General features: G+C 42.3%; 2 protein-coding genes and 1 pseudogene across 7 annotated transcripts; 2 read left to right on the forward strand and 1 right to left on the reverse strand.

Moving 5' to 3' along the window:
• The first annotated feature begins 924 nt into the window (after positions 1-924).
• On the forward strand, positions 925-1666 carry LOC118629665 (PACRG-like protein). Its single transcript, XM_036261191.1, has 3 exons — positions 925-1125; positions 1412-1526; positions 1593-1666. The coding sequence occupies exons 1-3, from the start codon at positions 925-927 to the stop codon at positions 1664-1666; spliced, it is 390 nt and encodes a 129-aa protein (XP_036117084.1).
• An 11730-nt stretch (positions 1667-13396) lies between these two features.
• RCL1 (RNA terminal phosphate cyclase like 1) lies at positions 13397-85700 on the forward strand. Of its 6 annotated transcripts, none has more exons than XM_036261101.1 (9): positions 13397-13687; positions 42841-42912; positions 46829-47004; positions 52465-52539; positions 60343-60467; positions 65472-65597; positions 69617-69773; positions 74103-74206; positions 84909-85503. In XM_036261101.1, the coding sequence occupies exons 1-9, from the start codon at positions 13552-13554 to the stop codon at positions 85057-85059; spliced, it is 1122 nt and encodes a 373-aa protein (XP_036116994.1). In that variant the 5' UTR covers positions 13397-13551; the 3' UTR covers positions 85060-85503. The 6 variants fall into 6 exon arrangements, with proteins under 6 accessions (XP_036116994.1, XP_036116999.1, XP_036116995.1 ...); XM_036261106.1 differs by lacking the exon at positions 13397-13687 and adding an exon at positions 32692-32712 and having other exon boundaries at positions 84909-85690; XM_036261102.1 differs by lacking the exon at positions 13397-13687 and adding an exon at positions 39861-39896 and having other exon boundaries at positions 84909-85690.
• Positions 18466-24139, reverse strand: LOC118629944 (annotated as a pseudogene).
• Positions 85701-144179: the final 58479 nt, after the last annotated feature.

Here is a 144179-nt window from a genome sequence, read left to right on the forward strand (position 1 = left end):
GGAGAGAAAGAAACATCCACGTGAAAGGAACACATCGAGTGGCTGCCTCCCACGACCCAACCAGGGCCAGGGACAAACTGCAACCGAAGTACGTGCCCTTAGCAGGAACCGAACCCCCGCCACAGGCCCATGCTCTAACCGCTGAGCCAAACCGGCCAGAGCTTTTTTTTTAAGTCTTTTTCCTCCATCAAATCAGAGAATCTGAGTAGTTCTTGGATCGCAGGCAGCATGGTCACTTGAGGTGTTTATTTAAAGATACATTTCTAGAGCTAACCACATACCTACCAAATCAGAAAATCTTGGATTGTGACCCAGGAATACGTATCTTTAAAAGATTCCCCCCGGTGAATTTTTTGTATGATAAAGCTCAAGGACCACCGGATTAGGCTGAGAACAGGGTCTGAGTCTTCCTCATCTTTTTTTTTTTTTATCCTCACCCGAGGACATTTTTCCATTGTTTGTACAGACAGAGTGGGAGGGAGAGAGAGGAAGAGAGAGAGGGAAACATCGATGTGAAAGGGACACATCGAGTGGCTGCCACCCACACAACCAACCAGGGCCGGGGACAAACTGCAACCGAGGTACATGCCCTTAGCGGGAACCAAACCCGGGTCTCTCCGGACCGCAGGTGGACGCTCTAACCGCTGAGCCAAACCGGCCAGGGTTGAGTCTTCCTCATCTTTGCATTCTTAGTCTCTCATCTTGTATTCTTGTATGTTTACTGGCACGGCCAACTCTAGACCTTTAGTAAGTGTTATAAAAATGCTTATGAAATTGAAGTGAGATTTCCCCCAAGCTCTGGCAGCGAGCTGCCGGGTCCAGGGCTGTTGACCGAGCCGCCGCTGGTCAAAAGCCCCGTCTGAGGTGGCGGCTGGTGTGCGGGTTGCGGCAGGAGAGAGGCGCGGAGTGAAGGTGAATGAAGCAATGCAGAAATCAGAGTGCCATGGAGACACACAGTTGAGAAACAGAGTGATGGGTAATTATGATCAAAGGACATCATCAAATCCACAAATAAAGCATAGGAATATAGTTCAGCGAAGCAAATCCTCACCTTCAACCAACTCTCCAGATTCTGCAAGAAAAGTTCATCCTCTACCAAGTGATACACTTAACCCTAAAACAACCGTTTGGTGAACAGTCAGGAGCCCCTTCTGCATTTGCAGCTGTTTATTCTAAAGGTGGTATTCCTTGCAGATCGGTCCACGGTTCAGTTAAACACAGACTACAGTGGGACTCTCCTCCTGAACATCTTTCATTTGATCCTCTTCTTATTACTTTAGCTGAGGGTCTGAGAGAGACTAAACATCCATACACCTTTGTTTTGAAGGAGGGTTTTAGAGAATTACTTTTGGTCTGAGATGCTCCTTAGAAAGCTGTGCCTTTGCTTCCTAGACTGATCCCTGTGCTGAAGGCAGCTCTGGCCCATTCAGATGATGACGTGTTTGAAAGAGGATTGAATGCCCTGGTACAGTTCAGTGTCGTCGTTGGTCCTTCTCTAAATGACCATCTGAAACATCTACTTACAAGTCTTTTCAAGAGACTAAGGGACAAGAAGTTCAAAGAGCCAATCACCAATGCGTTACAGAAGCTAGAGCAGCATGGGGGAAGTGGATGCCTTATTATCATCAAAGCTAAAATTCCAACATATTGCTCCATATGTTGTTGAAGAAGGGAGCCAACAAAAATCTTCTTCCTACCTGGTGACAGGTGTTAAATCTGACCATGGAAACCTATGGAATCTTTTCAGATTCATTTCTGTTTATCCTTCTGTAAATCACAGCCACCATTGATTATTTACTGGTCTAAGATGAATATACACAATTCCACTGAATCATAGTAAGTCATTCAACAACAAAACAGAGTGGTTAATAATGGAAAGCTTTAAAAAAGTTCTATAATAGGACAGTTTTGTGGGGGTTTATTTTTCATATGTCTAGGGTTTGTGTGAACAAGTATTATTGGATTTATAGTAGAAGTATTTGTATTTATTTCTAAAGTCTTTTATTTATAACATCCTTTTGCAATTAGTTTGTAGTTATACACTTATTTCTAGACATTTTGCCATTTCTGAATTTTATATTTATCAAGGTTATGGAAATTTAAAATAGTGGACATTTGTGAATTATTGTTTTAAATATGTGTTTTATAATGTAGAATGTTTGGGAAAAGTTCTTTCCAGAGTATTGAAGGATAATATTTTTTAATCTGTAAATTCCTTTGTAAATATATTGGTTTATTACAACTCATTGAAAAAAAATTGAATTGACTTGGAAAAAGTATCCACATATTATGAAGGTTTCACTCCAAAGAGTCATGATGTGATGAGACTCTTTGGCCTTTTGTGGGTTTGGTGAGGTGGTCATGTATTGTTTCTGCCTGTCTAGTATCTGTTATATCTCTCTTTTTAAAATTTTTTATTTATTTTTTTGTTACAGATATTTTACCTTTTTTACCCCATTGGCACCCCCTCCCCATCCCACCCCCGCTCGGTCCCCGGCTTAGTTGTCCATGTCCATTGGTCATGCATACATGCATATAAGTTCTGTGGTTTATCTCTTCCTACCCCCCCCACCCCCTCTTCTGAGGGATGTCAGTCTGTGCCCTACTTCCATGTTTCTGGGTCTACTGTATTCCTCAGACTGTTATATTCATTATATTCCGTATATAAGTGAGATCATGTGGTATTTGTCTTTTTCTGCTTGGCTTATTTCACTTAGGATAATACTTTCCAGGTCCCTCCATGTCGTCTGAAAGGATAAGAGATCTTTCTTTCTTACAACTGCATAGTACTCCATTGTGTATATGTACCACTGCTTTTTTATCCATTCGTCTACTGATGGACACTTGGGCTGTTTCCAGATCTTAGCTATTGTAAATAGTGCTACTATAAACATGGGGGTACATATATTCTTCCTGATTGGTGGTTCAGGCTTCTTAGGGTATATTCCTAGAAGTGGGATCACTGCGTCAAATGGAAGTTCAATGTTTAATTTTTTGCGGTAACACCATATTGTTTTCCACAGCGGCTGCACCAGTCTGCATTCCCACCAAGGAGGGTATTAGAGTACTCTTTTCTCCACACCCTCGCCAACACTCGTTGTTTGATGATTTGTTGATGGCGGCCATTCTGACAGGTGTGAGGTGATACCTCATTGTTGTTTTAATTTGCATCTCTCTGATGATTAGTGATGTTGAGCATTTCTTCATATGTCTTGGCCATTTGTATGTCCTGTTTGGAGAGGTGTCTATTCAGCTCCTCTGCCCATTTTTTAATTGGGTTCTTTGTCTTCCTTTTGTTGAGTAGTATGAGCACTCTCTATATATATTGGAAATTAACCCCTTATCTGATACATCATTGGCAATGATGTTCTCCCATACAGTGGGTTGCCTTTCCATTTTGATGATTGTTTCTTTTGCTGTGCAGAAGCTTTTGAGTTTGATGTAGTCCCATGTGTTCAGTTTCTCCTTTGTTTCTGTTGCCTTAGGTGATGTATCAGTGAAAATTCTGCTCCGTATGACGTCCAAAATTTTGTTGCCTACATTTTCTTCTAGAATTTTTAGGGATTCACGGGTCACATTTAAGTCTTTTATCAATTTTGAGTTTATATTTGTGTATGGTGTAAGTTGATGGTCTAGTTTCATTTTTTTGCATGTAGCTGTCCAATTTTCCCAACACCATTTATTAAAGAGGCTGTCTTTACTCCACTGTATGCTCTTGCCACCTTTGTCAAATATTAATTGAGCATATTGCCTTGGGTCCATCTCTGGGTTTTCAGTTCTGTTACACTGGTCTATATGCCTGTTCTTGTGCCAGTACCAGGCTGTTTTGGTTACAGTCACTTTGTAGTATAACCTGATATCTGGTATTGTGATCCCACCTACTTTGTTCTTCTTTTTCAAGATTGCTGTGGCTATTCGGGGTCTTTTCTGGTTCCATATGAACTTTTGAAGTATTTGTTCTAGTTCTATGACATATGTCGTTGGTATTTTGATGGGGATTGCATTGAATCTATAGATTGCTTTGGGTAGTATGGACATTTTAATGATGTTAATTCTTCCAAGCCATGAACAGGGTATGTGCTTCCACTTTTTTATATCTTCCTCTATTTCTTTTTTCAATGACCTGTAGTTTTCTGCAAATAGGTCCTTTACTTCATTGGTTAAGTTTATTCCTAGGTATCTTAATTTTTTTGGCACGATGGTAAATGGGATTGTTTTTTCAGTTTCTCTTTCTGTGAGTTCATCATTGGTGTACAGGAATGCCGTCAATTTCTTGACGTTAATTTTGTATCCTGCTACTTTGCCAAATTCATTTATTAAGTCTAGTTTTTGATGGAGTCTTTAGGGTTTTCTATGTATAATATCATGTCATCTGCAAATAATGACAGTTTAACTTCCTCCTTTCCAATTTGGATCCCTTTTATTTTTTCTTCCTGTCTGATTGCTGTGGCTAAGACTTCCAGTACAATGTTAAATAAGAGTGGTGAAAGTGGACATCCCTGTCTTGTTCCTGTTCTTAATGGAAATGTTTTTAGTTTCTGTCCATTGAGTATGATGTTGGCTGTAGGTCTTTCATATATGGCCTTTATTATGTCGAGATATGATCCCTCTATTCCCACATTGCTGAGCGTTTTTATCAGAAATGGATGCTGGATTTTGTCGAATGCTTTTTCAGCATCTATTGATATGATCATGTGGTTTTTATTCTTCATTTTGTTTATGTGGTGTATCACATTTATTGATTTGTGAATATTGTACCAGCCTTGCATCCCTGGATGAATCCCACTTGGTCATGGTGGATAATTTTTTGATGTATTTCTGGATCCGATTTGCTAATATTTTGTTCAGGATTTTGGCGTCTATGTTCATCAGGGATATTGGCCTGTAGTTTTCTTTCTTCGTAGTGTCTTTTTCTGGTTTTGGAATTAGAATTATGCTGGCCTCATAGAACGTGTTTTGAAGTCTTCCTTCTTCTTGAATTTTTTGAAATAGTTTGAGGAGAATGGGTGTTAGTTCTTTTTTGAATGTTCGGTAAAACTCCCCCGTGAAGCCATCTGGGCCTGGACTTTTGTTTACTGGAAGAGTCTTGATTACCTCTTCAATTTCCTTAGTTGATATTGGTCTGTTCAAGTTTTCTATCTCTTCCGGGTCCAGTTTTGGGAGACTGTGTGTTTCTAGAAATTTGTCCATTTCGCTTAGATTGTCGAATTTGTTGCCATATAGTTGTTCATAGTAGTTGTTAACAATTTTTTGTATTTCCGTGGTGTTGGTTGTTACTTCTCTTTCATTTCTGATTTTGTGTATTTGGGTTCTCTCTCTTTGTTTCTTGGTGAGTCTAGCTAAGGGTCCATCAATCTTGTTTATCTTTTCGAAAAACCAGCTCTTTGTTTCATTGATCCTTTGAATTGTTTTTTTGGTCTCTATGTCATTTATTTCTGCTCTGATCTTTACTATTTCCTTCCTTCTACTTGCTCTGGGGTTTTCTTTTTGTTTGCTCTCTAGTTCTTTAAGTTGTGAGGTTAGACAGTCAATTAGAAATTTTTCTTGTTTCTTGAGGTAGGCCTCTAGTGCTATGAACTTCCCTCTCAGAACTGCTTTCGCTGCATCACATAGATTTTGTGTTGTTGTGTGTTCATTTTCATTGGTTTCCAGGAAGTTTTTAATTTCTTCCTTGATCTCCTCGGTGACCCATTCATTGTTTAATAACATGCTATTTAGCCTCCATGTGTTGAAATGTCGTTGCATGTTCTTGTTGCAATTGATTTCTAGTTTCATGTCATTGTGATCTGAGAAGATGCTTGATATGATTTCAATCTTCTTGAACTTGTAGAGATTTATTTTGTGTCCTATCATGTGGTCTATCTTTGAGAATGTCCCATGTGCACTTGAGAAGAATGTGAATTCTGTAGTTTTGGGGTGTAATTCTCTGTAGATATCTATTAAATCCATTTGGTCTAGTGCTTCATTTAGAGTCTCTGTTTCCTTGCTAATTTTTTGCCTAGAGGATATATCCAGTGCTGTCAATGGGGTGTTGAAATCCCCTGCTATGATTGTATTGTTGTCGATTTCTCCTTTGAAGTCCTCCAGAAGATTTTTAATATATTTTGGTGCTCCTATATTGGGTGCATATATGTTTATCAAGGTTATATCTTCCTGTTGGATAGATCCTTTCTATATTATGTAGTGGCCATCTTTGTCTCTAGTTATGGTCTTCATTTTGAAATCTATTTTATCAGATATGAGAATTGCTACCCCAGCTTTTTTTTGCTTTCCATTTGCTTGGAAGATTTTGTTCCATCCCTTCACTTTCAACCTATGTGAGTCTTTTGTTGTGAGGTGGGTCTCTTGTAAACAACATATAGATGAGTCATGCTTTCTTATCCAATCAGCTACTCTGTGTCTTTTTATGGGAGCATTCAATCCACTTACATTTAAGGTGATTATTGATATGTACTTGTTTATTGCCATTTTTGTTTAGTGTGGTTCTATTTTTCTTCCCATTTCTACTGCTAATTACAGCAGTCCTTTTAACCTTTCTTGCAGTGCTGGTTTGGTGCTAATGTATTCCCTTAGCCTTTTTTAGTCTGGGAAGCTCTTTATTTGACCTTCTATTTTGAATGATAGTCTTGCTGGGTAGAGTAGTCTTGGATTCAGATTCTTGTTTTTCATGACTTTGATTACTTCATGCCATTCCCTTCTGGCCTGTAGTGTTTCTTGTGCGAAGTCAGCTTAGAGCCTTATGGGGTTTCCTTTGTAGGTAACCTGTTGCTTATCTCTTGCTGCTTTTAGGATTCTCTCTTTGTCTTTAATTTGTGGCATTTTATTTTATTTTATTTTATTTTTATCCTCACCTGAGGATATTTTTCCAGTTTTTTTTGTACGGATAGAGTGGGAGGGAGAGAGAGGAAGGGAGAGAGAGAGAGAGAAACATCGACGTGAAGAGTCACATCGAGTGGCTGCCACCCGCACGACCAACCAGGGCCGGGGACAAACTGCAACCGAAGTACATGCCCTTAGCGGGAACCGAACCCGGGTCTCTCCGGACCGCAGGCCGACGCTCTAACCGCTGAGCCAAACTGGACAGGGCAATTTGTGGCATTTTAATTACTGTGTGTCTTGGTGTGGGCCTGTTTGGGTTCTTCTTACTTGGGACTCTCTGTGCTTCTTGAACTTGAATGCCTTCTTCCTTCACCAAATTAGGGAAGTTTTCTGTCACTATTTTTTTGAATATATTCTCTATCCCTTGCTCATTTTCTTCTTCTTCGGGGACTCCTATGATGCGAATACTATTCCGTTTCCAGTTGTCACACAGTTCTCTTAAGCTGTCTTCCTGTTTTTTAATCGTTTTTTCCTTTTGTTTTTCTGATTGGTTGATTTTTTCTACCCTGTCTTCTAATTCAGTGATCCGGTCCTCAGCTTCCTCCACTCTGCTTTTTAAACCTTCCAATGTGTTTTTCATTTCTGATATGTCATTTTTATCTCTTCTTGATGGTTTTTAATTTCCTATTGGCTTATTTTCAGTGTCTCTTTGTCTTTACTCATGCTGTTCAGCTTCCTCAAGATCATGGCTCTGAATTCTAGCTCTATTAAAATGCCTAATTGCTCCACATTGATCTCATCTTCGGTGGAGGTCTCTTGCTCTTTCATTTAGCTTCTGTTTCTGTGTTTCACCATTTTGGCTATCACTGTGGGCTTTGGAGCCTGTCAAGTTTTCCCTGTGGGTGTTGGTGTTCTGCTGTTTGTGGCTCCCTCTCCTGTGTTTAGATGAGCGAGGGAGGACCCACGTTGAACACCACTGTCAAGTCTTACTTTCCTGGTTAAAGTTGCCAGCCCAGGAAAGGTACTGTTATCCTCTCGCTTTTTGCCTGGAGGCTAGCAGTCTAGGTTACTTGATGAGTTTTGGGTTGTCAGTTGATTGAAAAACTCCCTCAGGTGCTCAGCAAAACGGGATTTCATGAGGGTGGGGCAGATGCTGGTTGTTAGTGAGCCTCAATTAGCACTTCAATGGCCCACAGGGTGAGGTTGGATCTCCAAGGGAGGGGCTATTGCCTCTCCTCAGAGCCCTGGGAAGGAGCAATATGGCCACTGTCCTGCGTGGCTGCCACTCAGCAAAAACTCTGAGCGCCCTCCAAATCCCGAGTGTCCCGACACAGTTCCAGTCCAGTCAGCCCTCCCTCTGCCGGAGCCCAAGGTGAGTGGTTGTGGCTTTTTTAGCCTCTGTCCCGGTTCTGCGCTGTGGAGCTGCCTGGGAGTGTGATCCGAGGGCGCTGCTCACTCACAGCTAAGGCTGCTGCCGAGCTGCTGACCGTGGGCTCCCAGTCCCTCTCACTCCTTCGCAAGCCTACCGGGATGGAGTCAGTGGCCCTCGTTATATGGTCCTCGCAAGCTGCTTTTCTGTTGCTTCTTCCCATCAATTTGTCTGTGTTATAGTTGTAATTCCAGTTTGGTTCTGGGAGACGGTCTGTGTAGCTTCTGTTCACTCCGCCGCCATTTTTCCTCCCTGTTATCTCTTGTAATAATTAATAAAACTTTATTTTTCCTTAGGAGAGCCACTTCTCTCTCATGCTCCATTCTTGTAGTTTGAGAGGCATGAACACTAATTTCTCCACAAAGGAGGTGAGTACGTGACACAGGTTTGGCCAATCAGAGTGCATATTCTCCCAGACTACTACCATTGGTTCAGAAATGGGTACATGACCCAATGAGAGCTCAACCCCAGATCTACTGGTGCTGTCGGGAAAGAGGTGGCTTCTTGTGCTGGGTTTGCTAAGTTGGTGGAACAGGAGTCTGGATTTTCTAATGACCAGCTTTGACTCCACCTAATCTACTTTCTGTCTCTATAGATTTGCATATTTTAGACACTTCATATAAATGGAATCATGCAATATGTGGATATTTTTGGATTACTTCTTTCACTTAACATAATGTTTCAAAGGTTCATTTATGGTGTAACATGTATCAAGGCTTCATTTCTTTCTTCTTTTTTTTTTTTATCCTCACCCGAGGATATTTCTCCATTTTTTTGTACAGATAGAGTGGGAGGGAGAGAGAGAGAGAAACATCGACGTGAAGGGACACATCGAGTGGCTGCCACCCGCACGATCAACCAGGGCCAGGGACAAACTGCAACCGAAGTACGTGCCCTTAGCGGGAACTGAACCCGGGTCTCTCCGGACCGCAGGTCGACGCTCTAACCACTGAGCCAAACCGGCCAGGGCGAGGCTTTATTTCTTTTTATTGCCAAATAGTATTCCACTGTATGGATATACTCTATGTTGTGTATACATTCATCTGTTAATGGACATTTGGATACCCTTTGATTTTCAATGGATCAATAACTTTCTTTTCATGGTTAAGTATTTTAAAACAGTCAGTTGTAATACAGATGGTTCTAAATCAAATATTGGAACATGTGATTTGATGACTGGTGAGTGTGATTTGATGGAAACAGTTAATAAACTATGGGAACTTAAGGCAGTACCAAAAATCAGAAATGTAACATTAATGTAACAATGGTGCATTTGTGTATTAGGCTTCAATTCACATTTGAAATTTCATAATTATAAATGATAGTGTTTCATAACTACGATACGATGGCTTTAAGGTTGGCAACTGGTGCCCTAAAAATTCTGCTCTGAGTGTTTATCACCTGCTGATTGTCTACTTTTCTTTCACTCTCACAGTCAGTGAAGATACACACACACACACACACACACACACACATATTTATATTTATATATATATTTATCCTTACCTGAGGACATTTTTGCATTTATCTTCAGATAGAGTGGGAAGGAGAGAGGGAAGAAGAGAGACAGAGAAACATTGATGTGAGAGAGACACATTGGGTGGTTGCCACCCACATGACCCAACTGAGGCTGGGGACAAATTACAGCCGAGGTACGTGTCCTTAGTGGGAACCGAACCAGGGACTCTCTGGTCCGTGGGCCGATGCTCCAACCGCTGAACCAAACTGGCCAGGGCGTCAGTGAAGATATTTGTGGTTGTTTGTAAAACAAGACAGGTTCCTCATCTTGGCCCTCTCTTAAAGGCTCTGAAACAAGCACACAATCTTTTTCAAATTTTATCAGTGTTTTTACTGATAACAATTATAGAAAAACAAATAAAATATCACAATCAATAAGTCTCCAAGAGTCAGTAAAAGTGGGGCATTGAGAATCTTTCTCTATGGACTGGGAAGAATCAATTTCTACTCTGGCCCCTAAATCCAATGCCCTGTTGCTGAGCCAAGTGTACTTTTATTCTTATTAAAATGGAAATATCTATTGAAGTGATTACAAGGCAAGGTATATATCATTTATCATCTACTATAAAAGATTATGAGCAGATTAAAAATGTGTAATGGATAATTATAAATATAAACAAAAGTAGAAACAGTTATATTTAAAAATCCCTATGTACTCATAATCAAGTTTTGAACTAGTTGGCTTGAGGACTAAATGAGATCATGTACAGAAAGCCTTTAGCATAGAGTGATAATCTCAGTTGGCTTTCAATAATGACTTCTGCACCTGTCAAGGTTTATTTGAACAAGAAGAGCCACTAACTAGAGGTGTATTATAGGGATTTGACCATATGCAACTGTGGGGGCTGGTTTCATAGTCTGTGAGGCTGTTGTCTTTATGCCTGGTGATGGAGCCCAAAGTCAGCAGGATGAGCTGGAACCTTCATGTCTATCACGGCCTCTAAGCCTCCAACTTCAATGATGTGAATGGCCAGCAGAAGATGGTGTTCTTTGTCATAGGGATAAATGCATAGCTGATCCAGCAGTTGGAGGTGCTAAAGTAGGTTTGGGAGTGGGAGGAGCTATGGGCCTGGCTGCTACCCTATGCCAATAGGATCAGCATCAGATAAGTATGTGAGCTACAAGAGAGCCTTTTGAACATAAAAGATGTAGCTGTGACTTCACTTTTGCCTTCTAAATCTCATGCAAGATGTTTCTTTTGGCTTGCTAATACAGAATAATGCAGGGAAAGGAGTTCAGGGTTATGTAGTTTCTGTTATACTGTGTAACAAACTACCCCCAACCCCATAGCTTAAAACAGTAACAATCACTTATTTAGATCAGTAATATACAATTTGGGCAGGGCTCAGTTAGGACAGCTCATCTGTGCTCATTTGGCATCAACTAGGGTGGCTCCACAGACTGGTCAGAGGCTGGCTAGGGACTGGAGTCATCTGAAGGCTTGCTACTCCCATGTCTGGTTGTTCATGCTAGCTGTCAGCTGGAAAAGCTTGCTCTCTCTCTTTGTGTGGTCTCTGTGACATGGCAGCTGCATGATAAGCAGACTTTTTCTTGGAGGTTCAGGATTCCAAAGATATATGACCCAAGAGAGAGAATGAGCAACATAGAGATAGAGGGAGAGGGAAAGGAAGGAGAGAGAAGAAAGAGGGAGATCGACTTTTTATTTTTGTTTTGCCATTTATAAGAGGTGTCACTTTAAGCAGGTCATTTATTCTCTCTGAATCTCAGTTCTCAAATTTAAAAAATCAGGACTTATTTTGGGCTCCCAGAAGAAGACCGAGTTAATCCCAGAAATTATCAGAGGAGAGCTGGGGAGGATACAGGGAAGAGAAGGAAGTCAATAAAAGGTACTTAATCAAGTAAGTTATTCATGTGAGCAACTGGAGCTAAAACCTCTGGGGAACCCTGGGGAAACACTGTAGAATCTCAGAAATGTCTCAGCCAAGGGTTGAGGGAACAGGGATCCTTATACATCAGCTCCCATCAGTCATTGGTTAAGGACTAGGGGAGGGGGAGGGGGAGAGGAAGGAGGGTGGAGAGCATTAATTCCTCAGTATGTTCATCCTGCTAAATTTCATGCAGTGGGAAAAACTCTTAAAGGGATATAGGTACTGCTAATGAAAAATTAAGCAGACTTGCACTGAAAATAGCCAGCTGAAGGGATATGAACCAAGCACTGACAGGCTTTGCTACAGAGGATATTAGTTTTGTTTTTTTTTAAAGGTGTTTGAATAATTAAAATGAGATTTAAAAAAAAAATCCTCTCCTGGTGGGATGGCTCTTCTTCTTGCTTTGGCATTCCCCCCAGCAGGATTCAATGGTGGCCCCCAGAGGTCCTGGAATTTTCAACATTCCCACATCACCCCTCTGTCAACTTCTTAAAAGGCAGTCTGAAGAAATGGCGATAATTGGCATGGATTACCTCCCTTCCTCAATGGACTTCAGGGCTAATTCTGTTAAATTGTACCTGCACCTCTAATAACCTGTTACCCTACAGGAGCTCAGACCTTCCGGTTAGTTCTTCAAACCTGTATAACTGAGATTTATCCTCATAAGGCTAGCTACTCTCCTTATTCTTACTCAAGCTCCCACACTTTCTAGACTCCCTCGCCCCGCAGCGTGTTCTGGAAGTCATGATCTGGTGACGTTGTCCAAGAATGGCTGCAAACCCATGTTATGATGATATTGGACTCCTAAATCTGTGGTCAGTTGACAGTTAACTGCGCATCATTGCAGGTTTGAATAGTGGCCTGACATAATCCGATCTTTGGTGAGATTTCGGAGTGCAAGATTAGAAAAGGACAGGAAAGAGGGAAAAGCAGTGTGGGTGTGTATTTGTGTATAAGTTACTACAACAGCCCATTGTGAGGTACGTGAGATGGGAGGACCTGACTTGGCGCTATGAATATAGGGGAAGAAGCCGATGTGAAAGGGGCAAAGCTTGGTGCCTCACAATAAAAATAAGCAATGGCCTAGTGTCCGAAGACTGGAGTCCCAGCGCATGCTGCCACTGTCAGCTTTGCAATGTTCCTCGAGTCCTTCCCCACGTAAGGTGGGAATGGCAGTGCCTCGCAGGTTACAAGAGGGAGCGAGGGGAACGCCAGCAGTACCCTTAGAACGGAGTCTGCAACAGGGTAAACGCGCCAATCGTGTTTACTTCTCTGTTAAGAAAAAGGCGGGGGAGATAGTACCATCCACATCCCAGTGGTTGCCAGTAAGTAGTGAAGCGAAGTAGCGGGCATGTAGGAGGCACTGCACCCGAATCCGTGGCCTCCCTTCACTCCTTTTCGGAGAGAGACACAACGCGCAGACTGCGGGGGCGGGAGAGCTCCCACGCCTCGGCTCCCAGGCCGCCCCCAACCCACACTCCCCAAGCGGCTCTCTGTTGCCGGGCCTCCGGCACCGCCCAACTCCAGCGCGGACCAATGGCAAAGCGGCCCAGGCTCCGCCCAGCTCCAGAGCGGGTCAATGGCGACGCGGCGCGGGCACCGCCCTGATCGAGCGCGGGCCAATAGCAGTGTGTCCCGGTACGGGGCCGCCCTCAGCCCGGTGGGGAGGCCGGGAGGCGGGGAGGCGGTCACCAGCTCCGCCCTGCTCCCCTCTGACCCGGTGTCTCGTTTCTCCGTCTTCCTGTTCCAAACCACGTGGACACGCGGGGGCTGCGGGGCCGAGCGAGGGAATCCCGGTCGCCACCGCCGCTGTCGCCACCGCCACCCGGGTTGCAACCCCGCGCCTGTCTGAAGTAGCCGCGCACCGGCCGCCCACGCCTTGCGCAGAGGGCGCACATGGCGACTCAGGCGCACTCCCTCAGCTACGCGGGCTGCAACTTCTTGCGCCAGCGTCTAATTCTCTCGACTCTGAGCGGGCGCCCCGTCAAAATCCGAAAGATCCGGGCCAGAGACGACAACCCGGGCCTCCAAGGTAATTTGGGACTGGCAGCGCGCGGGGTGGGCGGGGGAACCACGGGGAGACCGCGCTGATGTCCTGGGGGCTGGCGCGCGGGGAGCCTCCGGGCCCCGCGGGCGCTTTGGGGAGGGCCGGTGGCGCGTCGCCCCCAAGCCCGAACGCGCCCGAGGCGGTGGGGGAGGCGGGGTTGGCCCCGAGGGCTGAGCTCTGCTGCGCTCTGCGCGCCGTGTCTCCCGGGCGCTAGTAGTAAACAGCTACACGTTTTCCAGCATTACGTGTTGCAGCAAATCCCAGGGTTCGCTCCCTCGCTTGTCTTTAGTCCCTCTTGCTCTCTCTGTAAACCTTTCAAAGGAGGAAAAACAGTTTGTTGGACCGAAATGTGGTGAATGGACAGATATAAAGATGGAGGGAGATTTGGAGAGAAGAGTACCACTGGTTGGTTCCGTGCCCTGTCCGAAAACAGGTCTCAGACGCAGCTGCCCCCTCGGACAGCGGCTGTCCCTGTCGCCATGATTTCTCGGCTGTCCTCACACCTCGCCATGGTTGGGGATTAAAGAATCTTCAAAAATTCTGTTTGTTTTTATCTGTGACTGTGATTGATGTGCACAGGACAGGAGCTTTGAGATAAATTTTTAACAGTCATGGGCCTAATTACCTTGACTTGAGTAAAGTGATGATGACAAGCGCTAAGCTACAGACTTCCAAGCTCCCTTTTTGCCCTACAAAGGTAGATAGATTAAAAGTAGGCCCCATTTAAACACACATAGATTAAATGGCTACGATTTTCAGCTGGTCCCCTGCACATGCATTTAAAAGCTTCAGTGTGGTTATCCCAAATTGGGAGACTCGGTTAAAGAAAAAAAGAAAAACCAACCTATCTGCAGATTGAAGGAGACAGTTTGTGGTTGGCCCTGGAAGCTTTCTGGGTCGTGTTGATGTGTTTAATTTTACTCTGGCTTCAGTATTAGGTGATCAGCCCCTTTCATCATCTGTCTGTATATTCTAGACAGTTACATTTGTGCCTCTCTTGAATGATGATTGGTTGCACATTAAGAGGAAAATGCCTTGTCATTGATGGAGATACAAAGGTTAGGAAAGAAAGAACCAGAAGACCTCCATACCATGGAGAGGAACCTGATGACATTAGAAAAGGCATGTGTTGGTACATGATTCTTGCCCTTGCTGTAACTGAAGTTAAGGAGAGACTGCTAGCCTGGTTTATTTCAGGTGCTCTTCCCCTCAATATCTCTTGTCCTTATTTTGAGTCTGGCCCTTGGACAAAGCAATTGTTTGATTGCCCTACTCTGTGGTGTTCCCAGCCAGCTCTCCCGTGCACCCCCCCAAATTAGCCTAGAGAACTCACCATTAGCTGGATATGGCAACAAGACAGGCTTCTACTTCCATGAATACTGAGTGTAGGGGTTGTTTGTTTGTTTGTTTGTTTTAAGGAGTAGAAGTACTTTATCCTGGAGATTAGAATTTCTAATGGAAATATTGCCCATAAGATAAAATTTAGTGTTTGTCTTTTGACGAGTGGCCTCCAAACTAATATTTAATGTTCCATAGGATACTTTCCTGCCTTCCGCCTTCACTGTTTGTGAACGTTTCCTCACTGCCACACACACTAACAGGACTTGGCCACTTGGCATTTTCCTGAGAGGGTGCCAGACTCTGGTACCTGGGAGAGGTTGTACTACTGGTTGGCAAAAGTGCTGGTATTTTTTGAGGAACACTATGTATAGCATTATTTGCCTTACCTAAGTAATATACTAGGGAAAGAAAGAAACCCTAAATTTAGACCTCCTTTGCTGGCTTCAGGGTTTCAAAAGTATTATAGACATTGCTTAATTTCTTATAGAGGGAACTGAGATATACAGTTGGCTTTCCTTATCCATGGTTTTCTTATCTGCAAATTCAACCAACTGTGGGTAGGAAATATTCGGAAAAAAAATCCCAGGAAGTTTCAAAAAGCAAAACTTGAATTTACCACTCGTCAAGCACTATGCTGAATCCATGTAAATGAGGTGATTTGTAGGCATACCCTATAGCCTATGTGCAAATACTGCAACATTATATATAAGGGACTTGAGCAACCACAGGGTTTGTATCTGCAGGGTCCTGAAACCAATCCCCCACGGATGCCAAGGGATGACTGTACATACATTCACAGATATGTGTATATGTATATATACTCATGTAAGTGTATATGCATATACATAAATACATATAGCCCCTGACATATGTTATCTGTTCATAGTCAAGCAAGTCCCTGTGATCTTTATTGAGGATGTAGCCAGTGGGCTGTGTTACCAGTCATCTTTCCCTTTCTGACTTCCCTGTCTGAACTCATTTTGAGAGTTGGGAAAGCTCAGAGCATTTCCAGTAAAATCTTCAGCTTACATGCAAGAATTACATTTCTCAAAAGTGCTTGCTTAAACATTCCTGCTGGTGGTGTGGGCTGTGTGTGTGTGTGTGTGTGTGTGTGTGTGTGTGTATGGGGGGCATGGTCATTCAGAAAAGGTTTATTGAGCCCCAATAGGTGCAAGGCTTTGTGAGGGGTATAAATGTGAGAAGCTGGTTACCCCACTCTTAAGGAGTTTTCTAAGGAAGAGCTTGACAGAGTGGTTTGAGTAACTTGGAGTACGAAGAGCTGAATGTTGGAAAGGGGCTCATTGGAGTAAGAGCAAGACTTCCCTGGAGGTTATGAAGGAAGGTTTTCTGGATCTGCTTCTTATCTGGACAGATAGGATTGAGATGGTGGATGCAAGGATCATTCATTGTAGGTGAAAGAAACAGCTTTTAAGTCAAAGAGTTCTTTAAGAATTTGTTGAGGTAGAATCCTTAATTTGTCTTATGGTTAAGATGGTTAAAAGCTGGGGCTCAGAATTAGACCTCAGGTTGAATCCTGGTTCTGTTTTTGCTATTAGCTCTTGGACCTTGGGCAAATTCTTTAACATTTCTGACCCTGTTTCATCATCTGTAAAGTGAGGCCATTACTACCGACCTCATAGAGTTATTGTGAGGATTAAATGAAATAACACTTCAGAGTGCACTGAATAGTGCCCGGCATAGAGGAAGAATAAGTGTTAGCTGGTTTTATCATGTATATTTTTACCCACTGGGAATAGTTCTGCTCTCTGGCATCTGAAATTTGTTCCCCTGCCCTGGCCGGTTTGGCTCAGTGGTTAGAGCGTCGGCCTGCGGTACAGAGAGACCTGGGTTCGGTTCCCGCTAAGGGCATATACCTCGGTTGCAGTTTGTCCCCGGCCCTGGTTGGTCGTGCGGGTGGCAGCCACTCGATGTGTCCCTTCACGTCGATGTTTTTCTCTCTCTCTCTCTTCCTCTCTCTCCCTCCCGCTCTATCTGAACAAAAAATGGGAAAATGTCCTCGGGTGAGGATGAAAAAAAAAAGAAATTTGTTCCCCCATCTATATGAAAACTTTTCAGATATTTAAAGAGTATTATGACTTCTCTTTGTTTTCTCTTTTTAGTCTAAAGTTTCCCTTTTTGGTGATGGCTTCCAAATATTTGTGTGTTATATGTGTAGTGTAATGGTTCTTTACCAGGAGCAATTTTGCTACCCAGGAGACTTTTGGCAGTATTTGGAGACATTTTTTGTTATAACAACTGGGACGCTGCTCTTGGCATCTGATGGGTAGAACCCGGAGATGCTGCTAAACATCCTAAAGTGTACCGGACAGCTCCCCACACAAAGAATTATTCTGTCCAAAGGATCAATAGTGCTGATATTGAAAAATCCTGACCTTCCGGACTTAATTATTAAGCCTTTTCTCTTTGGTCCCTAATGGTTGGGAATAGCAGTATGTGGTCCCAAGAAAACTGTACAAAGATTCATAAGGGGATGAGATACAGCTCAAACTCTGACTTCCGGCAGATCAATTAATCTTTTAAATAAAACTGCCTTCTTCCAATGCAGAGGGATTATAAATAATGAGAAGAATTTGAAACCCAAAGAAAGATGATCCTGGAATGTTTCTTATTATATAGCCACATGTAATTTTTGCTTCACTCTTGAGAAACATGAACAATTATGTTGTTCTATCAGTGAGGAGGAAGTACATATTTTTTTTTAGTACGTGCCCCTAGCCTACCGGGAACCGAACCTGGGACTCTCTGGTCCACAGGCCAACCACTGAGCCAAACTGGCACGGGCAAAAGTAAATATTTTTTTGATTGCTGTTTTTCTAAAGGTAAACAAGCCAGGATAATTAAGCAAGACAGCTGGTGAAGATGGACACCCCCTGGGTGACATAGCTGGAAAGAGTGCAGCCAGCTCCAGCCTGGAGGGCCTGTTCTCCCATCTAACTGCATGGTGGACTTGGGTGTTCCTCTTGTTGTAAAGCAGCTGTCCTAAATGCCTTTGTCTCTGGATTTCTCAAGGGCTGTGTCTTGCAGGGTTCAGTTGAGTTACCATTTTCTTGGTAAGGTGAGGTCTAAGTGGAAAAAAATTCACCAGAATAATTGTTTAAAGTGAGAATACAGAAACGATGGACTTGGGCAAGAGCACTGGTTTAGTAGTTAGGACACAGGATTGCAGCTACCCAAGTTCCTGAGCAGGTCACATGGCCTGGCCTCACTTTCTTCCCCTGGAAAGTTAGGAGTTTTTTTTTTGGTCCCATGGGAATGCTGCACTTGACTTAACTGGATGAAATTCTGAAAAAGTGGTAGGTAGAGTTTTAATCAGAAGACTCCTTTAGAATATGCCGAGGAAACATGCTACATAGAGGTTCTTTGAAAGGTATGACATCTTTTGGTTAAACTGATGCATTGTTTTAGGTCTCAATCTGGCTGTTCATAAACTGGATCTTCTAAAAGGAGAGTTGTAAGGGAAAACTTTTTCTCCTCTACTCAATACTTTTGGCACCAGATAATTGGTTTCCTCCATATCAAGTAATTCTTTAGTTTTCAGCAGACACCAACTGGGTGTCCACAAATTTAACTCAATTCTTACACTGTCTATATGGCAATAGCATTGGATATCAAAAGTTAAGGAGTCAGTGCCCCCTACTTCAAATGCCAATCTGGGTCATTTGTACTTCTGACCAGCCAGCCATAAATTGGAGGTTTCCACAATCCCTTCCTTAAGCCTGATAATTTTCTAGAATGACTTACAATGCTGAGGGAAACCTTTACATACATTTGCAAGTTTATTATAAAGAATATTAAAAGAGATACTTGTGAACAGCCAGGTGAATATAGGGCCAGGTATGGAAGGGTCCTGAAGCAGGGCATGCCACTTTCCCAGAGCTTGGATTCCTTCCTCAACCTGCAAGTTTTCTCCTTGTTCAGAGTTTTTATAGGTCTTACTATCTGTGTTTGAAACACCCCCCCCCCCGACTCCTACACCTGCCTAGGTTAGCTGGTGGACCTGACAGTTTCAACCATTTGGTCTTTGTAGTTATCCATTCTGAGGCTATCTAAGGGCCCTATCCTGAGTCACCTCATCAGCATAAACTCAAGTGTGTTCAAAAGGGGCTTCTTATGAATAACTTTTAAAAGACACTATATCACTCTGGAACTTCCAAGGATTTTAGGAGCTCTGTGCCAGGAACCAGGACACAGACCAAATGTATTTCTTGTCATACCACAAGGATGTACCAGTATGGTCTACGACTCAGAGTTATTGATAGATAGGTGGATTTGGAGAAGGCTGATGACTATACTAATGATAAGTGCAGACTGAATATTGTCTTGTTACTTAAGAACCTGCTCTCTGTGCCTCTGTTGACCATGAAAGTTTGCTTAAAGACAAATGCCAAGAATCCTAATGGTGTTTTAATGGTGCTGTTGCTTGGAAGCTGTAAATTGCTGTTTTAGAGGAAACTATGCAACATCTTTTTGTTTTTTTAACTAAGCTTTTTATTTTCAGATAATTGTTCATTGTCACGCAATTGTAATAAATAATACAGAGAGATCTGTCTGCACTTTCCCGTTTCCCCCAGTGGTAACATCTGGAAAAACTGTAGTAACGCTATTATAACTAGGATATTGACATTGGTAAGAGTGAAGATATTGAGAGCATTTCCATCACCACACGAATCCTCAGGTGGCCCTTTTGTAGTCACACTTCCCACCTTTCTCCATCCACTCCTTAACTCTTGACAATCACGAATCTGTTCTCCATTCCTATAATTTTGTCATTTGTTTTCGTAATAGAATCATATAGTAAGCAAGCTTTTGTGGTTGACTTTTTTCTTTCAGCATGATTCTCTGGAGATTTATCCAACTTGTGTTTTTTTTTAACCAAGTTTGTTCTTTTTTATTGCTGAATAGCATTCTATTGTATGAAAGTACCACAGTTTTTGTTTTTTCTTAAATTAAAAGAAACTGTATTTACTTAGAAGCATTCAAAATGTCAACAAAACAGCTGCAGCTGTTTTTGCAATTACAGAAGGGTACTCAGTTAACAGAACAATTATTTTGTATATGCTGCATCAGAGACAACTGAACATGAAAAAACTACCATTCCTATGTATAACTGATTGTACTGTGTACCAGTAAGAACCTGCTTTAAATTTCCACGCCTATACAACTCCTATAATGTAGCAGGCAAGGTGGCTACCGAAAATACCACCAGGACAGGGCTATCTAAAGATGCATTTGGAAGTGTGTTAACTATACAAAAAAATGTACTGCACAGTTTAAAAACAAATCTTTTTTTATTTTTTATTTTATTTTTATTTTTTGGTACGTGCCCCTAGCAGAAACCGAACCCGGAACTCTCTAGTCCGCAGGCTGATGCTCCAACCGCTAAGCCAAACTGGCCAGGGCTAAAAACAAATCTTACACAGCCTTATATTTCAGTTTTTTTCTGTAAAAGGAGTGAATGTGTACAGGGGATTTAAATGCTTTATTTATTTATTTAATCCTCATCCAGGACACTTTTGCATTCATCTTCAGATAGAGCAGGAGGGAGAGAGGGAGGAAGAGAGAGAGAAACATCGATGTGAGAGAGACACATTGACTGGTCGCCACCCACACAACCCCAACCGGGGCCGGGGACAAACTGCAACCGTGGTACGTGCCCTTAGCGGGAACCGAACCTGGGTCTCTCTGGTCCGCGGACCCACGCTCTAACCGCTGAGCCAAAGCGGCCAGGGCTTAAATGCTTTATAGACAAGAAAATAAACTATGTTAGAACCAACTACTACTACTTCTACTACTTCTTCATCTTCCTCATCTTCTTCCTTCTTTTTCCTGCTTTTTTCAGCCTTGACAACTCCCTTTTTGGCAGCCTCAGGCTTTCCTTTACCTCGGTATGCAGCAATATCCTTTTCATATTTATCCTTCAGCGTAGCCTTCTTTTCATAAGGTTTCTTGTCATCTGTGGCAGTGTTATTCCACATCTCTCCCAGCTTCTTTGCAATATCACCAATGGATAGGCTGGAATGCTGTCCTTCAATTTTGGGGCTATACTCAGAACAAACAAGGAAAAGGCCAAAGGAGGCCTCTAGGGTGCATTGGGATCCTTTAATTTTTTTTTTTTCCCCCTTTAGTAGGGATAATAGGTTTTCATTTCTCGTTCATGACTGGTCTTGTTCACCTTTGCCATGTCCTCACATTTTCCTTCCTCTTTAGCATACATGGTCTTCCATCTCTCTGAGCACTTTTTAGAAAACTTTGAGAAGTTGACTGAAGCATCTGGGGGCTTTTTGTGTTCCTCCAGGCAAATTAAAATGACAATGAGATATCACCTCACACCTGCCAGAGTGGTAACCATCAACAAATTATCTACAAATGCTGGCAAGGATATGGAGAAAAGGGAACCCTAGTACACTGCTGGTGGGAATGCAGGTTGGTGCAGCTACTATGGAAAACAGTTTGGAGTTTTCTCAGAATAACAGAAAATGGAACTGCCATTTGACCCAGTGATCCCACTGCTAGGAGTATATCCCAGGAAAACTGAAACACCAATCAGAAAGGATATATACACAGCTATATTCATAGCAGCACTGTTTATAATGGCTAGGAAATGGAAACAGCTGAAGTGTCCATCAGTAGATGAGTGGTTAAAAAAAGCTGTGGTACATGTATATAGTGGAATACTTTGCATCTGTAAAAAAAAAAAAGAAGGATCTCTAACCCTTTGAGACAGTATTATGCTAAGCGAAATAAGCCATTCAGAGAAAGACAAGTACCACATGATCTCACGTGTGGCATCTAATGAACAAAATAAACTGGCAAACACAATAGATCCAGAGACATGGAAGCAGGGAGCAGGCGGGTAGCCAGGAAGAGATAAACCAAAGAAATGATATGCATATATGTATGCATAACCAGTGGACATAGACAATAGTATTGTGAAGGCAGGGGTGGGTGGTAGAGAGGAGGACGGGATCAGTGGGAGTAAAAAGGAGAGACATCTGTAATATTTTTAACAATGAAGATAAATTTTGAAGCCCTGGCCAGTTTGGCTCAGCGGTTAGAGCGTCGGCCTGTGGTCCGGAGAGACCCGGGTTCGGTTCCCGCTAAGGGCACGTACTTCGTTTGCAGTTTGTCCCCGGCCCTGATTGGTCGTGCGGGTGGCAGCCACTCGATGTGTCCCTTCACGTCGATGTTTCTCACTCTCTCTCCCTTCCTCTCTCTCCCTCCCACTCTATCTGTACAAAAAATGGAAAAATATCCTCGGGTGAGGATAAAAAAAAAAAAGAAAAATTTTGAAGAAATGTTGCGGCACACCAAAAGGAAAAATAAAGCATATGATATTTTGCCACTGGGTTTCTTTGCGGGTGTTTAGTTACTTTTTCTTAGCGAGCACAGTCACCCAGTGTGACTTGCGCTTGCCTAGCGCTGTCTTTGGAGCTCAATGTACTGCAATGGCTGTCACCACAGTGTTTTTTAACCTTTCACTTGTTGAAGGACATCTGGATTGTTTCCAGTTTTTTTGGTTATTTTGAATAATACTGCTATAAAAATTTGTGTATAAGTTTGTATGTGGACATAAGTCCTTTCTCTGGGATAAATATCCAGGAGTCTAATTGCTGGGTTGTATGATAGTTTGTATGCTTAGGAAACTGACAAACTTTTTCAGTAGGGCTTTACCATTTTATAATTCCACCAGCAATTTATGAGTGATTCAGTTTCTCTACATGCTTATTAATACTTAGTGTTGTCACTATTTTTATTTTTTAAAAAATTTTTAGGAGTTTATTTGAGCCAAACTCATGACAGCTGCCAGGAAGGAACATCTGAATGGATTGAGGAAATACTCCTGTGTTGTCACTTTTTTTTTTTAATCCTCACCCACAGATATTTTTCCGTTTATCTTCAAATAAGAGTAGGAGGGAGAGAGAGATGGAGAGAGAGAGAGAGAGAGAGAGAGAAACATTGATGTGAAAGAAACACATTGACTGGTTGCCTCCCACATGACCCTGACCAGGGCCAGGATGAACTGCAGCTGAGGTGCGTGCCCTTGGCTGGAATCGAACCTCCAACTCATTGGTCCTTAGGCTGACGCTCTATCACTGAGCCAAACCAGCCAGGGCTGTTATAGCTGTTTTTAATTTTAGCTATTTTGGTGTTATCTTGTAGCTTAATTTGCATATTCCTAGTAGCTAATGATGTTGAACATCTTTCACTGAGCTTATCAACATAGCCTCTCCTGAAATGTCTTTTCATGTCTTTTGCCCATTTCCTAGTAGGATTATTTGTTTTCACGGTTAAGTGTTGAGATTTCTTTACGTATTCTAGTCCTTTGTCAGATATGTGGTTTGCTAATATTTTATTCAGTTCCAAAGCTTGTCTTTTCATTCTCTTAACATAGTCCTTTGCAGAGAAAAATATTTTAAATTTAATGAAATAGAATTTATTGAAATTTTACTTTATTGCTCTGCTTTTGGAGTCAAATCTAAGAACTCTTTGCCTTATCCTAGATTCTGAAGATTTTATGTTTTTTTTTCTAAAGATTTTTATATTTTACACTTAACGTTAATTTTTATATGAGGTTTAAAACTTAGGTCAGAGTTGTTCTTATTGGGCTATGTATGGCCAACTACTCTAGTATCATTTGTTGAAATGGCTTTCTTCCCTTTAATCACTTTGTACCTTTGTAAAAAATCCTATTGGATATATGTGTGGTCTCCTTCTGGGTTCTCTACTCTATACCACTGATCTGTATGTGTATGCCTTTGCCAATGCCACACAGTTTTGATTACTGTACCTATATAATATAAGTCTTGGAATTGGGCAGGCTGATTCCTTATTCTTTCTTGTGATTGCTTTAGCTATCTTTGCCTTTTCATATAAATTTTAGAATAATCTTGTCTATATCTAAAAAAAATCTTGCTAGGATTTTGACAGGAATTATGTTAAACCTATAGGTCAATTTGGGGAAAATTGTCATCTTTATTGAGTCTTCTAATCTGTAAACGTAGTATTTAGATCTCTTCATTTATGTAGATCTTTTATTTATTTTTTTACCAGTATCGTATAGTTTTCAGCATACATGTCCTGTTCATATTTTGTTATTTATTTCTTCTTTTTTAAACTTTATGCCTTTAATTTCCTTCTTGCTCTCACTAGAACTTCTAGCACTATGTTAAATAGAGTGATGAGGACAAACCTTGTCTTGTTCCCTATCTTAGAGGGAAAGTATCCATTATTTTGCTACTAAGTATAATGCTAACTGTATATATACTTTATTTTATTATTTTATGTGGTTAATCCTCCCCTGAGGATATTTTTCCATTGATTATTTTAGACAGTAGAAGGGAGGGAGGGAAGAAGGGAGGAAGGGGGGAGAGAGAGAGAGAGAGAAAGAAAGGGAAACATCCATGTGAGAGAGACACACTGATTGGTTGCCTCCCACATGACCTGCAGCTGAGGTATGTGCCCTTGACCTGGAATCAAACCTGCCACTCTTTGGTTTTCTGGCTGACACTCTAACCGCTGAGCCAAACCTGCTAGATTCCTTTTTTTTTAATCCTCACCCGAGGACACTTTTCCATTCTTTTGTTCAGAGAGAGTGGGGGGGGGGGGGGAGAGAGAGAAACATTGATGTGAAAGGGACACATCGAGTGGCTGCAACCCGCATGACCAACCAGGGCTGGGGATAAACTACAACCGAGGTATGCGCCCTTAGCAGGAACCAAACCCGGGTCTCTCCGGACCGCAGGCCGATGCTCTAACCGCTGAACCAAAATGGCCAGGGCTAGATCCTATTTTTTGAAGAGGTTTTGTTGTTGTTGTTTTACCTTTTGAAAATTAAATTTAATGTTTTTTTATTATTATTATTTCAATTTTATTTTTGTTACAGATGTTTCTCCTTTTCTCCTTTTTTACCCCATTGACACCCTCCTCCCCATCCCCCCCACCCCGTCTCCGGCTTTGTTGTCTATGTCCACTGGTTATGCATACATGCATATAGGTTCTGTGGTTTATCTCTTTCCACCCCCCACGGCCCCCTCTTCTGAGGGTTGTCAGTCTGTACCCTACTTCCGTGTTTCTGGGTCTACCCTATTCCTCAGACTGTTATATTCATTATATTCCATGTATAAGTGAGGTCATGTGGTATTTGTCTTTTTCACTTAGAATAATACTTTCCAGGTCCCTCCATGTTGTCTCAAAGGATAAGAGATCTTTCTTTCTTACAACTGCATAGTACTCCGTTGTGTATATGTACCACTGCTTTTTTATCCGTTCGTCTACTGATGGACACTTGGGCTGTTCCCAGATCTTAGCTATTATAAATAGTGCTGCTACAAACATGGGGGTACATATATTCTTTCTGATTGGTGTTTCAGGCTTCTTAGGGTATAGTCCTAGAAGTGGGATTACTGGGTCAAATGGCAGTTCTCTTTTTAATTTTTTGAGGAAACACCATATATTTCCCATAGTGGCTGCACCGGTCTGCATTCCCACCAGCAGTGCACTAGAGTCCCCTTTTCTCCACACCCTTGCCAACACTTGTTTGATGATTTGTTGATTGCGGCCATTCTGACAGGTGTGAGGTGATACCTCATTATTGTTTTAATTTGCATCTCTCTGATGATTAGTGATGTTGAGCATTTCTTCATATGTCTCTTGGTCATTTGTATGTCCTGTTTGGAGAGGTGTCTATTCAGCTCCTCTCCCCATTTTTTAATTGGGTTCTTTGTCTTCCTTTTGTTGAGTTGTATGAGTGCTCTATGTATTTTGGAAATTAGTCCCTTATCTGATACATCATTGGCAATGATGTTCTCCCATACAGTGGGTTGCCTTTCCATTTTGATGATTGTTTCTTTCACTGTGCAGAAGGTTTTGAGTTTGATGTAGTCCCATGTGTTCATTTTCTCCTTTGTTTCTGTTGCCTTAGGTGATGTATCAGTGAAAATTCTGCTGCGTATGATGTCTGAAATTTTGTTGCCTATATTTTCTTCTGGAATTTTTCGGGATTCACGGGTCACATTTAAGTCTTTTATCCATTTTGAGTTTATATTTGTGTATGGTGTAAGTTGATGGTCTAGTTTCATTTTTTTGCATGTAGCTGTCCAATTTTCCCAATACCATTTATTAAAGAGGCTGTCTTTACTCCACTGTGTGCTCTTGCCACCTTTGTCAAATATTAATTGAACATATTGCTTTGGGTCCATTTCTGGGCTCTCTGTTCTGTTCCACTGGTCTATATGCCTGTTCTTGTGCCAATACCAGGCTGTTTTGATTACAGTCGCTTTGTAGTATAACCTGAAATCCGGTAATGTGATCCCACCTACTTTGTCCTTCTTTTTCAAAATTGCTGTGGCTATTTGGGGTCTGTTTTGGTTCCATATGAACTTTTGAAGTATTTGTTCTACTTCTGTGAAATATGTTGTTGGTATTTTGATGGGGATTGCATTGAATCTATAGATTGCTTTGGGTAATATGGAAATTTTAATGATGTTAATTCTTCCAAGCCATGAACAGGGTATGTGCTTCCACTTTTTTATATCTTCCTCTATTTCTTTTTCCAATGTCCTGTGGTTTTCTGCAAATAGGTCCTTTACTTCGTTGGTTAAGTTTATTCCTAGGTATCTTAATTTTTTGCCACGATGGTAAATGGGATTCGTTTCTCTTTCTGTGAGTTCATCATTGGTATATAAGAATGCCATCGACTTCTTGATGTTAATTTTGTATCTTGTTACTTTGCCAAATTCATTTAAGTCTAGTAGATTTTTGATGGAGTCTTTAGGGTTTTCTATGTATAATATGTCATCTGCAAATAATGACAGTTTTACTCCCTCCTTTCCAATTTGGATCCCTTTTATTTTTTCTTCATGTGTGATTGCTGTGGCTAAGACTTCTAGTACAATGTTAAATAATAGTGGCGAAAGTGGACATCCCTGTCTTGTTCCTGTTCTTAAGGGAAATGTTTTTAGTTTCTGCCCATTGAGTATGATGTTGGCTGTAGGTCTTTCGTATATGGCCTTTATTATGTCGAGATATGATCCCTCTATTCCCACATTGCTGAGCGTTTTTATCAGAAATGGATGTTGGATTTTGTCGAATGCTTTTTCAGCGTCTATTGATATGATCATGTGGTTTTTATTCTTCATTTTGTTTATGTGATGTATCACATTTGTTGACTTGCGAATACTCTACCAGCCTTGCATCCCTGGGATGAATCCCACTTGGTCATGGTGAATAATTTTTTTGATGTATTTCTGGATCCGATTTGCTAGTATTTTGTTCAGGATTTTGGCATCTATGTTCATCAGGGATATTGGCCTATAGTTTTCTTTCTTTGTAGTGTCTTTTTCTGGTTTTGGAATTAGGATTATGCTGGCCTCATAAAATGGGTTTGGAAGTCTTCCTTCTTCTTGAATTTTTTGAAATAGTTTGAGGAGAATGGGTGTTAGATCTTCTTTGAATGTTCGGTAAAACTCCCCCGTGAAGCCATCTGGGCCTGGGCTTTTGTTTGCTCAGAGAGTCTTAATTACCTCTTCAATTTCCTTAGTTGTTATTGGTCTGTTCAAGTTTTTTCTCTTCCCGGTCCAGTTTTGGGAGACTGTGTTTCTAGAAATTTGTCCATTTTGCTTAGATTGTCAAATTTGTTGCCATATAATTAATTGTTCATAGTAACTGTTAACGATCTTTTGTATTTTTGTGGTATCAGTTGTTACTTCTCCTCTTTCATTTCTGATTTTGTGCATTTGGGTTCTCTTTGTTCCTTGGTGAGTGTAGCTAAGTGCCCATCAATCTTGTTTATCTTTTCGAAAAACCAGCTCTTTGTTTCATTGATCCTTTGAATTGTTTTTTGGTCTTTATGTCATTTATTTCTGCTCTGATCTTTACTGTTTCCTTCCTACTACTTGCTCTGGGGTTTTCTTTTTGTTTGCTCTCTAGTTCTTTAAGTTGTGAGGTTAGACAGTCAATTAGTAATTTTTCTTGTTTCTTGAGGTAGGCCTCTAGTGCTATGAACTTCCCTCTCAGAAATGCTTTCGCAGCATCACATAGATTTTGTGTTGTTGTGTGTTCATTTTCATTAGTTTTCAGGAAGTTTTTAATTTCTTCCTTGATTTTCTCAGTAACCCATTTATTGTTTAATAACATGCTATTTATCCTCCATGTGTTCAAATGTCTTTGCATGTTCTTATTGCAGTTGGTTTCTAGTTTCATGTCATTGTGATCTGAGAAGATGCTTGATATGATTTCAATCTTCTTGAACTTGTAGAGATTTAGTTTGTGTCCTATCATGTGGTCTGTCTTTGAGAATGTCCCATGTGCACTTGAGAAGAATGTGAATTCTGTAGTTTTGGGGTTTAATTCTCTGTAGATATCTATTAAATCCATTTGGTCTAGTGCTTCATTTAGAGTCTCTGTTTCCTTGCTAATTTTTTGTCTAGAGGATTTATCCAGTGGTGTCAGTGGTGTGTTGAAGTCCCCGTCTATGATTGTATTGCTGTCGATTTCTCCTTTGAAGTCCTCCAGAAGATTTTTAATATATTTTGGTGCTCTTATATTGGGTGCATATATGTTTATCAAGGTTATTTCTTCTTGTTGGATAGATCCTTTCAATATTACGTAGTGGCCTTCTTTGTCTCTAGTTATGGTCTTCATTTTGAAATCTGTTTTATCAGGTATGAGTATTGCTACCCCAGCTTTTTTTTTACTTTCCGTGTGCTTGAAGATTTTGTTCCATCCCTTCACTTTCAACCTATGTGAGTCTTTTGTTGTGAGGTGGGTCTCTTGTAAACAATATATAGATGAGTCATGCTTTCTAATTCAATCAGCTATGCTGTGTCTTTTTATCAGAGCATTCGATCCATTTACTTTTAAGGTGATTATTGATATGTACTTGTTTATTGACATTTTTGTTTAGTGCGGTTCTATTTTTCTTCCTATTTCTTCTACTAATTACAGCAGTCCTTTTAACATTTCTTGTAGTGCTGGTTTGGTGCTAATGTATTCCCTTAGCCTTTTTTTTTGTCTGGAATGGGGTTTCCTTTGTAGATATCCTGTTGCTTATCTCTTGCTGTTTTTAGGATTCTCTCTTTGTCTTTAATTTTTGGCATTTTAATTACTATGTGTCTTGGTGTGGGCCTGTTTGGGTTCTTCTTATTTGGGGCTCTCTGTGCCTCTTGAACTTGAATGACTTCTTCTTTCACCAAATTAGGGAAGTTTTCTGTCACTATTTCTTTGAATATATTCTCTAATCCTTGTTCATTTTCTTCTTCTTTGGGGACTCCTATGATGGCGAATATTATTACGTTTCCAGTTGTCACACAGTTCTCTTAAGCTGTCTTCCTGTTTTTTAATTGTTTTTTCCTTTTGGTTTTCTGATTGGTTGTTTTTTTTCTACCCTGTCTTCTAATTTGCTGATCCGGTCCTCAGCTTCCTCTACTGTGCTCTTTAGACCTTCCAATGTGTTCTTTATTTCTGATATGTCACTCTTGATCTCTTCCTGGTGGTTTTTAATTTCCAATTGGTTTATTTTCAGCCCTTCTATGTCCTTACTCATGCTGTTGAGCTTCAAGATCATGGCTCTGAATTCTAGCTCTGTTAACATGCCCAACTGCTCCACATTGATCTCATCTTCGGTGGAGGTCTCTTGCTCGTTCATTTGGCTTCTGTTTCTGTGTTTCACCATTTTCGCTATCACAGTGTACTTTGGAGCCTGTCAAGTTTTCTCTGTGGGTGTTGGTGTTCTGCTGTTTGTGGCTCCCTTTCCTGGGTTTAGATGTGCGAGGGAGGACCCACGTTAAACACCACTGTCAAGTCTTACTTTCCTGGTTAGAGTTGCTAGCCCAGGAATGGTACTGTTATCCTCTAGCTTTTTGCCTGGAGGCTAGTTGTCCAGGTTATTTGAAGAGTTTTGGGTTGTCAGTTGATTGAAAAACTCCCTCAGGTGTTCAACATAAGGGGATTTCCGGAGGGTGGGGCAGATGCTAGTTAATAAGCATCAGTTTGCATTTCAATGGCCCACAGGGTGGGGTTGGATCTTCGAGGGAGGGGCTGCTGCCTCTCCCCAGAGCCCTGGGAAGGAGCAATATGGCCACTGTCCTGCGTGGCTGCAACTCAGCAAAAGCTCTGAGCGCCCTCCCTCTGCCGGAGCCCAAGGTGAGTGGCTGTGGCTTTTTTAGCCTCTGTCCCGGCTCTGCGCTGTGGAGCCGCTTGGGAGTGTAACCCGAGGGCACCGCTCACAGCCAAGGCTGCTGCCGAGCTGCCGATCATGGGCTCCCAGCCCCTGTTTCGGGCCTTCACAATCCTACCAGGATCGATTCAGGGTCCCTGGTTATATGGTCCTCGCAAGCTGCTTTTCTGTTGCTCTTTCCCGTGGATTTGTCTGTGTTTTAGTTGTAATTACAGTTTGGTCCTGGGAGATGGTCTGTGTAGCTTCCGTTCACTCTGCTGCCATTTTGGAGTGAAGAGGTTTTTTAAAAAATTGTGATTGAGTATGTATTTTGTCAAATGCTTCTTCAGCACCAATTGATGTAATCATGTAATTTTTTTTCTTTAGTCTGTGAATATGGGTGATATCCCATTTCATTCCTGATAATGATGATTGTTTTCTCTCTTTTATCTTTGCCAGTCTCGCTAGAGTTGTGTTAACTTAAAAGAGCCAGCTTTTGCCTGACCGGTGTGACTCAGTGGATTGAATATCACCTGTCCCACGGACTGAGAGATCCCGGTTTGATTCCTGGTCAGGGCGCATGCCCAAGTTCGAGCTTGATCCCCAGTAGGGGCGTTCAGGAGGCAGCCTATTGATGTTTCTCTCTCTCATCGATGTTTCTGTCTCTCTCTCCCTCTCCATCTCTCTATAAAAGCAATAAAGGGAAAAAAAAAATTTTTTTAATAGAAAAATAAAAGAGCCAGCTTTTTGTTTCATTGATTTTTGTCAATATTTTTCAATTACATTTATTTCTGGTCTTTTATTATTATTATCTTTCCTTCACTTGTTTTTTTTTGTTTTTCTTTTTGGTTTCGTTTTGTTTTTTATCTTCATCCGAAGACATTTTTCCATTTTTGTTCAGATAGAGTGGGAACGGGAGAGAGAGAAACATCGACGTGAAAGGGACACATTGAATCCTGCCTCCCGCACTACCCCTACCAGGGCTGGGGATGAATTGCTACCGAGGTACCTGCCCTAGACTTGAATCGAACCTGCGACTCATTGGTCCGTGGGCCAGTGCTCTAACTGCTGAGCCAAACTGGCCAGAGCTGTTGTTTTTTGTTTTTTTCCTCTTATTTTCTAAGTTTTTGAGATGGGGCTTAGATTATTGGAAACTTTCCCTTTTCTGATATATGTCTTTAGTGCAATAAACTCCCCTTTTAATCCTGCTTTAGCTGTGTCTCACGATTTTTGATATGTCATATTTTAATTTTCATTCAGTTGAATGCATTTTTTTCTTTCCTTTAAGATTTCCTCTTTGAACCATCATTATTTTTTAAATATATTTTTTATTTAAAAATTTTTTTAGATAGGAAGGGAGTGGGGGAGAGAGATACAAACATGGATGAGAGAGAAACATCATTTGGCTGCCTCCTGTATGCCTATCCATGTGCCCTGACTGATAATCAAACCAGCAACCTCTTGGTGCATGGGACAGTGCTCAATCCACTGAGCCACACCAGGTGGGCGAACCATGAATTATTTATTAGTGTGTTTAGTTTCCAAATGTGGGTATATTTTTGTGTTATCTTTCTGTTACTGATTTCAGTTTAATTCCATTATGGTTGGCAAACATGGTCTGTATGATTTCAATTGTTTTACATTTGTTTTCTGTATGGCCCAAGATATAATGGTTTATCTGGGTATATGTTCCATGAGCACTTGGAAAGAATGTGTAATCTACTGTTGTGGGTGGAGTGATTTATAAATATTGATTAGGTCCTATTGGTTGATGACATTGTTGAGTTCTTCTTTGCTCTTTCTTATTTTCTGTCTAGTTTAGTGATTTTCAACTGGTGTACTGCGGCAGGCACCCTGGTGTGCCACGAGAATTTTTAAAACATACAATACCTGACTGTTTAGTCAGGAGCACTGACCTCTTTTCCCTTAGATTGCTGAATAAAAAACGACAACAGCCAACACAATAGCTGTCTAGTGTGAATGAATGAGGATTATACCTAATTTTTGTTCAGATCAGCAAAAAATATATTTTTTGGTGTGTGGCAGAATTTTAGTAATTTGTTTATGTGTGCCATGAGATGAAGAAGGTTGAAAATCGCTGATTTAGTTGTTCTGTTGATTAGTGAGGAGAGAGGGGTATTGAATGAAGTCTCCAACTATAATTGTAGACTTGTCTTTCTTCAGTTAGAACAGTTTTAACTTCATATATCTTGCATCTTTGTTATTTGGTGTATCTAAGATTGGTGGATTGACTCTTTTATATTACGTAATGTTGTTTTTCTCTGTCTCTAATATTCTTAGGTGGAGGAAATGCTCTAAAGAATTTCTGCTAGAGAGAGCTTACTTCCTCCCAGTGTGTTTGTAAAGAATAGTAGAAATAGAACTGAAGAGTTTGGAAGGTAGTAAAATCAGAAAGTTAAGTTGCCCTTTGTTGATTTTATTTCTTGTACAGGTTTTTATATAAGCAAAGCAAAATATGTAAGAAAATTTGAAGGTAAGGGACAAAAAATTTTTTTGAGTGTTTGTTATTATAAATAATAAATAAAGCAGCAGTAAATATTTTTGTGCATATATCCTAGCATACATCTATTTCTGCAGGATAAAGTTCTAGATGTAGAATTGCTAGGTCACAGACTATGCTTTAAAAAAAAGAAGCTGGGACTGTGGGGTCATATGAAAGTATGTAAAATTCTCTTGCTTAATTGGTAAGATGGCTTTTTCCTTAATTGATATTTCTTCCTTGTATTGACACCTTCTGCCATTTTTTAAAAGATATATTTAGCCCTGGCTGGTTTGGTTCAGCGGTTAGAGCGTCGGCTTGCAGTCCAGAGAGACCCAGGTTCGGTTCCCGCTAAGGGCATGTACCTCTGTTGCAGTTTGTTCCCAGTCCTGGTTGGGTCATGCATGCGGGAGGCAGCCACTTGATGTGTCCCTTTCATGTCAATGTTTCTCTCTCCCTCCCTCCCCCTCTCTCTCCCCCTCCCTCCCACTCTATCTGAACAAAAAATGGAAAAATGTCCTTGGGTGAGGATTAAAAAAATAAATAAATGAAAAAAAAAAAAAAGAAATTAAACATGACCAGTGTACCCAAAACCCCTCTCATGCTTGCTTCCAGTCACACTATTTCTTCCCATTGCCAACATAAACAGCAAATTGACTTTTTACACAATAATTTGAGTCAGTGTCTGGCTTCTTTATTTCTGTATTATGTTTGTGAGATTCCTCTGTTGTAGCAGCTGTAGTTTGTTGATCTTCCTTGCTATATCATGATTTAAAGTATTGCAAATCATACCATTAAGAGTGTGACTTGTCTTTTCACATTCCTTGTGGTATCCTTTGATGAAAAATAGTTACTACTTTTAATGTAGTCCAATTTATAAATCTTTCTGTGTCCTTTTAAAGAAATCTTAGCCTACCACAAGGCCACAAAGACTTCTTCAATTTTAAGGCTTCTTTATATATATATATAAACTCTGTTACATTAAATAAGTTTATTCTTTGTACTTTGAAACAGAATTTTACTAGAAAATAGATGTTGAATGTTAACAGATGCCTTTTCACTAGCAGCTAAGCTAGTTACTTGATCCCCCTGTTTATGTACTTAATCTTGTATTTAATTATGTTGCAATTTTCTTGTACTTTATCTGAAGCCTATTCCTGGGACGCACCCTTCTTAATCAGAGTGGATAGTAAAAAAAATGTGTTATGATCTCTTTCTTAGATTTTATTTAGGAGTTTTTGTTGGTTCTCATTAAATAAGGTCAGTTTGTAATTTAACTTTTTGTGTGTGGTGCTTTTAACTGTTCTGCAGTTGAAGCCGTCTCCTCCAATTCTTTCTGTTCTTTGGAATGTGTACTATAAGAATTTTTTTTTGTTATTGAATGTTGGAAAAAATTCTCCAGTAACTTCACCAGTGTTCTTTTCTGCTTATTATTTAATACATTTTCTCATTCCTTTTTTTGGGGGCTTATCTTTTTTTGCCTTTTTTGTTTATTTTGATTTGTCATTGCTTTACATAGCTACTGTCTACCTTAATTCCTAATGTATCTGAAAATAATAGAGAATAATTTACCACAAAAGCTTGAAATCTTTTTTATTGTTTATATTATTATTATTTTTTAAATCCTCACCAGAGAATATTTTCTATTTATCTTCAGATAGAGTGAGAGGGAAGGAGAGAGGGAGAGAGAGAGTGAGAGTGAGAGAGAGAAAGAGAGAGAGAGAGAGACAAAGTAACAGAAACATTGATGTGAGAGAGACAACATCGACAGGTTGCCTCCAGCACGACCATGACCAGGGCTGGGGACCATCAGTAACCGAGGTACGTTCCCTTGACTGGAATCAAGCCTGAAACTCATTGGTCTGCAGGCTGATGCTCTAACCACGGAGCCAAACCAGCCAAGGCTATATTATTTTTATTGTTGATTTTATTAATTTACTTTTTTTCCTTTTAAAAATGAATGAGGCTACCTGGCTGGGTAGCCCAGTTGGTTAGAGCATCATCCTGATATGCCAAGGTTGTGGGTTCAATCCCTGATCAGGGCACATGCAAGAAGCAACCAATGAATGTATAATTAAGTGGGATAACAAATCAATGTTTCTCTCTCTAAAAATCAATAAAAAAAAATGAATGAGTCTATTGAGTTGTGTTATATTTTCTCATTGAATTAGCTTAATTTTTCTACTATATTTTCTACTTTATTTTTTTGAGATTGTTTTTATTTACTTTTGTAATTTTGTTACATTTCTAAAACCTCAGTTCATTTGCTCTTGCTTGTCTTTTAATTACTAAGGTATTTTGAGTAGTAAAATTTTCTTTGGCAAATTCCCATATATTTTGATAAAATTGATGTTTTATCGATTTTTGTTTAAGATATTTTATTGTTTTGCACTTTTTTTCTTGACCTGGTCATAATTTAAGAATGATTTCATAGCCCTGGCTGGTTTGGCTTAGCGGTTAGAGTGTCAGCCCGTGGACCAGAGTCATGGGTTCATACCTTGGTTGTGGTTCGGTCCCCGGCCCTGGTCAGGATCATGCAGGAGGCAACCAGTCAGTGTGTCTCTCACATTGATGTTTCTCTCTCTTTCTCTCTCTCTGTTCTTCCCTCCCAGTCTGACTGAAGATACATGGAAAAATATCCTTGGGTGAGGATTTAAAAAAAATAATAATGTTATATATTTCTTTAAGTTAAAATATGATTTATTATTTATCACATTATATGTAATTACATATTATATATAAAATATGTATATATTTTGTACATACATTATTTCCAAATAGGTGGCCATCTTTTAATTTATTCTGAGAATTGGGTGTGCACTTATAATACCTTTTTGGATTCAATAAGGAAAATAATGACTCCTAATTTCGCATGTTAATACATAGTTTGCTTTCTCATCTTTTAGTTACTTCTCTAAAGAAAATGAAATCAGCCCTGGCCGGTTTGGCTCAGCGGTTAGAGCGTCCGCCTGCGGTCCGGAGAGACCCGGGTTCGGTTCCCGCTAAGGGCACGTACCTCGGTTGCAGTTTGTCCCCGGCCCTGGTCGGTCGTGCGGGTGGCAGCCACTCGATGTGTCCCTTTCACATCGATGTTTCCCTCTCTCTCTCCCTCTTCCTCTCTCTCCCTCCCACTCTGTCTGTACAAAAAATGGAAAAATGTCCTCGGATGAGGATAAAAAAAAAAAAAAAGAAAATGAAATCACATTTTATTTTTACTTTTTAATTTTTTTCTTAGTATAATATGAGCATTTCCTCATGTAATTAAATAATTATTTAAAATATTTTTAATGGCTGCATAGTATTATAAAGCTCTTTTATGTACCTTTTTAAAATTTATTTTAGAGAAGGAGGAAGGGAGAAAGAGATAGAAACATCAATGAAAGAGAATATTGAATGGCCGCCTTCTGCACGCCTCCCCCACTGGGGATTTGGCCCACAAACTGGACATGTGCCCTGACCGGGAATAGAACCGGTGACCTCTTGGTGCATGGGTTGACACTCAGCCACTGAGCCACACCGGCCAGGCTAGACTTTTTTTTTTTTTTTTTTTTTTTTAATCCTCACCCGAGAACATTTTTCCATTTTTTGTTCAGATAGAGTGGGAGGGGGAGAGAGAGAGAGAAACATCGACGTGAAAGGGACACATCGAGTGGTTGCCACCTGCACGACCCAACCAGGGTCGGGGACAAACTACAACCAAGTTACATGCCCTTAGCGGGAACTGAACCCGGGTCTCTCCAGACCGCAGGCTAACGCTCTAACCGCTGAGCCAAACCGGCCAGGGCTAGACTTTTTTTTTTTAATCCTCACCTGAGGATGTGTTTTTTAGAGACATAAAAACATTGACGTGAGAGAAATATCGGTTGGTTGCCTCCTTCCATATGCCCCCTGAACAGGTATCAAACCCGCAACTATTTGGTGCACAGGACAACACTTCAACCAACTGAGCCACCTGGTCAGGGCTTTTATAGATTCTTTAATGGGATCAATTATGTTGGTTGTTTAAATTGTGTTACAGTACCTTTATAATGTATCTTTAATTTAAATTTTATATATTTAAACATTTTTTATTGATTGATTTTAGAGAGAGAGGGAGAGAGAAACATCGATTTGTTATTCCACTTATTTATGCATTCACTGGTTGACTCTTCTATGTGCCTTGACCAGGATTGAAACCGCAACCTCAGCATATGGGACAATGCCCTAACCAACTCAGCTACCTGGTCAGGGCTAATGTATTTTTTTTCTTCTTTATTTATTTTAGAGAGAGAGGATGGGAGAGAGAGAGAGAGAGAAACATCAGTCGACTGCCTCTCGCTCGCCTCCTTCTGGGGATGGAGCCCACAACCTGGACGTGTGCCCTGACCAGGAATTGAACCAGCAGCCTATTAGTCCATGGGTTGATGGTTAACCACTGAGTCACACTGGCTGGGCTAGGCTTATGTATTTTTAAAAACACATATACATGGCATGAAATTCGAAGGGAACAAAAAGGCTTACATAGTCTGTCTCTGTTTCCCAGTCTTCCTTCCCTGTGAACCAACTAGTATTACAAGTTTTTTGAGTTTCTTTACAGGGTGGCGGCGGTGGCTTCTTTTTCTTTTTCATCATCTTTTATTTTAGTAAACAAATGCATATGCACTTCTTCCTTTTTCACACAAATGACCATCTGCATCTTACTTTTTTCCCACTTAATATACCATGGAGATGATTCGCATCAGTATATATAAAACTTTATTAATTTTAAGGCTGCAAAGTGTTCTGATATATAGATGTTTTATAATTAATTAAAAAGATTAGTATTTCTAGATATTTAAGTTGTTATAATACTTTTATTAAAAAAATTTTTTTCTTTACTGATTTTATTTAAAAAATTTTTTTCTTTATTGATATTACAGAGAGAGAGTAAGGGAGAGGGGGAGAGAGAGAGAAACATCTATGAGAGAGAAAATCGATTGGCCACCTCCTGCTTGCTCCCCAATGGGGATTAGGCCTACAACCCAGGCATGTGCCCTGACTAGGAATCAGACCGGCGACCTCTTGGTTCATGGGTCGATGTTCAACCACTTAGCCACACTGGCCAGGCAATTGTTATAATAATTTTAAATTAAAGCTGTATTTATTAAGATTTGTTCCTTGTTTTTAAAGTATAGGTCTCTACACAAGAACAGGCAGATAGATCAATGGAATAGACTAGAGAACCCAGGAATGGACCCAAGACAATATGCTTAATTAATATTTGACAAAGGTGGCAAGAGCATACAGTGGAGTAAAGACAGCCTCTTTAATAAATGGTGTTGGGAAAATTGGACAGCTACATGCAGAAAAATGAAACTAGACCATCAACTTACACCATACACAAGAATAAACTCAAAATGGATAAAAGACTTAAATGTGACCCATGAATCCATATAAATTTTAGAAGAAACTGTAGGCAACAAAATTTCAGACATCATATGGAGCAGAATTTTCACTGATACATCACCTAAGGCAACAGAAATAAAGGAGAAAATGAACACATGGGACTACATCAAACTCAAAAGCTTCTGCACAGCAAAGGAAACCACCAAAATGGAAAGGCAACCCACTGTGGGAGAGCATAATTGCCAACGATACATCAGATAAGGGGTTAATTTCCAAAATATATAGAGTGCTCATACAACTCCACAAAAGGAAGACAAAGAACCCAATTAAAAAATGGGGAGAGGAGCTGAATAGACACTTCTCCAAACAGGACATACAAATGGCTAAGAGACATATGAAGAAATGCTCAACATCACTAATCATCAGCGAGATGCAAATTAAAACAACAATGAGGTATCATCTCACACCTGTCAGAATGGCCGCCAGGCGAGGATGTGGAGAAAAGGAGATCTAGTCCACTGCTGGGAATGCAGACTAGTGCAGCCACTATGGAAAACAATATGGTGTTTCCTCAAAAAATTAAAAAGAGAACTGCCATTTGACCCAGTAATCCCACTTCTAGGAATATAGCCTAAGAAGCCTGAAACACCAATCAGAAGGAATATATGTACCCCCATGTTCGTAGCAGCACTATTTACAATAGCTAAGATCTGGAAACAGCCCAAATATCCATCAGTAGACGAATGGATAAAAAAGCAGTGGTACATATACACAATGGAATACTATGCAACTGTAAGAAAGAAAGATCTCTCATTTTTTGAGACGACATGGAGGGACCTGGAAAATATTATCCTAAGCAAAACAAGCCAAACAGAAAGACAAGTATCATATGATCTCCCTTATTTGTGGAATATAATGAACACAACAGTCTGAGGAATGGGGTAGTCCCAGAGACATGGAAGTGGGGTACAGACTGACAACACTCAGAAGAGGAGGTGTGGGGGAGAGATAAAACACAGGACTTATATGCATGTATGCATGAACAATGGACATGGACAACAAAGCTGTGGACAGGGTGGGGAGGGAAGGGAAGCGGGGAATCTGGGGGGAAAAGGAGAAACATCTGTAACAAAAATAAATTAATTAATAAAAAAATATGTAGGCTTCTAGATTGTGTTCTTTCCCTTGCTCTACTTCCTTGACACGTAGTTTTGCTTTTTTAGTGAGGAATGTGTCAGGCTGATAACTGCCACTGTTTTATAGGAGTTATTGTCCCCCTTACAGAAATTATGAACTCAACTTCCTTAGTGGGTTATGGAGGGGAGGACATTGGATTTGGTGTTTAGGGAGTCCTGAGATTGAAGATCCTAACAGTACAAATTGCTTAAAATATGAAATACAGCAACATAGGAAATGCATAAGACATGAAAGTAATACTTAAAGGATTATAAAATGAATACCTGTGTGACCCATCTGGATTAAAAAAAATAGAACATTACCTGCACCTCTGTGGCCTTTTTCATTTACAGCTCCTTCCATGCTCCTAGTGGTGGCCCCTTTCCTGACTATTATGGCATTCATGTTAATTGTCTTTATAACTTTATAATCTAATATGTATTCTTAAGCAATGTAGTGAAATTGTGCTTATTTTTGGAACTCTCCCCTAATATTTTTAGATATCTGGAATTTTGTACCCCCCAGGAGCAGATTTGAAGAGGAAGAGTCACATAGGGTGTGTGGGAAGTGAAGGGGCAAGGAGTTCTACACATCTTGTCTTACTGAAGCTTGGGGAACTCCCCTCTTACTATTATTAGGTGAACTTGAGATCTTTTTTGTACCAGGTGATGGAGCTATATCTTCACTGTTGCTAGGATTCCAGAACTAGCTCTGTGTTTGATTCTTTGAAGTATTGCTTCCTGAGCACTTATTTGTTGTGACCAGGGCATAGTCCTGCCTGCAGGTCTCTTTATGTGCCCATTGTGTTTCTACTCATGTTCTGCTGCTGGACATTTTTAACTATGTTCATGCTTAAGAGCCCCTGTGGATTGCAAAAAAAAAAAGAAGAGAATTCTTTTCTCAAGTCGTGCTTTTTCTCCCTGTCCTAATCTCTAAAAGCTTTAAAGTTTAATTTAGGGCTTTATTCATAAAGCTTGTTCCTCTCTCCCATTTAGGGACCTTGGAAGCTTGAGCAAATCAAGAATTTTTCGTTTTTGTGCCAAGTACCTTGCATTTTTTAAAACATAAATAGAAAGTGGTATTATGGTATACAGATCATGCCTGATTTTTAAAAAAAGCATCCAGGTCCGGCCAGTATGACTCAGTGGTTGAGCATCGACCCAAGCACCAAGAGGTTGCCTGTTTGATTCCCAGTCAGGACATATGCCCATGTTGTGGGCCCAATCCTTTGTGGGGGGCATGCAGGACGCGGCCAATTGATGTTCTCTCTCATCGGTGTTTCTATCTCTCTCTCCCTCTCACTTCTCTCTCTAAAATCAATAAAGGAAAGAATTATTTATTTTTTTTGTTTTTTATTTTTTTTATCCTCACCTGAGGACACCTTTCCATTTTTTGTTCAGGTAGCGTGGGAGGGAGGGAGAAAGAGAGAGAGAGAGCAAGAGCGAGAGAGAGAGAGAAACATCGATGTGAAAGGGACACATCGAGTGGCTGCCATCCGCACGCCCAACCAGGGCCGGGGACAAAGTGCAACCGAGGCACGTGCCCTTAGCGGAAACCGAACCTGGGTCTCTCTGGACCGCAGGCCAACACTCTAACCGCTGAGCCAAACCAGCCAGGGCAAAGGAAAAAATATTTTAAATAAATAAATAAAATTTAAAAGGCACCCAGAATTATTCTATATAAAGAGACCATAGAAATAATTTCTGGTTAAATTTTCTAGTTAACTTTTGTAATTGAGTTACTTTGAAAATTTGTGATGCTACTTAACCTCACAACTTAATACACATACAAATATATGTGTGTGTGCTAAAGTTTTCTCGAACAGTACCTTTACTGTGTACAGTTATTCTGGTATCATTTATTCTGTTCTAATTTTATTAAAAATAAGTGGTGATTGGGGACTCATTAAATTGACTCCAGTGATTATACTGGTCACTGCTAGAGGAAAATGTTGGCTCCGAGGCAAACTACAGTTGTGGTGTGCTTAAGAGCCTGGACTTTGGAGAAGGATGGACTTGGGCTTAGCTCCTGGCTCTGCCACTGTCCAGTCACAAGCTAGTAGGCATTCTTGAGCTTAAGCCTTCTATAAAATGGGAATGGCGCTTCCTGCCTTGGGGTTTCGAGTATTAAATGAGAGAATGTATAAGTAAGCATTAATACACACCTGCTGTTATTACATGTTTCAGAACATTGCAGTTTCTCTCACTTTAGCCCATGGGTCTTTGTACAGATTGAAGAATCTATTATGACAGCAGTTATGGGACAACATTAAGTAGTAGAACAGGTGGATAGGAATTGCTTAGGTCATTTGCTGACCCTTTGGGATCAGTTTAGGTGACTGCTGGAGTCTGTGCTCACAAACTCTGCTAGTTGTTTATAGGAGTGGGAGCTGCATTAAGGTGTCAGACCATGTCATTAGCCTCAGTGCAGAAGAGTTGGACTTCTATCCTCATTCATGGGAGGGAGGTTGAAACTTAAGCGTGCGCGCACACGTTTGTTTGTGTATGAGATCAACTCGGGAAGGCCAGAGGACATATTCTCCTGAGTTTTCACTCTACCTCCTTCCATATTTCACGTTTAAAATCAGTTCCTGCCCTTCTACCCCCCTTTTTAAAAAGAATGACCAGCTTAACTATCTGTTCTTAAAAGGAATTGAAGCCAATTTGAATGTTAAAATTTAAACAAGAAAATTCTTCCTATAAAGTCCTGCCATGAAGAGAAACCCATTTATTAACATTTAGTGTTTTCCTTTCAGTCTTTTCTCTTGCATTTTATTTATTTATTTATTTATTTATTTATTTATTTATTTCCTTACCTGAGGACGGAGAGAGGGAGGAAGAGAGAGAGAGAAACATCCACACGAGAGAGACACATCAACTGGTTGCCACCCACACAATCCCAACTGGGGCCAGGGACAAACTGCAACTGAGGTACATGCCCTTAGCAGGAACCGAACCCGGGCCCCTCTTGTCCGCAGGCCAACGCTCCAACCGCTGAGCCAAACTGAACAGGACTGCCTTGCATTTTTTTTAAAAAAGGTGCAGTAATACTGTACATCCGGCACCTTTTATAATGAAATTAAAAATTGAACTGGCTAGAGAGCTCTAGATCAGTAAAACGGTAGGGGAGGGGAGAAGGGATGCTTTGTTGAATGGGAGAGACAGTGACCTCGATTTAATCTCTCCTCTCAGGTATTCTGTAACAAGTAAGAATTTGACTTTAAAACTCTTTTCTTCTTACTGCTATTTATTTCTCATTTGGCATGTGCTTCTCAGGTCAGAAGAACAAGTCTTAAGGTTGTTAGGCTACTAAAGTTAATATTGCTTCAGATTGCTGGTAGAGTTTCAATTTTTTGTGGAATGTGAAAGCTGAGCTGTTTTAATAGCTCTACCAAACATATATGTGCTAGTCAGTGCTTTTTTGCTGCTTAAGGTTCTTTAGCCAGTGATCCCACCAGGTCATGAGAAAAACCCAGCTGTGATACAGGAAGTAACCTACCCTCCTTCACAGTACCTGAAAGGGACGTGCTGTTGGTAAAGGGTAACCTAACATGAGGCCAATCTGTTTTCTCTTTTCCCACAGATTTTGAAGCCAGCTTCATAAGGCTGTTAGACAAAATAACAAATGGTTCTCGAATTGAAATAAACCAAACAGGTAAGGTCCTTTTCTTCCCATTCTGGAAAGCACCTACATATGCACTACTTAAATGTTCTGCTGTTTCTCACTCCTTTTGATGGTATAAATATTGTATACAAATGGAAAAATCTAGTTTCTGTGATACAACTGTTTGGAGATATGTGTGAACTCTTGCCAGTTTAAGGAGCGTATACTTGATTTAAGGAAGCTAGAAGATTGAAAATTTCAGATCAACAAACAAGCACTTCCTTTTTTTAAGCAGTAAAAATATTTTATACCTAACATTTATGTACAACTTTTCAAAGTCCATTTACTTATATTGTCACAACAAAATCTTACAACAAACTCTATGTGATAGTTGAATATGCTGAATTTTATTTTTTATTTTTTGTTAATTCTCACCTGAGGATGTTTTTTTCATTGATTTTTGGAGAGGGAGGAAAAGAGAGAGACAGGGGTGGGGGGCGAAGAGAGAGACGGGTGGGGGGTGAAGAGAGAGAGAAACATCGATGTGAAAGAGACATATCAGTTGGTTGTCTCCTGCACGAACCCTAACTGGGCCCTGGGTTCAAACCTGCTTCCCAGCTATGTGCCCTTGACCAGGAATTAAACTCTAGACACTTTGGTGCACAGGCCAATGCTCTAACCACTGAGAACACCAGCCAGGGCTGAATTTTCTTTTTTTAAAATTATTATTATTATTATTATTTTTTGATATTTTGTTCAGATAGAGTGGAAGGAAGAGAGAGAGAGAGAGAAACATTGACGTGAAAGGGACACATCAAGTGGTTGCTACCCAACCAGGGCCAGGGACAAACTGCAACCAAGGTATGTGCCCTTAGCAGGAACTGAACACAGGTCTCTCCAGACCGCAGGCCAATGCTCTAACTGCTGAGCCAAATTGGCCAGGGCTATTATTATTTTTTTAATCCTCACCTTAGGACACTTTTTGCATTTATAGAGCGAGAGGGAGAGAGAGAGAAACATCAATGTGAGAGAGACCCATCAAGTGGTCGCCACCCACACAGTCCCAACTGGGACCAGGGACAAATGGCAACTCAGGCATGTGCCCTTAGCGGGAACTGAACCCGGGTCTCTCCAGACCGCGAGCCAACAGGGCATTATTATTTTTAATCCTCACCTGAGGATATTTTTCTGTTTATCTTCAGATAGAGTGGGAGAGAGGGAGAGAGAGAGAAACATTGACATGAGAGAGACACATTGACTGGTTGCCTCCTGCACCACCCCAACCAGGGCCGGGGGATGAACTGCAACTGAGGTATGTATCCTTGACTCAGTGGTCCAAGAGCCAACGCTGTAACCACTGAGCCAAACCAGCCAGGGCTTATTTTGTCCTTTAAAAAGTATATGTAGTCCTGGCCAGTTCAGCTCAGCAATCAGAGCATTGGCCCACGGATCAAAGAGTCCTGGGTTTGATTCCGGCCAGGGGCATGTACCTCAGTTGTGGTTTGTCCCCAGCCCTGGTTGGGGTCATATGGGAGGCAACCAATCGATGTGTCTCTCTCACATAGATGTTCACCTCTCTCTCTCTCTCTTCCTCTCTTCCTCCTTCCCACTCTCCCTGAAGATAAATGGAAAAATATCTTTGGGTGAGGATTAAAAATATAAATAAAAATAAAAAAGTATATGCAACAATTGTGCAAGTCCCTTCACCTGCTTCCCATTCCATTCCCTTCCCAGGTGCAGCCATGGTCACAGCTTGGGGTGTGTGCTCTTGTCTTCTCTCCTCTATCTGCATTTGCTTACATGGCACTTCTGGATTTTAGACCGACAGGGTTGTGCTCTTTATGTGTTCTGCAGCCAGCTTTTCTTTTCACTAGTCCAGATATCGAAGATTAATCTCAATTATTTCAGTGGGCCTAATATGGTATTATAGCATTCATCATTGTGAGAGAAACATCGATTGGTGCCTCCCGTATGCATCCCGACCAGGGAATGTGCCCTGACCGGGAATCAAACCCACAACCTTTCAGTGTACAGGATGAAGCTCCAACCAACTGAGCCACACCAGCCAGGGCCCATATGTTGACTCTTTTAAGAAAGAAGACAAGCTTAGCTTCCTAAGTGGCACCACACAAAAGTTATTGATCTGTAGCTGCATTCTGCCATACCTTACAAAGAACAGGTTTTAGGCATGAGGCTTCAGATACCTTTTGCAAGCTATGATTTCATTAGTCTTCCTTGTTTACTGTGAAATGGCTGGAGATTTTTTTCAGCAGTTCATATTGGTGGTTCATAGGGCAGGCACTTCTATTCTTTTCTAGTCACATCTGCAGCTTAGGTTGGGAAGTAGACATTTGCATGATCTTGCTTCTACCTCATATCTCCCTGTCCCAACAAAACACCCCATACCCCCCCCCCCCCACACACACACACACCCAAGAGTAGATAGAATACTTCATTCTCATGATCTGGTCAGTTTTTGATGTGGTTAATTTGCAGGCATAAACAGATTTGCAGCATTTAGTGGTTATACAGCTTTTTTAAAAATGGCTTTTTGACCTACAGGATTGGTTTTGCGACTCAATAATAGTGTTTAGAATAACTGATGTAGACTCTTTCCCTTTGAGAAGTGTGGAAGGAATGATTTTGATTGTCATTGTTGGGATTTTGGTTTTTAATATAGTAAAACCTATTCTGTGAAACTCCCAAGAGCTGCTTTTTACTTGAGTGATTGAGCACATCTCCTTCTTCTGTTGCTAAGTTTGTTTATTGGTAAATTGTGCCAGAAGACATTGCGAAACATTTTAGCAGCAAAAAGACCTTGTTTTACCCATTTATACCCCCTAGATCATCTACAGTATCTTTGTTTTTCCTCTAATGTGTTAATTTAGTAAGAAATGAGTATGTGAAAAGTGAATAAAGATAATAAAGAGTTTCTAATAAAGCCATTAAATAAATTTAGATATTTTCATTAGTTACTGTTATAGCAACTTTTTTTTTTTTTTTTATCCTCACCCGAGGATATTTTTCCATTTTTTGTACAGATAGAGTGGGAGGGAGAGAGAGGAAGGGAGAGAGAGAGAAACATCGACGTAAAGGGACACATCGAGTGGCTGCCACCCGCACGACCAACCAGGGCCGGGGACAAACTGCAACCGAAGTACGTGCCCTTAGCGGGAACCGAACCCGGGTCTCTGCGGACCGCAGGCCTACGCTCTAACCGCTGAGCCAAACTGGCCAGGGCTGTTATAGCAACTATTAATGGAATTGCGATAAAGTACTTGCTTTTTTTTTTTTTTTATCCTCACCTGAGGACACTTCTGCATTTATCTTCAGATAGAGTGAGAGAGAGAGAAAAACATCGATGTAAGAAAGACACATTGGTCGCCACCCACATGACCCCGACCAGGGCCGGGGACAAACTGCAACCAAGGTACATGCCCGTAGCGGGAACTGAACCCGGAACTCTGGTCCACGGGCCGACACTCTAACCGCTGTGCCAAACTGGCCAGGGCAATACTTGCCTTTTCTAGGCATCTTGTTTGGTGTGCAGAAGCTGGAAATCTTATTTCAGGGCCTAGAAGAAGCTGATTACTGGTGTGATCGTTTCAGAGCATCGTTTGTAAATGGCCTTATTTAGCACAGTCTAGGAATGTGCTGTTGGCAGACTAAGATGCCTATTAGGAGTTTTTCTCTGCCCTGCCACAACTTTGGCAATTCAGATGGTTTATGGAGGAGCGTGATTTATTACTGTTTATTATATTACACTCGCAGTTTATTATTATTACAGGGGCTTAGCAGTAATGAGTCAGCTTTGGAACTGAAGTGTGGGCTTATAGGAGTGGCATTTTGAACTCCCTTAGATGCCCGTGTCAGTTTTTCCCCTTGGGATTCACTGCTTTTGTTGCTGTTGTGACACTGAGGTATTTTTCCTCCCTGATGAATGTGGCTCTCTTTCCTCTTGTGTAAGGAACGACCTTATATTACCAGCCTGGCCTCCTGTACGGTGGGTCTGTGGAACATGACTGCAGTGTCCTTCGCAGCATCGGCTATTACCTGGAGAGTCTTCTTTGCCTGGCTCCATTTATGAAGCACCCATTAAGAATAGTTTTGCGAGGAGTGACCAATGACCAGGTTGACCCTTCGGTGAGTAGTAAGGCCAAACCATGGTGTGATTTTTGTTTTGCCTCTTAGCACAACCCGACTTTTGAGAAACAAGTTACTGATAAAGCACAGGTTTATTGTCGAGTGTCTTTGTTTTGTTTACCTTGAGATGTAGAGATTAATCACTCCAGGACACAGATAAACTAAGATTCATAATCCATCAAATTTAGTGATGATTGTTACCAGTTATCAAGGTGCCTTTCATTGTCGTGTCTAAGAACCTTCAGAACAGATGCTTGCAGTCTCATAGTTGACATGAAATAGGACTCTGTTGGCTGAAGTGTGTGAGAGTGAAACTTTTGTAAGGTCATGTGATAGCTGAGGCTGGACAGCAACAGACCAAAATTTTAGAAAATAATATCTCCTTGGCATTGTTGCAGCATAATCTTGACTTATTCAAACTGAGAAGAGTTTATAGATTTAGAGAAAGGGCATAGGGACAGGGATGATATATGTGAGCTTTGATAGCTTGAGGGCACCAGCAACCTTCTTATTAAGCAGGCTAATTTCCCCGCATGTATGGGGAGGATAGTTTAATATACAGGTGGAATTTTCATTGTGGCCACCACAACTGTCTTAGTGCCAGTCTAGGATGGGTTTTGGTGTGTGTGTGAGAGAGAGAGAGAGAGAGATTAGAGAGATTAGAGCATTCCTGTCTATACCTACCTTAGACCTCTCATAGGGAGGGAAGGATCCTTACATTTGGATGCTTTGCTGTCCAGAGATGGTCTCTTCATGCCAATGGCCATGATGTGAAGTCCTGACTGAGAACTCTTATCTTCACCTCTACAGATATGGAACTGAGCTGATGAAGGGTCATTAATATTATCATAACTATGTATAGTGCCAGGTGGGTACTGGAAATATCAGGGGGAACACTTTGTAAAGTATATGATTTCTAACCACTATGCTATACACCTGAAACTAATACAAAATAATGTTGAATGTAAAGTGTAATTGAAAATAATTTTTTTTTAATCTGAAAATAATAAAAAAGGGGGGCAGGGGGAAGACCAGTGAAGGGGCAGCTTCTAAGGCAGAATGTAACCAGGGAGACTAGTTAGGTGGTTCAGTGAACCGCACAATGGAGACTGCTGGTATTCATCTATACACTTATCAGAGTATAAACCTGGTTAATGTGTTCTTGGGCAGTAAAAGACTTTTTTCCCCCAATTCTTGGGAATTCAGGTACATACATAAACTCTTTTCCTAGAATCTGAGTACGGTGCATGATCCGAAATTCTTAACTGTAAAGGAATGTTGAATAAACTGTTTAGAATTTTAAACTAATTTCAAAGGATTGCTTTTTTTCTGCATTTTCCTAGAAGATTCTAGGAATTGGACCCTTCAGTTGAAAGTATTCCCGAGAGGAGGCCTCTGTGCTGTTAGGTGGAGGGTGGGAAGGGCCTTAGGTAATGGGAAAGGCCCCGAAGGAAGCGTACGGGGGAGTTTGGCACTGTGTCCCAGTTTTATACTCTTTTTCTATAATTGCTAAATAATCTTAAAAGCTGTTATCACCGGCTATATTAAATGTTTATATATTAACAAAGATTAGTTGATGAATTCCCCAGAAATAGTACTTACCTCTTTTATGCAGGAGTATTAAAAAAAAATCTATTTTCATATGCTACAGGACTATCTGCTTTTGCTCCCTGCAAGACTAAAATGACCTTGGATAGTACTTGGCTCCAACCCAGGATAAAATAAATGTACCCAATCTTAGACAGAGTCACTTCTTTAGTCTGTAGCTTCTTTATTTTGAGCTTTCTCTTTAATACATGGTTTCCCCATCCGTTCAAGTCCACCTTTACTTTCTGCAGCAGGACGAATATGATGAGTTCTGCCCTTAGGGAACTTGTTCTCACGGGTGGACGGCTGTGCACATCTGGGGAGACTACCAGGCTGAGTACCTCGGGGCTCTGATAGAGGTGCGAGCAAAGTGCTGAGGGTCAGGGAGGTCTTCTAGAGGAGGAGAAACCACAGAGTCAGTCTGGTTTTTAGGAAGAGAACTCTGGAGGCTGAGAAACAGATGAATTGGAGGGGTGTCAATCAGTTTGAACATAATGGAAGTGGAAGTAGAAAGGAAGGGACAGATATGAAGGGCAGTGTGCAGGAGAGACTTCGTAATTTGACAGCCAGTTGGAGATGGAAGTGTTCATAAAATAGCTCCACAATTTCTGTCCTGGTTGACTTGAAGGATAGTGATCAGAAAGAGTTTGACACAGGGAAGAGGAAAATTGTGGTTGGATGATGGGTGATGTGTTTGATTTTGGTATGTTGGGAGGATATCCGCATAGGTTGTGCGGTTGGCAGTTGGAAATTACTGTCTGGAGCCTGAGATAGGTCATCAGTATCTTACCCACTTATGGTTAAATCCTTTGGAGAATGAGATTGAGCAGTGCCGAGGTTGAACACCAGCGGCTTTCTGGTTAATCCTACCATTGTTTTTCCTTTGGCCTGCAGTGTGGTGGTATGTGTATCTGGAATGAAGGTTCATGTTTGGAACCCAGATTTTACATTATAGTAGGTTGATGTAGCAGCAGTGGATGGCAGTTCTTCCCCGACAGACTCCCATTGGAGCTGAGTAGTAGCTGTCCTCTGGAAAAGGCATGATCTCTCCACTCTCTGGTTAGCTGGAGGTCTTAGCTGATCTTGTCATTCATTTAAATTCCCTTTCTGGCCTGGGTTGAGCATTAGAGTTTTCGCACCACGGTCTCAGGGGCTGAGAACAGAAGAGGAAGTGAGTGTTTCAGGTGTGAGTGGGGAAGGGGAGCTGCAGACAGTGACAGTGGAGGTAGATGTGTATGGAGAAGCCAAGCAGGAGCCGAGTTCGGAAAAACCAGGGAGGACCCAGAGAGTCAGCCTTTGCAGGAGTTGATTGAGGATTGGGCAGGGAGATTGAGCAATGAGAAGTTTTATTGACCTTTGAGAGGCAGTGTCATTGAAGTGTAAGGACATCACAGGATGAGGAGTGAGCAGGAAAGAGAACCATGGAAAGTAGGAGATCCAGAAGGTTTGGTAGGATGATTCCTGAAATGCTGAGTTGGAAATAGTTTTTTAAATGAAAGACTTGAGCTTACTTGTAGGCTGAGGACAATTACAGGGGTTAGGGAGTTTAATAAGGGTAACTCCTGCAGAAGTCCAAAGGGGATGGGCATCAAAAGCAGAAATGAGGTGAACCCTATAAATGAGTTAGGGACATTTTTTTCCCCTGAAAGGCAAAAGGATAGAAAACGGGGAGAAATTATGAGAAGCAAAGTTCCAGGATGTCTCCTTTGAAACCCAGTGATTTGGCACCAGAACCCCCATTAAATATTTATTGGTGCTAATATCCTGGTCGGATGGTGAGTGAAGATTCCATTCTTTTTCATTACCATCCTGGAAGGGGAATGAAGTACAATAAAGTCTGCTGTGTGCTGGGCACTGTTCTGGTAAATAAATGTATCCATATTCTTTTAATTCTTGTACAAACCCTGTGAGGTAGGTGTTCTTGTCACTGTTTCAGACAAGGTAACTGAAAGCAGTTTCTTCTCTTCTATTTGGCATGGATCTGATGACATTTCTACCTGTTGATTGACTGAACTTGTCAGGATAACTGACGCCTTTGCCCTGAGGTGCCACTTGGGTCAGACTTTTGCTTTTTCTTCTTAACCCCAGAATGACTACTCAGTTTCCCTTAAGTAGAACTTGCAGGCCACCTCCATTCTGCTGAAATTACTGTGCAGAGCCGGAGGAGACTGAGACATGTCCAGTCCAGCCCCTCATTTTACACAGCAGGAATCCAAGGCCCAGGGAAGATAGGCAGGTCTCACAGCTAGTAAGAGGCAGAGTGGGACTCAAGCCTACATGTGCTCTTCCAGGCTCGCCCCTCCACACTGGTTGCCTGCCCTTCGTGTCAGATGGAGAGTGATTCAGGAGTCAGGACCACACCTGGAGTTATACTTGGGCTTCTGGCTGACCATCCGAGTAAATCTCACTGTATCCTATATGACTCCAGGTACAGGTAGGATGAGCCAGAAGGGCTGTTCTATCTTCTTGCCTTTCGTGTCCCTAGGAGAGCTGTTCCTAGTTCCAGGGAGTCATGTGAGCAGATTAACCCACATCCTTGTATACCCTGGTTTTTCCAGAATTCGGCTTGGCCTTCTCCCCAGCTGCCCTTAATACTAGCCTAGACTGAATTCTTGGTTCTAGCAATCCCAAATGCATGTTTGAAGTATTTGGGTGTGTTTAACGATAATATTTAGGTTGAAATTAGCTAATCTTCATGGGATTTCCTAGTAACTGCTTTTGCCTCACCTGATCCATTCTCAACATGTTCCTAGACTTCATAGGGCATTTCTACCTCAGGTTAATTTTCTGTTAGCAGAATATTTAGGTGGGGCCTATTCTCTGCTAGAAAGCCTTATTGGAGTATCATTCTGTTGAATCAGCATGTTGGATTGGGCAGCATCTTGAAGACAGGCTGAGACCCTCCCCTTCCCTTAGAGACAAGGAAATCCAGACAGTTGGGATTTTGTCATCTGAGGCCATGCAGCTCACTAGAGACAGAGCCTGAACCATGACCAGCGCTTTCCCTACACCCTCTGCTTGTGCTGCCTCCTGATAGGGTTAGCTCCCCAGTACTGAGAAATAGCATTTTGCCCATTGGGAACAAGTAAGGGTGTAGGCCCCCCCCCCCCATATGGCAGTTGATGCAGCATTCACTGACTTGTTAGATCATCGTGATTTGAATGTCATCCTTATACTCTAAGGAATACACAAGTGAACAGGGAGGACCCCAGGTGTGAGTTCTGAGTAGAGAGGAGAAAGCAGGGATACTTGGCACAGTCTTGCCATCAACTGTGCAGTTGTGGGTTTGTGCTGCTTCAGGAAGTTTGAGGCGACAATTCCCCCACAAGGACAGTGGTGTCCTCACTGTCTTGTAGAACCACTGCTGCCCCTTCACTGTCTGTGTGGTGGCACTGGCAAGATTCTTAAGTAGCTGTTGAGTGATGTTTTGGGTTTGCTTTGGCTTTGGAATGCCACAGGCTTTAAAGATTAAACAACCATGTTGGGAAGAGATTAATTTAAAAATCTGGTATTTTTTTCCACAGTGTTTATACCTAAAAGAATGGGCAGAGGTCCCAGTGTGTTTTCTGTCAGAGCCTGGCAGTGTCTTGTGCTTTCTTCACGGGATGCTCATGACAATGACCTGTGAGGCAGGTGTAAGTCTCCATGTCCTATATGAAGAAGCGCTCAGAGCAGCCAGTGGCTCATAAAAATCTCAGTTTACTCAAGGGGAGTCATCCCGTGCCCTCAGTTACGAGCCAGCGTCCTTTCTCTTCACCAGACTACACATCATCTACCTGGTTGCTCTGCCCACCTCCTTCATGGGCTTGCTCTTCTTTCCATCTGCTCAAGGTGTAATGAAACTTTTTTTTTTATTCTGAAACAATTCTATAGGTTGATGTTCTTAAGGCAACGGCCCTCCCTCTTTTGAAACAGTTTGGAATTGATGGTGAATCACTTGAGCTAAAGGTAAGGATGTATGAATTGTTGCCTGTATGTATCTGTGTAAAACACTTTCTTACCAACTCATTGGAAGAGTGTATGGCATCTGTGTGTGTGTGTGTGTGTGTGAGAGAGAGAGAAACATTTGAAGTCACTCATTTATTTATTTATTTTTTAAAAAATCTTTATTGTTCAATGTATTATAGATGTTCCTCATTTTTCCCCCATTGACCCCCTCCTCCCCACTCCCATCCCCCTCCCGCCTTTTCCCACACTATTGTCTGTGTTCATTGGTTATGCATATAAGTTCTTTGATTTATTTCTCCCCACCCCCCCAACCCCTTTCCCTTTGAGGTTTGTTAGTCTAGCAATGAATTTGTACTTCTTAATCTCTTCACCTTTTTCACCCATTCCCCCAACCCCCCTCCCATCTCACAACCAACAAAATGTTCTCTGTATCTATGAGAATGTTTCTGTCTGCCTGTTCATTTTGTTTGTAGATTCCATTGTCGATAGATATGTATTCATTGCCATTTTGTTTGTTCATATATTTTATCTTTTTCTTCAAAAAGGCCCTTCATCATTTCATATAATAACGGTTTGGTGGTGATGAACTCCTTTAACTTTTTCTTGTCTGGGAAAGTCTTTATATGGCCATCGATTCTAAATGACAGCTTTGCAGGATAGAGTAATCTTGGTTGTAGGTTCTTGCTCTTCATCACTCTGAATATTTCTTGCCACTCCCTTCTGGCCTGCAAAGTTTCTTTTGAGAAATCAGCTGACAGCCTTATGGGAACTCCTTTGTAGGTAACTAGCTGCCTTTCTCTTGCTGCTTTTAAGATTCTCTCTTTGTCTTGAACCTTTGCATTTTGAGGATGATGTGTCTTGGTATGGGCTTCTTGGGGTTCATCTTGTTTGGGACTCTCTGTGCTTCCTGGACTTGTATGTCTGTTTCCTTCACCAATTTAGGAAAGTTTTCTGCCATTATTGTTTCAAATAGGTTTTCAGTTTCTTGTTCTCTCTTTCCTTCTGGCACCCCCAAGGTGCGAATGTTGGCACGCTTGAAGTTGTCCCAGAGGCTCCTTACACTATCCTCATTTTTTGGATTCTTTTTTCTTCTTGCTGTTCTGATTGGGTGTTTTTTGCTTCCTTGTATTCCAAATCAATGGTTTGCTTCTTGGATTTACGTACTCTACTATTGAATCTGTGTAAATTATTCTTTATTTCAGTTAATGCCTCCTTCATTTCCGACTGTGCATTCATCATTTCTGACTGGTCCTTTTTTATGCTCTTGAGGCCCTCACTAAGTTCACTGAGGTTCTCACTAAGTTCATTGAGCATCCTTATAAGCAGTATTTTGAACTCAGCATCTGTTAGGTTGCTTATCTGCATTTCGCTTAGTTCTTTTCTTGGGGTTTTGTTCTGTTCTTTCATCTGGGACCTGTTTCTTTGTCTCCTCATTTTGGCTGCCTCCCTGTATTTGTTTCTGTGTATTACTTAACAAGAGGTATGGGGCTATCTGAGACCAGATGCTGCTTGTTTGAAAGAATTTAGGAAAGACCTGAAGCAGGATCCAAGACAGGCCAATCCTATGATTAAGCAACAGCTTGGGTGGGTCTGGAAGTTGGGTGGGGCAGGGCCTCAGGGAGTCACCGGGGCAGGACTACCAGTGTGAGCCAGGTTGCTGGAGTCTCAGATATGGTGACTGTCTGCGCCCCCGGGAAGGGCTCACCAAAGGAACAAAGGCCTCTGACAGCATGTTTGTCCCGGAGAAAACCCCCTCTCCAGCCCTCGTTCCAATGCCAAACGGCTCAATTCTTCTCTGTATGTCTCTGGTGCCCCTCGAGCTGCCTCCCCTCCAAACTTAGAGGGAGCGAGTTGGATAAGTCCGTGCACGGGCCCTTTAAGGAGCTTCCCTGAGCCTCAGTTCCCGCAGGTTTTTCCAGCCAGAAGTTATGGGTCTTCTCTTCCTGGCACTGGAACCCTGAGCGGGGTGCCTGGTGTGGGATGGGGGCCCCTCACCTTCCCAGCCGAGGTATCCTCCTGATTTTTATCCGCCACACTTGGGTGTGGGACCAGCCCCTCCTACCAGTCTGGATGTGGCTGCTTTAATTCCGTAGTTGTAGGACTTCCATTCAGCTTGATTTCAGGCGGTTTTGAATGATGGTTGTTCTGTAGTTTAGTTGTAACTTTGATGTGGTTGTGGGAGGACGCGATACCACGTTTACCTACGCCGCCATCTTGACCGGCGAAGTCACTCATTTATGAGAAGACCCACAGGGCGTGAACCAAACATGACAGACTTGGAGTTGAAAGGGGTCCTTTAGTAATGACAGTAGTAGCCAACAGTTATATTGCACTTCCTTTGTGGTAGGCACTGTTGTAAACCTCCTACATGTATTCCTTCCTTCCTCCTTGTAACAACTCCATTTGTGTCACTCAACTAATAAGTAGTAGAGCCAGTATTCCAGCCATAATGTTGCTTTTTTTTAAAAAACATTTTTTTCTTTATTGATTTAGAGGGAGAGGGAGGGAGAGGGAGAGAGATAAAGACATCGATGAGAGATAACATCCACTGGGGATTGGACCAACAACCTGGGCATGTGTCCTGACCTGGAATCAAACTGGTGACCTCTTGATGCATGGGTTGATGCTCAATCACTGAGCCATACCAGCTGGGCAATAATGCTTTTCTAATCTAGATCATCTAGATATAATTTATGTCCAGGGCTTTCCAACTTGGATGCCCCTGAGAATTTTCAGTATATTAAAAACCTATTGAAAGGAATTATATCAAGTTAGTGTGATAACACTGGATATCATAAACTGTTTAGCATCTCTACCTTTTAAATATTTTTAAAAATGATTTTATTGAGTTTTTTTTGTTTTTTTATTAAGAGACAGAGGAAAGAAGAGAGAGATAGAAACATTGATGTGAGAGAGAAATATCTATTAGCTGCCTTCTGCATGCCCCCTACTGGGGGATTGAGTCCGAAAGCTAGGGGTGTGCCCTGACCGGGAATCAAACTGGGACCTCTCAGTCCATGGGACAGCGCTCAATCCACTGGGCCACACTGGCCGGGCTAGCATCTCTATTTTTAAATTGATGTTTTTAAACAGGGGAAATAATTTTATTTTTAGTACAGTCATGTGTTGCATGATGACATGTTGGCTAAAGACAGACCACATATACAGTGGTGGTCCCATAAGATAATGGAGCTAAAAATTCTCTTTTACCTAGTGACGTAGCTGTCATAATCATAGCACACAACACATTACTCATGTGTGTGGTGAGGTTGGTGTAAACAACCCTACTGCACTGCCAGTTATAGAAAAGTACCATACACATTATGTACAGTACGTAATACTTGATACCGACAATAAGTGACTGTTACTGGTTTATGTATTTACTATACTATGCTTTTTATTGTATTTTAGAGTGTACTCTTACTACTTATAAAAAAATGTTGAGTAACCCTAACCAGTTTGGCTCAGCTATTAGAGCATTGGCCTGTGGACCAAAGGGTTGTGGGTTCGATTCCCAGTCAAGGGCACATATGTGGGTTGTAGGATCGATCGATCCCTAGACCCAGTGGGGGTTGTGTGGGAGGCAACCAAAGGATCTCTCTCTCTCTCTCTCTCTCTCTCTCTCTCTCTCTCTGTCTTCCTCTCTCCCTTCTACTCTCTAAAAATCAGTGGGAAAATATCCTTGGGTGAGGATTAACCCCCCAAAAAATGTTGGCTATAAAACACATGCTGTGTTACACCGGCAGCAGCCTCATGTATCACATGTTTGCCACGTCTCTTGATTGCATCATTTTCTCTTGTGTTTGATTGAATCTCATGTTGTTTTGTTTTTCATGGCCGCTAAGTGTACAAAATCCACTGTTCGCAGAACTTACATAAATGTATGCATAACTATGGACATAGACAACAATGCTGGGGATGGAGGGTGTGGGGATTGGGAGGAGGGTATCAATGGGAGAAAAAGTGGAAACATCTGTAACAAAATAAATTAATTTAAAAAATTATTGCTTGCCCTGGCAAAAAGAAACCCATAAAAAACAAAATTCACTGTTAACATTGCCAGTAAGAAGCTATGCTGAGTGATGGCCCTGGAAACAAAATTAAAAAGTAATTAAGAACTACAGAGGTAGAAAATCAGTAATGGTTATTGCTCGCCAGTCAGGCATGTCCCATTGTGCCATAGCTATGATCTTGAAGAACAAAAACAAAGTGAAGGAAGCTCTTAAAGGGTCTGCCTCATTAAAGGCAATGAAACTAACAAAAATCTGAGGAGGGCCTATATCAGGCTTGGAGAAACTTCTAATGACCTGAATTGAAGACTAGATACAGAAGCGTATTTCTTTTATCTCTATGAAAATCATGGCCAAAGCAAAAAGTTTGTTTGTGACGTTGAAAGAATAGGCTAGACTCAATTACAGTGTTGAATTTACTGTTAGCCGTAGGTGGTTTACACGATTTAAGAATGGTTATTCATGCCCTGGCCGGTTTGGCTCAGCGGTTAGAGCGTCCGCCTGCGGTCCGGAGAGACCCGGGTTCGGTTCCCGCTAAGGGCATGTTCCTCGGTTGCAGTTTGTCCCCGGCCCTGGTTGGTCGTGTGGGTGGCAGCCACTCAATGTGTCCCTTTCACGTCGATGTTTCCCTCTCTCTCTCTTCCTCTCTCTCCCTCCCACTCTGTCTGTACAAAAAATGGAAAAGTGTCCTCGGATGAGGATAAAAAAAAAAAAAAAAAAAAGAATGGTTATTCATTACATGATGTGAAAGTGAGTGGTGAGTCTGTGAGTGCTGATGTGCAGGGAGCTGAAGAATTTTGGGATACTCTAGATAAGCTGATTGTGGGGGAAAATTACTTGCTTGTGCAAATACTCAGTGTGGATGAAACCTCCCTATTCTGGAATTAGATGCCTGCAAGGACTTTTATCCCGTAAGGAGGCCAAGTCAATGCCAGGTTTCAAGGCTTAATTTTAAGGACAGGATAGTAGTCTTTCTTGGGGGTAGTGTTACAAACTGAAACCTTTTGTGAGCTGGCACAGTGAGAACCCAAAGGCCTTTAAGCATATCCATAAGCACACACTGCCAGTGTACTACAGGACTGGTAAGAAGTCATGGATGACCCACCTGTTCTTCAGAGATGCCCTCTTGAATTACTATGTTGGTAAATGGCGAACTACTATTTGGAGAGTTACATACCTTTCAAGATTTTGCATATTGTTGACAGTGCTCCTGAACATGCTCCTTTTATTGGTGATCTTTATCCCAACATCAAAGTGGTGTTTCTTCCTCCAAACACCACCTCTTTGATTGAACCAGTGGATCAAGGAATTACAGCAGCTTTTAAGGTCTGCTACCTGAGGAAGACCTTTGCCTGGGCTATTGCTGCAACGAGGAAGACACTGGTGCAATTTTGGAAGGATTAAAATATTCATGACTGTTTCAAGAGCCTTGTTTGGGCTTGGGGTGATGTCACCAAGGAGTGTATGAATGGCATCTGGAAGAAGACACTCAAGGGGTTTGTCCATGGCTTCAAAGGATTTTCCAAGGCTGAGGAAGTTGTAAAAATCACAAGGCAGTGGTTGAGATGGCAAACAACTTTAACCTGCGTGTGGGTGAGGCTGACATTGAGGAGTTGTTGGAACTGGGACAGGAACGCATAGCTGAAGAAGAGGCAAGAGAAAAGGGAACTGCAGGAGAAGGGAAAGAAAATTCACAGTGAAGGGTTTAGCAGAATCTCTAGCAGAACTCAAAAAGCTTCTTAAAAAGTTTGAAAATATGAAGTCCCAGTACCAAAAAGTTTTCATTAATAGGAATCTTCATGGTGCATTACCTGCTTACCATCTATGATGAAAATAAGAAATGAACCAAGAAAAGCACCATGGACACATTTCCTCAAGAAGAGCCTCAGGCAGGTCCTTGAGGAGGTATTCCAGAAGAAGGCATAGTTATAAGGAGATGACAGCTCCATTTGTGACCTGAGGACCTTCCAGAAGGACAAGAGGTGAAGTTGGAAGGCAGTGATATTGATCCTGACCTTGTGTAGGCCTAGGCTAATGTGTGTGATTTTGTGTCTTAGTTTTAACAAAAAAGTTTCTTTTAAAAAAAGTGTTTTAAATAGAAAAAAATTTATAGAATAAGGATATAAAGAAAGAAGGAAAATATTTTTGTACAGCTGTACACTGTATTTTAAGATAAGTGTTATTATAAAAGCTTAAAATTTAAAATGTATAGAGTAAAAATGTTATAGTAAGCTAGGGTTAATTTATTGAAAAAAGAAAATATTTTTTAAATGTTTTTATTGTTTTTTTTTAGAGAGAAAATAAGGGAGAGAGAGAAATGGAAACATTTATATGAGAGAAACATCGATTGGCTGCCTCCTACATGCCCCCCACTGGGGATGGAGCCCAAAACCCGGGTATGTGCCCTGTTCGGGAATTGAACCAGGACCTCTCAGTCCATGGGACGATGCTCAGTCCACTGAGCCACACGGGCTGGGCATGAAGAAAGAAAATATTTTTAAATAAATTTAATGTAGCCCAGCCTGTGTGGCTTAGTGGTTGAGGGTTGACCCATATACCAAGAGGTCACCAGTTTGATTCCCGGTCAAGGCACATGCCCAGGTTGTGGACCAAATCCCCAGTGGGGGGCATGCAGGAGGTGGCCAGTCGATGTCCTCTCTCATTGATGTTTCTGTCTCTGCCCCCCGCCTTCCTCTTTCTCTAAAATAAATAAATAAATAAATACAGTGATACCTCGGTTCTCGAACGCCTCGGTTTTCGACCAAATCAGGATTCGAGAAACTTTTGTCTCGGAATCCGAACAAATATTTGGAACTCGAACTTCCGAGTTGAGCCGAATGGCGTTCATTCGGCCCAGCGCGCCTTGCTTGCGTCATCAGTGTGAGTGCAGAGAGAGAGTCACGCTTTGTGGAGTCCGCTTTCCTATTGGGTTTCATTGCTTCGGTTCTCGAACAATTCGGTTCTCGACCGTCCTCCTGGAACGAATTATGTTCGAGAACCGAGGTATCACTGTAAATACATTTAATGTAGCCTAAGTATACAGTGTTTATAAAGTCTACAGTAGCGCATAGTCATGTCCTAGACCTTCCCATTTGCTCACCACTCATGATTCACCCAGAGCAACGTTCAGTTCTGCAAGCTTCATGGTAAGTGTTTGATACAGGTATACCATTTTTTATCTTTTTTACTGCATTTTTATTGTACCTTTCTGTTTAGATACGCTTAGATATACATATACTTAGCATTGTGTAATAGTTGCCTACAGTATTCAGTAGAGTAATGTGCTATACAGTGTGCTTAGCAGCGGTAGGCTGTATCATATGTAGTAGCCTTACCATGTAGGTTGTTTAAGTATACTCTGTGATGTTCGCACAGCGACCCAGTCACCTAACGATGCATTTCTCAGAGCATACCCTGTTGTTAAGCAGTGCATGACTGTAATCAAGTTTTGATAGATCAGATAATTACATAGGAAAAAAGGGGTTGAAATATGATTAACTCATGGACTAGGCCGGCCAGTCCCTCGTTCAAAGTCTGAAGACCCGCCTGACTTTGGGACATGCTGGCTCAGTGTCTGCTGCTGTTTCTGACATACTGTGAGATGTCCTTGCTCATCATGTGTCCTCTTGAAGCTAACATCAGGTGCAACTGACCTTGAAGGAATTGCCAAGTTGAATGTGAAATGCCTGTCTCCCTTCCAAGGAAGAGCCCCTTGGTGTAAACCTTACTGGGTTGGGTGTCTGGGTCACCTACGCTTTGCTGCATCCTTGCCCTTCTTTCTCACCATGAGCAGATTGTGCGACGGGGAATGCCTCCTGGAGGAGGAGGTGAAGTGCTTTTCTCATGTCCCATAAGGAAGGTCCTGAAGCCCATTCAGCTCACAGATCCAGGAAAAATCAAACGTATCAGAGGAATGGCGTATCCTTTGCATTTGGTTCAGATTTCTTATGTTTTTCTCAAGCCTCACTAAGAGTGACTCACAACAACTTTGCTTCTTCTCAGGGTTATTTACATTTTAGACAACAATCATGGAAAAGTCTTAACAGTGAAATTATAATTATTGGCTGAGATGTGATGCTTTATTATCTGCCTCATCATGACTAGATTGATTAATTCAGTAAATGGTAGCTGCTGTAACTTTTATTGTTTGGAAAGGGCTGAATTGGGAATGGCAGGCATATGGTAAAGGTGGCTCTAGATTTGTCTGGAAGTGAGTGGAAGGGTGTTGGGAGGAGTTTTACCTTCTCAGTGAGTTAGGATGGGATCAAGGATAAGGGGGTTGGCAGGGGTGTGATAAGGGAGAGTGACAAGGGTGGTAAAGATGTCTCAGTGGGGCATAGTAACTAGAGATAAGAAAAAGGCTGTAGAACAGCAGTGTGGGCTCAGCTGAAGCCGAAATTGTCATGGTGCCGACTGCATGGCAGTGTGGCTGCATCCAGCAGCAATTGGCAGCCTCAGGGAGAAGCAGAGAAGGCAGGAGGGCCAGTTTCATCCAGGGGCGGGTGTGGATTAACAGGTAGTGAGCAGTGCAGAAGGATGGGTCCCAGGGCGTATTTGTGAGCCTGTTTGAAGTGATGGCCGTGGGCTCCAGAAAGCACATGCTTATGGAATTGGTAATCTTAACAGGTTTCTAGTGGACGCAGATATGTATCTGCGTAGAAGAACCAGAAATTGTGTTTAGGGAATTGTTGGGAGGTTTCAGATGTTAAAAGTGGTAAATTTCTAGGTGCTGACAAGATCTGGGTAAGAGCAGGTGTTGGCGGCCAGGGCACTGGATGGGGTTGGCAGGTGGCTTTCCCTTAGGGAGTATGACAGAGTGGGGTCAACCAGGATGTCTCCCTGTCAGGGATGGGGTAGGTGCTTAGAGTCAAGTTTTGTATTTCTCAGGAGGTTTCAGGGTAGGCTTACTTGGAGGAAAAGAAGTGGGCAGTGGACTGGTTTTTCAGAGGTCTCCATTAGCTTGAGCAGCAAGTGGTGAGGACCATGGAATAGGGCAGGCTGCATATCCATGGCAGAGGCGGCCGTTTTGAGACAAAAGATCAAACTTGGGGTGCTGCCTGAAGTTCTTTGTAAGATCTTTAAGAGCAGAGGAGGTTATAGCAAAGCTTCCCTGTAGTATAGTCTGTTGTCTGTGTGGCTATCCCAGGACCACCTAGGGCCCATACCCTTGTGTATGAGGAGAAAGTAGGCAGGTGGGGGAGAAATAGTTCCTGTCCTGGGAGCCTTCAGGTTGACGAGTAGTTGACTTCCCTGTTGCCAAAAATGCTGCAGTTTATAGCCTTGTGCTTCCAGGTCTATTTCAGTTTGTGTTTTGAGATTGTTTCCTACCATGGTGGTAAACTGTTTAGGATCCATTCTCTAGTCTGGATATGTGATTTCCAGCGTGTGCTGTTTGTCTTGACACATCTTGTGGTAACAACATGGGTTTCATGGTGGCTATCACACTGGGACCTGCCTGGTACTCTCTCCACTGGGTGTCTAAAGCCTCATGAGTAAGCCTTTGATGTTTCTGGGAAATGAGTGAGCATCCTGGATTGTGTCGAGGAGAACATGAACGCGGAGGGCTGTGGTGCCCCAGGCACCTGGGCTTTGACTTTGTTCCTCCCTGACTTCTCCCTCTGGAGTTTGTAGAGCCTTCCCTTTACAGAATCTGAGCCAGAGAGAGACTGGTGAGGGCCCAAACCCCTCCCCTTGCTTGAGGCAGGGGGTATGACCCCTGAATCCTCCCCACTCTTCCTCTAAACACCCTGGGAAGATCAGAAGCAGCACCCTTGCTTAGATCCCTGTCTGCAAACCAAACATTCAGGCTATTGGTCTGCAGAACAGCCCATTTCACAAGGAATGTGGGTTTGAATTGAGATCACCTGCAAACCGGTACTGGAGCCTGGAAAGAAAACAGTGCCTCTGGAAACAGTTTTAGCTGGTTTGTGGTTTTTACTTGCCAGGCTGGTTAACTGTTGAGCTGAGCTTGGCGATTGTGTCCCCACAGGAGGGCTCAAGTTGGGGGAATCAGTTCCACTCTCTTCTGTGCATTTGTGGTTTTAATGAACTTCCGCCCAAAGTGCCTCTTTTCCCTTCTGATTGACTGGCTAGGGCCTGGGAGGGAGCTGATGTTGGTTCCTGCCAACAGCTGTGACTGGACGGTGCCGTTACTGTCTGTTTAATGCCACCCACTCTCATTCTTCCCCTGCCTGATGTGGGGTGAGAAAGAAGGGAGCATTTGTCCTGGTAGCTCATGATCTGGGGTAGAGGCACAAGTTGGGTGTGAGTTGGAAGGAGTGGGACAGTCTGGTTTCCTTTCTTTGACTGTAGGGATGGGAATCAGTCTCTCTCCCTCTGCACATACGCACACATGCACGCACACATACACGCACACACACTCCTTGGGTTTCGCTGACCTGCAGTCCTCGGGATGGTAAAGGCTGGAGTTCCATTTGGACTGTAGCTTTGAACTTCCTCTTGGATATGAGTTCTAAGTGGTATTCATGAATGAGCTTCAGGACATTCATAACCCCCAAATTATCTGTAATAGTGTGTGTTCATAGCTTTCATCAGATTCTCAGAGGGCTCTCTGATTTCTGAAAGGATAAGAACCTCTGCTCTGGGTTTGAATCTTGGACCAATAGTAAGAAAAGCAATAATTGGCAGTTACTGGGCTCCAACCATCTACCAGGCACCACTAATTGTTTTACATGCATTATTTCGTTTGAGCCCCCATACCCTGTGGGGACAGTATTATGACTATCCTCTTACTAATGAGGAAGTGAAGGCACAGAGAATAGCACATCAGACCCAGGATGATGCCGTTAGCTAGAGCTGGGACTTCAGCACAGTATGACTCTAGAACCATGGTTGTTCCTTGGTAGGGCCTCCATGCCAAGCCAGGTGCTCCATAGTGACTCTGGGATGTAACCAGTTTAAGCTCCTTTCCCTTCTCAGTTCACTGCTTGAATTCTAGCATAGACTTGCACAGCCCCTGAACAGGCACTGTCCCCTGGTTTCCATATCTCAGGAGGGGGGAGGGGAAGGGGTTGTCTCTGGGAAGTGGATCTGTTTAATGGGAATCTTAGTTCTGTGACCCAGTTGTCTTCAGTATGAGCCCTTGGACTGGGATACATAGCCCTCGCCCAAGAGTTACTATGAGCCTAATAATGTAAGTTGATAATGTACCTAAAAGAACTTTGGGAACCACAAACGCTGTGGGATGATGTGTCAGGATAGTGACCTCTTTGCTCTCCTAGAGAGAGTGAGCAGCCTCAGGCCTCAGAAGGACAGCACCCACCTGGTCCAAAGGGTATGAGACCCAGGACTGTTTGTCTTAGCTGCCTGTGGTCAAAAGTACATTCTGGACAGAAGAGGTGGTGATGTAACTGGACTCTGTGTGTATTGAAAAATCAATCCTTCTTTGCTCTTTCCTCATTTCAGTTTGTCCTTTGAGTCAAGTCAAATATTTATTGAATGTTTCTGAGTACAAAAGTGTATTAGAGAGTCTGAGGGGCTCAGCAGCAGAGCCGCTTCCCCTGTGGAGTGTGCAGCCGCGTTGACAAGCAGGAACATGTGTGTGTGAAGGGAGATGGGTGGTAAGTTTAAGTGCAGATCACATTTGGGTGATGGCTGGAGGGTTTCAGAGAGAGGGAACTCTGGACTTGAAGGACGAAGGAATGAAGAATTTGGAGAATTTGGATGGATGGAGGGGTGAGGTTGCCGGGTTAGGGATGAACACCAAGCAGGCCAGAGCGTCTGATAGCAGGATCTGGGAGGGTTCAGAGTTCCTGAGAGATTCTCACTAGTGTGAGGAAGGTTGGTCTTTGAGTGGAATGTTCAGGATGGATCAAAAAAGGGAAGCTAGATACTGTTCAAGTTTTTATATAGACTTGGAGCATTTTGTTCTGCAGCTCAAATGAAAATTAAATCTTATTGATCGTAATTTTTGAAGAGTTCGGCCGAAATGGGCAGACCACACACCTTGTTTTCCCTGTTGGACTTGCCATGTGAGTTTTGTGTAAGGGAAGTGGGAAGATCACATTGTTACTTCTGTGTTCTTTTAGCCTCTTGTCCTGCATATGCAGCTAGCTTATGCCCGTGCATTGCACATTGAAAGTGCTCAGTACATACTTTTTATTTGATTTACAGGGTTGGGGAGAGCCAGTCTCTCTTTCCCATCTCCTCAGGCACCGACCTTTGTACTTGAGTTGCTGATATTTTTCTCTCTTTTCTGGGGGTGCCCTGTTGGAAAAGTGCTAATTATCAGTATTGTGACCATGCAGTAGCAGTTGTGAGGAGTCTGAATCATCCACAAATGGAGTGACCAATACTTAAATAACTGAAAATAAGCTCTGTAACTTTAAAAATCTAACCTGTTTTAATCTTTCCATGCAGCAGCCACTGTGCTTTTTTTCCCCTGTTGTTTTTTCTGTTTTCCCTGTCAACAGGCCAGGAGGTGGATTGGTCAGCCCCGTGTGGCAAATGTTCTGGTCGTAGGTTCTGAGAGACTCATTGGTGACAGCAGTGGGGGGGGGGGGGGGGGGTCAGAGAAGACATCAAAGGGAGCTTGGCTCATGCTGTACGAGGCAGATGCCTTTATTTGTTCCAGAATTGAGTTGAATCATTTCTAAGGGCAGGGGTGTGGGTAAGAAGTCTGGATCAGGGTTGGGAGGTTCTACTTTTCAACTCTTTGTATTGTTTGTTTGTTTTCACCATGAGCAGTAAGCCTTTCATAGCTCTAATATAAAATTAGATAGTAATAAGTTAAAAAAATACAAAAATGAATGATGGTACAGTTAAGTAATGAAGTACAGTCAGAAAATAAAATGCAGTTAGAAATCCCAGTTGGGCAGTACAGTTTCACAAATGTTTGCTAGCTCTTGGTGTTTCTCTGTTCTGAAGTCCAAGCAGAATGATGCCCTTAACTCTAGGCTGTAGGTACTCTGTACGTGTGTCACCTCAGATGGCGAACCGGATTGTGGATTCTGCAAGGAGCATCCTCAACAAGTTTATACCTGATATCTATATTTACACAGACCACATGAAAGGAATCAACTCTGGGAAGTAAGTGCCTGTGTATTTTGGAGCCGAATTCCACAGCTGCCCTAGCCTTTCTCATCCTCATGTCCTGACTGTAGCTAAAGCTTTAGCTCTGAGGTTGAGCAGCCAGAGGAAGAACAATTTCAGATTTCATTTTCTTCCAACTTATTGCCATTGTCATCAATAATTCCTGGAAGCATCACAGTGGCTGGTACTGGGAGGTAAGGGGCCAGTCCCTGGCCTGGGGGAATGAAAACCTGGCTATTTATAAACAGTGCTTTAAGCTTTAAATCCCATCTGTACTCCATTCCCACAAAAAGTTAAAGTAAACATGTTCTTCCACCCTGAGTAAATAACAGTTTAGGGAAAAATCCTTTGTTGGCTAGAGTGCCAGTCAGATTCTCTCTCCATCGAGGGGAACAACACCCCTAGAGCCAAAGAAAGTTGTTATTGCAGATTGGAGTTTAGTTTAGTAAAAGCCTTTGTGAAAAACCTCACTTTAGAAAACAAATAGTTAATGATGATCTATGTAATGAAAATATCTATTTTAGGCTTTCATTGTATATTTAGAAACCAGTGACTTAGGGAAGCAATTAAAACCTTTTTTTTTTTTTTTTACTCTGAAAATGTTAAACATAAAGAAAAATTGACCCGAAACTAATATAAAATGATATCAAATATAAATTATAACTGGAAAAAAATTGAAAGGATAGTATAGTGAACACCTATATATTCCTGCTACCTATAGTTAATAATGAATATTTTTCCAAATTTGCTTTATCTGTGTGGGTTTGTTTTTGCTGATGTTTGTTAAATTTTTTAGTGTGACAGTATCTTTGTACTTTGAATCTGAAGTTTTCAGGTTGTGTTTCCTAAATGTAAGGATCTCAGAGGCTGAGATGGACAGTAGTGGGTTAAGAGGTCTAGTCTTCCCTAAGTGCAACAGCTAACCTTTTCACAGATGTTCCATCTGCTGTTCCTTTAAACTTCAGCCAAAGAAGGAAAGAGAGTCAAGGAAGGGTAGGCATTATTCCATCTCTGACCTTCATGAGGCCCAAGGGAAAGATGAAGGTGGTTTTAAAAGCACCATAGTGGCTCACAGTCCAAAGTGACAAAGGTGGTGGTGTCAGAGGTTAGAGTTGGGAAAGGATTTGTGTGCAAAGCTGGCCCTTTCTTCTGGAGGTTGGAAAGGTCAGTGACGATCCCAAACCTGTGCATTGTTCAAATATCATCAGTGTTCTCCTTGTTTGTACCATGGGAGTGGTAATGGCAATGCCTGCATCCCTAGGTAACTGTAAAGATGTAAAGATCACACATGTAAGCCTCTAAGGCAATGCTTGGCACAGAGTAGGTACTGCAGAAATGGGAGCTGCCAAGGCCATTCTTTCCTTTCTCTCTCCTTCTTGGCCACAGATCTGTAATTGTGTCAGCAGCTCTCTGGGGAGAAGGGATTGCAGGGATGGGAGGACAGGGCAGCAGCTGTCTGAATGGCTTGATCGCGATAATGCCTTTTCTGTCAGGCCGTGGTCTCTACCACCAGGTGGCCAGGGATGAAGCAGAGCAGGCTGAAGGCCATACTGCCACCAGCCAATGTGGCTTTTTATAATGACGACTCAGCTGACCCCAGCACGTGGTCACACTGTAGGAAGCTCACAATGTATCAAGCTGTGGGTATATGTAGACTCATGGGTCATCAACTCCAAGCCCCCTTAAAAAATCAAAAACAGCGTATGATAGATTTTGTTTAGTTTTCTAAATCTTAAGTTACAGATGGCACAGTGGTCTTCCTTCTCTTAGGACATGATCAGATTGTGGGTGGTATTTTCCTCTTCCGAGTCGTTGAAGTTTGCTTGTCAGCTGGCTTAGTGAGATCGAGGGAGAGTTTACCGTTGTGGCCATGGGCCAGCAATTCCTAGTGGCCCGTGTCAGTACTTTGACCAGCATGCACATCTGGCCAGTGTGGTGCCATTTGGACTCTCTCAGTCACAGCTTTAAGAAAAACACTAGTCCACTGGGTGGAAGTTTTGGGAGGCTGTCACTGTACTAATGCACATCTTCAGTGAGGTCACCTGGTGACCAGCTGCTTTGTCAGCATAACTTGAAATAGGACTCATAACACACACCCCAACTGAGGGGGAAATTGGAGTAGTACACATAAAGCTTACTATGTTATCTTGTTTTCTGTAAAACAAATATAATGTTAAATGGAATGATCTTGATCAACTATCAAGTTTACTATAATAACAAGTACACATACCTCAAAAAGTTCACATGGATAGGAGAATTGTTCTTGGGACATTCAGATAAGAGGGTTAAAGCAGTAATGGCAGCTCATCTTCTGGTTCTCCCTCCTCTCCATTTCCTACTCTCTAATTTCACACATCACTGCCTCTTCTGCAGAGCTGATGTCTCCTCCCTCCTCCTGGTCAAGCAACTTGAGATTGTGCTGGAAGTCCCATGATGATGGAGGGGTGGCATGGTGTTAGCTTGTTAAGCATCACACACAGTGTCCTGAGGCCTTTGATTACATAGGTAACTCACTGCACCCCTTCCCTTGGCAGGTGTTATTAACCCTGGGCTGCATGGATCATCGATTTCTAAAAAAAGAAATTAGTCTTTCCCTATAGTGAACTCATATAATGCATTTGAAACATCATTTATGTTACACATAGTTTTTCTGAAACAAGTACCTTGGCTGAGTGTGTAGAAAGTACTCCATGAGCCCTGGCCGGTTTGGCTCAGCGGTTAGAGCGTCCGCCTGCGGTCCGGAGAGACCCGGGTTCGGTTCCCGCTAAGGGCATGTACCTCGGTTGCAGTTTGTCCCCGGCCCTGGTTGGTCGTGTGGGTGGCAGCCACTCGATGTGTCCCTTTCACATCGATGTTTCCCTCTCTCTCTCTTCCTCTCTCTCCCTCCCACTCTGTACAAAAAAATGGAAGAATGTCCTTGGATGAGGATAAAAAAAAAGAAAGTACTCCATGAACATGTATGTGTTAAACTGTGTCAAAGGGGGCAGGTCTGTATTGTGCTGTGTGTGGACTGGATGCTGCTCCTTTCCCAGTGACACATTTGCCTGAACAGCATGGGACAAAGTAGACTTGAGGTGTCAGATCTGGAAATTTTGTGGAGTGGTGCTTCTTGTTTTATTGTTTATGGACTGATTTTGTTTTATGTCAGACTGGTTGTCACTAAAGTTGGTGAGGGCAGGCACTCTTCTATATACCACAGCGCCCCCAGTTCTTGGCCAGTGGAAGCTTTCCCACTCATGTTTATTGGATTCATGAATGAATGAGTCAGCTGTGGTCCTGGACCAGAGGGCGTTAGGTTCTGGATGCATTGGGAGAGAACATAGTGCCAGCTCGTTGATTGTATTGAATTCTGAATTAGAGATGTCCCTCGGGGACAAAAACAAAGGTGTGCCTGCCTAGGCTCTTTCTGGCTTGTGTGGTACTTTTCCTTATGGGGAAAAGCTTCATGTATTCCAGGAGGAGCTGTAATGAGGTGGTCACTTACACCTGCGGGGTTGGTTGTGCGTGAGGGCTGTGGTGGTGAACTTGGGTAGGTTTGGAGTCTAGAAGACTTGCATTTGGAACACATCTCAGTCACTTTTCTAGCTGTGTGGAGGTGGTGTAGGTTGCTTACTTTCTCCATTTCCTCATTTCTAAAGTGGGCATGTAATGTCTATTCTGCAGAATTGTAGTGTCAAAGCCCCTGACTCAGAAATGCAGAAAGTAGGTGCTCAGTATCCGGTAACCCTTGCTAATGTTGTTGAAGCTCTCACAGTAGGATCTTTACAGTGTGGGAGGGGCAGGAGAAGGGAGGGACAGGAGGGTGAATAGGAAAAGCAGTGCAAACTTGCACCTTCTGTGGTTCTGCCGAGTGTGCCCTCACGAAGCCACGTCTATTTCCAGTGTAAGCAAGTGGGAACTCAGTGTAACAACACAGAATGCCATCAGACAGATGTTTCTTTTCTCTTTCATTTTGCTGGTGACTGTGAACCCCACTTCATTAACCCTGCTCAGTGTCTGTGCCTTTGAATCCCCAGGTCTCCAGGCTTTGGATTGTCACTGGTTGCCGAGACCACCAACGGCACCTTCCTCAGTGCTGAGCTGACCTCCAACCCCCAGGGCCAGGGAGCAGCAGTGCTTCCAGAGGACCTGGGCAGGAACTGTGCCAAGCTGCTGCTTGAAGAAATCTACAGGGTACGTCCTCGGCCTCTGCCAGTTGGGAGGGGATCCATCAGGAAGCGGTTCCTTGTCCCCCCCTCTTACTCCTTAGCAACTTTCTTCCTCTTCCAAGGAGTTAACCTCTTCCTACCCATTAAACAGTTTAACATGAACTAGTTTAATGGAGTAGCTAAACTAGTCAATGAGCAGAGATCCAGCCCCTTGGTTTGGGACACAGGGCAGGTAAGTTGTAACAGTGTAGATAGACTCTGTTAAAGAGCTGAAACAGAGTTATACAGTGAGAAGGTTAGAAATGAAGGAGGTTGGCTGGTGACTGGAGAGTGAAGAGGATACATTGCCATGACCAAAGCAGGTACGTCTCTCAAATCCCCCTGCCATTGCCATGTGAGGATGGGGGCTCATCTTTTTCAGGTTTTTCAAGAGAAGTTGGACATCTGGATTTGTATGTCACAATTGACTCAGGTACAAAATAGTGTCAGTAGGCTAGAGTTTTCATTGTGTTCTGGAGCATAGAAGAATGATTAGGGGAGGCAGGCCTGTGCCAGAGCACGGCAGGGGCTTTGGAAAGATGAGAACACAGGGCAGAGAAAGGGTGACAGAAGCTGAAGACAAGACTTCATCGATTGTCATTTGCTTCTACGGCTCTGTTGATGGGACACAGCTCAGACCAGTTGGACCAACCTGTCCTCTCAGTTGCCACTGTGTTCTCTCTGTTGATCCGTATGAGCAACGTGCATGTAGACATATATCCGCTTGTGCTCTGTTTCTCCAAAATAGTCGGGGTGACCTAAGATAAGCAAGGAAATCAGGAGAGAAGGAGAGGTGAGGGCAAGAGAACTAAGACGAACATACCTGAAAGTATATTCATTAGGTCCATGTTAGAGGAGAGTCACAAGTCTGGCTTCAGGCCTCCCGCTTGTCTGTGCCTTGGATCCATGTCAGAAGGTGAGCCCTTGTTCTCAACATGCAGACTCCAGGACAGGCTCCCAGGGATGGCCCACTTCTGTGCTATGTGTGTGAGGCCCCACATTCTTGAGCTGAATTCTAGCAAAACCTTTACTCTGGGTGATTTGCTATTAGATGGTGTATAGTGTTTGTACATTGTCTTTTTTTCTTCAGCCGAAGAGCCTTTCATCTCTGTATTTATCTGTGTCTTCTCAGTTATTAGACATTTCTGGGTTCTTTCCTAAAGTCTCCAAGGAAGCTTTTAACGTAGCAAAATCATATGTGAACCCAGTGAAATAAAACCAGTAAGGCAGGGGTAAGGTGGTGATTTTGTTTTATTTTTTAATTCTTTTTGTCACTGTAATTTATTAATCACTGTGGTAGAATGATGCCTGGTTCATGGGTATTGATCCCTGCACAGGCCTCGCTAAGGAAAACAGCTTATGGCCACAGTCTCCTCCCCTGCTCCAGTCACCATTCTCAGCAGCATCTCTGGTTGCACGGTGAAACGAGTAAGAATGAACAGTGTCAGAGTTCATTCAGATGTCCAGGTCTTAAATGGATGTGTTTAATGTTCGCCTAATTAAAGTGGAAGACAGAGGATTTATAATGTGTCTTCAGTAGAGTGACTCCACTCCCTCTGCTCACCATTCAGCTGGCAAATAGTAGTGGAAAGAAATACCCATCAAATGAAATCCTCCTGAAGACGGAAGCATCTTCTCACAATTCTTGCGTAGTCAAGGTCTGGGCTTAGCTTTTTTGATGCTAAATCAGCCCACTGTGTGATATTTGAGTTAGTGTTTTGTTTTTTTAAAGCTGGGTAGTAACTAAAAGTTGGGAGTAAATAAGCGATTAAAGAGGTTACCATGTCACTTAGTTCAGGAAGTTGGTCACCTGGACATCTGTGCAGTCAGAATGTGTTGTATGTGTGTCCCCAAGCCCCTGGTGACTGTGGAGGGTTTCCCTTCCTTGTGGCTGGCAGGCCCTCTCTGACCTTGGGGATCCTTCCCTTCCCCTCCAGCAGACCTGGGGAGCTGGAAGCATCACATTACAGAGCAGCCCTGGAGTGCGGGCTCTATCCCCATAAATAGCACGTCGCAGGCCTCAGGGTGGGAGCAGGGTGGCAGGTCCGCAGAGAACAAGCAGTCTGGATCAGGTCATTTTAGTTTCTCTGCTTGAGTGAACTTCTACCTAAAACCATTTCATTGTGCCTGTACCAAGGTTGTTTTTTTTAAGTCATAAAGAAAACTTCCTTTTTGTGTGTCTATGATCTTCAGTTGTTAAAAGGATGAAAATGCTTCATGTTTTTATGAATAATTCTTTATAGGCCTGTGATGTGACATGGTTTAAATGAATAATAAAAATATATCCCCTTTGAAGGTGCTGTTTATTTTTTATCAAAGTTTTAATTCTCTGGTCTAATCACTCTTGTTCTATTTATGTCTCATTAGTTACCAAGGCCTCTTGATTCTGTTTCAGGCTTTCTGGAACTGCCTTTCCTATCCATCTTTTTTGCTGCCTCCATCTCCTGCCCTCCTCCCATGCCTCCCACCCCCACTCCCTACCCCATTTTGTGTGCTGGCTCCCCCCTGTTGCAGAGGCAGGATTCCTTTCCAGATCCTCTCCAACACCCCTTTAGTCCGAAGCTCCTAAAACACTTGATCTTTTTCACTCCTGTGCTCAGAGACCTTCGCTGGCTTCTCACTTTTCCAAGATAAAGTCAGAACCTTGCTGGACTCAGAAAAGCCCTCAGTCTGCCTACTCCGCGTCTCCCTGCAGTTTTGCATATTTCTCCACAGACAGCATGCAGTCACTTTCAGGCTGGCCTCCTGGCTGTTCCTTGATGGCCCTGGGTCATACTCCCTCACTCCCTGCTCATCCTTCCAGGGTCAGTTCAGGTCCCCACCTCCCAAAGCCTCCCTCTGGTGCCAGGTGAGTGGCAGTCCCGGTGCCCACAGCCCTCAGCTGCTGCATAGCTCTGACTCCGCCTTGAGTTGGTTCTGGTTCCTGCTCATATCTCATCTTCTCAGTGAGATGGAAGCCACTTGACACAAGGGCTACATCCTCTGTTGTGGGTGGCCCCACCACCCCCTCCATGGTGTCCTGTAGCAGCAGAAATTGAAGAGGACAGTTTAAACAGTCTGTGAAAGGAAGCAAGTTCTGTAAAAACACTTGTTGGTCCTCGTAGTTTCCATGGGTCAGGTTTTCTTTTTTGTGTGGAAATATACCTCTTCTTGTCCTTATATTTGCTTAGTGAGGTAAATATTGTCCTTTAAGGTAGTTTAGGAAGAGCAGTAGATTTTCATAAAGGCTAGCAGTAAGATAAGCCCCCTTACATTTTCCTACTCCATTGTTGTAAATGAAATCTGACAGCAGAGTAAATATCTGTGCTTGGGGATCAATATATTCCCTACACTGTATGCATTTAAAAAGGAGAGAGGGTGTACCCAGCAGCCACCTGTTCTTTTTAAAGTCTGGGAGTCTAGGCTTGGACAGTGATGTGCCATCATCAAAAACTGGGTTCTTTTTGTGACATGTACAAAATAGGAAGAAAACTGAGGTCATGCTACTTTCACTCTGTACAATATGTTTGAATTGTTTTAAATAAAGTTATCTCAGAAAGAAGGATCAGAAATAAAGACATTTTTAAGGCACACACATAAACAGCAGTCATGCACACATGTAGTAGCAGCAAAATGACTGAAATGGTCGAGAAATCCAGGAACAAAAGAAGAAAGGTAACCGAAACAGTCACTCCTCAGAAGAAAGTCTGTGAAAAGAATTCTGTTCTGCTTATTGATTTGAAGGAAAAGGAGGGAAAGAGGGGGAGGGATAATGCATAAATAATAATAATGGAAGGATTTGATCTTAATAGTTCTTCACTTTTAAGGCACACAGGAAGCATCAAGAGGAGAAACTAATGTGACTTGGCAAGCGGTTTTTGAATGTGATTGGCTACATGTGATAGGTTAAGGTCCTTTCATGTCAGATTGACTGTGGTGGTCTGTGACATTAAACAAGCCACATTCACTTCAGCCTTGTTAATTACCTATTCATTTCCTAGACCTGATTATGCTTTTTTGCTTATGTGCCCTGCTGCTGCTTTAATTATGAAGGGAAAGCTTTGTTTTTCTCTAAATATACCTCAGTAAACTTGAATGTCTATTTATTCTGATAGGCTCAGCTAATACAGTTGTTTCAATGAACTGTTAGTCCAACCCTCCAAAGTTAATTGATACAAGGATTACTCTTAAAAGACCCATATCTGTTTTATTATTGTTTGAACTTTGCAGCCTGCTCTGCTGTGGTTCTGATATTCTGGGTATTTGTGACTGTTTTCTTGGTTTTCCATTTTCTGGTTGGTATAACGATTAATCTTGAAAGTGTTTGTATTTATAGGGTGGATGTGTGGACTCGACCAACCAAAGCCTAGCTCTATTGTTCATGACCCTTGGACAGCAGGACGTTTCCAAAGTCCTGCTAGGACCGCTCTCTCCCTACACGTGAGTTGTTTTCATTCAGCCTCATTATGCCGTCCAATTTAATCCTCCTATTGCATGAAATGATGAAGGTGTTATACTGTGCATAGCTTATCACTGGGAACACCTGCTTGTACTGATCCTTGAATGAGCTAGAGGTTTAACAAGGATCTTGCCTTCCTTTCTCTCCTGTAATTTCTTCATTCCTATCTATCATTTCCATGTCATTAACGTTGTGTGGCATATTAGACAGTTCTTTTGTCTGTGCTTTAGATTTTTCTCATTTTGGAGGTAAACTCCTGGTTCCACTATAGTTTAGATTGTGTTGTTAGTTTTTTGTTGTTTTTTAATCCCTCTTTTCCCTAGCTGTGGCAAATAGGGCTGTCTTTTTGTTCAAGATGGTAGGGTATGAACAAACTGGAAAAATGAAGAAAGAAATGAAGTCTATAATAATGCCACTGGACCAGTAGGGAAATTGTAAAGGTGAATTTGAGGCCGTTGGATGTTATCAGAAGCTGACTGCTAAGGCATTAAAGCAAGCACTCTACAAAAAGAGCAGTTGATGAGAAGACTTCAGTTGTTAACAGCACAGTGAAAGAAACACTTCCCATAGACACAGATGAGTTTGCTGTAAACAGCCTGTTTGAGCACTGACATTTGGGTGTGTGTACATGTGCTTGAGAACATCACGTGTCCATCTGTGGGGGCGCGGGCCCTGTGTGGGAGAAGATACTCAGGTAGATACGAGACTGAACTGTCCTTTTTCGGTTATCATGGTACCGATGCTGTATATCTGGAAGGTACAGTACTGTGATAACTGAAGAATGGTGGTGCCATCACATTGAGGAAGGGGCAAGCACCGCTGAGGGCATTGCACCACTGAACATCGCTTGGGCACATGGAGACCCGGAGCTTGAAAGAGATTCTTTTGGAGGTTTCTTTTGAGTTGGTGGTGGGAGGTTATTTTTGGAAATGGAAATGGAAGAGAATACATTCTGTTAGCAGTGGGGAAAGACTGATAAGCAGGAAACTGGTGAGGACCATATTATCTGCTGATAACTTGTGTAAAGTATTTCATAGGACAGGAAACCTTAAATTGAGTAACCCTCAAGGGAACATTACCATCAGGAATCAACATTGCTAAAACGACTTTGTCGTTAAGGCATTTGGAGAGGAGGTGAGGGCTGGAGTACAGCACCCTGAGTGCAGAGATTCACTTCCTGTAGAGAGTTGGCCTGGACGTGCCGGCAGCTGTGTGCCCCCCGCAGCGCCTCCCGCTGCTGGCTCGCATTGCTGCCGCTTTCCTAGCCTCTGCTTAGGGCAGCCCAAGGCCTGACTGCTCCCACAGCGTGAGGCAGTGTCTAGACCTCTGTGGTCGTGGGCATGGGGTTTGGCAGAACATTATGTGCAAGATGGAATCTATATTTTTAGTTTTTTTGACACTTTTTTTTCCCTCTGAGATTTTTTTTCAGTTTGGCTACTGGGCCTTCATAATTTTTTCAAGTCAGCAGCCTCTGTGGAAATAGTCAAGATGTGACTGCACATTTTTTCCAAGATCCTGTGCCTTCCTCATCACACTCTCAGCAGACTTTAATGGCAGTGTCTTGTCTTCCAGAAGCCTTGTCCAAAATTACTACATCTCCCAGGGAAACAAAGTACTCTGCTCTGAATGCAGCTTTACAGGACTAGGAGAAACTGCAAAATTGTGTTTGAGACTCGGGCTGTCTTTCTCCAGACTTCCTGCCTCCCAGGGTTTCACGCGAGAGGGGCTGGCGGCTCTGGGGTGGGAAAGCACAGCCTCCTTTCTGTTGGTAAGCTAGCACAGGTTGGGGCGTGGGGTGTTGGTTTTAGTTTTGAAAGCTGTGTCTGTTTGGGACCCTTATTGCCCTTTATTGTTGTAGAAGGCTCCAGCGGTCCAGAACGATGACAGGCAGGGGTAGAGAGAAGTATATGTGGGTGCAGCTTAGGGTAGAAAAGGCACAGAATCTATAGTCAGTATAATCATGGGGCGGGGGGGGGCTCTGTGTATCCTAGTTGCATTCAAGAGTTTTGGAGACCAAACTATCGCCTTTTTTTTTTTTTTAATCCTCACTGGAGGACATTTTGTTTTCCATTTTTTGTTCAGATAGAGTGGGAGGGGGAGAGAGGAAGAGAGAGAGAGAAACATCGACGTGAAAGGGACAATCGAGTGGCTGCCACCCACAAGACCAACCAGGGCCGGGGACAAACTGCAACCGAGGTACATGCCCTTAGCGGGAACCGAACCCTGGTCTCTCTGGACCACAGGCCGACGCTCTAACCACTGAGCAAAACTTGCCAGGGCTTGCTTATTTTTATGTACAGTTGAAGTCATAAAAATCTGTTTTTTGACATCTCGAATTTCTCAAGAAAACTGGAAGGAAGGCCCTCCTTGGTTTAAAGAAATGTATTTCTTGTGGCAGTTTTCACATTCTGATTTGTATGAATAGCTTTTTTAATGTCTTTTTACAGAGCACTGGAATTAAGTTTTGTTTTTTTCCTTGTAGTATTGCTTTCAAACCCTTTCTGGAAGATAATGGTCTCTTTTCTTTCTTTTATTCTTCTCTCTGTCTTACTTCTGTTGGTGGTTTTTTTGTGTTGCTTGAGAAAGCAAATCTTTATGTGTGAAATTCTTCAGAAAGGCCGGGAAGATTTTTTTCAGTAGTATAAAATAGTATTGGATGACATGCTGGTATATGGAGAATCTATTTCTGTTCATTTTGCTGAGTTCTCGGTGGTTTACAATTGGTGACAGTGGTTCCACCTTCCCCTGAAAAAGCTTAGTGTTCCAGTTTAGGGAGGATTCATACTTTATTTAAAAGTGGGATTAACAGCAAGAAAATAGCACTTTTCACAAATTATTGATGATTGGAGGCTGCGGTTACCAGAGCTTCCTACATTTCGTCAGTACATGGGCGTTGAATTGCAGCCTATCCAGTTCTAGTGGGGCTCGACCTTGGAGCACCAGGAGACCGTGGACAGCATTTAGCATCGCTTGGTCTCATCTGTGGAGAAGGTGACTGGCTTGTGGAGATGGAGCAAGGCTTAGGTAAGGTCAGCTACTTAGTGCTCTCAGCAGCGCAGTGTCCCTGGCAGAGCTCGACCAGCGCTGGCACTGCCTTCTGCCCGGCACCCCCTTGCCCTGCCCCAGTCTGGGAAATCTGGTCTCCTGTTACGGTCACTTAGGACTCCAGGCAACCCAGTAAACTTGTTTTGGGTAATCTCAGGCCTAAAGTCAGCTGTAAATTGTTGCTTGGATATCTGTAAATCTGTTTCCATTAATTTTTAAGTTTATGGCTAAGTCCTGCAGTCATGTTGCTAAATAAACTATGCACGTCTTATTTACTGTTCCCCAGAATTCTGTAAGGTAGGTATTGATTTAACAAACATTTAGAGTATTTACCGTTAGCCAGATGTTGTTTTAAGCACTTCACAAATATGAACTCATTTAGTTTTCATAATAACCCTACGAGAGTGATGGAGGCAGGTACTGTTGCTCACTCCATTTTGCAGGGGAGGGGATTGAGGCACAGAGAGGTTGATCACATGCCCAGGGTCACACAGTCAGCAAGTGGAGTTCGGACCCAGACGGCCTTGTCCAGAGTCCATGCTTCCCTGACCCACGGCTCTTATGTAAGTGCTGGGATTCCACCCCTGATGGACTCCCAGCAGCGCCCTGCCTGAGGACGCACCTTGCCACATCTTTTCAGCGTCCTTGTTTCAGAGTCTGCTGTAAAGTGATCTCTTATCTCTACTTGGAGTCTAAAATGAACCATGCTACTTTGTGTCTTTTTTTTTTAAGTTTAATTACTGACCTTTTCTGCTATTTGTGAAGTGCTGGGGAGGGAAAGCCCAGTGTCCTTGTTAAACACTGACAGACTGGGGGTTTGTGGCTCACCCAGTAGGTCCAGCAGCAGGGTGGAGATCAAATGAGATGGTGCAGGGGACACTGAGAGCCGGCCAAGCCAGCAGCTGCTTGGATTCAGCTGCTTAACTGCTCTCCTGAGCTGGCAGGACACCACTTCACCTTGTATTTGTGGTGTATTTGTGTTAAACACTGCAAAACCCTGTCACCTTTTTTAAGCTGTTTGAACCCCAGACCATATTTGGCATATGGTAAAAGCAAGTGATATCTTCACTTTTCAGATGAGAAGGAGGTCGGTCACCTGCTTATAGTGAGTTATTAGCCAGACTTGTCCTGGGTCCCATGTCTCCCACCCATGTAACCAGCCTGCCTCTCTGTCTCCTGTCTTTATAACCGAGTTTAATACCTTTGTTCTTAAGAGTGGAGGCCAGCTGGTGTTTGGGAAAGCCACTACCTGGCAGGAAAAGCATCACTAGTGTATTTAAAATGTTTTTTTCGCCCTGGCCGGTTTGGCTCAGCGGTTGGAGAGTCGACCTGCGGTACAAAGAGACCCGGGTTCTGTTCCCGCTAAGGGCACATACCTCGGTTGCAGATTGTCCCCGGCCCTGGTTGGTCGTGCGGGTGGCAGCCACTCGATGTGTCCCTTCACGTCAATGTTTCTCTCTCTCTCTTCCTCTCTCTCCCTCCCGCTCTCTCTGAACAAAAAATGGAAAAATGTCCTCGGGTGAGGATAAAAAAAATAATAAAATGTTTTTTTCTGTATTATTGATTTTAGAAAGAGAGGAAGGGAGAGGGAGAGAGATAAACATCAATTGGCTGCCTCCTGCACGTCCCCCACGGGGGATCGGGCCCACAACCTGGGCATGTGCCCTGATCAGGAATCGAACCGGTGACCTCTTGGTGTATGGGTTGATGCTCAACCAATGAGACACACTGGATGGGCACCACCAGTATATTTAAAAGCTGTGAATAGCCCTGGCTGGTTTGGCTGAGCAGTTAGAGTGTTGGTCCGTGGACCAAAGAGTCGTGGGTTCAAATCTGGTCAAAGGCGTGTACCTTGGTTGTGGTTTAGTCCCTGGCCCTGGTCGGGGTTGTGCAGGAGACAACCAATCAATGTGTCTCTCTCACATCGATGTTTCTCTCTCTCTTTCTTCCCCTCACACTCTGTCTGAAGATAAACGGGAAAATATCCTCAGGTCCTCAAGTGAGGATTTAAAGAAACACAAAACTGTGTATAATGACTACAGGAGTCCCCATCCAGCAGATTCTCTTCTCACCCCCAGATCTCCCATCCCCTCCTTAGACCTGAGAAGTAGGTAATGCCAGTATTTGAGTGGCTTAGTGGAGCAGGAATCAGGACCCTCTGTTGTGGTTTGTATTTTTGGAGCCAGACAGAGAGAGAGAGAGAGAGAGAGAGAGAGCGTGTGCGCGCGAGCTCCCCATGACCCCATGATTGCTTTCAGCCCCACTCTAGCAGGCATCAGAAGAGGTACTGGTGAGAGCTATACTTCAAGGGGCAGGGCTTGGCACCTGGCCAGTCTTGGGCACTTGGGATTCATTGGACAGATGACTTTGAGCCCAGTGGCTGTCACCTGTTGACCAGCAGTGCTGGTGGGAGCAACCCAGTCTTGGGAGATACGTAGGAAAAATTATCTCTGTGTTCCAGGATTCTTGAAACCTGCTTGTCAGATGACCTGGAGGCTTTCATGGTTTGGGGTGTTTTGTTTTTCAAGTAAGTCACTTTGTATTAGAGAAAGTTTACTACAGATTTAGTTCTTCACATGGGAGTTGCACAGTCCCAGCTGCCTACCGTGGTTAGTCTGAAAAGCCGCCAATTACACCGCGCAGGTGGTCCTGTTAAGGCGCAGAGCTGCTCCCAGGTGCCTGGCGCTGTCTTTGCCTGGCTTGCCGCCACGTGGTTGTGTCTAAGAGGTGTGTATCTACAGTACGGTGTGTGTTTGAAGAGAAGGAGAGGGAGGAGGTGGGCCTCGTGGGGCCTGTGCGTGGCTGCAGCCACACAGAGCTGTGGGCTGTGGGGAAGGATGTGGACCAGCAGCAGACATGACTTTGTTCAGCTGTGTGTAGATGTGGGGCGAATTTTTTCTTTGTTTGTTTTTTTCCCTTAAAAACTGTTAGGATTTAATATTGTCTGTGGTTATTTCTCAGCTTCCGAGCATGTGTGCTCTTTGAAAGCCCAGCTATGGCAGACAGGGAAAATGGGGCTGGAGGTGGGAGGGCATTCTGAAACATACCTTAATCCAGTCCCTTATAGAGTCTCCTCAGACAGGCTGAGGGGTTGGCAGAACATTATGTAAAAAGTGGAACCGACATTGCTTTTTCTAACTATTCCAAATACCACAAAACTGCAAATATGTAGGCCTGCACACAAACCTGTCCTTCTCCAAGAGATCAGAAGCAAGCTGAGGCCTCTTAGGTGTTCTGCCAGCTCGGGAGGGTGTCTGGTTTTTCCAGCACAGCTGAATGGTTCAGTGAAGTGGCTGGGAGGCTCTGGGAGCAGGTCTGTGTAAGAGCCGAGACAGCAGCGAGGGAGAGTGAGCTGTTTTCTCCTTGGAATGCAGATGAGTGAGTGAGATGGCTGCTCTGTCTGCACCGTTGCCAGCTGGACGTTGTGCCCCCAGATGTGGACTGTTTATCTATGGCTTTGATATGTTTTTCTTTTTTTCCTAGGACAGGGTGGGGTAGAGAGCAAAAAACTGAAAATTGGCAAGACAGGAAAACCAGCAGGGGAAGAACTGACTTCCCTTTAATTGCTAAGAGTGTTGAATTCATTTCTCAAAATTCTGTTTCATGTCTCATTATTTTATTATTATTATTATTATTTTAAATCCTCACTCGAGGATATTTCTTTTCTATTTTATCTTCAGATAGAGTTGGGGGGGTGGGGAGAGAGAAACATCAATGTGAGAGAGACACATCGATTGGCTGCCTGCACTACCCGGACCAGGGCTGGGGATGAACCGCAACCGAGGTATGTGCCCTTGACTGGAATTGAACCCATGACTCTTTGATCCACGGGCCAACGCTCTCACTGCTAAAGCAAACCCGTCAGAGCTCAGGCCTCATTATTAAGTGCCTTACATAGTGCCTCGCAGTAGGCTTTATACTTAGTTTGGCATAATGGGTTTCAATGAAAGAGAGTAAAGAAGTGAGAATTTGCCCTGGCCAGGTGGCTCAGTTGCTCAGTTGGTTAGAGTGTTGTCCCAATATGCCAAGGTTGTGGGTTTGGTCTTTGGTCAGGGCACATACAAGAAGCAACCAGTAAGTGGAACAACAAATCTCTCTCTCTCTTTTCCCCTCTCTTAAAAAAAATGTAGTAAGGAATTTTTCTGAGAGCATACAGCGCTTACCAGAACTACTGTCCAGTGAGCAGTTCCTGTTTCATTTTTTAACCCCTGACATGCCGGCTATGTCAGCCAGACAGAAAGAAGAATTGTTTGGGCCCCTGTTCTCCTTTTTGCCTTTTCCTCCTTTGACTGACTGGATCAACTAGGACAGAGAAACAGAGAAGGCTAGAAAATCATTGCAGTAGGCTTTGTGCTTAGTTTGGTATATACTATGAGGGTGGGAGCCAGGGTCAATATATTTTTTTTAACTTCACACATATATATTATTTACTTATTTTAAACAGCTTCATTGAGATATAATTCATATGCCACATTAAAGTGTACAGTTCAGTGGTTTTTAGTATATTCATAAATTTCACAAAGTACATAACTACAATCTAATTTTAGAATGTTTTCACCACCCTGGAAAGAAACCCTTTGCCCATTCACAACCCTTTCTTCCCACTACCCCCCCTCCCCAGGCAACCATGAATCTGCTTTCTGCCTCTATCATGGACTTGCCTGTTCTGTACATTTCGTATAAATAGACTCATATAGTGGGTTCCTTGGTGAGTGGCATCTTTCACTTAGTATATTTTCAAAGTTCATCCATATTGTAGCCTTTGTCACTATTTTGTTCTTTTTTATGGCTGAATAATATTCCAGCATATGGATATACCACATTTTGTTTTTCCATTCGTCAGTTAATTGGCATTTGGGTTGTTTCTATTTTTTGACAGTTACAAGTAATGCTCTTTTGTACACTTGTATATGAGTTTTTGTGTGGGTGTGTGTTTTCATTTCTCTTGTGTATATACCCAAAAGTGGAATTTCTGGATCATAATTCCTTGTTTAACATTTTGAGGAACTGCCTGAGTGTTTTTCATGTGATAATGTTCTGACACACACATTAGTTATTATCTGTCTTGTTTATTGTAACCATTCTGTTGGATGTGAAGTGGTATATCATAGTGTTTTTGATTTTCACTTCCCTAATGACTAAAGATGTTAAACATGTTTTCATGTGCTTATTGGCTATATGTATATCATTTTTAGAGAAATGTCTTTCAGATCCTTTACCCATTTTTATTTATTTTTTTAATTTATATTTTATCCTCACCCAAGGACATTTTTGCATTTATCTTCAGATAGAGCAGGAAGGAAAAAGGGAAGGAGAAAGAGAGAGAGAGAAACATTGACATGAGAGAGACACATCGACTGGTTGCCACCCACACAACCCCAACCAGGGTGGGGACGTGCCCTTAGTGGGAACCAAACCTGGGACTCTTTGGTCTGCAGGCAATGCTATAACCGCTGAGCCAAACCAGCCAGGGTGCTTTACCCATTTTTAAATTGGTTTATTTGGTCAGGGCACATACAAGAAGCAACCAATAAGTGGAACAACACTTACTTGGTTTTGTTTTTTTGTTGTTGATTTTTTAGAGAGAGGAAGGGAGCGAGAGAGAGAAACACAGATGTGAGAGAAACGTCTGTCGACTGACTCCTGCACATCCCCTACTGGGGATGGAGCCCACAACCCTGGCATGTGCCCTGATCGAAAATCGAACCGGGACCTCTCAGTTCATGGGATGATGCTCAATTCACTGAGCCACACTGGCCGGGTGGGTTATTTGGTTTTTGATTATTGAGTTGTAAGAGTTCTTTATATATATGTTCTATATATTAGACCCTTACCAAATATATGATTTGCTTGTGTCCTGGGACTTGTTTTTTGGCTTTCTTGATTGTGTCCACAAAAGATTTTAATTTTTACTAAGTCCAATGTATTCATTTTTTTCTTTTATCACTCTGCTTTTCCTGCTTTATCTAAGAAATCATTGCCTAGCCCAAGATCATGAAGGTTTACTGCTGTTTTCTTCTGTGAGTTTCATACTTTTAGCTCATACATGCAGATTTTGGGTCCATATTGAGTTTTTTCATGTGTATGATGTGAAGAAAGGGCCCGTGTGAAGTTGTTTCAGCACCATTCGTTGAGAGGGTTATTCTTTCCCTGTTGAATTATCTTGAAAATCAGTTGAACGTAGATGAGTTGGTTTATTTCTTGACTCTCAGTTCCGGAATGTTCTACTGATCAGCATGTCAGGATCCGTATTTTGAAAGCTCCTCAGGTGATTCCATGTATATTTGGAGCTGGGAACCATCTGGCTGGGGTAGGGAGTTTGGATGGTTCAGTTGGCAGGGAACGTAACACAAGGTTGCTAGAATACTTTATTACAGGTATGCAGACCATCTGCTCTTAATTAAACCAGTGCTTTTCAAACTTGCCGATAAAAATCACCAGGGGTGCCCTGGACAGTTTGCTCAGTGATTAGAATTTGGCCTGCGGACCAGAGAGTCCCAGGTTCAGTTCCTGCTGAGGGCACATACCTCAGTTGCAGTTTGTCCCTGGCCCCAGTTGGCGTCATGAGGGTGGCAACCACGTGATGTGTCTCCCTCACATCGATGTTTCTCTCTCTGTCTTCCTCCTTCTTGCTCTATCTGAAGATGAGTGCAAAAGTGTCCTTGGGTGAGGATAAAAAAAAAAAAATCACCATGGTGCTTCTAACTAATAGATTTCTTGCCCCTCTACACTGAGAGACAGGGCCTGGGAAAGGGTGGGGAGCGGGGCGTCCCTGAGTGTGGCCTGTGGTTTTTAGCTCTTCCACATGGACATGTCTTTCCTGTCAGTTGTCAGTTGATCAGCACCTTCAGGAACCTGTATGTTTAATGAATTCTCCAGGTGAGACTTATGGTCAAGGTAGCTGGGGCGATGCTTCATGTACTCGGCCAGACCAGTAGAGGTCTACATTCCTGTACCATGGTCCTTCCACAGAATTGCTGTTCCCGAGGTTCTCTTGGAGTGAAGCCATAGCTCTGTCTTAAGGGAGATGACAAGAAACAGCCCCATGAAACTTCCCACCATATTTACTGTGAGCTCTTTTCCTGGCCACCTTATTCACGACTGCCTCCTGCCATGTGCACACATGTATTGTTATACCCACCTTTCCTTCTCCTCTGCCTTGTTTATGTTATTTAAATTTCCCTTTTCAAGAATATTTATGTCTGTGCCACTAGATTGAAAACTTCATGTGAGGAGGGATTTGTAGTTGACTGCGACACCTCAACACCAAGAACCGTGCCGGCACATTGTATTGCATTCAGCTAATGTTTGTTACATGAATGGAAGGACGTTATCAAGGTTGAGGAATGAAGAGACTTCTCTGTTTTGGCATCAGCTGTAATCATTCTCCTTGGTTTTAGCTCAGGACGCTGTGCACACGGCAGTGTGAGCTTCTCTCTGCAGGAGCCACCCAGAGATGGAGCCGTTTCTGTCCACTGTGACAGCTGTAAAGAAATACTGTTTGATCAGCTGGACGAGAATTTCTTACTTTTGATCATTCCTCTTGATCTGGGAAATTAAACTTGGGTTCTGGGTGGGAGAAGAACTTTTTACAAATCAAATTTCTCTTTCATTCTTCCCTCTTTTTTTTCTTTTTAGGATAGAATTTTTGCGGCATTTGAAGAGCTTTTTCCAGATTATGTTTAAAATCGAAACCAAACCATGTGATGAAGAACGCAAGGGTGGGGATAAAGTGCTGATGACCTGCGTTGGCATTGGCTTCTCCAACCTTAGCAAGACCCTCAAGTGATACTGTCACAGAATACAAGCACCCAAAGACACCAAGTCCAACTTCGTCCATGACAGCATGGCCTCTGATATTAAGGCCTTTCTTAACTTTCCATTTAAAAACAATCAAAATATGCAAATAAAAGACATCTTTTTATCATGTGGTTTCTGCCATTTCTCCGGTGGTACTGACATTCCTCAGGAGCCCTGTGGTGATGAGCTCCCTTGGCTTACCTGCCCCAGGAACGTGCCTTCAGGACAGTCATGCTACTAGACCAACATCAAGATGCTTTCCAACAGTGCTTCCTCAGCCCACACCCCTGGGCTCCCGTCGTGTGGCCCTTTCCAGACCTGTGGCGTCTGTTACTATTCTTTCTGCAAGGATTGACCTCTCCGAACCTTGGTTTCTGTGTAAGGATTAAATGGGGTAATAACGGTGGAAACTATGAGTAGTGCGGTGTTATGCAAATTTCAGAAAATGGTGTATTAGGCCATTTCATCCCTTGTCTTCGGAATGGACTCTGCTATCTTGGAGACAGATTCGCTCCCTGCCTGTCTCAGTGTATGTACGTGGGGGGATGAGTGCCTGGGTTCATTGAAAGTTATTGGATATTTTCTGTAGCTCAGGTGTGCAATACCTTTTCTTATTTTATTCACAATAATGCAATGATGTTGATTTTATTATCTCCACAAGAAAATTTAAAAAGGATATTTTGTTCCTTTGAAATTTATAATATAAAGGCATTAGATCTCTCCCGGCTTAAAGGTCATAGTGTCAGAGTCTGGCATTTTGCCTTACTTATAAGCTAATAAGTTAGATTATTACTATTTTGGGGATTCTAGCAGAAGACAGAGTCCTCAGTCAGAGATAAAGAACTTTGTCACCAGAGCACAGCAAGCAGCGTGAGCTTCCATTTGTGTGGTTTCTCCTCTCCCCAGTCCCACCGCGGACGTGGAGGGATCCCAGGAAGGTGCCATGCACACAGTGGGTCTGCATCACAGCCGAGCACCTGCGTGCTTGGGCACTCTGCCCCCACAGCACGCCTGCTCTCGTCCAGGCAGACACTGCTCCATCCCTCCAGACTGCTGCTCGGCACAGTTATGAGAAGGGGCCCAGGTAAGGGCCTCCCCAGCAAGAACGTGCAGGAACACTTAAGGTTGTGTGTACAGTGTTGGAGTTGGTTGAAGGAGAAAGATTTATTTCTTCCTACTAGCATTCCAGATGTATTCTCCACTTGGGGTGGGCTTTTGAAGTATGAAAAGTCTTTGCCTCCCCAGTCCTCTCGGCACCCTTTTCGTTTTCAGTGAAAGGGGACCGAGGAGGTCCGTGCTGTGATGACGGGGGTGTGGGAGGACGTGGAGATAGAGGGCTGACGTTGAAGAAGGCCATCTTGAACGGTGCACTCTGCTTGCTGAGAGCTTTACATGCTGTATTAGATTTCTGTTGCTGCGTTAACAAATGCGCACAAACTTAGAAGCTTAAAACAATAACCCATTTGTCATCTTAGCTCTGTAGGTCAGAGGTCCTGGTAGGCTTGGTTGGGTTCTCTGCTTAGGGTCTCAAGGCTGATGTCAAGGTGTCACCTGGTGCTGGGCTCTGAGAAAGAACGTACTTCTGGTTTATTCAGCAGGCAGAATTCAGGTTGTAGGACTGGCGTTCTCGAGTCTGGCTGGTGGGGACCACTGTCAGCTTATAGAGGCTGCACGCATTTCTCATAACTTGGTTCCCTCCACCTACAAGCCAGCAGGGGTGCCTCAGGTCTTTCATGTGCTTTGAATTAGACTTCCTCTTGTACCTGAGGAAAACATTGCTTTTAAATGACTCATGTCATAGTCCTACCTGGATAACCTTCCTATCTTAAGTTCATCTGTTCACAGCAGTACCTAGATTAGTATGTGAGTAGCCAGGGGCTGGGAATCTCAGTTCATCATCTGAGCACTTTGCATACCTCACATGCTGTAATCTTACTCAGTGCTGTTGACGCATGAACCCGCATTCCCACACTCGGTACGGAGCGAAGGGGCCGCTTGTCAAATACTGTTCTACAGGAGCTTTCTGTCCCTTAGAGCAAGCTGTGGAAATGATGCCGTTGGTCACTTTAGGGTGGCATATAGACTCCAGGCACGTCGTCGCGAGCAGTGGAAGGAACATGTGCCCGTCTGCTGGAACACAGAAGTGTCTGTTGGTTTCCAGCGCTCCGTCTGGCACAGATGCTTTTGGAGTGGGACTGTCTGGCAGTGGTGGTGATGATATTACCAAAAAGAGGACACATTTAATATTTATTTAAACAGCCTGCTCCCAGCCCTTTTTCTTAAATGCCCAAGAGAAGCAACACCCCTTGGGAAGAAGCCATCCTGTGCAGGTTGCTGGTACATCTTGGTGGCATGCAGCTCTCGTGGTCTCTGCCCTGTTCTTAGCTTAGCTCCTGGTTGGTCCAGCTACCCCAGGGGTGGTGTGATGAGAGAGCCAGCATTTTGGGCTTGGTTTTCTGCTTTGGCTTGGCTGCTGCCCTTGACAGAGATAGACCACTCAGTGAGATTAGTGATGTTTTTTCTTTTTAAGCATGGCCTCATTGGGGCCATGGCGGGATCATGCCGTTGCCGTCCTGTCGTTTACCAGGCCCTGCTTTGGCCTTTCATCGCCCTTCATCTGCATCTGCGCAAACACCAGCTGGCCCCCTTGGTCGTGATTATTCCACCGTATTCAACAAGACAGTTGATAAGGAGAGGGAGGAAGCTAGGGTATTGCAACATGGTGTGTTGATGGGGAAAGAGCAGCAGGAGGCTCTGTGGAAATCCAGAATTACCCTCTTAGGGTAGCCACGCCTCTTTTGTCTTTTAATCTTTTCTGATAAAAAAAAATGGTGAAGGACATCACTGATTACAGACCCAACAACAACAAAAAACCCAAAATTAAGTTGCACCATGGTGCCTGTCCTTTTACTGTCACTCCGTAAGGGAAGATGGCCATTTCCCATCTTGTGTGGGAGGTCGTGAGTTGGGAGGCTCCTCAGAGGGGCCAGTGCTGGCAGCCAGGTGATGGTGGCTGGGGAAGAGTTGAGGGTGCCAAAGGCAGGGAAGGAAGCAGGCAGAATGGAACGGGAGGTTGAAGAAGTGGATAAAATCAAAAGTACAGGGAGAAAAGGCAACACCAGGGTAATAAATGACCAGTTTTGGCTGGGCCCAAGGGGTTCATCTGGGTGAGGTGAGGGGACCAAGGCAGGGTGAAGAAATGGATCTACTGGGGGCCTGGGCCATGGTGAGAGGATTAGGCTGTGGGATTCCCTTGAGTTTTCCTGCTGGTACCTTGTTGGGGACCTGTGGAGGCCCCGTGGGCAATTTGCCAGTCTGTGATGAGTGGAAAGCAACCACACAGACCGTAGCCCAACCTGGGTCTCCACTCCTCCTTGCCTGGCTCCAGAGTGGACGAGAAGTAGCAGCCTGTGCCTAGTTAGGATGTCCCGTGCAGACAGCTCTGGCCTGTGTGCAGACATGACTAATGGAATGCCAACAGGCAAGCCAGGTCTTTCTGTACTCTAGTTGGCTAGCTCTAAGAAGCATTTCAGTGGAACAGTTTATCAATGTTTGGCATCTCACAGAGGCCAAACCACATCATTCTTTCACTTTCAGCAAATAAAAGCTGTCATTTTGTCGTGGGCTGCCTGGGTTTGGGGCTGCTTTAATTCTTTGTCACATCTGGCCAGTCCTGTCAGATGGTGACCCCAAGCTTGAGGCAAGGCCTTGGCACAGCACCTATCAGTGGGCCAGCTCTGAGTGTTTCGACTCCTCTTCCTGGTCCTGATGCCGGTGGTTCTGGATGTGCACCTTGCTCTGCTGAGGCCCTTCTGTGGGCCTGCAGGGAGGTGATGGTGATCTCAGGAGGTGACTTGCTTTCTGGCCCAGCTCAGCTCCTGACCATCTGTTACGACCTTACAAAGCTCACCTCTCCACACTTGGATTTCCTCTGTGGAATAGGGGTAGATGCGTGAGTTGCCTCTTCTACCCCTCCCTCATTCTTACATGTTTGCTTGGGGTGGCAGGAAGGTTAGTTTGCAAGAGTATGTTTTTTAAACCGGGAATCGAACCGGTGACTTCCTAGTGCACTGAACGGACACTCAGTCCACTGAACCACGCTGGCTGGGCCCAAGGAAATTTTTCCCATTGGTTTTTCGAGAGAGTGAAGGGAAGGAGGGGGAGAGGGAAGAGAGAGAGAGAGACATTGATTAGTTGCTTCCTGCACGTGCCCTGACCAAAACCAGGGGTCGAACCTGCAACCCAGGTACACGCCCTCAACTGGGAATTGAACACACGACCTTCGGTGTGTGGGCTGACCCTGACCGCCGAGTGACACCAGCCGTGGCAGGGCATTCTTTCTTTCTGCGTTTCCTCCCCATTTCTAACCCTCTAAAGATCTTTACATCCAAAAATATTCAGATTGATTTTAATACTTTCTGCTACAGTTTAGGAAATGTATATTCAAATCAATGGCAGTAAGTGAATTTCTAGAACTCAGAGGCCAATTTAAAGATGAAGGAAAGTGAACCAGCCCAGCAATTATAGTACAGGTGGCAACTTCACGTGTCCACTCTGGATACCCTGTCTCCTTGGCTGTGAGAGCCGCAAGACTGCTGCCGGCTCTCTGGTGGCCATTTGGCAACTCGTCTGTCTCGGGGGTAGAGAAAGGGTAGGGGCAGCCGCCTCTTCCTGCTGCGTCTGGGAATACGAGGACGTTTAAAGCTCTTTCTCGTCATGTAGGGATCCAGTATCAGGTCGCGACAACTGACCTCGGGCTATTTTAAGTGCTGAGTGTGCTTGGTTCCTGGACCTCTATTTTACCTGTGAGGCAATTAAAGGCATTGTGCTAAGACGTGTAAACTTTGAAAAACCCACTGGAAATGTTTGCCCCAGCCCACCCCCCCCCCCACTCAAACAGGAGCCCCGGCCGGTTTGGCTCAGCGGTTAGAGCATTGCCCTGCAGACCGAAGAGTCGCGGGCTCAGTTCTGGTCAAGGGCATGTACCTTGGTTGCAGTTCATCCCCAGCCCTGGTCCGGGTCATGCGAGAGGCAACCGGTTGATGTGTCTCTCTCACATTGATGTTTTTCTCTCTCTCTCATTCCTCCCACTCTATCTGAAGATAAATGGAAAAATATCCTGGGTGAGGATTGAAAAACAAAAACAACAGGAAAATCAATACTGGCTCCAAATTATGCAAAGAAAAGGGCAAAAATAATTATTCTCAAAATAAACCGCTTCCCACCTTCATTGTTAGAATATTGAAAACAGTACAGTAAGAATCTTTTTCTTTGTAAACATTTCCAAGCACATGTAATTGCCAAAGAATCATAGTTAATCATCTATAAAATGAATTGCTGGTCAAGCAATTTAAAAGGCAAAATATGAAAAAAGAAAGTTAGAACTTTGGGATGTGGCTACATTTTAATATGTGTAGTTTGATAACGCTGTCATGAGAGGCTTAGAGAGTGAAACTGTGTAGGCGCTCCCCTCACTGGGTCACCTCACCAGTCGTAAAGCCCCAGCGTTGCTGAGGTGGCCCCACCACGCCACCTGTCCTCACTGACCCTTGGTGCCTTCTTTGTCTAGCTCTCCCCACATTCAGTGGTTTTGTAATTCTCCTTCCTGTTAACCTGTGACAGTATGGACAGGGTTCATCTTTTTAGGTTTGGTGTGGCTATGATTTAAAGCTGTTTTTGAAAACATACATTCATTCATTCATTTATTCATTCTCACCCGAGGATATTTTTTCCATTGACTCTTAGAGTGGAAGGAAGGGAAGGAGGGAAAGAGGGAGAGGGAGAGACAGAGACATTGATTGGTTGCCTCCTGCACGTGCCCTGACGGGCTGGACCTGCAACCCTTCATGCCCACACTCTAACCACTGAGCCACGCTGGTCAGGGCTGAAAGCCTTTATTTTTAAAAAAGATTAATTCATTTGTGCGGAAAACTTTTGGTTTCTTGGGTTTCAGTAGAGTGTTGTGGAGGTAACACGGAGTTAGGAATGAGACCTGTGTTTGAATCCTAGCTGTGTCAGTAGATAGGTGGCATTGGGCAGGTCCTCCACCAGAGATTAATTTCCTCGTCTGCAAAATGGGAAATTTCTACTTCCCACCTTGGTATTGAGAGGATTTATTAAACATAATGGTTATGTATTAAATGCTTAGGATTCTTTTTTGTTGTTGTTAATCCTCACCTGAAGATACGTTTCCATTGATTATTTTTTAGATAGAGTGGAAGGGAGGGGGGTGGAGAGAAACCTCGATGTGAGAAAGACACATTGATTGGTTGCCTCCCACATGACCCCAACGAGGGCTGGGGATTGAACCTGCAACCCAGGTACGTGCCCTTGACTGGGCATTGAACCCATGGCCCTCTGGTCCGAGGGCTGATGCTATGAACTGCTGAGCCAAACCAGCCAGGGCATGCTCAGGGTTCTTTTTAACTGTTCAGTCTCTGGTAGGGATTCAAAGCAGTCTCCTGCCTAACACGTTAATGTCAGTATGAGTCACAGGGTTTATCTTTACATCTGGTATTTGTATATACTCAGCTAGAAGACCAGAGACAAGCCCTGGGTAGTTCAGTTGGTTAGAGCCTCCTCCCAATATGCCAAGGTTGTGGGTTCACTCTCCGGTCAGGGCACATTCTAGAATCAACGGATGATCACATAAATAAGTGGACAGCAAATCAGTGTTTTTCTCTCCTTTCTGCTCTCTCTCTCAAATCAATAAAAAAAAAAAAGAAGACCCAAGACACCTGCATGCGACACCTTCATGTGTGAAGGCGTCAGTGGGTCAGTTCCCCATGCCGAGTGGTACCAAGTTGAAAAGAGGCCTACAGGCATCTCTGCAGTTCACAGGAGCCGTCCAGACGGGTGAAGTGAAAACACAGGGCTACCCCAGGGCTGTCAGATCCCAGAGCTGCTCTGTGTACCAAACCAAGATGATCAGACTACGATGTAGTCTCCCAGTACAATGTACAGAACTACATTGTCATCAGAAAACTCTTCCATCTCTCCGCTCTGCTTTCTTCAGTGTCCTCTTCCTTCTCCCTGCCTTGTCCAGCACACGCTCTCTAGTGTTCGCTTCTCTCCATAAAAAAAAAAGAATAGATCCTGCTGACTCCAGCATACTTTGACCAGATCATGAGTTCTATCCTCATCCCTGGAGCGGTATGATGTCAGCCTCACCCACTTGTGTGGATTAAGAGGTGAGTCCCAAAGGAAAAGCTGAATGCTTTCGCAAAGAAGAGAACAGACACTGGGAAGGCAGAAGCAACAGCTGTCCACTGTAGGCGGCATTACCTAATTCCCTGAATGTTCTTGAAAGGATGCCCCACAGTACTGTCTGTCCACCACCATCCAAAATCTTGCAGCATTATAGAATAGAATTGGGTGGACAAGGATGAATTCAATTCAACAAATGATATCTGACCAAGGCAAGATCTTTGTATCCAGAAGGCCAAGGGTGATATAGGTAGACACTAGGCAAAAGTTCATCATTTTAGCCGGTGGTATTGAGCAAAAAGTGGGAGCATGCCCAGGATGATCACACGGAGACGTGGCAGTGACCGGTTCCGGGTGGGAGGAGCGTGCGGGCTGTGGGCCAGGAGGAAGAGTGGGGGCCGACAAAGAACAGAGGGTCTCCATGCTGTGTGGGTGCTGTCTTGGTCCTGCCTTTCCCAGCCTCTGGAAAAGCAGATGCAGGAGTGGGTGACGAAGAGCAGAACTTCTTTTTCCATTTCCAGGAATACAAGAATGAAAAGGGTAACAACATACAGAGCTACCTGTGGAAGAACAATGAAATATACAAGTGATGACAGGATATTACAACGGGAATGTGGTAGATGTTTCTCTTAACTCTCAGATAGTTTGCACTATTTTGCTTTTATAGTTTTATATAGTATATATATATATAGATACATATATATATATATATATACCCACCCATATACACACCTGTTTATGGGTGTGTGCATGTTTAGTTATATTAAGAATTTCAGGTACAACTCTTGTGATTTTCCATCAGTTTCAAGGTAAATAAAGATCAGGCATCCCCTTTGTTCCACTTTTCTGCATCTTCCCTCAAAGCAAAATACACACAAGTGACTTACTTGTCATGTGGCTGGGGCCTGGGGAAGGCGGTACCACAGGTGGAGGCCATCTCTCGGGAGGCCTGCCTGTAGTGCTGGGTGAGTCTTAGGCTCCTGCGCCTTAGCCATCTTGCAGGGCCGGCAGCAGGACGAGGGGTCAGAGCACTGTGCTCTCCTCCAGTTTAGAGCCCATTAGGTCCACTTCCCAGAACACGTTCCACGGTGCACTAGCATCATGGGACGCTTCCCCTGGAGGGGGCTCAACAGAGGTGTAGACTACGCTGCAATCTGCAGCCCAGACTTGGAGGGTCACAAGGTACATTCACAGAGTTCTGAGAAGTACTGCAGTTGAAACTGGTCGTTTAACCCACCACTTTTTAAGCTGACTTAACCGTGGAACCTTCCATATCCTGCTTCCTCCCTCCCTTGCCCTCCCCTCCCCTCCCCACAAAGGTATTGCATGTAGCACTGTTATTCTGCAGAGCATGCTTTAGGGATTCCTGGTCTAGTAGGCTTTTTAGGAAAAGGTAAACTGTTCCATTCTTGATTAGAGTATTTATGAGAAGCCGAGGAATTGTGGGGAACCAGGTGGAAAATCCAGGCCTTGTGCCTAACCTTTGCCCCAGCCCTGTAGCATCAACCACCCACACACATGAACTTCAAATCCATGGCCACCAGCTTCACCATCTTCCCTCTGGGTTTCTAGGAATTAGAGGGGTCAGGTATGTACATAGGCTGGGACTTTTTGCCCCAGTCATGTGGTAATTACAGTGTCTTCAGTTTCTTAAGAGTCATATTGTCCTTTTCTTTTTGGCTCAGAGCCTTAACATGGCAGTAGAACGCACGGGAGCTCTCAGCAACAAGAGGTCAGGAGATGCGTGTGGAAGTTCTACTTGATGGGGGTTCAGGGAAAGAGCCGGAACGTTGTGGAAGCTTAGTCCAAGTCTTGGTAATGGGTCAGGGAGAAACCTCTGGAAAGGGGGGACCATGGAGAACTGGTTGGCCATACTTCTTAAGCCAAGCCTGAGCCCCCAAACACCTGGATGCAAAGATGGGGTCCATGAGGCTATGGATCTGGGGATGGGAAAAGGGCTTGGGCTTTTTAAATAGGCTTTTAAACAGAACCCTTGCACTTAAAACATGCCTTTGCCACCCCTACTCCTCTGCTGATGGGCTTTTTAGAAAAGAGACAGCCCAAATACTCTCTGAGTTCTTTATAATGTAGAACTTAATGTGGATGCTTTTTAAAGCTGTGGATTCTGTACGTCAGCGATTTTTAACTGGTGTGCAGTAAGAATTTTTAAAACATGCAATACCTGACTACTTAGTCAGAAACATGATCTCTTTTCCCTTAGATTGTCAAATAAAAAAATAACAACAGCCCTGGCTGGTTTTGCTCAGAGGTTAGAATGTTGGTCCGCGGACCGGAGAGTCCTGGGTTCGGTTCCTGCTAAGGGCACATACCTCGGTTGCAGTTTGTCCCTGGCCCTGGTTGGGGTCATGTGGGTGGTGGCCACTCATTGTGTCTCTCTCACATCGATGTTTCTCTCTCTTTTCCTCCCTCTCTCCCTCCTGCTCTATCTGAAAATAAATGCAAAAAAAAAATGTCCTCAGGTGAGAATAAAAAGAAAAAATGACAACAGTCTCACTGATGTGGCTCAGTGGTTGAGCGTTGACCTATGTACCAAGAGGTTGCTGGTTCGATTCCCGGTCAGGGCACATGCCCAGGTTGTGGGCCCAATCCCCAGTGGGGGACATGCAGGAGGCGGCCAATCAATGTTCTCTCTCACCGATGTTTTTCTCTCTCTCTCCCTCTCATTTACTCTCTCTCTAAACTCAATAAGGGAAAAATTTTTTTTTAAATGACAACAGACAGCTAACACTATAGTCATCTGGTGTGAATAAATCAATATTATACCTATTTTTTGGTGTGCCTCAGAATTTTGGTAATTGGTTTATGTGTACCACGAGATGAAAAAGGTTGAAAATCACTGCTGTATGTCATGGGTAAACTTTTGCTGTTCTTGACAGTTTGCAGGCCTGAGCTTTGTCTTTGGGGAGTTCAGAAGGTGAAATAGCAGCAAAGGTTCAGAGACCTGAATGTGTGACCCAGGTTAGGAAATCAAGAAGAGAACTTGAACTCTCGACTACCTGCGAGGAAGCAGAGTGCAAAAGGAAGTGGAAAACCACTCAACCTCAGAGTGAAAGAGCATGTGGCCAGTGCCTTGGTTAGCAATACTGAGAAAACAGCTTCGGTAAAACCACGGGGCTGCCCCTGAACAGCAGTGGGTCAGCTGCTCCGGTCCCTCCGGGCTGTCCTACACGTCCTGTCTGTTTGCCAGGGAAGGCGTGTGCTCCAAGAGGCCTGGGAGCACTGCACACACAGTACGACTTGGACGTTCTTTTGTGACTCTTTCCCAGTGGTAAGGGCTGCTGCTATTGTGACTAATCCATTAATTCATGTTAACGCATCACTGAATTCCTACTTGTTCCCTGATGTACTTGCTCAGTCAACAGATTCTATCATGTAGAAAACAGGTCTATGACAATTTTAGATGTTTGAAAGAGGGGCTCATGCTTTCCTGCAAAGGTTTGAGTGACTGTAATATGGGATAATTATTTTCTCCCCAGTCTCCTGTTGATTACCTGCTTTGGTCAGGAAAGTTTGGTCTGGAAAGTTTGAATTTCTTGGCACAGACCTTGACTGTAGCTTGTATGTGTGTGAGGGTGGGGGCAGAGGTTAGGAGAGAGAAGAACAGGGAAGACTGGAGATCAGTCATTCTCAGTCATCATTCAAAGAGATGAAGTTCCATTTGGCATCACTGATCTGTCGTGGCTAAAATGTTGTCTAAACGGAGCCTTCTCCCTTTGTGATCAGGTGCTTTCTTCCCTCCGGTGTCTTCCTCTACAAAGCAGCAGCCTCCCACGGTGGCAAGTGTTCCGAGTTGTCCTGACTGCTTGAACCCCTTGGAAACTGGACTCTGAACGCAATTACACTGGGGTTGACTATGGGCCACCCTCTCAGAACTTCCATCTAGGCCTTCCGTTTCCCTAGAGCAGAAGGAAAGCCGGTTGTGAAAGGGAAGTGAAGGAGTCGGAAGGTGTCATCAGGAGTTATTGACCTAGATAAAACCCTGTCCCTGCCATCATCACCCAAACAGCGCTTCCTGTACTCGTGTCCTGGGGCAGCTGTAACGAAGTCCCACAAACTGGGTGGCTTAAAGTAACAAAGTTATTTTCTCGAAGTTCTGGAAGCTTGAACTCCAAAATCAAGGTGTCGGCAGATTTGGTACCTTCTAAGGGAGAATCCCTCCATGGCTCTCCCCTAGCCCCAGTGGCCCTGGTGTTCCTTGGCCTGTGGTGGTGTCATTCTAATCCTCCATCTTCACATGGGATTCTCCCCGGGACTGTGTTTGCATGGCTGTCTTCACGTAAGGACGCCCATCGTATTGGACTAGGGACCCACCCTACTACAGTATGACCTTGTCTTAACCAATCACATCTTCAATGACTGTCTTTCCAAATAAGATCACATTCTGAGGTACTGGAGTAGGACTTCAACATATCTTTTCTTTTTTATTTTATATGGGGGTTGGGGACTGGGGCTGGAGTGAGCACACAGTTCAGCCCGTAACAAAGACCAAAGGCTGACCGGCCTGCAGCAAGTGGACCGAGAAGGAATTACTGAGGGTAATTTGGAAACCCCTGCCAACATAGTGTCTTATTACTTCTACAGGGACAGTTGTCTAAACTCCAAGACTTCATAAAACCCTGTATTTATATATATTGTTCCATTAGGACTTTGGTGGTAAGTAATAGACATACACTTAATGAGTCAGGGCTGTTTGGGTCGCAAGTGATGGAAACCCAAGTCCAGCTTAAACAAAGAAATAAATGTGTTGGCGCACAGAACCAGAAAGCCTAGGATGGATCCCACTTTAGGCAGGATAGAATCTAAGGCTCAAATGATATCTTCAGAGCTCCTTCTGTCTCTCTCCATCTCTTGGGTTGATGTCTCTGCTTGGTTTCAGGCAGCGTCTCTTCACAGAGGGTAAAATGGGCTGAGTGTGCCGAACTTACATCATCTCAGCTTAGCCACCCCAGCAACTCCCTATAGCAAGCTAGGGAAGGCATTGATTGGCTTTACTTGGGCGATGAACACAAACCCATCGTTGTGGCCAGGGGGACAGGGACCGTGATTGGCCTGCCCGAATCATGTGCCCACCCTTGGAGAGAGCATCCAGGATGGTCTGTCCCACTGTAGCCTCCTGCAAATTGGGGGAGGAATTCCCCCAATTCAGAAGATGGGGTGGGGAAACGCATTGTCAGACAAACACTATCACTGCTGTGATTCACTATAAATTTTAAAGAAATTTTCAAGCTAAAATTTAAAGAAAAATGGTGAAACTTATAAGGATACAGGCTTATCTCCTGGAATGTGAGGGCGGGCACACAGCTAAGCCTAGGAAAGAACCTGAGAGCTGTCAGGGCCTGGGCAGCTTCTTTCTACTGATCTGCTTCATTTCTCTCTCTCTCTGAAATTCTCCTTGCTTTGCTTCTTAGTCTACCTAGTGGGAAGAAAGTGGTTTTCCTACAGCCTCCCAGTTTTTACCGTCTTCATTCAAGGAATAGCCTAATTTAAAATGTGCAGGGAAGAATCTGATTGACCCAGCTTGTATCAGTTCCCACCCCAAACCTATCAGTTATGCTCAGGAGGGTGGGGGTCACACACCAGAAACATGGTATACACAGAGGAGAGAGGAATACCCAACATGTATCAGCGAATCTCCTACAAGTGTAAGAAGTCCCTAGGGTTATCCCAAACATAATTTATTCTACGACCTTTATTTTGCAGATGAAGAAATGGAAGCTCAAAAAGGTTAAAGACTGGCTGATTGCCTCAACATGTCATGTAGCTCTGGCCGGGTGGCTCAGTTGTTTGGAGAGTCATCCTGTACACCAAAAGGTTGTGGGTTCGATCCCCAGTTGGGGCATGTATGGGAGGCAGCTAATTGATGTTTCTCTCTCTTATTGATGTCTCTCCCTCTCTCCCTTCCTCTGTCTCAAAAAAATCAATAAAAACATTCTTGGGTGAGAATTAAAATAATAATAATAATTTAAAAAATTTAAAAGATGTCATTCATATATACACACAGAGGCCAGATAATGACTCAGCTACACTATTGCTCAGGTCCCAGAATTACTTAGTAGATGCTTAATTTATTGAGCATCTACTGTATGCCCAGTGCTTATTATTATTTTTTTTACTAGGATCTCATGTGAGCCTCACAGTCACCCCCTGAACTAAGTGTTATCACTACCCCGTTTGGTCTGGGGTGGGTCTCTGTCTTGGGGTTTAGTGCAGGAAGCAGACACGGCTCCAGGTACTTAGTTTGGGGGCAATTATAAAGCAGAAAGGGATTTAGAACAAAGAATGAGGTGCTTACAGAATCACCGGAAGGGCTGGAAGAAAGGAAGGGCTTTTGGTCTCAAGGTCATTCCACCACAGCTGAGATCTGGAGGTTTGCTGACCTGTCCTTCTGTCCCTGTTGTCTGCCAGGCTGTCACTGCTGTCAGCGCCACCAGCCGCTGGGCAGGGGAGCGCGGGGCGCCCCTGCCAGCACGCCCACGGGCAGAGCCCACTGTTTACCTGACGCCCGTGGAGAGATGGTGGAGTGGAACTGCCTTCTTTCCCCTCCAGGTCTCACGATCACACCAGCTGGCAGAGCAGCTCACATCCAGAAGCTCCCCGCCCGCTCCCCCCAGGAGAGGAAATGGGGTTTGAGTGAGCCCATTGCCGTATCCAGCCCACCCAAATGTGCATGTTTTCTACAATCTCTTTTTTTTAACGAAATATAATTTTTATATTAAAATGCACACATTTTGCCCTGGCCGGTTTGGCTCAGCAGTTGGAGCGTTGGCCTGTGGACCAGAGAGAGTTGGGTTCGGTTCCTGCTAGGGGCACGTGCCAAAAAATAAATAAAATAAAATGCACACATTTTAAGTGTACAGTCTGATGTTTGATGTTTTGAGGAGTGCATGAAGGTGCAGAACATTTCCATATGGCCGGCAGTTCCCTCCTGCCTCTCCAGTCGGTCCTTCCCGCCTCCCACTCGGCGGATTCATCCACTGCTCTGACTTCATCATCTACTTCGCCTGCTAAGCACCAATCAGTACTGCCGATTCTAGGACTTAAAATAAATAGAACAATACAATATGTATTCTTCTTCTATGTCTGACTTCTTTTGCTCAAAGTAATATCTGAGAGATTCAGACATATTAAGTATATCAATAGTTTCATCCTTTGAAATGTATTTTGTTGTATTAATATATCATATCCTTTCACCAGTTAATGGATGTTGATATTGTTTCCAGTTTTGGGTGATTATAAAAATAGCTGCTTACGTCTATTTTTTTTTTTTAACAAACACTCCTGGCAATTCTGATGCAAGTGGACCACATATTGAACAACTCTGCTCTAACGCAGAAAACAGGTTCTGAAAGGTTAAGTAAATTGTCCAAACCACATAAGCAAAGAAGGCTTTGAAGCCGGAGGGGATTCGTGAGCCTGCGCTCTTCCTTCTCGCAGAGCAGCTTGAAGGCCTTCAGGACTAACACAGAGCCCTTCCATGGCGCAGTCAGAGGGGGGCCTTGAAAATAAGGCATATGTGTCAGTTACCAGCTGCTTCATAGCCATCGTTTTGGCTTAGGCAACAATGATTTCTTATGATGCTTTGGCAGGGCTGGGTGGTTTGGCGGGTCTTGCCTGCGCTCGCTCGTGTGGCTGCATTGAGCAGACAGATCCGCTGGATCCTGGGACAGATGGGTGTCTTTCTCCTTGATATTTCGTCCTGGGGCCAGTCTTCTCCACACGGCAGTGGCAGTGTGCCAACAGAGAAAGCTAGGGTACATGCCCTTATCAAGCCTCTGCTTGCATTGTGTTTACTTATATCCACTGGCTCAAAATAAGTCACGTGGCCAGGCTCTGCTTCAAGGTGGGAAGGGGCTCTCCCCACAGAGTGGTGTGAGTCATTAGATCTCTGATTCATCTGTGGCCATTCATGTAACAATCTCTCCGAGTCTGGAAGTTTATGTTACGGAGGCAATGGGGGGAGCTAGAGAGAGCCAGGGAGTTAAAAATAGAAGATTAAAAGAAAATTTCAATGGAGCCAGAAAAGGTAAGAAGAAATACACCTTTGAAGGAAGGACTCTTGTTCCTCCTACTCATCTTTGTGGCCCTCACAGCACTCAAGGCAGAGTTTTATGTGCAAGAACATTTTCTAAACTGAATCAAACTGTCAGTGATAACCCCAAACTGTCAGTTGGGATTTTCGGACCTAGAGGAAGGATGGCTAAATGATAACACTCTAAGAAGCCAGACTTCTTAAACATGGAAGGAGAAGTACTAACAGGAGAAACAATTAAAACAGAAACCATGCCTGGCTGGAGTGGCTCATTGGGTTAAGCATAGTCCTTTGCATTGAAAAGTTGCTAGTTCGAATCCCAGTCTGGGCACATACCTGGGTTGCAGGTTCAGTCCCCGATCAGGGCATGTGCAGAAGGTAACCAATCAATGTTTCTCTCTCACATCAATGTTTCTCTATTTCTCTCCCTCTCCCTCTGTCTCTAAAATAAATTAAAAAATTTTTTTTTATAAAAGTAAAACTGAAACCAAGACAAACATCATGGAGAACATGAACACAGCTTGTTCCACAAACAACTTGTATGTCTCCTCTTTCAGCCAATGTTAACTATTTGCTTGACTGGAGCCGTGTTTCTCAGATTGTGGGTCACCAGGGCGAGTGGAATACCCAGGCTGATGGTTAGAAATGGCCGCAGGAGGTGTCTAAGTGGGCAGGCCTAAGACAATTGCCCTGATTCCATGTTCTTCCCAGAAGCTGTAGGGTGATTTCGAAGTCACTGCCTGCCCCAGTGGGGGAGAGAGGTTTGTCTGCTGTAACCATGCCATCTTGCCCCTAATCACTTCAGTGCAAGACAGAACAGCCGTCTGCCAGCACCTGCACGTTCTGCCAGAGGGCTTTCTGTGGCCACACCCACTGTACAGGGAGCAGTCCTTAACCAAAACTGTCAGGTGTTGGTATAGAATATTAAAATCAAATCAATTATTTACTATCAACCTAAAGGCAAAGAATGCCCATCACCCCACTAATCAAAATACAAGTTTTTAGAAAAATGCAAAAGACTGCAGTCTTGTTAATACCCTTCTACTCAGAAATGTTCAGTAAAGATTAAAGACCTAGTCCTTCCTTGCATTTCTGCAGGTGCCTCCTACTTGGTTTTCTGACTCCAGTCTTGTTCCCTTCAACACCCTTTCTGTACTCCAGAGTGACCTTCGAAATGCAAATATGATCATTAAGCTTTGTGAGAGCAGAGGTGAGGTCTCTGAGCCTCCCTTGTGTCTTCAGCACCAAGCAGTGCCTACGCATGGTAGGCGCCCAGTAAGTGTTTATTGACTGGCTATTATCCGAAACTCCCAGCTCACGAACAGGTTATATCCCAAAAGATTTTTCTTGTAAGGAGGTCTTTGGAATTCGGAATACATTTCGCCGTCAATGATAGGTGATTTTTTTTAGCTTATCATACTAGCTTATAAAAGACAAATTTCCCCATGATGTAGCCTAACCATAGTCCTAACTTTCCTGGTTCCCTTGAGCAGAAGAGCAGATGACGAGGGAGAGAGGAAGAAGAAATGAAAGGATAGGTGTTAGGAGCCATTTGAAATGGGATATTTGTCATTAACTTCTGCCTTTTGCACACTTTGTGTTTTGCACTTCTCTGTCACGGTGTGAGTACCTTCTCCGCCGCTGTCTCACCACGCTACCCCCTACCTTCCCCACACTGCCGATCCCAGTCCTCCTCCCTGGGCGCAAGTCATTTCGGATAGTAAGAGGAAAGTGGCCTGATCGAGCAAATTCATACTCCAGATGTATGTTTAATAGCTCTTTAATCTTCCTAGAGATATTTTCAATTAAAAAACAACAACATATATTAAATGAATCTTTAATTAGTAGAAATCACTGTAATGAGATAAAATAAAGAAAACATACATATAGTGAAAGATACTTTAGGGCAGGTACTCTTATCAACTCTTTAGCCTTTTTTTTCCCCCTCAGATTCTGCCCCCTAGAGCTAATCATCTGGATTATTCTAAATTTTTATAACTTTAGTTTCTTAAAGAATTATTTATGCCCAGCCTGTGTGGCTCCGTGGTTGAGCGTCAACCCACGCATCAAGAGGTCACCAGTTTGATACCCGGTCAGGGCACATGCCCAGGTTGTGGGCCCGATCCCCAGGGGGGGCCATGCAGGAGGTGGCCAGTCGATGTTCTCTCTCATGAATGTTTCACTCTCCCTCTCCCTCTCCTTTCATCTCTCGCTAAAATAAATCAATAAAGAAAAAAACTCTTAAAAAAGAATTATTTATTTATTTTAAAATTTTTTATTGAATTTATTGGGGTAACATTGGTTAATAAAAATATATAGGTTCCAAGTGTACAATTCTATAATATATCACTGTATACTGTATTGTGTGTTCACCATCCCAAGTCATGACCCCTTCCATCACCATTTATCCCCCCTTTACCCTCTTCTATTCCCCCCAACTCCTTTCCTCTGGTAATCACCATAGTATTGTCTGTGTCTATGAGGGTTTTGTTTTGTTTGTTTTTGCTTAATCACTTCACCTTTTTCACCCAGTCCCCAATCCCCTCCCCTCTAACAGCTGTCAGTCTGTTTTCTGTATCTATGGTCTGTTTCTATTTTGTTTTGTTCATTGTGGTACTTGTCTTTCTCTAAGGGGCTTATTTCACTTAGCGTAATACTCTCCAAGTCCCTCCATCCTGTCATAAAAGGTAAGATTTCTTTCTTTTTTATGGCCGAGTAGTATTTCATTGTGTAAATGTACCACAGCTTTTTGATCCACTCATCTACAAATAGGCACTTGAGCTGTATCCAAATCTTGGCTATTGTACATAATGCTGCATGTAACTTTAGGTTCTTAAAGATCCCTCTCTCCCTCTCTTTCCCCACAGGCCTGGTTGACAAGGGGACATTTGAATGAGCACGGTTGTGGGTGGGAAGGTCTACAAAATGCACTCTTCTTCATTGCCTTTGCTGATTTGCCCCACCCTTGGTGGTTTTGCCCCAGCAATGTGCACCTTTGACCTTGCTATGCCTGTGGGAACACTAGAAGGAATCCAACATCAAACTGTGGTCAATCAAAGAGCAAGAATCAGGACAATTGGAGCAAATTTCTAACTGGATAGTCTGGGGATTTCCATTCTAACATTGGTATTCTTTTTAATTCTGTGTTATTCAAATTCATTTAAATTCTGCCACCACAAAGAATTCTATGACCAGGGGATTTCTGCTTTTGCAACTTTAGGAAAGAAATAGGATCAGAAAGGATTAAAGTGATATTTCCCAAGATTTCACAGTTACTTAAGAGAGTACATCTCTATCTCCTAATTCTATTCTTTAACAAAGATGTTTCATATCACTTAAACTATAAGGTTTTCCTTAATAAGCTTGAAGATGAGCTCTTCCCTCTTGAGTCAGAAAAATAGTAAATCTTAACAGAAAAAGAGAACATGTTTTCATACACTTGAGGGAATATATATTAGCTTGTTTTAGATAGGAAATATCAGACACCATTGTCAAATTGGTAAACAATGGGGCTCATATGGGCTCATATGGGTGTAGTGTGTTCAGGAATTTCAATCCATTTCTCTTCAACCATCCTGGCTCTTCCATTCTCACTTTTTTATTTTTTTTTAAGACAGAGAAGAAGGGAGAGGGAGAGAGACAGAAACAATGGACACAGACAATAGTATGGGGAAGGCGTGTGGGGGGGGAGTGGGGAGGAGGGGGTAAATGGGGCAGAAAAGGGGGACTACTGTAATACATTCATCAATAAAGATAAGTTCTTTGGTTTATCTCTTCCTACCCTCCTACCCTCTTCCCTTTAAAGTTCATCAGTCTAACAACCAATTTGTACTTCTTAATCTCTTCACCTTTTTTGCCCATTCCCCCAACCCACTTTATCTGGCAACCAACAAAAAGTTCTCTATATCTATGAGTCTGTTTCTGTTCTACTTGCTCATTTTGTTTGTAGATTCAATTGTTGATGGATATGTATTTATTGTCATTTTATTGTTCATATTTTTGTTCTTCTTAAAGAAGACCCATCAACATTTCATATAATACTGGTTTGGTGTTGAACTCCTTTAACTTTTTCTTGTCTGGGAAACTCTTTATATGTCCATTGAATCTAAATGATAGCTTTGCAGGATAGAGTAATCTTGGTTGTAGGTCCTTGCTTTTCATCACTTTAAATATTTCTTACCACTCCCTTCTGGCCTGCAAAGTGTCTTTTGAGAAATCAGCTGACAGTCTTATGGGAGTTCCATTGTAGGTAACTGCTTTTGTCTTGCTGCTTTTAAGATTCTCTGTCTTGAACCGTTTGCATTTTGATGATGATATGTCTTGGTGTGGACCTCTTTGGGTTCATCTTGTTTGAGACTCTCTGTGCTTTCTGGACTTGTATGTCTGTTTCCTTCACCAAGTTAGGGAAGTTTTCTGTCATTTTTTTCAAATAGGTTTTCAATTTCTTGCTCTCTCTCTTCTCCTTTTGGTACCCCCTTTATGTGAATGTTGGTACGCTTGAAGTTGTCCCAGAGGCTCCTTACACTATCCTCATTTTTTAAATTCTTTTTTCTTTTTGCTGTTCTGATTGGGTGTGTTTCGCTTCCTTATATTCCAAATTGATGGTTTGTTTCTTGGCTCCACCTACTCTCCTATGGATTCCCTGTAAATTATTTTTTATTTCAGTTAGTGCATCCTTCATTTCTGACTGGTCCTTTTTTATGCTCTTGAGGTCCTCACTAAGTTCCTTGAAGTTCTTATGAAGTTCCTTGAGCATCATTATAACCAGTGTTTTGAATTCTGCATCTGTTAAATTGCTTATCTCTGCTCTGTTTAGTTCTTTTTCTGGAGTTTTGTTCTGTTCTTTCACTTGGGACATGTTTCTTTGTCTCCTCATTTTGACTGTCTCCCTGTGTAGAGTTGCTATGTCTCCTAGGCTTCGTTGGGTGGCCTGTTGTAGTAGTGTTCTGTAGGGTCCAGTGTCACAGCTTCCCTGGTCGTCCCAGCTGGGCCCTTGAGGTGCACCCCTAGTGTGGACTATATACCCTTCTGTTGTAATTGAGTCTCGATTGATTCAGCTTAATTTCAGGCAGTTCTGAATGATGGTTGCAGCAGGATGTGAATACCGTGTTTATCTATGCTACTGTCTTGACCAGAAGTCCGTGATCCTACTTTGACAGTTGAAAGCTCATAGATAAATTTGTGGCCCATTCATAGGAAATGTGCAGAGCTTCATTCTTGCTTCCTATTTATGCTCCTATCTTATTTTTCTTTTGCCTCATCTTGTCCATTTTATATATTTTGTTAAATCATTTTAATTAAAACAAATAAAGTAGGTTTACGCAAATAAAATACACTTTGCCTGTGGTATGCTTCCTTTCTTCCCCATGATATTACTTTGTCTGTAAATATCTAGAAGTATGGATTTAAAAAAATTTTTTTCCTTTATTGATATAGAGAGAGGAAGAGAGAGAGAGAAACATCCATGAGAGAGAACATCAATTGGCTGCCTCCTGCATGCCCCCCACTGTGAATCAGGCCCACAACCTGGGCATGTGTCCTGACTGGGAATCAAACTGGTGACCTCTTGGTGCGTGGGTCGATACTCAACTACTGAGCCACACATGCTGGGCAGAAGTATGGATTGTTTTTTCAGCTCCTTCCTGCCAACCATAGACAAGAGTTAATTGGTGCCACCAGCATGCCATTAGTTTTCTCATTTTATTTCCACTCCCTTTTGAAATATTCTTATTAAACTAATATTTTGAGAAGATAAATAAATGTTTTGTTATCTTTGATGACAGAAATCAGGATGAACTAGGAAAATCAAAGCACCCTATCACCGTGGCCAGTTTGGCTCAGCAGTTAGAGCATTAGCTCAAGGACCGAAGAGTCACAGATTCGATTCTCAGTCAAAGGTACATACCTGGGTTGCAGGTTTAATCTGCAGCTTATCTCATTTCAATTATTATTATTATTATTATTATTATTTTAAATTCTCACCCAAGGATATTTTCCCACTGATTTTTATTATTTATTTATTTTTTTTAATTTTATTTATTTATTTATTTATTTGTTACAGGTATTTTACCTTTTTACCCCATTGGCACCCCCACCCCACCCCCCCTCCACCCTTTCCCCGGCTTAGTTGTCCATGTCCATTGGTCATGCATACATGCATATAAGTTCTGTGGTTTATCTCTTCTCACCCCCCCCACCCCCCATCCCCTCTTCTGAGGGATGTCAGTCTGTGCCCTACTTCCATGTGTCTGGGTCTACTGTATTCCTCAGACTGTTATGTTCATTATATTCCGTATATAAGTGAGATCATGTGGTATTTGTCTTTTTCTGCTTGGCTTCTTTCACTTAGGATAATACTTTCCAGGTCCCTCCATGTCGTCTCAAAGGATAAGAGATCTTTCTTTCTTACCGCTGCATAGTACTCCATTGTGTATATGTACCACAGCTTTTTTATCCATTCGTCTATTGGTGGACACTTGGGCTGTTTCCAGATCTTAGCTATTGTAAATAGTGCTGCTATGAACATGGGGGTACATATATTCTTCCTGATTGGTGTTTCAGGCTTCTTAGGGTATATTCCCAGCAGTGGGATCACTGGGTCAAATGGAAGTTCAATTTTTAATTTTTTGAGGTAGCACCATATTGTTTTCCATAGCGGCTGCACCAGTCTGCATTCCCACCAGCAGTGTATTAGAGTCCCCTTTTCTCCACACCCTCGCCAACACTTGTTTGATGATTTGTTGATGGCGGCCATTCTGACAGGTGTGAGGTGATACCTCATTGTTGTTTTAATTTGCATCTCTCTGATGATTAGTGATGTTGAGCATTTCTTCATATGTCTCTTGGCCATTTGTATGTCCTGTTTGGAGAGGTGTCTATTCAGTTCCTCTGCCCATTTTTTAATTGGGTTCTTTGTCTTCCTTTTGTGGAGTTGTATGAGCACTCTATATATATTGGAAATTAACCCCTTATCTGATACATCATTGGCAATGATGTTCTCCCATACAGTGGGTTGCCTTTCCATTTTGATGATTGTTTCTTTTGCTGTGCAGAGGCTTTTTAGTTTGATGTAGTCCCATGTGTTCATTTTCTCCTTTATTTCTGTTGCCTTAGGTGATGTATCAGTGAAAATTCTGCTCCATATGATGTCCGAAATTTTGTTGCCTACATTTTCTTCTAGAATTTTTATGGATTCACGGGTCACATTTAAGTCTTTTATCCATTTTGAGTTTATTTTTGTGTATGGTGTAAGTTGATGGTCTAGTTTCATTTTTTTGCATGTAGCTGTCCAATTTTCCCAACACCATTTATTAAAGAGGCTGTCTTTACTCCACTGTATGCTCTTGCCACCTTTGTCAAATATTAATTGAGCATATTGCCTTGGATCCATTTCTGGGTTTTCAGTTCTGTTCCACTGGTCTATATGCCTGTTCTTGTCCCACTGATTTTTAAAGAGAGTGGAAGGAAGGGAGGGATGGGGAGAGGGAGAGAGAAATATCGATGTGAAAGAGTCACATCAATTGGTTGCCTCCCACACAACTCCAGTTGGGGCCAGGGATCAAACCTGCAACCCAGATATGTGCTCTTGACCGGAATCGAACCTAAGACTCTTCAGTCTGTAGGCTAAGGCTCTAACTACTGAGAAAAACCAGCCAGGGCTAGAAATTATTTTTAAAAAGATAAAATTGAACTAATTTCAATATGAAAAAATTGCCTGTCTTTCTCTTGGTGGAAATCAATCTCCTCCTTATTCTATATATCCAAGTAAATTCCAAGTAAATAAAAGATTTAAATGTAAAACTTAAGACCATAACGTGGACCCTTGAGGGCATTATTCTAAGTGAGGTGTGCCAGCCACATAAGGGCAAATACTGCATGCTTCTTATTTCCTGGGGACAAATAGTCAAGTTCATAGAAGCAAAGAGTGGAATGGTGGTTGCCAGGGGCTGAGGGGAGAGGGAAATGGGGAGTTGCTAAGAAGTGGGCATAAAGTTTCAGTTAAGCAAAATAAATAAATTCTAGGGATCTGCACAACATTGCACCTACAGTTGACGATATGTACTGTATTATACATTCACACATTTAAGAGGATAAATCTCATGTTAATGCTCTTACCACAAAAATTTTTTTAAATATTTAAATGTGCCCTGGCCGGTTTGGCTCAGCGGTTAGAGCATCAGCCTGTGGACCAATGAGTTGCAGGTTCAATTCCGGTCAAGGGCATGTACCTTGGTTGCAATTCATCCCTGCCCCTGGTTGGGGTCATACAGGAGGCAGCCACTCGATGTGTCCCTTTCATGTCGATGTTTCTCCCCCCCCCCCTCTCCCCGCCGTCTGAACAAAAATAGAAAAAAAGTCCTCAGGTGAGGATTAAAACAAAATAAAGCAAAAAAAAAAAAAAATTATATATATATGTATATATATATATATACATATATATATATATAAAACATAAAGCCATAAAAGGAAATATGAGTGAATATAAAATCTTAGGGAGGGAAAGAACTTTCTAGGCATGATACCAAGCAAACACATTACAAATAGTAGCTAACATCTATAAAGGACGATGTACTGAGGGCTTGTGTTATACTTAATTCTCACATCAATCCTGTGAAGTAGGTATGATTATCACCCTTTTATGAATAAAAGAACAATTAGGCACAGAGAAGTTAATTGCCTTAGTTAAGGTCACACTGTCAAAAAGTGACTGAATTAAGATTGAAGCCCAGTGGTCTGGCTCAAAAACCTGAAAACTTAATGGGATATGATACAAAATAGCATCTACTGTATATAGCGGCCATTTCTTCAACATAAGGGTGTTTGGAAAGCCAGATGAGTCCTTTATGTACAAATGTTGGGTAAACTTTAACGAACTACCTGTACTGTAAGGAAGAGCTGCCAACATCCAGTCCACAGCGCCCAGCTGCCTCCTCTCTCCTTTCTTCCTGTGTCTTCTTTCAGTTTCTCTCATTTCCACTGTGCTGCTCAATTACCCACCCGGACCCTCTCAGCTAACCCAGCAGTGACAAGGTGCCTGGCAAAGAGCCTGCTTCTTATTTCCTGGGGACAAAATGGCATAGATTCTACACCTGAAAGATGGAAGAGAATTGAACCCAAACCACACAGTAGCTCTCAGTTACTTGGCAATTGGCCATTTCTTCTTTCTTATTCCTTCTTCTGCAGGTAGAAAAACATGGTTAGCCCTCACAGCTGGAATAGTTGAGTGCAGAGACAGATGTTTAGATAATTGCTAATGTAAGCCAATGTTTAGTTTAAATTTTACAGGAAGAACATAATTGTAAGTACAATATTGCCACTGCCAAAGAATTTGTGGAGCATCACATTCGATGGTGTAACGCTGGAGGCCAATACTCCTCCGTCATCTTCCACCCATAGTCATTCTCTCAGTGTTTGTTCGGACTCACTGCTCCTAAAAATGTGAAGGAAAAAGAAGCCCTACCCATTTCTAAAGCACTGGTAAGTGCAAACGACTGTGGTAAAAAAAAAAAAAAAAGGATCCTAGACAAGAATGGAGTTGGGAATTTCCAAATCTGCTGCATTCCAGTGGATGAATGAAGAGCCAGAAGTTATGAGTGGTTCCCCAACGGGAAGAAAACTGTTGGGATTACTGACCACACAAAGGAAATTTTCAAAATTTCCAGTTATGTTACTTTAGATTGCTTTTTTTTAATCTCTGGGAAATCCACTCCTACCAACACTAAAGTTAGTTTCTAGAGAAGAAAGAAGATGCAGCTTTGGAAGATGTCATGCTCCATCCTTCAGATAACCATGTGGGAAATATGCAGCAATTTCCTTGTTAGGAAATTCTGTTCAAAATGCCCTGTGCTCCTGCACACACGGACTGAGCTGTCCTGAGCGCTGGGCCGACAGACCTGACAGTAGTTTGCTCACCTGGGCTTTGAGGAAAAGATGCTGAACTCAGAAGTCAGCGAACCGCATGGGTATTTCTGACCGACCTTTAACCCTTGAGGCAAAGTGGGTATGTGTTGGAGGCACAAGCTACTTATTTTCTTATTCTTTACATTCCCCTGCAGGTGATTTTAATAACATGATGAGATTATTTAGTTAATGCTGTACATCTCTTGAGAAAAATAGTCTGTTGATATATAGAACATTACTACTATTGGTGTTGGGATTAAGACTCATTACTTAATGAAATTTAGTAAATTAAGAAAAAGTGTGCAATTAACACCATTGGCATAATGTAATAGTCATTTGAAAAATCTTTAATTTGAATAATTGCTTGAAAAGACTACTAATTTAGTCCCTGGATGGTTTGGCTCAGAGGTAGAGCATCAGCCTGCGGACCAATAAATCCCGGGTTTGATTCCAGCCAAGGGCATGTACCTAGGTTGCGGTTTGTCCCCGGCCCTGGTCGGGGTCGTGCGGGAGACATCCAGTCAGTGTGTCCCTCTCATGTCGATGCTTCTCTCTCTCTACCTGAAGATAAATAGAAAAATACCCTCAGGTGAGGATAAAAGGAAAAGACTACTGATTTAAGACTAGGTTTGCTTTATTACTGTAACCTGGACAATTGAGAGAAGGTATGCCCGTTTTCATAACCTAAAAATCTGAATGATCGTATATTTTAAATAGCCTATTGTAAGAGAAGTGTCATTGTAAATTATAAAAAAATCACTGGCCAGTTCTAAAGGTAGATGTTTGCTCTGAGTATCTCTGATTTCTAGAATTTGGACTCAGAAGCTATTTGGTTTATTTATTTTATTGAAAAATAATATTTATACTGTTTTCTAACTAAAATGTAAATGCATGTTTATCAAAGAGCATTAGAGAGACATTAAAAAGCACAAGGTGGGGAGGGATCACCTATAGTCTTTTAGAAATAATTCCTATTAATATTTAGCTGTTAGCATTAGTCTTCTAGTCACTTTTTTTTTTTTTATCCTCACCCGAGGACATTTTTCCATTTTTGTACAGATAGAGTGGGAGGGAGAGAGAGGAAGGGAGAGAGAGAGAGAGAAACATCGACGTGAAGGGACACATCGAGTGGCTGCCACCCGCACGACCAACCAGGGCCGGGGACAAACTGCAACCGAAGTACGTGCCCTTAGCGGGAACCGAACCCGGGTCTCTCCGGACCGCAGGCCGACGCTCTAACCGCTGAGCCAAACTGGCCAGGGCTCTAGTCACTTTTTTGCTATATTTTTCATTGTTTTTAAAATTAGAAAACAAATATATGTTCGTCATAACAAATTGAGACAATACAGACAAATACACAAGTCAACCTATTATGGGCTGAATTGTGTCCTCCCAGATTCATATGCTGAGTTGTAACCCCAATTCCTCAGAATGTGATTATTTGGAGATAGGGCCTTTAAAACGGCCCTGGCCGGTTTGGCTCAGCAGTTAGAGCATCGGCCTATGGTCCAGAGAGACCCAGGTTCGGTTCCCGCTAAGGGCACGTACCTCGGTTGCTGTTTGTCCCCGGTCCTGGTTGGGTCGTGCTGGAGGCAACCACTCGATGTGTCCCTTTCACATCGATGTTGCTCTCTCTCTCTCTCTTCCTCTCTCTCCCTCCCACTCTTTCTGAACAAAAAACAAAAAAAGTCCTCAGGTGAGGATAAAAAATTAAATAAATAAATAAAACGTGATTAAGCCCTGGTCAGTTTGGCTCAGCGGTTAGAGCGTCGGCCTGCGGACCAGAGAGACCCGGGTTTGGTTCCTGCTAAGGGCACATACCTCTGTTGCAGTTTGTCCTCGGCCCCAGTTGGGGTTATGTGGGTAGCAGCCACTCAATGTGTCTTTCTCACATCGATATTTCTCTCTCTCTTCTTTCTTCTCTCCCTCCCGCTCTATCTGAAGATAAATGCTAAATAAATAATAAAATGTGATTAAGTTAAAATGTGGCTGTTAGGGTGGACCCTAATCTAATCTGACTGATGTCCTTATAAGAAAAGGAAATTTGGACACAGAGAGAGACACCAGGGATACATACACAGAGGAAAAGCCATGTGAGGACACAGGAAGAAGGCTATCTGCAAACCAAGAAGAGAGGCCTAAGAAGAAACATCTGGACACCTTGATCTTGGATTCTAGCCTCCAAACCTGTGAGAAAATAAGTTTATGTTGCTTAAGCCATGCAGTCTGTGGTATTTTGTTATGGCAGTCCTAGCAAACTAACACATACCCTTTACCCTTTCTCCCACCGTTTTCCCCGGGGGGAACCAATGACCAACAACTGTTCTTCCAGACTGATTTTCTAAGCTGTTGCACACAGAATCATATGTAGAAAGTTTCTTTGTTTATACCGATGGGATCATACTATAAATATTGTTTTGTGACTTGCTTTTTTCATTTAACAGTATATCTTAGACTTTTCATGATAATACATACAGGTAACTACCTACCACATCCTTCCTGCAGTTTTCCATTGTATGACTGTGTCGTGACTTATTTTCACTACATTACCGATGAACATTCAGATTGTTTTTCTCTGTCTACATTACCAGCAATACTGCAGTAAACATCTTTTTACATTTGTGTTTGGGCTCATATGCGCATCAGTAAGAATAATCCCAGAATTAGAATTACCAGGTCAAAGAGTACATTCATTTAAAATTTGAAAACCATTTGTCAAATTGCTTTTCATAGAGGCTTAACCAATTTCCAGTCTTACTGGTATATATGAGACTCTCTGTTTCTTCATTTAGGCTTTTATTTTATTTTTCTATTTATAGGTATGAGTGTAGGGATATACATAGATAGATAATAGACTTTTAAAAACTAGCATTGGGATTGTAAGCACTGTTTTGAAATCTCCCTTTAGAATTTTAGTTATAAACATGATTAGTTTTCAATTTCTGTCTTTCTGTATAGAATCATTCTTTTGAGGGAGCTCTTGCTCCCCAAACATCAACTGCTGTTATTGCCAGTTCTAGATATTGGAACTTGTGGATTTGAACAAATCTAAACCTGCCTCTGAAGGGTTTGGCTCCTAGATGGAGGCAGAAATGAGAATGCTCTTTCCCTGGAAATCAGTGAACAGATGCTTTGAAATAGTTTGCTAAGGTGTCCCTCTGAAAGTTAACTTACGGGTTTCTTTTGGAACCTGGTTAAAAGGTTAAAATGGCATTCAAATCCAGTAGGCTCAATACATGCTTATCAAAGAGCACTGGGATGGTTGGCTTGGGCTGCCATAATAAAACAACACACACTGGGTGGTTTAAACAACAGAAATTTATTTTCTCACAGTTGCAGAGGCTGGAAGTCTGAGACCAGAGTGCCAACATGATCAGTGTCTGGTGCGAGCTGTCTACCCCCCAACCACCAGGTTGCAGATCCCTCTTTTTGCTGTGACCTCACAGGATCTCTGTGATCAGTGTGTGAGTGGGTGGAGCAGTGAGGATGCAGCTCTGGGTGTCTCTTCTTGTAAGGACACTAATCTTATCAGATCAGGGCCCCATCCTTATGACCTCATTTAACCTTAATTACTTCCTTAGAGGACCCTTCTCCAAATACAGTCACCGGGTTACAGCTTCAATGTATGACTTTTAGGGACACACATTCAATTCATAGAGAATGTCCGTAGTTAAGCCAGGACTGGTCCGAAGGATTTTTTTCCTGCATGGAGCTGACAGAGTTTGACCTTATCGGGGTGAGGGCTCTGTGAAGTGAGGACAGATGACTAATTTGGTTGGGATAATGTCTCCTCTTCACCATCTCATTTAGAATACTCTTCTATAAAGTCGTAAGAAAAAAATGAGCAGAAAATAAAGTGAAGTGAGCGTTTTGCTTTTCCTCACTTATTAATACTTGTGGAAAATTTAATTTAATCCAACGGATATTTGTTGATGTCTTACCATGTGTAAGATACTGTCTAATACATTGAGAGCAGTAGAAAGAGATCAAGCCCTGGCCAGTTTGGCTCAGCGGTTAGAGCATCGGCCTGCGGTCTAGAGAGACCCGGGTTCAGTTCCCACTAAGGGCGCGTACCTCGGTTGCAGTTTGTCCCCGGCCCTGGTTGGTCGTGCGGGTGGCAGCCACTCGATGTGTACCTTTCCCATCGATGTTTCTCTCGCTCTCTCTTCCTCTCTCTCCCTTCTGTCCTCCATAAGAAACATATTTTACATTGTTACCTAATACACACACACCCCACACCTGAAACAAAAGATTGATCGAAAATATTTATCTTAGTACATGGGAGTAATTCTATTTTTTTTATTCTCTATTTGAATAATATAAATAGCACAGCACTAATACTATAGTCATATTATTGCTCTCCTATTCTATACTATTTAATTTCTTAAAATAAAATGGTTGTGGTTCACTAAATTGATTTCATAACCCACTAAACTGTAGCCAGTCCAATTCTAGGAACCGCAGCACAGAGAAGCGAAGTGATTTCTCCAACAACACATAGAAAAGAATGAAAAAGGAGAGACCTGTCACACCCACCCAGTCCAGCTCAGTCATTTCTGAAACTGATTGATTCAGACAGTCGCCTGGACTCACCACATTCAGGGAGCTGTCCTTCACTTTGAACTGATTCCGTGTTAATAATTATTATAATGATAATAACAACAACAGCCTTACAGAATTGTATGGATTGGGTGATGTCATTCATGTGAATTATCTCTGTGTTAATTACACAGCTTTCAAGCATGATAAGTACTCAGTATATGTTGACATTATGATGATGACAGCCATTAATAAGTCTAGTCCAAGAGAAAATGGGGCATCTATAGAAAATACTCAGCTTTCCCCATTGAGACAGCCATTAAGTAAGTCTAGTCCAAGGGAAAATGAGGCAACCCTGTGGACAGAACCCTGACAGTCCAGGAGAGACCAATGGAAACGAACTACAATCGAATCTGAAAAGTGGCAGCTCTACTTGGGTTCCATCTATTTCCTGGTCCACGGAGCATACATAAGGTACTAACAGAGTTATGTTGATCCACAATAGATGATAGTAGCAATCAATTAACACATGATAGATTTAATTATGATCTAGGATATAGGGAAATCAGTGATAAAAATTCAGTATCAGTGCTCAAGCCAGAATGGACTGGATGTGGAGGGAGGTTTGGTTTTTTAAAAATATTTTTTTGTCTTTATTGATTTTTAGAGAGAGGAAGGGAGAAGTAAAGAGAGATAGAAACATTAATGAGAGAGAACATCGATTGGTCGCCTTCTGCATGCCCCTCACTGGGGATCAGGCCCACAACCTGAACATATGCCCTTACTGGGAATTGAACCAGTGACCCCTTGGTGCCTGGGTCTATGCTCAGCCACTGAGTCACACCAGCCAGGCAGAGGTTTGGCTTTCTTAAACTGGCAGGTTATAACAGGTGGCTCGCTTCTGTTGCAACACCATTCAGAGCAATTGATACTAGGGCATCAGCTGGCTGAAAGGCTCAGTCCTTTGGCTGAGGGCCCAACCCATTCCCCTCCTCCTCTCACTTTATTACATTTCAGCATAAGCACAAAGCTCGAGAAATGGCTACCTGTAGTGGGTCTGTGTCCAGTAGCCTGTATAGATGCAGAACCTAATAACAAACCTTCTGCAGCTGTAAGAATTTCAAGCTGAGGATAGAATAGGTATTTCATAGGCTAGCTATCTTTTTCTTATTTAAAGGAGTATAGACAAGCGTTAGCAAAGAGATTCCTATATACGCCCAGGGACTCTGAACTTTTGTGCTCTGACATACTATGCTAAGAAGCATCTGTACTAAATACTCAGCTTTGCCCATTGAGACAAATTACATGCTAATAAAAGAAGCAGATAATCCCATTGCTCCCAGTTTTGACCAAAGCAAAAATAGTCTGGGTAGAAATTAAAGTAAGTCCACTATGCATGAACATCTTTTTCATAAGTCAGTGATGATCTGAGGTCAGCAGTGTGACAAGAAAGCCTACATTCTGATGGATTCTGCAGCAGGAGGGTCCTCTGCCCCCCTCATCCTTCTCATGAGGGATGGACTCTGCTCTCTCTTGTAATGATAACCCTCTACTGGGTCTTTGCAAATGTTAGCTCAGAAAATCCTCCCCGCATCATGCACCCAATATAGGAGCATCAAAATACATTTAAAAACTTCTGGAGGACTTCAAAGGAGAAATAGACAGCAATGCAACCATAGCAGGGGACTTCAACACCCCACTGACATTACTGGATAGATCCTCTAGACAAAAAATTAACCAAGATACAGACTCTAAATGATGTACTAGATCAAATGGATTTAATAGATATCTACAGAGAATTAACACCCCCAAACTGCAGAATTCACATTCTTCTCAAGTGCACATGGACAATCTCAAAGATAGACCATGTGTTAGGAAAACAAACTAAGTCTCTACAAGTTCAAGAAGATTGAAATTATATCAAGCATCTTCTCAGATCACAATGGCATGAAATTAGAAATCAATGACAACAAAAACAGGCAAAAACATTCAAACACATGGAGGTTAAATAGCAAGTTATTAAACAATGAATGTGTTACCAAGGAGATCAAGGAAGAAATTAAAAACTTCCTGTAAACCAATGAAAATGAACACACAACACCACAAAATCTATGGGATACAACAAAAGCAGTCCTTAGAAAGAAATTCATAGCACTACTGGCCTACCTCAAGAAACAAGAAAGAATTTTAATTGACTATCTAACCTCACAACTTAAAGAACTAGAAAGCAAACAAAAAGAAAAACCAAGAGCAAGTAGAAGGAAAGAAATAGTAAAGATCAGAGTAGATATAAATGACATAGAGGCTAAAAAAACAATTCAAAAGATCAACGAAACTAAGAGCTGGTTCTTTGAAAAGAGAAACAAGACTGATGGACTCTTAGCTCGACTCACCAAGAAACAAAGAGAGAGGACCCAAATAAACAAAATCAAAAATGAAAGAGGAGAAGTAACAACTGACACTACAGAAATCCAAAGATTGTTAACAAATACTGTGAACAATTGTATGCCAACAAATTGGACAATCTAGGTGAAATGGATCAATTTCTAGAAACATACAATCTCCCAGAACTGAACTGGGAAGAGACAGAAAACTTTAACAGACCAACAACAACCAAGGAAATTAAAGATGTAACCAAGAAACCCCGAGTCTGGGTGGCTTCACGGGGGAGTTTTACGGAACATTCAAAGAATTAACACCCATTCTCCTCAAACTATTTCAAAAAATTCAAGAAGGAAGACTTCCAAACTCGTTTTATGAGGCCAGCATAATTCTAATTCCAAAACCAGAAAAAGACACTACAAAGAAAGAAAACTACAGGCCAATATCCCTGATGAACATAGACGCCAAAATCCTGAACAAAATTCTAGCAAATCAGATCCAGCAATACATTAAAAAAATTATTCACCATGACCAAGTGGGATTCATACCAGGGATGCAAGGCTGGTACAATTTTTGCAAATCAATAAATGTGATATGCTACATAAACAAAATGAAAGATAAAAACCATATCATCATATCAATAGATCCTGAAAAAGCATTAAACAAAATCCAACACCTATTTCTGATAAAAATGCTCAGCAATGTGGGAATAGAGGGATCATATCTCAACATAATAAAGGCCATATATGAAAGACCTACAGCCAATGTCATACTCAATGGGCAAAAACTAAAAGCATTTTCCTTAAGAACAAAAACAAGACAGGGATGCCCACTTTTCCCACTCTTATTTAACAAAGTACTGTAAGTCTTAGCCACAGCAATTAGACATGAAGAAAAAATAAAAGGAATCCAAATTGGAAAGGAGGAAGTGAAACTGTCATTACTTTCAGATGACATGATACTGTACATAGAGAACCCTAAAGACTCCATCAAAAATCTACTCGATTTAATAAATGAATTTGGCAAAGTAGCAGGATACAAAATTAACATCAAGAAATCAATGGCATTCTTATACCTCAATAATGAACTCACAGAAAGAGAAACTAAAAAAGCAATCCCATTTACCATTGTGGCAAAAAAATTAACATACCTACAAATAAACTTAACCAAAGAAGTAAAGGACCTATTTGCAGAAAACTACAGGACATTGAAAAAGAAATAGAGGAAGATATAAAAAAGTGGAAGCATATACCTTGTTCATGGATTGGAAGAATTAACATCATTAAATGTCTACTACCCAACGCAATCTATAGATTCAATGCAATCCGCATTAAAACACCAATGACATATTTCACAGAACTAGAACAAATATTTCAAAAGTTCATATAGAACAAAAAAAAAAACCTCGAATAGCCACAGCAGTCTTGAAAAAGAACAAAGTAGGAAGGATCACAATACCAGATATCAGGTTATACTACAAAGCCATTGCAATCGAAACAGCCTGGTACTGGCACAAGAACAGGCATTTAGATCAATGTAACAGAACAGAGAACCCAGAAATAGACCCAAGACATTATGCTCAATTAATATTTGACAAAGGTGGCAAGAGCACACAATGAAGTAAAGACAGCCTCTTTAATAAATGTGTTGGAAAAATTAGACAGCTACATGCAAAAAAAAAAAGAAAAGAAATTGTATAACCATCTTACAACATACACAAGAATAAATTCAAAATGGATAAAAGACTTAAATGTGACTCATGAATCCATAAATGTCCTAGAAGAAAATGTAGGCAACAAAATTTCAGACATCACACACAGCAGAATTTTCACTGATGCAATGCTTAAGGCAAGAGAAACAGGAAAAAATGAACACATGAGACTACAAACTAAAAATCTTCTGCACAGCAAAAGAAACAACCATCAAAATGGAAAGAGAACCCACTACATGGGAGAGCATCACTGCCAATAATACATCAGATAAGGGGTTAATTTTCAAATTATATAGAGTACTCATACAACTCAACAGAAGGAAAACAAAGAACCCAATTAAAAAATGGGCAGAGGACCTAAATAGACACCTCTCCAGAAAGGACATACAAATGGTCAAGAGACATATGAAAAAGTGCTCATCACTAATCATCAGAGAGATGCAAATTGAAACTATGAGGTATCACCTCACACCTGCCAGAATGGCCGCCATCAACAAATCATCAAACAACAAGTGTTGGTGAGGGTGTGGAGAAAAGGGGACTCTAGTCCACTGCTGGTGGGAATGCAGACTGGTGCAGCCACTATGGAAAACAGTATGGTGTTTCCTCAAAAAATTAAAAATTGAACTTGTGACCCACTGATCCCACTTCTAGGAATATAGCCTAAGAAGCCTGAAACCCAATGAGAAAGAATATATGTACCCCCATGTTCATAGCAGCACTATTTATTATTGCTAAGATCTGGAAACAGCCCAAGTGTCTATCAATAGATGAGTGGATAAAAAAGCAGTGGTACATTCACACAATGGAGTACTATGCAGCTGTAAGAAAGAAAGATCTCTTATTCTTTGAGAAGACATGGAGGGACCTGGAGAGTATGCTAAGTGAAATAAGCCAGTCAGAGAAAGACAAATACCACATGATCTCACTTATTTGTGGAACATAATGAACAAAATAAGCCGACAATCAAAATAGACCGAGAGACATGGAAAGGAGTACAGTTCAGACTAACAAAACTCAGAGGAGGGGGAAAAGGGTAGGGATGAAATAAACCAAAGAACTTACATGCCTGCATGCATAACCAATGGACATAGACAACAAAGCTTGGGGCAGGGGGCAGGATCGTGGGGAGGGTGTCTGGGGAGGGGGGGAGAAACATCTGTAACAAAAATGAATTAATTAATAAATTTAAAATAATAATGAAAAACTGTAAAAATAAAATAAAATAAACTTCACCTGTCATGCTCCTCCATATTTCTGGGGCTTTGGAAACTGAACTATGTCCAAATTGCTATCCTCAACCTCTAAATTTCAAGGGTATTGCAATGATTGCTTTTTTGCTGCTTGCTTTTTTGTTCTGGGCATGTAATATTCTGAAATAAAATATTTTAATCTTTTTGAAAAAAAAAAGCTGCATGTAAAACATTAATTCTTGCTGACTTAATATGAATTTATCTTGTGTTAGTCACTTAAAATAGCCTTTTAATTACATATAACTGCCACTGTACCCTTGAACTGGGTAACTGATGGGTGAAAATATCAATTTGCAGTGAGAAGGCTTTTTACATTTTCAGTGTACTTACCACTACTTTGGTCCACCATTTTTGATCAGCCACCTGGTAGTGATATTCCCATATTGGTGTAACAGAGCTCAGGTGATTTTGTTGAGAGGGCCAGGCACTGATTTGCAAAGGGGCCAAGGAGCCTTCTGGAACAGAAAACCTGGATCCTGGCCACCTCTGCTTCAGACGGCATGCCTGATGGACAGGGATAGCTCCCAGAGAGGCGACACAACAGGGAGAAATAACTGGGATACTTGACAATTCACTCACCGTAAGGGATAAAGGATGCTGCCAAACCCAGTAGCACAGCCACGGTGTTTTATGGAGAGGTTTCTTCCAGTGCACCATAGCGACTGCTACCAGAGTCCCCCTGACCTTCCCAGCCTGGTGCCCCAAGGAAAACGGCTGTGAGTGAGTTGTCCAGAGCTTATTTGGGGACTAACTTTATTGGGACATCCCTTACTCCCTCTCACTTTTCAAGGTCATTTTTAGGTAACTAGGTGTCCAGCATTGGCAGGATACTGTGACCCCTGGGTGAACTGCTAATAAGGTGGCAAATGAAAAACTTCGCTGGTTTTGGAATCTAATGAAAAAAATAAACTAATGAACAGAACAGATCCAGAGACAGGGAAGTAGGGAATAGACTGACAAACCTCAGAGGAGAGGGAAGGGGGTTGGGGTGAACGGGATGAGGTAAACCAGAGCACTTATATGAATATATGCATAACCAGTGGACACAGGCTACAGTGTGGTGAAGATGGGGGTGGGGGGTGGCAGTGGGGAGGAGGGGATCAATGGGGGGAAAAAAGGAGGGACATCTGGAATACTTTCAATAATAAAGATAAATTTTAAAAGATTAAAAGTAAAAAAAGAGTTTGCTGGACAAACCACTTAATGTTTTGAGACTCAAGCAACTTGGCTACAGCCCGTTTCCTTCCTGAGTTTGCAGCTCACTGTGGATGTTAGCAGGCACCTTTGCAGACTCCAAGAAATAACAGAAAGCTTGGGCTTCCTGTGATCAAGCAAATGGGAGGCTTGCAGCTGGTGCAATCTGAGCATTAATGTTTTTATTGTTGTTCTAATGGGGAAAGAAGGCTGGGCTCTTCAGGATGATTTTTTAAAGTCTCAACATCAGAGCACTCATAAAAAGAATGCTGATTTCTTATAAAGGAAATTTCAGGTCAAACCCTCCTTAAGGTCAGACAGCATATCCTGTATTTTTTAAAATATGTTTTTATTGATTTTTTTTAGAGAGAGAGAGAAACATTGCACACCCCCTACTGGAGATCAAGCCTGAAACCTGAGCGTGTGCCCAGACCAAGAATCAAAGCAGGACCTCTCAGTCCATGGGCCAACGCTCAGTCCACTGAGCCACACCTGCCGGGTCTGTATTTTTATTTTTTATTTTATTTTATATTTTGTTACTCTCACCCGAGGATATTTGTCTATTTATCTTCAGGTAGAGAGAGAGGGAGAGGCAGAGAGAGACAGAGAGAGAGAGAGAGAAACATGGATGTGAGAGAGACACATCAACTGGTTGCCTCCCACACGACCTGGACCAGGGCCGGGGACGAACCACAACTGAGGTACATGCTCTTGGTGGAATCAAACCCAGGACTCATTGGTCCTCAGGCCGATGCTCTACTACGGAGCCAAACCGGCCAGAGCTGTGTATTTTTATTTTTTATTTTTTTATTTTTTAGTGTACTCAGAAATCCTGGAACAGTGCTTGTGCACAGTAGGCACTCAAAGAAAAATGTAGAGTAAAATGTGTTGCTGATTCCATTCTCTTGCTTCTTCATGGACTGAGGTTTCTTCTTGCAAATCATCAAATTGTTCTCTGCTATGACTCATACTAACAGGAAGATTGATGAAATATCTTGTCAGCAGTAACTGAAATGTGTTCTTTTCTTTTTTACCTAAAAGTGAGGTGGATTCACTAACACTGAGATCAGATATAGCCAAGGCCAAATGATGACAGAGGGAAGTGAAGCATTTTCTTCCTTTTTTTTTTTTTTTATCCTCACCCAAGGACATTTTTCCATTTTTTGTTCAGACAAAGTGGAAGAGAAAGAGAGGAAGAGAGAGAGAGAAACATTGACATGAAAGCGACACATAGAGTGGCTGCCACCCACACAACCAACCAGGGCCGGGGACAAACTGCAACCAAGGTACGTGCCCTTAGCGGGAACTGAACCCGGGTCTCTCTGGACCGCAGGCCGATGCTCTAACCGCTGAGCCAAACCGGCCAGGGCAGTGAAGCATTATCTGAGAGGACTATCTTGAGACTTGCTCCTTTCATTTTTATTCATCACAGCCATAATTATAAATGTAGCAATAATTATAGAGTGGACCTGTGTTCTCAAAAATGTATCTTCCAGCTTTGAAAACATTTTTCAAGTGAGTTACATTTACTTACCACTAGTCATAAATGATCTACAACAGGCATTCACATTTTTAATGCAGAACAAATATAAATATCTGGAAAATTCACTAAGTAGATAAATTGCCCCAACTTTCTAAAAAATGGTACCGCTAAATGTTTTGGGGGTTACTTTGTTTACTTATTGTGTGAAAGACAAGACCTTGTATTACCTTCTGAGAATTTGAAACTGTATTGATACTGGAATGGGCGAGGGGAGAAATGACATCAGATTTTTCCTTCTCTCGAGAAGCCAGGAAGTTATCTGGGTGTGTCAATTTCGCTGCAGTTTTGATCTAAGAGAGTTTTCCTCTTTGAGATTTTCATTCCAAATACAATAAGTTATTGCTTAGATAATTTCTCTGAAATAAACTATAAAATCAGATACATAAATAAAAACTGTCGTGTCAATGTCTTTTGATTTCACCCCGCAGTAAATTGGGGATAGGGATTTAAGATTTAGTATTGCTTTGCCTACACTTTCGCCTCCTGCCTTCTTTCCTCTCCCCGCTCCTGGGATTTGGGGCTAGAGAGGAGGGAAGTGGGAGAAGAAACTGGAGTGGCCTTTCTACTCCCTCCCTTGTTTTGTAACCATAGTTTCCTAATAGCCGAGTGCCCACTTTGAACTAGTCATTGGACAAACCATGTCTTATTTAATCCAAACAATTCCCCATGGGAGCTGCTATTATTGTCCTTATTTTCCTGATGAGAACACTGAGGCACAGAGACTGTAGGTGTGAGTGGAACCTGATTTCTGCTTAATTCCCGAATGTTCACTCTTTCCAAACATAGAATGCAGTGTAACTATTTGGTCACTTCTGACTCCTTCATTCTGTACCACAGAGGATGTGGCTGGGCTAGACGTAAAACCCAGGGCCCCTCCGTTCCCTCTGAAACCAGGTGTTAACAGGAAGAGGGGAAGATCTAGTTTTAGGACAGAAGAAAAGCAGGAGGGGAGAAAAACAGAAAAGAAGAAAAGCAAAATGAGGATGAGGCTAAGGAAAGACAAAAAAGATATTTGGGAGAATTTGTGGGGAATGAGAAAGGAAGAATTAAATTCGAGTCCTGCAAAAAATGAGGAATGACCTTCTCACTTGGGCTATTTTATATGGAATATTTCTTAGTCTTTTCACTGGAAGTTCCCCAAGTACTGAATATTTTGCCCTAGAATTTTTATCAGTTTGAAATTTAAGGAATTCAGATCATGATGATTTAGCCATGGAAAGGAGTGAATAAAAGCTACAACTAACATTTCTACTAGTTTTTTGGTGAATTTTAGGTAGGATCACGTCACTTAGGTCCACCAATCTTTTCTGACCCTTTATAAATTCCCTTCTCTTTAATTTGTTCTCTTTGTTTCCTTCTCTTTTACCCATACCCTCTGACTGTATTCAAGTCAATAATCATTGTGGGATACAGCATAAAGAGAAGGTCATTGATCATCTAGTAGAGGAAATAAGAAACACACAAAAAAAATTGGATACAAAAGTAATGGTACAATTGAATAGAGACGTAGCACACTGAGTATTGGTAGGGGTCCCTCTCTATCAAAGCAGATAAGGATCTCATAACTTAATTCACAATGAGGCTCTGGTGTAGCCAACCTCAGTGATTTATGCTTGTTTAACACCTTATGTCCTTTAGGATCTGTTCATCCATTTATAGTAGTTCCAGAGTGACTGCCAGTCCAGGTTCCCGACCCATCACTTCATCACAGGGATGGACACAAGATCCAAAATGAGCCAATCAGAATCTTCCCTTGGATTGATACATAGACATCAGAGGGGGGAATTTTCCTTTTCTACTCTGGTTCTGAAATTAGGAAGATGAGATTTTGTGGCTGTAGGTGGCCATTTTCTCTGACACATGAATAGAACCTGCCTGACCCAAGAGAAGCTGAGCTGAAGAAGACTAGAGTCAGATTTCTTTCATTTTTATCTGAATGTCTTTTTACTGTTCCAGAATCCCATCCAGGACACTACATTGCATGTAGTCTTTTTGTCTCCATGGGCTCTTCTTTGCTGTGACAGTTGCTCAGACTTTCCTTGTTTTTGATGATCTTTGCTGGGAATTGTCTGATGTTTTTCTCATGATTAACCTAGGTGTGTAGGTTTTGGGGAGGAAGACCACCGAGGTAGTGACCTTCTCATGACGTCATACCAAGGGTACATATTATCAACATGGTATACTAATGCTCATGCAAACCTTGACCACCGGTTGAGGTGGTGTATGTCAGGTTTCTCAGCTATAAAGTTATTCCCCCCCCTTTCCATCCTGTACTCTTCGGAAGGAAGTCACTCTGTGCAGGCCACAGTTGAGGAGAAGGGAGTTATGCTTCACCTCTTCGAGCATGGAAAACCTACACTATTTATTTTGAATTCTTCTGCATTAGGTATTGATGTATGGACTCACGGGTATTTATTTTATACTTTGGGTTATAATCTAATACTGCTTAACTTATTTTGTTGTTTAAATTGTTTCAGTTTTGGCCATTGGAAGATCTTTTCCTTGGCTCACTGTCCCTTCAACCTACCCCTATTTTTGTGATTTTGTGTGTGAGGGGTGGGGGTTAGCACTTCCTTACTCTCTACCACTGTAAGATGCTCCAGGCTCATCTTCTACATTTTTTTGTTCCAGTCCTAGAAGGAGTCGTTTCTCTAAGGAGCCCTGCTTCATTTGATTGGAGAATAGTGTTAGAAACCAACATGCGAGTGCTAGAAGTTCTTGTTGCTACTGCAGTATCATTGTTTCCGAAGTTCTTATTGCTATTGAAGTATCATTGTTTCTAGGCCCTCTCAGCTGAAGGAACAAGGACATATACTTGTAGATAATCTGTGTATATACACATATAAATAAATATTTATATTTGTAACCATTTATATTGAACTACACAGGAGCTCATATTAATATCTCAAATCTATTACTGCATGGATTATCCCCCTTGCTTATCTGTCTGGACTCTCATCACCTGCCATCCTTGTCCTTAATCGTTCAGTCACAGTATATAGGTATAACCGTATCAGAATTGCTGACCCATCCCCCATGGAATATAATTTTAACAACTAGAGTCCAGTGCTTATATATAGTTTTTTATTTTTACAGACTCCACTTATTTTGAAAATTGTTTAGGTCAGTATCTTTCCCCAACTGCTTCAATGAAGTTGTGTCACAAATTAATTCTGCAGATGGTTTTGTGACATTTTGTCACATTTTTAAAAATAATTTTTCTTTATTGATTTTAGAGAGAGAGGAAGGGAGAGGGAGAGAGAGACATCGATGAGTGAGAACACTGATTGGCCGTCTCCTGCATGCTCCCTACTGGGGATTGGGCCCACAACCATGTGCCCTGACTGGAATTGAACCGGCGACCTCTTGGTGCATGGGTTGACGCTCAACCATGGAGCCATACTGGTCAGGCGATTTTGTCACATTTTGCATAATGTCCTGGGACTCCCTTGACCTCCTAAATGATTTTTGTAAAGTCCCCCAAAGTCCCCAGTGCTTCATCTACTCAAAAATCCCTCTATTCCTTTGGGACTCCTGTGAACCACTGGTAATTTTTATTGTCTAGTTTTGCCTGATTTCTGTCACTTGAACTTCCATAGGGATAGTACTGTTTGGTGTTTGGTTTTTATTGCTCCACATAATATTTTTTACAATCAGTCACATTATTACATGTTATCAGTTATTTTCTTCTTTTTTTTAATCTTCACCCGAGAATATTTTTCCAATAATTTTTTTAGATAAGAGTGGGAGGGAGGGAGAGAGAGAGAGTGAGAAACACTGATGTGAGAAAAACATATGGATTTATTACCTCCTGCAAGAAAGATCCCCACCAGGACCAGGGATCAAACCTGCACCTGAGGCATGTGCCCTTGACTGGTAACAGAACACACACTTCTTTGGTCCAAGGGTTGATGCTCTAACTGCTGAGCCAAATCTGCCAGGGCCACTATTTTATTCTTTTCTTATTGCTGAGTAGTATCCCACTGTATAAATATACTACAATTTGTCGATGATCATTTTGATCATTTCTAGCCTTCAGCTATTTTCATTAAAGCTACAACTAACATTTCTATGAGTCTTTTGGTGATTTTTAGGCAGGTATATATTTAGCTTTTATTTCTCTTGTGTAAATAGCCAGAAGTGGAATTGGGTAGGTATTTAGCATTTTAAGAAATTATTATTTTATTTTTAATTTTAATTTTTTTATTGGCTTTTAGTTCTATCTCTTTATATCATTCTTTAAATATTTGCTCCAGGCATTATAATATTCATCATTAATACATTACAGTCTGCTTAGAAGTAATATGGTAACACTACATAAAAAGAATCTCACAACAGTAATTTCTTTTTCCCTTGAGCTATTGTTATTATTTATTTTATATCTACTTATATAATAATTTCCATAATATATGTCATTATTTTTGCTTTAAATTGTCAATTTAAATTGAGAAGAAAAAATTACCTTTTATTTGTGCCTGCATATTTACCATATCAGGCACTCTTTTGTTGTTGTTGTTAATCCTCACCCAAGGATATTTTTCCATTGATTATTTTTTAGATAGAGTGGTAGGAAGGGAGAGAGAGAGAAACATCTATGTAAGAGAGATATATCAATTGGTTGCCTCTTGCACAATCCTAACCAGGCCAGGGATCAAACCTGTAATCTAGGTATGTGCCCTTGACCTGGAATCAAACCCAAGACCTTCAGTCTGAGGGTCAACACTAAGGGCCAATACTCTAGCCACTAAGCCAAACTGGCCAGGGCATATCAGGCACTCTTGATTTTTTCCTGTTGATTCGTACTTCATCTGATATCATTTTCTTCCAACCTGAAGAACTTCTTCTTTTTTTTTTCCTTATTGACTTTAGAGAGAGAGGAAAGGAGAGAGAGATAGAAACATCGATGAAAGAGAACATCGATTGTCTGCCTCCTACACACCCCCCACTGGGGATCAGGCCCACAACCTGGGCATGTGCCCTGACTGAGAATCGAACAGGCGACCTCTTGGTGCATGGGTTGACGCTCAACCACTGAGCCATGCAGGCCAGGCTGAAGAACTTCTTTTAGCATGTCATGTAGTGCCAGTCTCCTGGCAACGGGTTCTTTAAGGTTTTTCTTATCTGAAAATGTTTTTATTTCACCCTCAGCTTTGAAGCCTATTTCCCTGGATATCAAATTTTGAGTTGACAGTTTTTTTCTTTTCTTTTTTCTTTTCATTTCTTTGCTTTTCTTTTTCCTTCCTCCCTCCCTCCCTCCCTCACTCCCTCCCTCCCTCCCTTCCTCTCTTCCACCCTATCTTCCTTTCTTTTCTTCCTTCCTTCCTTTCCAGCACTTCAAAAATGTTACCGCATAGTCCAGCCATTGTGGCTCAGTGAATTGAGTGTTGTTCCATGGACTGAGAGGTCCTGGTTCGATTCCCAGTCAGGGCATGTGCCCGTGGTTGTGGACTCGATCCCCAGGAGGGGGCGTGCAGTAAGTAAATGATCAATGTATCCCTCTCACATTGATGTTTCTATCTCTTGCTCCCATCCCCTCTCTCTAAAAAAATCAATAAAAACATATTTCAAAAAAATGTTATCACATTGTTTTCTGGCCTCCTTTTTTTTTTAAAAAAAAATTGTTTATTGATTTTAGAGAGGGAGGAAGGGAGAGGGAGAGAGAGAGAGAAAGAAACATCTATAAAAGAGAACATCGACTGGCTGCCTTCTGTGTGCCCCCCACTGGGTATTTGGCTCACAACCTGGGCATGTGCCCTGACTGGGAATCGAATTGGTGATCTCTTGGTGCATGGGTCGATGCTCAAGCACTGAGCCACACCGGCCGGACTAAAACAATTTTTTTAGTGTTTTATTCTTATTCGATTTGGTGATTATTTTTATATTTAATCCTGTTTGAGTTTACTACTCTTTTTAGTTTTATAAGTTTATGTTTTTCACCAAATTTAGAAAATTACCAAGCATTTATTACTTCAAATATTTTCTTGTTCTATTCTCTTCTTAATCCCTGTGGAAATTTAATTTCATGACTATTATTCTGCATGTAACTGAGGCTCTATTAATTTTTTCAGCTTTTTTTGGTGTCTTTCTTCATAATGAATAATTTCTGTTGATTTATCTTTAGGTTTATTAACTCTTTGTCCTGGAGTCTGTTAAGCCCATCTAGTAACATTTTTATTTTAGATATGTACTTTTCTGTTGTAAAATTGCCACTTTATAAAATAGTTTATAGTTCTCTGCTGAAAATTTTAATCTCTTCACTCATTATATCCACTTTTTTTTGTATCCTTAAATATATTTATGCCAGCTGCTTTAAAATTATCATCTACAATTCAACATCTGGATCATTCAGTGTCTTTTTCTATTAACATTCCTTTTTTTTCTTGATTGTAGATCATATTTCCTGCTTATTTGCTTGTTTAGTAATTTTTTAAAAATTGCGCTGGACTTGTAGATTATATGTTGTAGGGGAGACTGCATTATTTCATCACCCTTTAAAGGATGTTGAAAAAAAATGATGTTGAATTTTGTTATGTTAGGCAGTTAAGTTACTCACAGAGCTTTTTGGTCCTGTCTGGATTGGTTTTACTCTCAGTTTGGGTGGGTCTATTTCAGTTTTGAAATACGTCTTAGGTCATTACTCTTATTCTAGGGTGTCCTTACTTCTAAGGTCATGGCCTTTTTGGAGTCTCAGCTGAATAATTTAGTCACTAAGTACAGTCTCTTAACATTGAATGGGCCAGAAGCCAAATATCTTTTTTTTTTTTTTTAAATCCTCACCCGAGGATAATTTTCCACTTATCTTCAGATAGAGGGGTAGAGGGGGGAGGGAGAGAGAGGAAGAGAGAGAGAAACATCTAAGTGAGAGAGACACATCAATTGTTTGCCTCTCGCACGACCAGGACCAGGGCCTGGGTCTGGGATGAACCACAACCGAGGTATGTACCCTTGGCTGGAATTGAACCCATGACACTTTGGTCTGCTGGCCAACACTCTAGTCACTAAGCCAAACCGACCAGGGCCAGAAGGCAAATATCTTCAAGCACTTTAACTCACAGTCCCACAACAGGTTATCTCTGCTAGACTTTGTGGAGTCACTTACATTTGTGCATCCAAGTTGTTTGCCAAGGATTCATGCTAAATTCTCATTTAAATTTATGTCTCTCATGCCCCAGGTCTGAAAATCTGACTTCTGCTGTCAGTTCACTGCCATGCTTGGGCTCCCCATTCCTCATCCCATAGCAGAAAGCCAGCGAACTTGATCATTGGGTTCACCTTGTGTGTTTCCTGTCTCAAAGATCACAGTGCTATGTTGCATGTTATTCAATGTCTGAAAACAGTTGCCTCCTCTCTTTTTTTTTTAATAGTTCATAGTTGTTTATGGCAACTGGAAAGGGCAAATCTGGTACCATTTACTCTGTCATGGCTTTTTAAAAGTTATTGTTTTCCATAATTTCTAGTGATTATGTGTCATTATCAGAAAGTCATCTGTAGGGATTTTTTATTTTTCCAATTTGAGGGTTTATATGTGTGAGTGCACGTGTGTTTGTGAAATGTCATATGTGATAAATTCTTATAAACACTCCATGGATGTTTGAGAAATATTTGTGTTTTTGTGTATTAGGTTAAAGTGCCAAATGTTGAGTGTAGATAGTTAACAAGATAAACATGAACTGGAGTGATGCTGCAGAAAGCATTTTTTAAAAAAGTAACCCACATGCCCTGGCTGATTTGGCTCAGTGGTTAGAGCATCGGCCTGTGGACCAAAGAGTCGCGATTCAATTCCGGTCAAGGGCATGTACCTCAGTTTCGGTTTGTCCCTGGCCCTGGTCGGATCGTGTGGGAGGCAACCAATTGATGTATCTCTCTCACATTGATGTTTCTCTCTCTCTCTCCTTCCCTTCCTCCCTCTCACTCTATCTAAAAATAAATGGAAAAATATCCTCAGGGGGGGATTTAAAAATATAATAATAATAATATATAAAAGTAACCCACATGATTCTAATATGCAGGTAGGAAATGGGCTAGAGGGAGTAGAGAATGAGGTAAGTTTGGAATTATTAGCAGGTCCAGACAAAGCAAGGCTTTGGAAACTATTGTCGAGTCTAGATTTTATACTAAGCACAATAGGATGTCTTTAAAAAGGTTACAGAAGATAAATCCCATGGTCTGATTTGTGTTTTAAAAAGATGTCTCTTTTTATTTAAAAAAGATGTCTCCAAGCCAAAAGGTAGAAACAACCCTTATATCCACCCACTGATGAATGATTAAACAAAAGGTGACACACAGTTATACAAATGAACAAGGACAGTTCTATGCATTGTACAGAATTATTTCTAGGGGATATATATATATATATATGTATATATATATATATATGTGTGTGTGTACACACACACACACACACACACACATATATATATATAGTGTGTGCCCTTAGCGGGAACCAAACCCTGGACTCTGGTCTGCAAGCCAACGCTCCACCCACTGAGCCAAACCAGCCAGTGCTCTAGGATATATTTTAAACAAAAAAAAAGTAAGATGCAGGGCACTGTTTGTAGTGATCTATCCTTATGTAAGAGAGGCATACATATGCTTGTTTATATTTTCAAAGCAGTGAAAGTATAACTCTAAATCTAATAAAATAGTTGTCTCTGTGGGGGAACAAGATTTGGGAAGGCAAGGCAGAAAGAAGCAGAACTTTTGTCAGGTTATTTTGTTATATGCTTTTGACTTTGGATCCATGTAAATGTTTTATATATAAAGTTGAATTTAAAAAGAATAAACATGGCCCTGGCCAGTTTTGCTCAGTGGTTAGAGCGTCGGCCTGCGGTCCAGAGAGACCTGGGTTCGGTTCCCGCTAAGGGCGTGTACCTCGGTTGCAGTTTGTCCCCGGCCCTGGTTGGGTTGTGCGGGTGGCAGCCACTCGATGTGACCCTTTCACGTTGATGTTTCTCTTTCTCTCTCTCTTCATCTCTCTCCCTCCCACTCTATCTGAACAAAAAATGGGAAAATGTCCTCAGGTGAGAATAAAAAAATAAAAATAAAAAATAAATAAAGGAATAAAACTAAATACATACAAATTAGAAACAAACATCCACAACCTAAAATCAAGTTGATGCCAAAACCACACAAAGAAACTCATTACTAGAAGTGACTTTACATGCAGTATTTTGAGTTTGCATCCCTAGTGGGTTATATCCTAAGAACAAAAACCCACAAAAATATTAAATTGCATTCAGTAGTCTTATTGTTTTAAATAATACTGGTATTGCTATTTTAAAAATATTATAGGTCTACCATAGGATAAAGAAAATAAGTAATGCCCAGCTGGAGTGTCTCAGTTGGTTGAATGTTATCCTGTGAACCAAAGGGCTGCTATTCAATTCCCGGTCAGGGCACGTACCTAGGTTACAGGTTTGATCCCCAGTTGGGGCATGTGTGGAGGGCAATTGCTAGATGTTTCTCTCACACATCAGTGTTTCTCTCTCTCTTTCCTTTCCTCTCTCTAAGCTTTGTCCTTGGGTGAGGATTAAAAAAAAAAAAAGAGCCCTGGCTGATTTTGCTCAGTGGTTAGAGCGTCGGCCTGCGGTCCAGAGAGACCCGGGTTCGGTTCCTGCTAAGGGCATGTGCCTCGGTTGCAGTTTGTCCCCAGCCCTGGTTGGGTTGTGCGGGTGGCAGCCACTCGATGTGTCCCTTTCATGTTGATGTTTCTCTCTCTCTCTCTCTCTCCCTCCCACTCTATCTGAACAGGAGATGGAAAAGTGTCTTTGGGTGGGGATAATAAAAAAAAAAGAAAGAAAAAAGGAGTAGTTGTGTTAACGTGAAAAACCATCATTTTCAGTATAAGAAAAAAAACGGTACATATAAAATGAGAAAAATTAAGTAAACACCCTATAGTTTTAAAAAATAATTTTTTTGCCCTGGCCAGTTTGGCTCAGCGGTTTGAGCATCAGCCTGCGGACCAGAGAGTCCTGGGTTCAGTTCCCACTAGGGGCATGTACCAAAAAAAAAACCAAAAAAAAAAATTATAATTTTGTTTTCTTTTTATTTATCTTCACCCGAGGGCATTTTTGCATTTATCTTCAAATGGGGGGTGGGGGGCGGGGGGGGGGGAAACATCGATGTGAGAGAGACACATTGATTGGTTGCCTCCTGCACGAGGTGGGGATCAAAACTGCAACCCAGGCACATACCTTTGCCTAGAAGTTGAATGAGACCCTCTGGTCTGAGGACCGAAGCTCTAACTGCTGAGCCAAGGGCCAGAGTGCAATATTTGTTTTTAAGTGAAATAAAAATACATAGGACAGTGCTTGGCACAGAATCAGTACCCAAATTCCTTTCCTTTTTCAGTGGCAAATGGACAATTAGTCTACTTTTAATCTTATTAAAAGCTATTAAATGGTGATGGAAGCACACTTCACTTGAGGTAGTGAACACACAATACAATGTACAGATGATGTATTGTAGAATTGTACCCCTGAAACCTATATAATTTTATTAACCAATATCACTCAATAAATTCAATAAAAATTAATTAATCAATTAATTTGTAAAAAGCTATCAAACTTACGAAGTACAGTGAAGAAGGTCTTTCCAGATTGTATCATGTTCCTGTTTTCTCTGGAGATACAGGTGATGACCAGGACCTAGAAAGAGTCTTTGATAGCCTGTTCGGTGTGGCTCAGTGGTTGAGCATCAACCCATGCACCAAGTGGTTGCCGGTTCAATTTCTGGTCAGGGCACATGCCCAGGTTGTAGGCCCAATCCCCAGTGGGGGGCATGCAGGAGGTGGCCACTCAGTGTTCTCTCTCATCCATGTTTCTATCTCTCTCTCCCTCTCCCTTCCTTTCTCTCTAAAATCAATTTAAAAAAAAAAAAAAAAGAGTCTCTGATAGAGTCTAAATATCAGACCAAGAGGTTCTAATTGTTCCTTCATGGATTTTGTAGTAGTGTGTGTGTGCGCTGTGGACCTAATAGTTCTCCATGTCATCTCTTTCCTTTTCAGCAAACCAGTTCAACATCTGTCGTGCACCTACTTTACACTAGGTTCTCTGCCCAGCACTAGGATTAGAAAGATGAATAAGACATGAACCAGGCCCTCTAGGAGTTAGAGTCTAGGAGGCACAATTATATATAGAAAGACATCACCCAGATTTTATAGTGTGATGAGTATAATAATCAAGATGCGAAAGCAGCCATAGGAATTTAGAGGTACCATCAAACTCAAATTGGAGATCAAGGATGGCTTCCTAGTAGAAGTGATGCCTGACCTCTCAATTTTCTTTTTTTATATCCTCACTTGAGAGCATTTTTCCATTTTTTGTTCAGATAGAGTGGGAGGGAGAGAGAGAGAGAGAAACATCGACGTGAAAGGGACACATCAAGTGGTTGCCACCTGCATGACCCAACCAGGGCCGGGGACAAACTGCAACCGAGGTACGCACCCTTAGCAGGAACCAAACCCAGGTCTCTCTGGACCACAGGCCGACGCTCTAACCACTGAGCAAACTGGCCAGAGCTGACCTCTCAAATTTCTTGTTCATAAAAACGTGGATTAGAATGCCGACTTCAAAGGACTTTTGCAAGGACTAATTAAGATATATATGTAAAGCACTTAGCAGAGTCCTGTTATATATGAAACACTTAGAAAACTGTTGTAATAAAGATGATGATGATGGCCCTAGCTGGTTTGGCTCAGTGGTTAGAGTGTCGGCCCGTGGACCAATGAGTCCCGGGTTCAATTCCAGTCAAGAGCATGTACCTCAGTTGCGGTTCGTCCCGGCCCTGGTAGTGTCATGCTGGAGGCAACCAGTCGATGTGTCTCTCTCACATCGGGGTTTTTCTCTCTCTCTCTTCCTCCCACTCTATCTGATGATAAATAGAAAAATACCTCAGGTGAGGATTTAAAAAAAAAGGCAATCATAAATTTTAGTAGATTAATGCAACAATAAATATTTACTCAGCTCATGATTCTGTGAGATTCAGCTGACCTTGCCTGGCTTGCTTATTATACATGTGGTCAACTGTAAGTTCGGTTAGGTGGCTCTGATGGTCTTGGCTGGGCATGCTCACATTTTTAGGCACTGACTGGCTGTCGGCTGATCTAGGATGGTCTCAGTTGGGGTGACTGGGATTAGTAGGGCGACAGGCTAGCCAAAGTACAGAGAAAGAAAAAATCTGAACATGCAAATACTTTTTAAGCCTTTACTTGTATCCTATTTGCTAATATCTCATTGCTAAATCAAGTCACTTTTTTTCCCCTCCCTCCTTCCTTCCTTCCTTCCTTCCTTCCTTCCTTCCTTCCTTCCTTCCTTCCTTCCTGGTAATCCCAATAATCTGGAATGAAATATTAAAGAGAGTAATAGAAAGAGGGAAAACCAATAAAAGCAGGATCTGACTAGCACAGCGGTGTAGGGATCAATACTAGGGAGCAATGTCATGAAGCCTCTAAGAATGCACCTCAGAATTGTCCCTCTGAAGGACATGAGACTTCCCTCGTTTGCTGAGTGTTGCCTCAAGAGGTTAGTTCCCCTGTACTTTCAGTCTCCTCTGGGAGGGCCGAGAAAGCCCTGGGGCAGAAAAGCTGAGAGGCTGCAGCTGGCACTTGGGTTGGGACGCATTCAGCGTGCGTGGGAACTGTCCACCACAGCTGCAGGGCAGGTTAGGACTGAGGGGGTGTGGCATGGGGCACCATTAACATCTGTTACTGATGTCTTCCCATAATAGCACACATAGATCTCTGCCCTTCTCTTTAAGGGCTGCGGAGCATTGTCTGGACATATAATTAAATTAACCAGAACCCAATGACAGACATTGAGCATATTTCTCTCCTTTTTCTGTTAAAACAGATGCTTTTCTATTACATTCTGATCAACCGGGCCTGCTGAAAGTCTGAGTGGAAGCACCTGAAACAGCTGAAGAAGGTGTGTTGGAATATCTGGCATTCCTCCTGAAGGAAGAATAAAATGTCATCTTTGGCTGACCCACGTCTCTGCAAGGCAAATGAAAAACATACTGGAATTTAGACCAAAGTATACCAATCAGTATACAAATCATTCCAATATGGCAATGTTTATACCAACAAAGCTTCCCATTTGATCTCTCTACTCATTTGTGCTTACTTGGGTAACTCTGCCCCAGCTCCTTTGAATGAATTTCCTGGTAATGCCCTTTTAAAATGAGAGGCATTCTGCCCTGGCCAGTTTGGCTCAGCGGTTAGAGCGTCGACCTGCGGTCCGGAGAGACCTGGGTTCGGTTCCCGCTAAGGGCACGTACCTCGGTTGCAGTTTGTCCCCGGCCCTGGTTGGTCGTGCGGGTGGCAGCCACTCGATGTGTCCCTTCACGTCGATGTTTCTCTCTCTCTCTCCCTTCCTCTCTCTCCCTCCCACTCTATCTGTACAAAAAATGGAAAAATATCCTCGGGTGAGGATAAAAAAAATAAATAAAAATAAAATAAAATAAAACATGAATTCATTGATGTGAATTCATGTTAAAAAAAATAATAAATAAATAAATAAATAAATAAATAAAATGAGAGGCATTCTTCCTCAAGTCCCCTTGCTGATGTCCCAGTCTCCTCAGTTAGACCCACACCCACATCCAATCCAGCTCTCCACTTGCAGGCTCATGACGTAGCTGTGCCCCTATTGAGAAGGGCAGTGCCCATCTTCTGACAACAGACTGCACGAACCTGAGCTCACATCTTGCCCAAGGTCGAGGTAAATTAAGCCAATGTAGCCCTGGTGATGCCTGCAGATCAAAACTGCAATTCAAGTGCCAAAAAGGCAAATGAGGTCAGTTTCTCTAGTGTTCAGGGCTCCTTGAATCATATTTCTGAAAGACTAAAATAAACTGAAGGTTGTCAGTATGGAGAACGAAAACAAACCTTTTTAAAGGTCCCCTTTTCTCTGACTTCTCTTATAACACATTTTATTATAGCAAATGTAGAAATGTGTGAAAAAGGAAAAAACTCTCATAATTACATGACCCAGAGTGTATGTATTTCCTTATATATGGTAGGCTTGAATTTTTCTTGACATGGTTTTGAACTTTCTAAGCACTCATTTGCTGGCTTGATACTCTTAGGAGATACAATTGCTTTGGTTTAGCGAGGTTCCACTAAGCATTAGACTGTAAGATAGAGTGGAAAGAGTATTTCCTGGTTGCTGCTTCTGTGTCTCAAATGAAGGCCACAATCCCAAGCCACCTTTACCTGTGCAATCACCTCCACCTTTACTAGGTGGCAGCCTGTGGGCTAAAGTTGGGAGGTGTCTCATTGATATCCCAGATCAAGACACAAGCATGATTAATCCAACTGTTAGCTCTTCTTAAAAAAATTTTTTTTTATCCTCACCCAAGGACATTTTTTCATTTTTTGTTCAGATAGAACGGAGGAAGAGAGAGAGAGAGAGAAACATAGACGTGAAAGGGACACATTGAGTGGCTGCCACCCGCACGACCCAATCAGGGCCGGGGACAAACTGCAATCCAGGTACGTGCCCTTAGCGGGAACCGAACCAGGGTCTCTCTGGACCGCAGGCTGACGCTCTAACCGCTGAGCCAAACTGGCCAGGGCTTAAAAAAAATTTTTTTTTATCCTCACCCGAGGACATTTTTTCTATTAGCTCTTCTTTCGTGGTCTCTATCCTTGAGACCCAGTTGGCTCTCATTATTCACAGCAGTTGTATTCTGTACACTGAATCAGCAAACACTGAGCCATAGCTCCTCAGGAAGACACAAGGTTAGGTTTCTGTAAGTCACTGGTCACATTTTCGTCAACTGATCAATGCATACCTGGTTTTATGTACGTTTCTGTTTAAAGACACCTTGTTTAATATATATTATTTATTGATGAACGTGAACTCATGGCCAACAGCACTATAACTCATGCCTGAATGAAGCATATTTAACATATATTTCTCTGTAAGGCACATCACAGCCTTCTTGCCCCTAAGAACACTAGTCAGCACTTCCAAACTACATTTGGGGGTTACTTAAACAGCAAAATCACCAAGAAAAAGCACGAACATGTGAAAAACATGGCAATAAACAGACCACAAAAAGGACACATTTATAGTATGAGACAAGAAGGCAGAGCCTTGCCCTTGGGCCTCAGCTGGGAATATGTGCTGACAGATGATTCAAATTTTTTCCCCCTCTCTGCACATGTCAGCAAATGACTCTAAAAGTTCTGTCAGTATTGATTTTAGAGCCACAAATAAATTTTAGCAAATAGATGAATTTGTAAATCGAGACTCTTCATATAATGAGGAGGGACCGTATGTTAGACAGAATGGTAAGGCACAACTTTCCATTTAAATATACATGTACTGCCCTGGCCGGTTTGGCTCAGTGGTTAGAAAGTCGGCCTGCGGTCCAGACAGACTCGGGTTTGGTTCCTGCTAATGGTGCGTACCTCGGTTGCAGTATGTCCCCTGGTTGGTCGTGCGCGTGGCAGCCACTCGATGTGTCCCTTTCATGTCAATGTTTCTCTCTCTTCCCCACTCTATCTGAACAAAAAAATGGAAAAATATGTCCTCGGGTGAGGAATAAAAAAAAAAAATTAATTAGTTAATTAATTAATATACATGTACCGCTCTGGCCAGTTTGGCTCAGTGATTAGAACGTTGGCCTGTGGACCAATGAGTCACAGGTTCGATTCCAGCCAAGGGCACATACCTCAGTTGCGGTTTGTCCCTGGCCCTGGTCAAGGTCGTGCAGGAGACAACCAGTCGATGTGTCTCTTTCACATCAATGTTTCTCTCTCTCTCCCTTTCTCTCCCTCCTACTCTATCTGAAGATAAAGAGAAAAATATCCTTGGGTGAGGATTAAAAAAAAAAGTATACTCTTAACCTACTTTTAAAGTTTTTAAAAAAATATGTTTTTATTGATTTTTTTAGAGTGAGGAAGGGAGAGAGAGATAGAAACATCAATTTGAGAGAGAAACATCAATTGGCTGCCTCCTGCATGCCCCCTACTGAGAATCGAGCCCACAACCTGGGCATGTGCCCTGACAGGGAATTGAACTGGGGCCTCTCAGTTAATGGGATGATGCTCAACCCACTGAACCACACCAGCTGGGCTAAGCTTTTACCCTTAACATTGCTCTCTGGCCCATACTAACACTGAAAAAGTGAAATTAGGTTGGGAAGTTGGGCCAAGAGACAAAGTTTAATTTAAAATGAAGGGAGAGACTTCATTTTATTACCTTCCGAAGTCTAGTCTTTAAAAGACTCCACTTCAGCTCTTATTTGCTGTGTATTGACTCACTGCTATTATATCTAGATAGAGGACCATCCTAAGTCTTGGTTTGAAATAAGTTACTGTGAAGAAAAATGCAGAGATCAACAATAAAACAGGCAAAGTTTGTGAGAAGGAATTTCAAGGGGGAACTCAGTTAAATCTATATGCAATTGTATTAAATTTGAATTGTCTGAAATGCAGTGGAAATTACATTAGAGTTATTAGTCTTCTCAGTGTTAGCCATTCTATTGTTCTTGGCTGGGATCTGCTCAATTTATGCAATATGGGAAACCGATTCATTACCTTGAGGAAAACAAATTAGCAAGAGAAGATAAAAACTGTTTACATTCCTGTTCTGGATAAATTACAATCTGAATGAATTCCAGTCCTGCTGAGTCATTTAACTCTCTCAGTTTAGTTCCCACAGTTAACTCAGGAATGTCCTATAACCTTGAAATGAATTATAATCTACATCTCTGTCAAATTCCATAGTCATTAATTTGTACTGTACTTTATTTTATTTTTTTTAGGGAGAGATAGAAACATTGGTGAGAGAGAACATCGACTGACCGCCTCCTGCATGCCCCCCACTAGGGATTTGGCCCACAACCTGGGCATGTGCCCTGACCTGGAATTGAACCGGTGACCTCTTGGTGCCTGGGTTGATGCTCAACAACTGAGCCACACCAGCCGGGCTTTTGCACTGTACTTTAATGTCTGTCCCTAGCTTTTGTTCAAAGTGCTAATATTTTATCTTCAATATCTTAGTTTTTAGGCATGTTGTCACAAGAACATTCAAACCTGTAGAGAATTTTTATAAAAATTTGAGCCAAAAAATTGGATGCCCTTGGAAACAAGATCTGAGGTAAGTGCTTTGGAGGATAACAGTTTGCGGGGGGTGGGGTTGTTGTTGTTTTCTTTTTTATGCATTTGAAATTAAGGTAGGAGGAAGCTGAAGCAGGGGTGAGGTTACAGGATAGTTAAGATTATGTGCTCTTTTGGGAGTACATGTGGAGGTCAGATTACAGAGTAAAGATTCTATGCTCTCTTGAGGGTGGTATTACTTTCTTTTTTAAATAAAGTCTACATTGTTTATTTATTCATTAAACTCCATGTCCACAACTATAATGAGGGTGGTTATTTCAAAGTTGTGTTTACCTAGATGCACAGAAACAATGGACAGGGCTTGCTTAAGGCAAAGACAAACCTTTTACTAAAAAATGTTACAGGCCTGGGGTGTGACTCCTACCATGACGTGCTCAGTTAGAAATTTATGATTAGATCACCTTCTGAGGTTATTTTCCATAGACCTCTTTTTTTTTTTTTTTTGTCTACAGGTTTAAGAAGTCCACTATTGGGCATAAATGTATTCTGCTTTACTCTCACTAAAAATGTAATTAAAGCCCTGCCCGGTTTGGCTCAGCGGTTAGAGCGTCCACCTGTGGTCCAGAGAGACCCGGGTTCGGTTCCCGCTAAGGGCACGTACCTCGGTTGCAGTTTGTCCCCGGCCCTGGTTGGGTCGTGCAGGTGGCAACCACTCAATGTGTCCCTTTCACGTCGATGTTTCTCTCTCTCTCCCTCCCTCCCATTCTATCTGAACAAAATATGGAAAAATGTCCTCGGGTGAGGATAAAAAAAAAAATGCAATTAAGAAAAGCCCAGCCCTGGCCGGTTTGGCTCAGCGGTTGGAGCGTCGGCCTGCGGACTAGAGAGTCCCGGTTTTGGTTCCCGCTAGAGGCACGCACCAAAAAAAAAAAGAAAAAAAGAAAAAAGAAAGAAAAGCCCAGTATGTTTTACAACATTAATTTGTACATCATCAACCAATAGTAATCATTGACGTTATGCTAGGCACTGGGCTGGGCCCGAAGTCATAAAGTCACACTTGTCTTTTTCACGTTAGGAAGCTGAATCAACATTCAAATCTGGGCCAATGTGACCTCAAAACTTCTACAGTTTATAATTCACCAAAATGTGTCATTTGTAAAACAAGTGATGTCATTAAATTGGGATTACTATCTTTGGAATAAGAAATGTGGTTTAAGACTGGACACAGAATCAAGCATCCTATATTTTCTCTGAAGAGTGGAAATTCCTTCAGCTCCGAGTTCAACTTTATTTTCTTGGATCGGGCACTTAATTTCTCTGGTTCTAACTTTATTCATTTGTAAAATGAAGGTGTTGGACTAGACAACCTATTTTAAGATTTTATTACCGTTTTTGTGACTTTATTCAGAACTGAGCATATTTTGAAACAGGCAAATAGAGATACTCCAAAGACCATACTACTAATTAAGAATCTAGGCCCTGGCCAGTTTGGCTCAGCGGTTAGAGTGTCGACCTGCGGTCAGAGAGAACTGGGTTCAGTTCCCGCTAAGGGCAGGTACCTCGGTTGCGGTTTGTCCCCAGCCCTGGTTGGTCATGCGGATGGCAGCCACTTGATGTGTCCCTTTCATGTTGATGTTTCTCTCTCTGTTCCTCTCCCTCCTTCCCATTCTACCTGAAAAAAATGGAAAAATGTTCTCGGATGAGGATTAAAAAAAAAAAAAAAATCGAGGACTTTTGCCCTGGCCAGTGTAGCTCAGTTGGGTGGGTGTCATCCTGTACACCAAAAGGTTGCTGGTTTGATTCCCAGTCAGGGCACATGCCTGGGTTGTGTTCTCAATCCCGGTTGTGTGCTCAATCCCACATAGGGAGCGCATGCAGGAGGCGACCAATTCACATCAGTGTTTCTCTTTCTTCCTATCTCTTTCTAAGAAAAAAAAAATTTTTAATCAATAAAAAGTATTTTAAAAAATGATTCTAGCCCTGGCCGGTTTGGCTCAGCGGTTAGAGCGTCGGCCTGCGGTCCGGAGAGACCCGGGTTCGGTTCCCGCTAAGGGCACGTACCTCGGTTGCAGTTTGTCCCCGGCCCTGGTTGGTCATGCGGGTGGCAGCCACTCGATGTGTCCCTTTCATGTCGATGTTTCTCTCTCTCTCTCTTCCTCTCTCTCCCTCCCACTCTGTACAAAAAATGGAAAAATGTCCTCGGGTGAGGATAAATAAAAAAAAAAAAATGATTCTAGGACTTTTAAAACCCAATGCATGTTCAAAAGAAATTATTATAGAGTTCCGAGATACAGGGATAAAAAATGCTTGCTATATGCCCCACACTGTTTCCTAAACAATGCACATGCATTATCTCATTTAATCTTCATAGAACTACTCTGAATTCAATTCTGTTATTACCACCTTCAATTTTTAGTGACGGAAACTGACACCTGAAGAGATTAAGTCACTTGCCCAAGGTGACACAGCTACTAGGTGCCCAAACTAGCCCTCCACCCTGGCATTTGGATTCCAGGCCCCAGGTTCTTAACCCATATGCTAAGCTGTATTCCAAATAATTTAGATGAAAATTCTTGCCTCCAAGGATAATTGTATTCTAATAGAGAGACTCTTGAAGATGCAAATGATTTAACAAGAATAATGGGATATCAGACTGGTAGAGATTTTTCCGGTTCCTTAAATTATACCAACTTTATTTTCTCTTTTTTTTCTACTCTTCTCTACCTTGCAATAATTTTGTACTGTGCATGTATTATTTAAAAATTTTAATAGAATGTATTTTTTAGAGCAGTTTTAGGTTCACAACTAAGTTGAGCAAAAGATACAGAGATTTCCCATATGCATAGACTCCCTCCACTCAGGCGTAGACTCCCTCATTATCAGTGTCCTCCGCCAGAGTAGTACATTTGTTACAACTGATGAATCTACATTGACACTGTGGATGAAAAAAGAGGTTCTGTGGAAAGTAACCTCACAGAGTGATCTGATCATAATTTTCTTACTGGTCAGGTCATGGTGGGTTGTCACGCCTCAGGCCTATTCTGTCTTTAGTGAAACATTTTAAACCAGCCCTGTCCATTGTTCTTGTGCCTCTAGGTTAACACACTTTTAAAATACCAGAAGGAACACCCCTGGAAGGGCGTTTTCACCCTCAAGAAAGCATAATATCTTGTTAACTGTTCTATAATCTAAACCCTGCCTTGCTTTTCCCCTCCTCCATGTTCTTCTCTCCCTAATTTCAAATGTATAAAACAAACTGCTAAACTGTTATTCTCTGGAGCATTTGAGATCTTGCTCCCCAGCATATGTCCTTAGTTTGACTCAAATATGCTCATAGAAATTCTCTATAGGTTTGGACATTTCTTAAATTGATAACACATTATGATCACCCAAAGTCCATAGTTTACATTAGGGTTCATTCTTGGTGTTGTACATTCTGTGGGTTTGAACAAACATATAGTAACTTGTATCCACCATTATAGTGCTGACCTAAGAAATGTCCAAACCTACTGAGAATTTTAATGAGCTTATTTGAGCCAAATTGATGACCTTTGCCATGAGGCAAAATCTGAATGGATTGAGAAAATGCTCTGGAAAATGGCAGTTTTACCACATCAGAATCAAAGGGGAAGATATAAGGGAGATACATGAAATCCACTGGTGATAGACTAGGGAGGCAGGAGAAAGCAAAGTGGGGAAATCTCCAAGTTTGGATAAAGAATAAAATGAAAAGACAACTACTTATTTTACATTGGTAGATATGGAACAGTTAACAATGAACATTTACTGCACATAGAGATGGTATTTGCGCAACAAGATAACAATGAAGAATTCTGTGGTTTCATGTTCTGGTGGGAGATTGTGCCCTGAGGGGTCTGGAAAAGGAAGATTACTCTGACATTCCAAAGGTATGTTATCACAGATACAAAAAAGACAATAGACAAACTCAGTTACAGTAAAGACTGACCTTTAGTTAAGGAAGATACTTGCTTTTAGTTTGGAAGTTTTAATTTCAGACTGTCTTACATGATTACTTTAGGTCTTTGGGTTTATAAGGCCACCATGCAGGCCTCCCTGAGCTTGTAGTTTTAGTGTTTAGCCCCCGTTTTTTTGTCCAATCTAGTATCATACAAAGTAATTTCACTGCCTTAAAAAATCCTCTGCGCTCTACCTATTTTCCCCCGCCCCCAACCCAAGGCAACCACTTTTCTTTTTGCTGCCTTTTCTAGAATGTCATATTGCTGGAATCACACAAGTATGTAC

The sequence above is a fragment of the Molossus molossus genome, unplaced genomic scaffold, assembly GCF_014108415.1.
Source record: "Molossus molossus isolate mMolMol1 unplaced genomic scaffold, mMolMol1.p scaffold_m16_p_14, whole genome shotgun sequence".
Classification (NCBI taxonomy): domain Eukaryota; kingdom Metazoa; phylum Chordata; class Mammalia; order Chiroptera; family Molossidae; genus Molossus; species Molossus molossus.

Excerpts from the sequence above, each read along its gene's own strand:
- RCL1 (XM_036261101.1), top strand. The coding sequence starts at position 13,552 with ATGGCGACTCAGGCGCACTCCCTCAGCTACGCGGGCTGCAACTTCTTG. Across the intron at positions 69,774-74,102 it reads TGCTTGAAGAAATCTACAGG|GGTGGATGTGTGGACTCGAC; the intron begins GTACGTCCTCGG and ends TTGTATTTATAG. Across the intron at positions 74,207-84,908 it reads GGACCGCTCTCTCCCTACAC|GATAGAATTTTTGCGGCATT; the intron begins GTGAGTTGTTTT and ends TTTTCTTTTTAG.
- LOC118629665 (XM_036261191.1), top strand. The coding sequence starts at position 925 with ATGCAGAAATCAGAGTGCCATGGAGACACACAGTTGAGAAACAGAGTG. Across the intron at positions 1,126-1,411 it reads CACTTAACCCTAAAACAACC|GCAGCTCTGGCCCATTCAGA; the intron begins GTTTGGTGAACA and ends CCTGTGCTGAAG. Across the intron at positions 1,527-1,592 it reads TCTGAAACATCTACTTACAA|AGCAGCATGGGGGAAGTGGA; the intron begins GTCTTTTCAAGA and ends TACAGAAGCTAG.